General features: G+C 43.7%; 1 pseudogene; it reads left to right on the forward strand.

Annotated features, from left to right (window-relative positions):
• The first annotated feature begins 43,112 nt into the window (after positions 1 to 43,112).
• On the forward strand, positions 43,113 to 115,244 carry LOC123426766 (annotated as a pseudogene).
• Positions 115,245 to 144,179: the final 28,935 nt, after the last annotated feature.

Raw genomic sequence — 144,179 nt, forward strand, 5'->3', positions numbered from 1 at the left:
CAGAAGAGCAAGTTCGCATTATTCGTGAAAAGTTGAAAACAGCCCAGTCTCGTCAAAAGAGCCAATATGATCGTCATCATAAGGTTGTAACCTTTGAAGTTGACGAGAAGGCTTACCTTCGGGTTACACCTTTGAAGGGTACCCATAGATTCGGTATCAAGGGCAAGTTGGCTCCTCGTTACATTGGTCCCTTTCGCATTCTTGCCAAACGAGGAGAAGTTGCCTACCAGTTGGAACTTCCTCTGTATCTTTCCAAGGTTCATGATGTCTTCCACGTCTCGCAACTCAAGCGTTGCTTTTCGGATCCTATCCGTGAAGTGGACCACGAAACGCTTGATCTCCAAGACAACCTTTCATACCGAGAATACCCTATGTGTATTCTTGATCAAGCTGAGCGTACCACTCGACGTCGAAACCTCAAGTTTCTTAAAGTTCAATGGTCAAATCATTCTGAAAAGAAGGCAACATGGGAAAGAGAGGATCGTCTCCGACTTGAGTATCCCGCGTTATTCCCAACGACTTCTAAATCTCGGGATGATATTCTTTTGAGTGGGGGTGAGTTGTCACATCCCTGGAACCCTAATTAAGTATAGCATTGTGCTTATATCTTCTTTGCATTGCATCCAAGAAAATTGCAACAAGATCAAAGCAAGTGGTGAAGCAAAACTCAAAAACCCTAGCCACTTCTCAAATTCAGAGAAATTCTAAACTTGTTCAAATCAATGAACCCAAAATGGCCTCAAGAAAAGTTCAACTTTTCTGATAATTCATGGAAGCAAATAAGTAGTGAAGAAAACTATTTTCATAAAACATTTGCATTTTATTTAAACGCAAAAAGCTACTGGATTCAAGTTTAAATTTGAATTCAAAAACTTTAAGGTTTCAAAAATGTTGAAAACTTCAGGAATGGTTGGATATATTCCAACAAATATTCTGGTCTGTTCAACATAATTTTATAAACTATTTTGGAGCTGAAATAAAAAGCAAATCAAAATAGTTAGTAAATCAGTAAACAAAACAGGAAAAAAATGAGGAAAGACCTACCTGACGCTGACCTGGCCCAGGCCCAGCCCCTGGAGGTGGCCGCCGCGACACCCGGCGCCTCCACGCAGCTCCTTGCCTACCTGGCCGCCGCTTCGAGCTGGCACGCGCGGGGATAACCTCCCCGAGCACTGGCCTATCCATTCCCACGCACCATTCCCCCCTCTCCTCTGGGTTGCCCTGTTCCCCTCTGCCGCCATTGACAGGAGATCGAGCTCGAGCTGCCCGTGCCCCTTAGCACAGGATCTCCCTCCCAAGTGCTCCATTCGCTCCGCCTCGATGAGCTGGTCATCCCTACAGAAGCCGAATGTCCCACGAGCCCTGCAACGCCCACGACACCGTCGTCTTCAAGCTTCGGCTGCCGGCGAGCTTCGATCAATTCATCGCCCACCGCGCCTCCCCGAGCCGTCCAAGCCCTCCACTGCACTCCCCGTGAACCTAGCAAGCTTTCCCCAAGCTTCCCCCTTCGATCTCTTCCTCTGGGCCTAGTTCCACCAGAGCCCGACGAGGACCGCTGCTGTAGCTCGTCGCCGGTAGCTCTCCGGTGAACGGTGGGTCATTCTGAGGCCACCAGCAGCTTCAGGCCATCGCGTAGATGCTTTAGGAGCCCAGCCCTGCGCGATTTGATCCTGTTTCTGATGACCTCGACGATGGCCGAGCTTTGGTCGCTGCCGAGCTCATCGCCAGCGTCGATTCCGGCCACCCCAGCCCCTGGGGTTTGCCCCATCGTGCATGCCGTCGAGTGGACGTTCTCCCTGTGGTCTCCGTCGTGCGTTTGGTCATCGGAGACGAGTTTCCGATGCCTTCCACCATCTCTGGTGTCGCCGGAGGCTCACCGCCGGTGAGGACGACCTCGCCGCCGGTGGATCTCTGCTGGCCTGAGCCCCTGACGCGTGGGGCCAGCCTCTAGATGATTTTGGTTAACAAAAATAAATTTAATTAAACTAATAAGTCACTGACATGTGGGTCCAGTGCTGTTAATTAGCTAATTAAGTTTAAAACTAATCTAAAACTGACCAGAGTCACTGACCAGTGGGTCCCACTGGTCAGGTTTGACTTTCAACGGCCCGTTGGACCTGTTGATGTCATGCTGATGCAGTAAAGATTTTCTCGTTTAAAAGAATTTCAGAAAATGCTCAAAACTTCTAAAAATCATAGAAATTAATCTGTAACTCCAATGAAAATAATTTATATATGAAAAAGTATCAGAAAAATCCAAGGAATCTGAATATGTCATTTTCAAACATGTTGGAAATTTCTACTGGACCAAACATGTAGAATAATGAATAGGTTAAATTTAATAAATGCTTTGGAGATGGAATTTGAAAATCATTTGAATTCCACTTCAAATGCTATGATCAAACATTGTTCAATCACAACCAACAACTTAACATACCATTCCCATGCATGTTAAAAACAAGTTGATCTGAGCATCAGGTCGAATCAATTAAAATGGTATTCGAGAATACCTCGTTTGAAGTGATAATCGAATCATTTTGTTGCATATGATTGTTATTGATTGCTGTCATTTCTTTCAGTAAGCTTCGCTCCTCCGGATTCCATGGAATATCCAACTGACGGATATTGTCCCTCCTCTGAACAACAAGGCAAGCAACCATTTTGATCATCCCGATAAATCCCATGTTTCCGCTCCTGCACTTACTTATTGCATTAGGATCAAATGCTTCAAATGCTTTTTCCACGTTAGTTGCACCCACTTCCTTTGCATGATCTGTCTTTGTCACAATAAATAGCTGAACCTTGCAAACTAGCATACCTGGTAGATGCTTGAGACATGATGTGCCTTATCCTGCTATGCATGCTATGCTTAGAGTTGTGTATGGTCTGTCATCTGGGAGATGAACAAAATTGTGAGAATGTGTTCAGTAAGTAAAGGTTGTGTGTTGAACCTGATTTGGTAAAGGTACCGGTGAAAGGCTATGTAGGAGTACATGGCGGGTTGTTTCATTGGAACCGTCCTTAGGAACTGAGTTCCGTGTATGTAATCCAAGACGAGATACTTCCACATGCTGGGCCCTGAAATATGACCCTGCTCGACTTATTAATCGCCTAGTACTCGGTCCAGGAGTTGCAAGTAGTTTCTGGTGTTTATAGTCATGCTGGAGGCCGTGCATAGCGCTGACCTGAGAGGTGGGTTGTGATGCGGTAGGCAGTGGCACGGTGTACCAAGTGGCACCCGGATGGTGGGCTTGGTAACCCTGCGCACATCATTTGGGGCCGTGGCGGAAACCTCGGCCGGACATCCATGCGGGTTACCCTCAGATAGGTGATAGACCTGGACTAAGTATTAGCGTCAGCGGATATGGACTACTTGGAGACATATGTTGTTCATAGATAAATTTAATGGCTACTCATAAAATTGTCAAGATAAGCGTGAGTGTCATGGATGGCATTTTCGTATGGAGACGGAATGATTCCATGGAGTATTGTTGTGGTGTTAGTGGACTCATGTGCGAGAAATCAAGTTGTCAAAATTATTTAAAAATGCAAGTTGTCTAGCCACGAGTCAAATGTTGGCTTCCCGCATGAAACCCCACAATTCCTTTTGATACATTGCATGAGTAGATAGTTATCCTAAAGTCTTGTTGAGTACTCTTGTACTCATGTTTGCTTAATAATTTTTTCCAGAGGTTGTTAATGACCCTAACGGAGGGTTCTTCCTAGACATCGACGATGACGAGTAGCTGGTATCCCAGCTACGATCTGGCCCTAGGGTGGGTCTGTAGTATAGTCAGGTCATGTTCCTTCTAGTTTCATCTGTCTGTACTCACACAATTTATCTACTTCCGCTGGCTTGTAACTTGAATGACTGTTATGATGGGTCGTGAGACCCCTACTGTGTAATATTATGTGTGAGGCTCTTCCGAGCCTTTCAGATAAAGCTTGTATGTTTATGGTTATGTTGTGATGCCATCGATGTATCTATACATATCGGCATGCCATGCGTATGTTTGTCGTACTTGGTATGTATGGGGTTTGATTACCTAGCCGTAGGCTTTAGTAGCATTCCTTACAGGGAAATGCCCCTTTGTGATCCAATGAGCCATGGTAGTTCGCTACTGCTCCGGACACATTGGTTGACCGCCATGTGTCCTTCTTAGCTGTTGTGTTTGTCCCCGTTGGGGAAATGTCACGCGATGTAATGGAGTCCTTGTAGCTTGCTACGACTCGTCTACATTCGCTGGTGACCGACACCTGCTTTGCTGGGTCATGTATGCATGTCCCTGTGTGGAACTGCCACTTTGGTTTATGACTAGACATGTCGATCCGGGTTCTTTGTCATTGGATTGCTAGCGACACAATTGCATACGCGAGTCAAAAGGCACAAACGGCCCCGCCTAAGTTAAGGCTGCAGCCGTGGGGATAACCGTGCGTGAGTCCGCAAAGAGATACGATGTGTTACGGGTTGGATTCCTATGGCTTAGGATCGGGGTCCCGACACATATGTTGGGCAACGTCGCATGGGAAACAAAAAATTTCCTTCAATGACCAAAATCAATTGATGGAGAGCAACACATACAAGAGGGGAGTGCATCTACATACCCTTGTAGATCTCTAATGTGGGGACCCCGACTTACAAGCCGAGATCGCCGAATGTACGTGCTCAGTGATCCCAGAGATTAATGCTCACCGAACACGCAGATACTGAATAATTAGAGTCTTACATCCAAGTACCGAGTTATTACATCACATGACCGAACGGTCAATTTCACAAGGTTGGGCCTAAGGCCGAATCATACTCATATAACTAATAGCGGAAATCATAGGGGCTAAGCGGGTGCCCATGCCATCAAGCCTACACCGACAGACATTCTGACTCGGAAGCGTCCTAGTTCGGAGGGGCGTCTCCGAAGACGTACTCATCTTGGAACTCCGGTCCTTCCATGTATGGTGAATAATATAACCAGTGGCAAGCCAATGAGTACTTTAAATGTACTCGCAAACAGCACATGATATGAATAATGAAAGTGAAGGATAACAATAACATGCATCTTTGGTGGATATCTCTTGGTGGTAAATAAACAGGATCAACCATGCGGGGACCAACGGTGTGCCTGGAACTCATAAAAGTGGCATAGTCGCCCTACCTGGCATGACCCCATCATGACAGTGACCACACATCACTCCCGCCACTAGTAATGTGGCCCTTTGCTAGCACCGACCACAGTAATCAACACAGCCCCGTCCCATAAAGGGGTAACGTGGTCGTACATGTAAGGTTGGGACGGTCGACAAATCATAAATCTATTCCCATTTCCGAAACCATACTCAAACAAATACCCGGTGCACCACTTCACCAAAAGTGACCACCTAACTCATCATCAACCTCACGCATTAGTGGCACCCGACGGGGTTTTCATAAGTCTTTGATTTATACCAACAACATGCCCATGCTACTGTTACTCTCGCTTTACTTGTCAACATGATACAAGCATGACCCTCATAGGTGGTAGGATCAAGCTTAATGCATGTTCTCCGGAGGAGCCATCGGTAACATCACATCAATGATTTACCGGCACTAATGATCATATGCAACGGAAATACTTGCTATACTAACATGCAATATAACATATGCTCAGTCATGGTCAAAGGGCTGCTTGCTTTGGTCAGCTAGGTATCCGGGGTCTTCGAGGTCTTCCGCTGTGATTCCCTCATCAAAAGAATATATAAGAATTAGTTCACTCAAAAACAGATCACAAAGTCATTTTAAAAATGTTCTTTATTACTGATAAATCTAAGTGGTTAATTTGAAAAATATTTGCCTATGATTCCAATTTAGTCCTTTTTATTATTGTAAAACAGAATAGTTGCTGAAGAATTCATCCAATGGTCTCATTAAATACTATATATTTTTAGAAGAATATCAGTGAAAAAATTATATTTTTACACTGGTTAAATATTTTTATAAAAACCTTTGACATCAGATTATAAAAAGAAAAGAAAAATGGGCTAACTTCCTGGCCTAGCTCGGCCTGGAACTGGGCCGACCCAAGGGCAGACGATAGCCTGCACCAGGCACGCACGCCGTCAGGTTTGAACCTGATGTGCGTCAGCGGGTGCTGGCAGTGAGGGGGAAATAGCTGGGCCACCGACAGGTGGGGCACACCTGTCGGGGTCTTCTCCTACCTGTGACCAGAGAGGAGGAGGAGCACGCCAGCGAGGCTGCCGACGTTGTCAAGCCCCAACGAGGACAGAAATGGGTTCGGCTCGATGCCGCCTACCTGCTGATGGTCGGAACAATGACGGAGAGGCACAGGTTCGGCGGCGACGAGGAGGCCGCGGCGGAAGAGTTTCGGGAGGTGGTCGAGAAGGTAACTAGGGGCACGGAAATGCTTGGGAAAGTTGGGGGAAAGCTTCCTGAGGTCGAGGGGATCAGTTTGGTGGGTCGTGAGACGGAGGAGCCGTCGTGTAGCCGGAGATCGACCAGAGCTCCGAGGCAGAGGGGCCTCGGTCGATCTCGAGCACCGGGGCTCTCCTGGCTTACTGGGGTAGCTAGGGAGGTGCTAGTGGTGCTGGCGAAGCTGTCGGAGGGGTGCTGGAGCGAGGGGGAGGGCTATTTATAGGCCCGCGACGGTGAGCCGATTCGGGAGCGCCGGTGACTCACCGTGGCGCACATGGGTGTGCATAGAGGAGCTGTGGTCGAAACCATGGTCTCAGGACGTGGGTTTGGACTGCCAGAACCATCTGGAAGAGAGGGAGAGAGAGGAGACGAGCATCAGTGGCCGCGCAACCTTTGCCGGTTCTGGTGCGCGCGGGCACGCGTCGCACGAGCTCTAGCGCGGGAGAGGAGGGCCCTGATGGTCGCTCGATGCAGAGGGGTTGCCGGGGAAGAGGTTGTACACCTCGGGGGAGGCTGGAACTGGCCGAGGGCATCGCCCCCACCACGGTGGCTTCATGTAGCGCGCCCAGAGCACAGTTTTGGCATGCCATGGCATGCTGGTGCGCTCTGAGGCACTTTGGACATTTCTAGCATGTCCTGGCACTGGCTGGGAGTGAGGCTAGTCGTTGGGGTCCCGTGGGAGCTTCGGCTGGTCAAGGGAGACAAGGAATACTGGTGCTGTCAGCTTTGAACTGAAGCTTAGATTGGGGTTTTTGGCATTTCTACTTTGAACCAGAGAGGGGCCAGTTGTCTGGGGTTGGTCATTGATATTGGCCACCTAATCTGACAGTTTGGCACAAAGGGGATGGGTTTAGCTATTGGTTAAAGGGGTTTTACCCATCTGTCAGAAGGTGCTCGATAGTGGTTTGGGGTAGTTGCACCCCACCACTGGTGCTGCAACTTAACAGGTTTAGGTTTGGTGCTAAAACATGGGGTTTCACCAAATTTGAGCTCCATTGGACAAGTTTAGCTTTGTAAACTTGAAAACACCACCATTTGACCAGATGTGCCCTTCCAAAGAGAGTATGGGAGAACTAAGTCCCACAAATCCTATTTTTGCTGTGGAACCCTCATTTGAGGTATTAGACACTCCTGCAAACTTTCAGCATCATTGGACAAACTTTGCTATGTAGAGTTGCTCTAACTCCAATGTGGACAGAAGGGGGTTTAGGGTTATTTGGGGTCCTTAATCACCTTGGATCAAAGTGAAACTTTATGTGGACACCAAGTATGGCTTAGGGATACCACTAGAATTTTCTAGGATTTTATTGAGAGTATTTCCTTTGGAAATATTTCAAAAGGTCAAAACAGACATAAATGGTTTTTAGGGTTTTACTCAAATAGTTATAATATAAATATGGTTTAAAATCTTATGTATGGAAAATATATGTCCTTCTAATCATCTCCAAATTTAATCAGATTTTTCTAAGGGAAAAAAGTATTTTTCCATGTAGGAATACCAATTCTGGCCTCAGAAATGGACATGCAATTACATCAGGAAAATAATTCACAAAATAATTATTTCGTGGTTTTGGAGCACTAAAATAAAGTTAAAACCAGATCACCAACTTTGGGTAGAAACACTCCTTGCCATCAAGGGCATGTAGTGTAAATCAAAGTAGGGTTTTTCATTGATCAGAAACAAGTAAAGGTTTTTGGAAATGATTCAATATTGTGAAATGGGGTTTTTATCACAACATGATCAAACACACAAGCATACAATGCCAATCATGGCACTCACACCATTAGTTTTGAAAAACTTATAACAAGGTCAGATTTTTGCCTACACAGAAAGTGGTAGTGAAAATAGGGTGTGACAACTAAGCAAAAGCATTGAGAAACGAAGTTGATGTAGTCGAACGTCTTCATGATCCAATCACGATCCATCCCGCAATCCAATCACGAACGTCCCGATCAAGGGCTGAACGGATGGTACCTCCGCATTCAGCACACATGCAGCTTGATGACACCTTCACAACCTTGATCCAGTGAGCATGGGTGAAGTAGTAGTTGGGTTCTCCAGGAGCACAATGGCATGCTGGCGGTGGTGGTGGTGTCATCTCGATAGGCTTTGCCAAGCGTTGCCGAGATCACGACGGTGGATAAGTACTACGAGAGAGAGAGGGAGGGTTGCACCAAGCACTTGTGCAAAGGCTGCCTCCAAATCCTCTCATATATATAGGAGGAGTGTTGGAGCAGGGATGGCCTAGGATTTCCCCTAGGGTGTGGGTGGCGGCCAAGAGTTGGCTTGCCACCCAAGCTTGGGTGGCGCCACCCTATGGGCCTGCCCTCCACCAGCCCAGCCACATAGGCCTAGGTGGGGAGGGGCTCCCAGTCCACCAGGGGATGGTGCACACCCTACTCGGCCCATGTGGCCCATCCGAAGGTGGTGGGACTCTTCCGGTGGACCCCTGAACCCTTTCAGCACTCCCGGTACATTGCCGGTGATGCCCGAAACTTTTTCGGTGACCAAAATGGAACATCCTATATATCAATATTTACCTCCAAAACATTTCGAAGCTCCCATCATGTCTGGGATCTCATCTGGCACCGCGAACAACCTTCGGTTACCAAGACAATAACTCAATTGTATCTATATCATCACGAACGTTAAGTGTGGACACCCTTCGGGTTCGAGAACTATGCACACATGAACGAGATACCTCTATAGTCAATAACAAATAGCGGGACCTGGATGACCATATTGGTTCCTATATAATCTACGTAGATCAATATCAGACAAACCAACGAAGTTAAAGATTCCGCTAATCATGTATGTTGTTCCCTTTGTCCATCAGTATGTTACTTTCTCGAGATTCGACCGTTGGTATATCCATACCTATTTCAATCTCCTTACCGGCAAGTCTTTTTACTCGTTTCGTAATACAAGATCCCGTGACTAAGTCCTTAGTCACAATACTTGCAAGCATATGTGATGTTGTATTATCGAGCGGGCCCAGAGAAACCTCTCCGTCATACGGAGTGACAAATCCCAGTTTTGATCCATGCCAACTCCACAGACACTGTCAGAGATTCCTGTAGAGCATATTTATAGTCACCCAATTACGTTGCGATGTTTGATACACACAAGACATTCCTCTGTTGTAAGTGAGTTGCATGATCTCATGGTTATAGGAACAAATACATTGACATATAGAGAGTAATAGCAGTAAACTAGATACGATCAAACGTTATGCTTAAGGTTTGGGTCTTGTCCATCACATCATTATCGTAATAATGTGATCCCTTTATCAAACTTACAACTCATGTCTATGGCTAGGAAACCTGAGCCATCTTTGGTCAACGAGCTAGTCTAGTAGAGGCATACTAGGGACACTTTGTTGTCTATCTACCCACACATGTATTTGAGTTTCCAACAATACAATCATAGAATGGATAACAAAAGATTATCATGAACATAAAAATATGATAATAACTACTTTATTATTGCCTCTAGAGCATATTTCCACCAGTCTCCCATTTGCACTAAGTCAATAATCTACTAGTACATGGTAATGATCTAACACCCATATTTTGCTTGTGGAAGAGGTTTAGTCAATAGATCTGCAACTTTCAGATCCGTATGTACTTTGGAAATGTTTATGTTCTCCTCCTTGATATAATTGTGGATGGAATTGAAGAGGCGCTTTATGTGTATGGTCCTTTTGTGAAACCTTGATTCCTTGGCTAGAGCAATGGCACCAGTGTTGTCACAAAACAGGGTCATTGGATCCAGTGCACTCGGCACAACTCCAAGATCTGTCATGATCTGCTTCATCCAGACACTTTCCTTCGCTGCTTCTGAAGCAGCTATGTACTCCGCTTCACATGTAGAATTAGCTACCACAATTTTCTTGGAACTGCACCACCTTACCGCTCCACCATTTAGAATAAATATGTATTTGGTTTGAGAGTTAGCGTCATCCGGATTTGTGTCAACGCTTGCGTCAACGTAACCCTCTACGACAAGCTCATGGTCAACTCAATAAACGAGAAGCATCTCCCTACTCCTTTTCGGGTACATAAGGATATTCTTAATCGTTGTTCAGTGTTCCACTCCTGGATCACTTTGAAACCTTCTGGTCATACTTATGGCTAGGCTGACATCTCATCTTGTGCGCAACATCACATACATAAGAGAGCCTATGGCTATAGCATATGAGATGACACTCATCTTGTCTCTGTAGTCGCTGGGCATTGAGTCTTACTCAACTTCGCACCTTGTAGGAGAGGCAAGAACCCCTTCTTGGATTGATCCATTTTGCACTCCATTAAAACCTTATCAAGGTATTTTTTGTGAAAGTCAAATTAAGAGTCTCGATCCATCTCTATAGATCTTTATGCCAAATATGTAAGTAGCTTCTCTGAGGCCCTTCACGCTTTCAAAAAGTTCTATATTGTTTCCAATCAGCAATATGTCATCCACATATAATATTAGAAATGCTATATAGCTCCCACTCACTTTCTTGTAAATACAAGCTTCTCCATAAACTTGTATAAACCTGAATGCTTTGATCTCCTCATCGAAGTGAAGGTACCAACTCCGAGATGCATGCACCAGTCCATAAATGGATCATTGGACCTTGCATACTTTGTCAGCATTCTCTAGATCAACAAAACCTTTTGGATGCATCATATACAACTCTTCCATAAGGAAATCATGAAGGAACGATGTTTTGACATCCTTCTACAAGATTTCATAATAGAAAAAGGCAGCTATTGCTAACATGATTGTTATGGTTTTAAGAATCACTATGGGTGAGGAATTCTCATCATAATGAACTCCTTGAACTTGTGAAAACCCTTTTGCCACAAGTCGAGCTTTATAGGGAGTAACCTTATCGTCCATGTCCGTCTTCCTCTTAAGATCCATTTTTCTGAATATCCTTTCGACCTTCAGGTAATACTTCCAAAGTCCCCACTTTGTTTTCATATATGGATCCTATCTCGGATTTCATGGGTTCAAGCCATTTGATGGAAACTAGGCCCACCATCGCTTCTCCATAGCTCATAGGTTCATCGTTATCCAACAACATGACCTCTAAGACAGGATAACATGACCACTCAGGAGCAGTACGCGTCATTTTTTACGTACGAGGTTCGGTATAACTTAATCTGAAACTTCATGATCACCATCATTAGCTTCCTCTTCAATTGGTGTAGGCACCGTAGGAAGATCTTCCTGCACCCAGCTACTCTCTCGTTGAAGTGACAGTTCAATGACCTCATCAAGTTCCACCACCCTCCCACTAAAATCTTTTGAAGAAACTCTTTATCGACAAAAGGACCTGTTCTTAGCAACAAACACTTTGCTCTCAAATCTGAGGTAGAAGGTATACCCAACTATTTCCTTTCAGTATCCTATGAATGCACATTTATTCACTTTGGGTTCGAGCTTATCAGGCTCAAGCCTTTTGACATAAGAGTCGCAGCCCCAAGCTTTAAGAAACGATAGCTTAGGTTTCTTGCCAAACCATAATTCATACGGTGTCCTCTCAACGGATTTAGATGGTGCCCTATATAAACTGAATGCGGTTGTCTCTAATGCATAACCCCAAAATGATACTGTCAAATCAGTAAGAGACATCATAGAATGCACCATATCTAATAAGGTACGATTATGATGTTCGGACACACCATTATGCTGTGGTGTTCAAGCCAGCGTAAGGTGTGAAACAATTCCACATTGTCGTACGTGCATGCCAAAATCATAACTTAGATATTCTGGTCCTCGATTAGATCATAGGAACTTAATCTTCATGTAACAATGATTCTCGACTTCACTCTGAAATTGCTTGAAGTTTTCAAACGTTTAAGACTTGTGTTTGATCAAGTAAATATATCCATATCTACTCAAATCATCGGTGAAGGTGAGAAAATAACAATATCCACAGCACGCCTCAATACACATTGGACCGCACACAACCATATGTATGCTCTCCAACAAGTCACTTGCCCATTCCATTGTACCGAAAAACCGGGTTTTAGTCATCTTGCCCATGAGGCATGGTTTGCATGTGTCAAGAAATTCAAAATCAAGCGACTCCAAAAGTCCATCAACATGCTTCATGCGTTTTACACCAATATGACCTAAGCCGCAGTGGCACAAGAAACTGGTGCTATCATTATTAACTCTACATCTTTTGGCATCAATGTTATAAATATGTGTATCATCACTATAGGGATTTAACAAGAACAAACCATTTGCATTTAATGCATGAATATAAAAGATATTACTCATATAAATAGAACAATCATTATTCTCTTATTTAAATGAGTAACCGTCTCTCATTAAACAAGATGCAGATATAATGTTCATGCTCAACGGAGGCACCAAATATAAATTATTTAGGTTCGTAACTAATCTCAATGGTAATAGAAGAGCGAGCGTACCGACTGCGATCACATCAACCTTGGAACCATTGCCCACACGCATTGCCACTTCGTCCTTTGCAAGCCCCCGTTTATCCCGTAGTTCCTGTTTTGAGTTACAAATATGGGCAACCAAATCGATATCAAATACCTAGGTACTACTACGAGAGCTAGTAAGGTACACATTAATAACATGTATACCAAATATATCTTTGTTGATGTTGCCAGCCTTCTTATCGATTAGATACTTGGGTAAATTCCGCTTGTAGTGGCTAATACCCTCGCAATAGAAGCACTCTGTCTCAGGCTTGGGGCCAGCCTTGGATTTCTTCAGGGAGCGGCACCGGACTTGTCGTTACTTTTGAATTTTATCTTCTTCTTGCCCTTGCCCTTATTGAAACTAGTGGTTTTATTCAACATCAACACTTGATGCTCCTTTTTTATGTCTACTTCCGTGACTTCCAGCATAACAAATAGCTTGGAGAGTGACTTGTCACTAGTGCAGCGACGTGCTATACAAACGGTTTTTAACTCCTTTCTATGATGACATTTTAAACTGTCTCCTAGTGAGTGTGGGCATTAGGTGGCGGGGTCCTTCCCACATGACCCAAAAACCGTTGGGGATTTGGAGCCATGATGCATACGTGTTGCCAAATGTAATTGTATGCGATGTAGCAACACATCGCACACACCACATTTTGGCACATGTGTGGGATTGGTGATCAAACATTTATCATGACATAGTGAAACCAAATGGTGTTTCTCAGTGAACCGTTTGGGAAATATTATCTAAGGCACACTGGCTAACTTATAAACTGTGTGCGATATGTGCCCCACCACACACGAGTTTTGCAAGGAACTCCTCTGCCATGCATGACACTACCCCACACGTTTGCGGACAATCATCATGTGCAATAATGTGTCATTACAAACGGTTCAAGGGCCCCTTTGCACACATAGAATTTCTGCAAATCGTTTGTAATTTGTTGTGTATCATCGATAGTTGTGGTACGAGTGTTATGTGCTTTTCGTTTGGGATCCCACACGTTTCCCTAAATATTTATGAGTGGGATTATATTTTACATTGGGCATCGTTTACTCCGAGCTCTTGTGTGTGATAATGTGGTATCACAAATGGTTCTGGAGCCCCTACACACATGTAGTAGTGCTGCAGATTGTCTGCGATCAGCTATGTATCACCAGCGGTTCTGCGGCGCTTGACATATGCTTTCTGATGTGGATCGCACACACTCGTTCAGTTCAACTATGTGCGTAGCAATTGCCAGGTCAAAGCAAAAAATATCCCACTTGAATCGGCATGCAAAAAGCATATTCGCCACAATATGCAATTGAACAAATAATGTCCACAGGAAGAACATTCATCAGATTTTGCAACAATTGCACTTGAACAAATGGAAGCTAAATTCAAATGATTTGTTGACATATATATGAATTACATAATTAATCCTAGTGTGCGAGATATTAAGAAATCATCACACGGAAAACAATGGATCCATGTGTAATGGACTCAAAAGAGATTTTTCACAAATGTAAAATGTAGAGTGTTTTTGCTTGAAGCTTCAGAAAATAATATTCCTTTCCTTGCATCAAGGGGTTTCTCCACACAATCCTTCAGCCAAGGCTCTGTGTGGACTATACCTAAAATATACTTGGTAAAAGTGATAGTCCATGGGACAATGGATGTCTTCATGAATTATCAAAACCACCAAGGGAGCATATGTACTTTCAATCTCCCCCTTTTTGGTAATTCATGACAACATACAATCAAAGCTTCAAATAAAGATAGGCATTAGAATATGACAGCTTTGAAAGACACATGAGTAATACAAGCTCCCCCTAAATGTGTGCAATCCCTTTTTAAAGGATGGTTGCTTTGGACTGCATGGGCACACACATGGTAGAAGGAAAAGACAAGTTATATAAATCTTGGCTATATGCATCAAACATACGTGAATCAAGAACTTCCATGTTCAAGACTCACACTCGGAAAGAATATGTGCAAGAGACAAGAGAGTGTGCTGAACAAGGATATGATGCATATACTTACCTTGAGGTTCTTGAGCATCTTAGCAGTAGGAGTACACTTGGGAAAACAAATGTTAAATAACACAAGAGTACTCTATTGTAAACATGCAAAGACCTTCAAAATACAAATATGTGGAAACATACAAGAAAATATGATTTTATGATAGATATACCCCCAAGAGAATTTAGAACTTTCACCCTTAAGGATGAATATGTAAGAATTTCCTCTCCCCTTGAATCATAGGATGTAGATATTGGGATTAGGTAGGGTAAGACAAGTTCAATCCAAAGAAATCAGTAAAAAAAAATATATCTCCCCCTTAATGGTATCACTCCCTCAGAATGTGTATGGTTTGATATACCTTCTCTTATGCAGATCTTCCCTTAGGTAGACCTCCCCTTAGGAACATATATCTCCGCCTTTGACTAAAGCTTATTGAAAGCTTTGATATTTCTCCCCTTTGGCATTAATTTCCAAAAGGGTGAGAGGGTAAGGGCTCACTAGGAGAGAGGGATCCTTGATTCTTCTCTCTTTGATAAGGGTTCCTTGCATTTTAGATTTCTCACCCTTAAGAAATTGTTAAGAGTTCCTTCAACTATCGCCCCCTATGTTAGGGATCCTGGATGTTTCTCCCTATTATATTGTGGGATCACTCAGGATTTATCCCCCTAGAGAAGTTTTTTTCCTTTTGAAAATTATGGGAAACAAGATTATATACTCTTTGAAAAAAAATGGAAATGTTCAATAAGAGCTTAGGAGGTAATAAAACTTGGGATCACTGAACATTTTTCTCCCCCTAAGGCAATAGGTTAGAGATGTTTGTAAATCTTAGGTAGTGATAATGTTCGGATTCACCGAGGCATACAGGTTCAGTAGAACCGAGAATTATAGGAGTCCTCTCGGAGAAATCGGTTAGACCGAGTTTCCCAGATCGGTGATACTGAGTTGCAATGAAAATCAGCTCATTGACTCAAAATAGCGAGAAAATATGCACACAATTGGAAAAAGGTAATATCCAAATATTAAAAATAAATAAGAGGAAACATTTTTGTATTTTCTATTTTTTGAAATATATACATACATATAGATGAGAGTCGAATGGTTCCAAGAAACTATGCAATGAAAAATGTGAACCATACAAGAATCTCCATCTAGATGTGGGCGGTGACTAGGTCACCTATATTAGAGTATTTCACTTGAGGAGTCAAGCAAGAATGCTTCATTATAGCTCATACTCATCGTTTAGCGCAAAATGGGGTTATCATTTTTTGATTAAGCGTTTAATGTTTTCATACCACTTGAGTTTCTTTAACTCATGACTTGGTGCAAAGCTTTATAAAGGATATGAGTACATACCTTCGAATGATGTTGATGATGTGGCAGGTAGCTGAGATTGTCATGGATGCTCAATGTTGATGATGATCATCTTGAGTTGGGAGCTATCCGTGTCATTTTGGCTCACTTTTCACCTATATTGGTTAGTCATGCTAGGAACAACATAATATATCCAAATAACATGAGTAAATATATTCATCATATATGTATCAAGGATATGATTTTGTTTTCTTCTTCCTTCATCTCCAAAGAAGGGATTGCTGATACTTGGTCATGGCAAGATTGCTTTTGATGTGAGTTGATGACAATCTTGTGGAGTGTATTTCTTCCAATTACCTACAGAAAGGTTAGATGCAATACAATGGAGCATAGTTTTCCAAGATATAAGGTAGTATAATATCAATAGCTTCATGGAATAATCAAGTCAACTCATGGCCTTGCATGCATCCGAGTGAGTCTAGCTTAAGTTCGAAGCATCAATGATGTTCAACTCACTCCACAAATGACAAAATACTTTTTCATCAAGTGGTTTGGTAAAGATATCAGCTAATTGTTTGTCAGTACGAACATGCTTGAGATCTATATCTCCTTTACCAACATGATCATGAATGAAATGATGTCACACTTGAATATCTTTAGTTTGAGAATGTTGCACATGATTATAGGCAATTTTAATAGCACTTTGATTGTGACACAATAATGGAACATGTCTCACATGAATTCCATAATCCTTAAGAGTTTGAGTCATCCATAGTAATTGCACACAACATGATCCGGCGGCAATGTATTCTTCTTTGGCAGTAGATAAAGATACCAAGTTTTGTTTCTTGCAAGACCAAGACACAAGAGATCTCCGAACAAATTGACATGTACCCGAGGTGTATTTTCTATCAACCATGTTGAAAGGATCAATATGGTTGACTAGAGGGGATTGAATAGGCAACTACCAATTTTTAGCTTGTCTTGACAAATTAGCGTTAGCAACAAAAAGGTTCTCTATGTGAACATCTCGGTGAGAAACCTATATGATGCTAAGTACAAGAATAAGAAGTGCAAGCAAAGAATACATCACAACAAACCAAGTACAAAGTAAAGGTAAGAGATAATCGCAAGTTGAACCGATGGAGACGAGGATGTGATACCGGAGTTCCTTCCCTTTGACAGGAAGTACGTCTCCGTTGGAGTGGTGTGGATGTACAATGCTCCCCAAGAAGCCACTAGGGATACCGTATTCTCCTCATGCCCTCACACAATGCGAGATGATATGATTCCACTATTGATGCCCTTGAAGGCGGCGAGAGGACCTTTACAACCAAGGTTGGGGCTATCTCCACACAAAGCTTGGAGGCTCCCAACAAGACCATGAAGCTTCACCACAATGGAATGTGGCTCTGAGGTGACCTCAACCGTCTAGGGTGCTCAAACAACCAAGAGTAACAAGATCCACAAGGGATTAGTGGGGGAATACAATATCTCTTGGTGGAAGTGTAGATCAAGGCCTTCTCAAGCAATCCCTAGAAAATCAACAAGTTTGATTGGCTAGGGAGAGAGATCGGACAAGACTAAGCTTATGGAGCAACAATGGAGCTTAGAGAGGTAAGAAATGTGCTCCTCGAGGAAGAAGACATCTATATATAGTGGGGGGGGGTAAAATCCAACCGTTACCCACCCACCACAACAATAGCCAAGCGGTACTACCGCTGCTAGGAGCGGTACTACCGCTCTGCATCTCACCAACCACGGTAGTAATAAAATACTATCATGCCTACTACCGTGAGGGGAAAAGTATGCGAAAAATTCCGTCGGCGGTAGTAAAAAACTACTAACGCTCTGAGGGCGGTAGTACTGCTCACGGAGCGGTAGTAAAAAGTTACTACCGCTCATGGAGCCCTTTTGCATAAATATCAAAGATGGGTATGGAGCTCCATTGTAGCCAGGGAAAATGGTGGTTCACTAAATGTATACGTGATGATTCCACCAAAACCTTTCCGACGCGAACCCCCTCTTAATTGTACGACTTTCCTATGACTCAAATACACCAAAGAGGAACGTAGAAACCAACCATCTTCGAGAGATTCCGAGGGGCATCGAATTGTCTTGTGCCTAGATATGAATTATCTGAAATGCTATATGCACACGATTAGTCCGCACACGCATTGTCATCAATCACTAAAACCACTTAGAGATAAATATGCCCTAACAATCTGTTGGAAATATGCCCTAGAGGCAATAATAAAATGGTTATTATCATATTTCCTTGTTCATGATAATCCTCTATTGTTCATGCTATAATTGTGTTAACAGGAAACAATAATACATGTGTGAATAAATAGATCACAATGTGTACCTAGCAAGCCTCTAGTTGGCTAGCTCGTTAGTCAATAGATGATCATGGTTTCCTGATCATGGGCATTAGATGTCATTGATAATGGGATCACATCATTGGGAGAATGATGTGATGGACAAGACCCAATCCTAAGCATAGCACTAGATCGTATTGTTCGTATGCTAAAGCTTTTCTAATGTCAAGTATCTTTTCTTTCGACCGTGAGATTGTGCAACTCCCGGATACCGTAGGAGTGCTTTGGGTGTATCAAACGTCACAACGTAACTGGGTGACTATAAAGGTGCACTACGGGTACCTCCGAAAGTGTCTGTTGGGTTGGTACGAATCGAGATCGGGATTTGTCACTCCGTGTGACGGAGAGGTATCTCTGGGCCCACTCGGTAGAACATCATCCTGAGCTCAATGTGACTAAGGACTTAGTCACACGATGACATGCTACGGAACGAGTAAAGAGACTTACCGGTAACGAGATTGAACAAGGTATAGGTATACCAACGATCGAATATTGGGCGAGTTCTATATCGACAGACAAAGGGAATCATATACGGGATTGATTGAATCCTTGACATCGTGGTTCATCCGATGAGATCATCGTGGAGAATGTGGGAGCCACCATGGGTATCCAGACCCCGCTGATAGTTATTGGCCAGAGAGGTGTCTCGGTGATGTCTGCCTATCTCCCAAACCTGTAGGGTCTACACACTTAAGGTTCGGTGACGCTAGGGTTATATGGAATTGTTATACGAGGTTACCGAAAGTTGTTCGGAGTCCCGGATGAGATCCCGGACATCACGAGGAGCTCCGGAATGGTCCGTAGGTAAAGATTGATATATAGGACGGATGGTTTCGGACACCGGAAGTGTTTCGGGCATCACCGGTAACGTACCGGAACCACCGGGACCACCGGAGGTGGCCTCGGCGGTCCACCGAAGGGGGGCAACGACCCCGGGAGGTAAGGTGGGCCAAGTGGGGAAGGGAATCAGCCCCTAGGTGGGCTGGTGTGCCTCCCCACTCAGCCCAAAGCATAGGGGTGAGAAAAGGGGGGGGGGCAAACCCTAAGCCAGGTGGGCCTAAGGCCCACCAGGGGTGCGCCACACCCCTCCTCCCCCCTTGGCCGCCGCCCCAGCCCCCATCTAGGGCGCCCCCCCAGGAGAGGGAAACCCTCAAGGGGGCGCAGCCCCTCCCTCCCCCTATATATAGTGGGCACTTTTGGCCATTGGAGATCAGACTTCTCCCTCTCCCTCAGCGCAGCCCTGCCCTTGTTTCTCCTCCTCTCTGTCGGTGCTTGGCGAAGCCCTGCTGGGAGACTTCGTCTCTCCATCGACACCACGCCGTCGTGCTGTTGGAGTTCTTCCCCAGCTTCTCCCTCCTCCTTGCTGGATCAAGGTGCGGGAGACGTCACCGGGCTGCACGTGTGTTGAACGCGGAGATGTCGTAGTTCGGCACTAGATCGGAATCACACCGCGATCCGAATCGCTGCGAGTACGACGCCATCAACCGCGTTCTAGTAACGCTTCCGCTTAGCGATCTTGAAAGGTATGAAGATGCTCTTACCCCTCTCTTGTTGCTGGTCTCTCCATAGGAAGATCTGAATACGCGTAGGACAATTTTGAATTTATGCTACGTTACCCAACATTGGTATCAAAGCCAGGTTTTCTATGCGTAGATTCTATGCACGAGTAGAACACAAAAGTTGTGGGCGATGATTTGTCAATTTGCTTGCCGCTACTAGTCTGATTCTTTTCTAGCGGTACTGTGGGATGAAGCGGCCCGACCGACTTTACACTTACGCTTACGTGAGACTGGTTCCACCGATAGACATGCACACGTGCATAAAGGTGGCTAGCGGGTCTCTGTCTCTCCTACTCTATTCGGATTGGATTTGATGAAAAGGGTCCTTATGAAGGGTAAATAGCTTTGGCATATCATCGTTGTGGCTGTCACGTAGTTACGAAGACGTTCTTGCTAGAAACCCAAATCAGCCACGTAAAACTTGCAACAACAATTAGAGGACGTCTAACTTGTTTTTCCAGGGTTTGACATGTGATGTGATATGGCCAAAGTTGTGATGTTGCATGTATGATGTATGAGATGATCATGTTATTGTAATAGGTTTCACGACTTGCATGTCGATGAGTATGACAACCGGCAGGAGCCATAGGAGTTGTCTTAATTTATTGTATGAGATGCAACGCCATGTGCTTACTACTTTTACTTCATTGCTAACGGTTAGCTAGAGTAGTAGTGATAGTAGTAGTTGGCGTGACGACTTTACGGAGACACAATGATGGAGATCATGGTGTCACGCCGGTGACGATGATGATCATGCGATGCCTGAAGATGGAGATCGAAAGAGCAAAGATGATAATGGCCATATCATGTCACTATATGATTGCATTGTGATGTTTATCATGTTTTACATCTTATTGTTTAGAACGACGGTAGCATAATAAGATGATCCCTCTTAAAATATCGAGGACGTATTCCCCTAAGTGCGCACCATTGCGAAGGTTCGTTGTCTCGAAGCACCACGTGATGATCGGGTGTGATAGATTCTAACGTTCACATACAACGGGTGTAAGCCAGATTTACACACGCAAAACACCTAGGTTGACTCGACGAGCTTAGCATGTACAGACATGACCTCGAATACAAGTGACCGAAATGTCGAACATGAGTCGTATGGTTAAATACGATCAGCATGAAGTTGCTCACCATGGTGACTAGTCCGTCTCACGTGATGATCGGACACGGGTTAGTCAACATGGATCATGTATCACTTAGATGACTAGAGGGATGTCGATTTAAGTGGGAGTTCATACTTAATTTGATTAAATGAACTTAATTGTCATGAACTTGGTCTAAAAGTTGTCTTTATAAATATTGTAGATGGCCAACGTCAACCTCAATTTCAATGCATTCCTAGAGAAAAACAAGCTTAAAGATGATGGTAGCAACTATCCGGACTGGGTTCGCAACTTGAAGCTCATCCTTGAAGCAGCTAAAAAGGCTTATGTCCTTGATGCGCCGCTAGGTGACCCTCCCGCTCCCGCAGCAGCCCAGGACATTCTAAACGTCTAGCAAACGCGGAGTGATGACTACTCTCTAGTTAGGTGTGGAATGTTATACAGTTTAGAAACGGGGCTCCAAATGCGTTTTGAGCAACAAGGAGCATATGAGATGTTCCAGGAGCTGAAGCTAGTTTTTCAAGCTCATGCCCGTGTCGAGAGATATGAAGTCTCCGACAAGTTCTTTAGCTGTAAGATGGAGGAGAACAGTTCTGTCAGTGAGCACATACTCAAAATGTCTGGGTTACACGGTCGTCTGACTTCCCTTGGAGTCGAACTTCCGGATGATGCTATAATTGACAGAATCGTCCAGTCTCTCCCACCAAGCTACAAAGGCTTTGTGCTTAACTACAACATGCAAGGGATGGAAAAGACCATTCCCAAGTTGTACTCGATGCTCCAGTCTGCAGAAGTAGAAATCAAGAAAGAGCATCAAGAGTTGATGGTCAACAAGACCACTAGTTTCAAGAAAGGCAAGGGTAAGAAGAACTTCAAGAAAGATGGCAAAGTTGTTGCCGTGCCCAGTAAGCCAGATGCCGGGAAGAAGAAAAAGAATGGACCCAAGCCTGAGACTGAGTGCTTCTATGGCAAGGGAAAGGGTCACTCGAAGCGGAACTGCCCCAAATACTTAGCGGACAAGAAGGCCGGCAACGTTAAAGGTATATGTGATATACATGTTATTGATGTGTACCTTACCAGCGCTCGTAGTAGCTCCTGGGTATTTGATACCGGTGTTGTTGCTCACATTTGCAACTCAAAGGAGGAACTGCGGAATAAGCGGAGACTGGCCAAGGACGAGGTGACGATGCGCGTCGGGAATGGTTCAAAGGTCGATGTGATCGCCGTCGGCACGCTACCTCTACATCTACCATCGAGATTAGTCTTAAACCTTAATAATTGTTATTTAGTACCAACTTTAAGCATGAACATTGTATCAGGGTCTTGCTTAATGCGAGACGGCTACTCATTTAAGTCAGAGAATAATGGTTGTTCTATTTATATGAGTGATATGTTTTATGGTCATGCTCCGCTGGTGAATGGTTTATTTTTGATGAATCTCGATCGTGATGTTACACATATTCATAGTGTGAGTACCAAAAGATATAAAGTTGATAATGATAGTCCCACATACTCGTGGCACTGCCGCCTTGGTCATATCGGCGTTAAGCGCATGAAGAAGCTCCATACTGATAGACTATTAGAGTCTCTTGATTTTGAATTATTCGACACATGCGAACCGTGCCTCATGGGCAATATGACTAAGACTCCATTCTCAGGAATAATGGAGAGAGCAACCGACTTATTGGAAATAATACATACTGATGTGTGTGGTCCAAATAACGTTGAAGCTCGCGGTGGCTATCGTTATGTTCTCACTCTCACCGATGATTTGAGTAGGTATGGGTATATCTACTTGATGAAGCACAAATCTGAGACATTTGAAAAGCTCAAGGAATTTCAGAGTGAGGTCGAGAATCAACGTGACAGAAAAATTAAGTGTCTACGATCTGATCGTGGAGGACAATATTTGAGTCACGAGTTTGGCACACACCTAAGGAAGTGTGGAATTGTTTCACAACTGACGCCGCCTGGCACACCGCAACGCAACGGAGTGTCTGAACGTCGTAATCGCAATTTATTAGATATGGTACGATCTATGATGTCTCTTACCGACTTACCGCTATCATTTTGGGGATACGCATTAGAAACTGCAGCATTCACTTTAAATAGGGCACCGTCTAAATCCGTTGAGACGACACCGTATGAACTATGGTTTGGCAAGAAACCTAAGTTGTCATTTCTTAAAGTTTGGGGCTGCGATGCTTATGTGAAGAAACTTCAACCAGAAAAGCTCGAACCCAAAGCGGAGAAATGTGTATTCATAGGATACCCTAAGGAAACTATTGGGTATACCTTCTATCTTAGATCCGAAGGTAAGACCTTTGTTGCCAAGAATGGATCCTTTCTAGAGAAAGAGTTTCTCTCGAAAGAAGTAAGTGGGAGGAAGGTAGAACTTGATGAAGTAATTACACCCCTCTCGAACAGGATAGTAGCGCAGCGCGGGAAGTTGTTGCTGTGGCGCCTACACCAACTGAAGAGGAAGTTAATGATGATTATGATGAAGCTTCGGATCAACTTACTACTGAACCACGAAGGTCCATAAGGGCACGCTCCGCAAAAGAGTGGTACGGCAACCCTGTGATGGAAATCATGTTGTTAGACAACGGTGAACCTTCGAACTATGAAGAAGAAATGGCGGGCCCGGATTCCAACAAATGGCTTGAGGCTATGAAATCTGAGATAGGATCCATGTATGAGAACAAAGTACGGACTTTGGTGGACTTGCCCGATGACCGGCGAGCCATAGAAAATAAATGGATCTTCAAGAAGAAGACTGATGCAAACGGTAATGTAACCGTTTACAAAGCTCGACTTGTCGCAAAGGGTTTTCGACAAATTGAAGGAGTTGACTACAAAGAGACTTTCTCTCCCGTAGCGAAGCTGAAATCAGTCCGAATCATGTTAGCAATTGCCGCCTTTTATGATTATGAAATTTGGCAAATGGACGTCAAAACAGCGTTCCTTAACGGAAACCTCAAGGTAGAGTTGTATATGATGCAACCAGAAGGTTTTGTCGACCCTAAGGGTGCTAACAAAGTGTGCAAGCTCCAGCGCTCCATCTATGGGCTGGTGCAAGCATCTCGGAGTTGGAACATTCGCTTTAATGAGGTGATTAAAGCGTTTGGGTTCATAGAGGTTTACGGAGAAGCCTGTGTGTACAAGAAAGTGAGTGGGAGCTCTGTAGCTTTCCTCATACTGTATGTGGATGACATATTATTGATGGGGAATAATATAGAGATGTTGGAGAGCATAAAGGCCTATTTGAACAAAAAAAATTCAATGAAGGACCTTGGAGAAGCTGCATACATATTAGGCATCAAGATCTATAGAGATAGATCAAGACGCCTCATAGGTCTTTCGCAAAGTACATACCTTGACAAGATATTGAAGAAGTTCAATATGGAAAACTCAAAGAAAGGGTTCTTGCCAGTTTTGCAAGGTATGAGATTGAGTAAGACCCAGTCGCCGACCACGGCAGCAGATAGATAGAAGATGAGTTTTGTCCCCTACGCATCAGCCGTGGGCTCTCTAATGTATGCCATGATGTGTACCAGACCTGATATAAACCTTGCCATAAGTTTGGTAGGGAGGTACCAAAGTGATCCCGGTATGGAACACTGGACATAGGTCAAGAATATCCTTAAGTACATGAACAGGACTAAGGAAATGTTTCTCGTTTATGGAGGTGACGAAGAGCTCGTCGTAAAGGGTTACGTTGACGCTAGCTTCGACAGAGATCTAGATGACTCTAAGTCCCAGACCGGATACGTATATGTGTTGAATGGTGGGGCAGTGAGCTGGTGCAGCAGCAAGCAAGAAGTCGAGGCAGCATCTATATGTGAAGCGGAGTACATAGTTGCTTCAGAAGCAGCTCATGAAGGAATTTGGATGAAGGAGCTCATCACCGACCTTGGAGTGGTTCCAAGCGCGTCGGGTCCAATGACACTCTTCTGTGATAACACTGGGGCCATTGCCATAGCCAAGGAGCCCAGGTTTCACCGGAAGACGAAGCACATCAAACGCCGCTACAACTCCATCCAGGACCATGTCCAGAGTGGAGTGATGAATATTTGTAAAGTAAACACGGATCTGAATATTGCAGACCCGTTGACTAAACCTCTTCCACGAGCAAAACATGATCAACACCATAATGCTATGGGTGTTCTATACATCACAATGTAACTAGATTATTGACTCTAGTGCAAGTGGGAGACTGTTGGAAATATGCCCTAGAGGCAATAATAAAATGGTTATTATCATATTTCCTTGTTCATGATAATCGTCTATTGTTCATGGTATAATTGTATTAACAGGAAAGAGTAATACATGTGTGAATAAATAGATCACAATGTGTACCTAGCAAGCCTCTAGTTGGCTAGCTCGTTAGTCAATAGATGATCATGGTTTCCTGATCATGGGCATTAGATGTCATTGATAACGAGATCACATCATTGGGAGAATGATGTGATGGACAAGACCCAATCCTAAGCATAACACTAGATCGTATTGTTCGTATGCTAAAGCTTTTCTAATGTCAAGTATCTTTTCCTTTGACCATGAGATTGTGCAACTCTCGGATATCGTAGGAGTGCTTTCGGTGTATCAAACGTCACAACGTAACTGGGTGACTATAAAGGTGCACTACGGGTACCTCCGAAAGTGTCTGTTGGGTTGGTACGAATCGACATCGGGATTTGTCACTCCGTGTGACGAAGAGGTATCTATGGGCCCACTCGGTAGAACATCATCATGAACTCAATGTGACTAAGGAGTTAGTCACATGATGACGTGCTATGGAACGAGTAAAGAGACTTACCGGTAACGAGATTGAACAAGGTATAGGTATACCGACGATCGAATCTCGGGCAAGTTCTATACCGACAGACAAAGGGAATCGTATACGGGATTGATTGAATCCTTGACATCGTGGTTCATCCGATGTGATCATCGTGGAGCAAGTGGGAGCCACCATGGGTATTCAGTCCCCGCTGATGGTTATTGGCCAGAGAGGTGTCTCGGTCATATCTGCCTGTCTCCCGAACCCGTAGGGTCTACACACTTAAGGTTCGGTGACGCTAGGGTTATAGGGAATTGTTATACGAGGTTACCGAAGGTTGTTCGGAGTCCCAAATGAGATCCCGGATGTCACGAGGAGGTCTGGAATGGTCCGAAGGTAAAGATTGATATATAGGACGGATGGCTTCGGACACCGGAAGTGTTTCGGGCATCACCGGTAACGTACCGGGACCACCGGAGGTGGCCCCGCGGGTCCACCGAAGGGGGGCAACGACCCCGGGAGGTAAGGTGGGCCAAGTGGGGAAGGGAACCAGCCCCTAGGTGGGCTGGTGTGCCTCCCCACTCAGCCCAATGCGTGGGGGAGAGAAAAGGGGGGGGCAAACCCTAAGCCAGGTGGGCCTAAGGCCCACCAGGGGTGCGCCACACCCCTCCTCCCCCCTTGGCCTCCGCACCAGCCCCCATCTAGGGATGCCGCCCCCTAGGAGAGAGAAACCCTCAAGGGGGTGCGGCCCCTCCCTCCCCCTATATATAGTGGGCACTTTTGTCCATTGGAGATCAGACTTCTCCCTCTCCCTCGGTGCAGCCCTGCCCTTCTTTCTCCTCCTCTCTGTCGGTGCTTGGCGAAGCCCTGCCGGGAGACCTCGTCTCTCCATCGACACCACGCCGTCGTGCTGCTGGAGTTCTTCCCCAACCTCTCCCTCCTCCTTGCTGGATCAAGGTGCGGGAGAAGTCACCGTGCTGCACGTGTGTGGAACGCGGAGGTGCCGTAGTTCGGCACTAGATCGGAATCACACCGTGATCCGAATCGCTGCGAGTACGACTCCATCAACCGCGTTCTAGTAACGCTTCCGCTTAGCGATCTTCAAAGGTATGAAGATGCTCTTACCCCTCTCTCGTTGCTGGTCTCTCCATAGGAAGATCTGAATATGCGTAGGAAAATTTTGAATTTATGCTACGTTACCCAACACAATCTCCCCCTTTTTGGTGTATTAATGACAATACATGATTTGCACATAAAGGATATAGAGAAGTGCTACCTATTGGGCTTGCGTTGGTTTTTCCCCTTGAAGAGGAAAGCGTGATGTAGCAAAGTAGCGATAAGTATTTCCCTCAGTTTGAGAACCAACGTATCAATCTAGTAGGAGTATCAAGATGAGGCACTAATGAATCTGCGCAAAAACAAACAAACTTGCACCCAACATAAAGGGGTTGTCAATCCCTTCACGATTATTTGCAAGGTGAGATCTGAAGGTAAAAAGTGCAACAAAGTATTTTTGGTATTTTTGTAGATCTGAATATATGATGTGAAGTAGACCCGGGGGCCATAGTGTTCACTACACGCTTCTCTCATGATAGCAAGTATTACGGTGGGTGAACGAATTACTGTCGAGCAATTTATAGAATCGCGCAAAGTCATGACGATATCTAAGGCAATGATTATACATATAGGATCACATCCGAGACAAGTAGACCGATACTTTCTGCATCTACTACTATTACTCCACACATCGACCGCTATCCAGCATGCATCTAGTGTATTAAGTTCATAACAAATGGAGTAACGCCTTAAGCAAGATGACATGATGTAGAGTGATAAATTCATGCAATATGATATAAACCCCATCTTTTTACCCTTGATGGAAACAACACGATGCGTGCCTCGCTACCCTTTCTGTCACAGGGTGAGGACACCGCACGGTATGAACCCAAAACTAAGCACTTCTCCCATTGCAAGAATTATAGATCAAGTGGGCCAAACGAAACCCATAACTCGTTTAATATTCGTACAAGGATACAAAATCATGTATCCTTGTTTAATGTTTGTCGAGAATTACAAGGATACAAAATCATGTACAAAAGAGATCAGAAGAGACTCAAATAATATTCGTAGATAATCTGGTCATAAATCCACAATTCATCGGATCTCGACAAACACACCGCAAAAGAAAGTTACATCAGATAGATATCCATGAAGATCATGGAGAACTTTGTATTGAAGATCCAAGAGAGAGAAGAAGCCATCTAGATACTAGCTATGGACCCGAAGGTCTGTGGTGAACTACTCACGCATCATCGGAGAGGCAATGGTGTTGATGAACAAGACCTCCGTGTCCGAATCCCCCTCCGACACGGCACCAGAACGGTCCCCAGATGGGATCTTGCGGAGACAGAAGGTTGCGGCGGTGGAAAAGTATTTTCGAGGCTCTCTTCTTTTGTTTCGGGAATTTAGAGAATTTATAGGCGAAAGAGGTAGGGCAAAGGAGCCACGTGGGGCCCACAAGCCTGCCAGGCGCCCCCCCCTAGGGCGCGCCTATGGGGCTTGTGACCTCCCATGAGGTCTCCTGCCTTGGTTCTCAAGTCCCCTTCGTATCTTCTGTTTTGGAAAAAATCACCCCGCAGGTTTTATTCCGTTTGGACTCCGTTTAATATTCTTTTCTGAAAAAGTTCAAAAACACGGAAAAAACAGAAACTGGCATGACGCACTGAGTTAATAGGTTAGTCCCAAAAAATATATAAAATAGCATATTCATGCATATAAATATCCAAAGTTGACAAGATAATAGCATGGAACCATCAAAAATTATAGATACGTTGGAGACGTATCAAGCATCCCCAAGCTTAACTCCTGCTCGTCCTCGAGTAGGGAAGTGATAAAGACCGAATTTTTTATGTGGAATGCTACCTAACATATTTGTTCTTTGTAACTTCTTTCAAGTGGCATGAATGTTCAGATCCATTAGATTCAAAACATTAGTTTACTATTGAAATGAAAATAATAATACTTCAAGCATACTTGCAAAGTAATCATGAAATTTTTCAAATAACAAGGCCAAAGAAAGTTATCCCTACAAAATCATATAGTATGGCTATGCTCCATCATCCCCACACAACAAATTTAAATCATGCACAACCCCAGTATTGGCCAAGTAATTGTTTCCGCACTCTTACTTTCTCAAACTTTTTCAACTCTCACGCAATACTTGAGCGTGAGCCATGTATATAGCACTATAGGTGGAATAGAGTGTGGTGCAGGTTGTGAGGCAAAAAGGAGGAGATGGTCACATCGACTTGGCGTATCAATGGGCTATGGATATGCCCATAAATATATATCAATGCGAATGAGTAGGGATTGCCATGCAACGGATGCACTAGAGCTATAAGTGTATGAAAGCTCAAAAAGAAAACTAGTGGGTGTGCACCCAACTTGCTTGCTCACGAAGACCTTGGGCTATTTTTAGGAAGCCCATTATTGGAATATAAAAGCCAAGTTATATAATGAAAATTCCCACTAGTATATCGAAGTAACAAAACAAGAGACTCTCTATCATGAAGAACATGGTGCTATTTTGAAGCACAAGTGTGGGACAAGATAGTAGCATTGTCCCTTCTCTCTTTTTATCTCATATTTTTTTGTTTGGGCTCTTTGGCCTCTTTTATTTTATTTCCTCGCATGGGACAATGATCTAATAATGATGATCATCACACTTTTATTTACTTACAACTCAATACTTAGAACAATAATGACTCTATATGAAATGCCTCCGGCAGTGTACCAGGATGTGCAACGATCTAGCTTAGCGTATGACGTTGAAACATCTCGCTAGCTATCTTACGATCATGCAATGGCAATATGAAAGTGACGGCACATGTCATGAGTCAGAACGGTGGATGTTGCATGGCAATATATCTCGGAATGGCTATGAAAATGCCATAATAGGTAGGTATGGTGGTTGTTTTGAGGAAGGTATATGGTGGGTTTCTGCACCGGAGAAAGTTGCGCGGCACTAGAGAGGCTAGCAATGGTGGAAGGTGAGAGTGCATCTATACCATGGACTCACATTAGTCCTGAAGAACTCATATATTTATATGGTGGGTTTTGAGGAAGTTTTATTAGTAATTGAAACAAAGTGCTAAACGCAAACTCCTAGGGGAAGGGTTGGTAGGTGTTAACCATCGCGCGATCCCGACCGCCATACAAAGGATGACAATCAATAAATCAATTATGCTCCGACTTCCTAACATAGCGGTTCACCATACGTACATGGTACGGGAATCACTAACCTCAACACAAGTATTTGTAGATTCACAACACCCTACTAACATGATTCTAATATTACCATATCCATATCTCAAAACTAATTGTGTGGAATCAAACTTCTCTTACTAATCAATGCACTTGAATATGAAAGTTTTTATTATATCCTGTTTGGATGCCTATCATATTTAGGACTAATTTCATAGCACACGCCAATTACCAAGTTGCTTAAAGGGAGCACTCTCAAAATGATATAAGAGAAGATTGAGAGTTTTTATTTCTACAAAATATGACATTGTCGTGCTCTACAAAAAATTAAGTGAAGCACTACAGCAAAATTATCTAGCTCAAAAGATAAAAGTGAAGCACATGCGAGCTAAATTGCCTAATTCATAAGATATAAGTGAAGCTCATTGAGTATTCTAGCAAATTCACGATGAGTGCATGTCCCTCTCGAAAAGGTGTGCAGCAAGGATGATTGTGACAAAACAAAAACCAAAGACTCCTATAATACACGACGCTCCAAGCAAAACACATATCATGTGGTGAATAAACATATAGCTCCAAGTAATGTTACCGATGGATTTAAGATGAAAGAGGGGATGCCTTCCCAGGGTATCCCCAAGCTTAGGCTTTTTGGTGTCCTTTAATTTGGCTTGGGATGTCTTGGGCATCCCCAAGCTTAAGCTCTTTCCACTCTTTATTCCATTGTCCATAAGAACATCACCCAAAACTTGAAAACTTCACAACACAAAACTTGAACAGAACCTCGTGATATCATTAGCATAAGAAAACAAACTACAAACTCTTAGGTATTGTAGTAAACTTGATTTGCATTTAGATTGATGTTATATTACTGTATTCTTACTTTTCCATGGCTAGTACCCCACGATACTAGCCATAGTTTCATGAAAATAAGCAATCAACACAACCAAAACAGAATCTGTCAAAAATAGACCAATCTGTAGCAATCTGTATACTTCGTATACCTATGGTATCCCAAAAAATTCTGAAAAATTATAACAATTAGGGAAATTCGCATATCAATCAGCAGCAAAACGGATCAACTCGAAATCTCTTTCTGGGTAGGAATTAAGAATAATTTCGTGAGCACAAAGTTTCTGTCTTTTTCAGCATGATCAAACAACTATCACTAAAACTGACCATAAAGGTTCTACTTGGCACAAACACTAAAAAACATAAAAACACAATCATAAAAGAATTATGATGGTGTGGACACAACAAAACAGAAAGCAAAAAGAAAAAATAAATTTATTCATTGGGTTGCCTCCCAACAAGCGCTTTTCTTTAAAGCCTTTTAGCTAGGCATTGATAATTCAATGATGTTCACACAAAAGACAAGAATTGAAGCACAACGAGAGTATCATAAAGCATGTGAAAATCACATCTAAATCTAACATACTTCCTATGCATAGGAATTTTATAGGAAAACAAATTGTCAAGACAACCAATAGTTACCATATGCAAGGAAGAAGAAAGAGACAATAGCAATCTCAACATAACGAGAGGTGATTTAGTGATATGAAAATTTCTACAAACATATTTTCCTCTCTCATAATAATTACATGTGGGATCATATTCAAATTCAACAATATAACTATCACATAGTATATTCTTTTCATGATCCACATGCATGCAAAGTTGACGCTCTTAAAAAATAGTGGGATTATCATCAAGTAAAGTCATGACTTCTCCAAACCCACTTTCAATCTTATTGCAAACATTATTATCAATATCATATTCATCATGAGGCTTAAACAAATTTTCAAGATCGTAAGAAAAATCATCACCCCAATCATGATCATTGCAACAAGTAGTGGACATAGCAAAACTAGCATCCCCAAGCTTAGGATTTTGCATATTTTTAGCATGATTGTCATTAATAGAATTTACAGTGAAACCATTGCAATCATGCTTTTCATTCAAGGAGCCCTCGTGAATCACTTCATAAATTTCTTCATCACAATTTTCAGATTCACGCATATCAAGCAAAACTTCATAAAGATAGTCAAGTGCACTCAACTCACTAGCAAATTGTTCATCATAATTTGGTCTTTTGAAAAGATTAGTGATGTCAGCTGTGCTTCCCTGGCAATGGCCACAGGAATAGTCATGTCGATGGCACCAGGAATCCTTCTGCTACGGCTATGGAGCCTTGCGTTGGTGTTCCCTCGAAGCGGAAAGGGTGATGTAGCACAGCGGTGGTAAGTATTTCCCTCAGTTTGAGAACCAAGGTATCAATCCAGTGGAGGAGTATCACAAGATCCTGTACAGACACAAAAGCTTGCTCCCAACGCTATGAAGGGGTTGTCAATCCCTTATAGATTCTTCGCCAAGTGAGAACTGCAAGCAGCAAAGTAACAAAGCAAAGTAAAAGCGGAGGTGTAAACGATGGATGTGAATAGACCCCCGGAGTTGTAGTGTTTACTAGTGGCTTCTCTCATGAAAGCAAGTAGACGGTGGGTGAACAAATTACTGTCGAGCAATTGATAGAACCGCGCAAAGTCGTGATGATATCTATGGCAATGATTATACCTATAGGCATCACGTCCAAAACAAGTAGACCGATACTTTCTGCATCTACTACTATTACTCCACACGTCGACCGCTATCCAGCATGCATCTAGTGTATTAAGTCCAAAAGAATAGAGTAATGCCTTAAGCAAGATGACATGATGTAGATGGGCAATCTCATATCAACGGCAGAGCCCATCTTTTTACCCTTGATGACAACTACTTAAATTGTGCCTTGCTGCCCAAACTGTTACTGGGAAAGGTCACCACATGGTAGAACCCAAAACCAAGCACTTCTCCCATTGCAAGAATCATAGATCTAGTTGATCAAACAAAACACAATACTCAGAGAGACTTACAAGGATATCAAATCATGCATATAAGAAATCAGCAAAGACTCAAACATATATCATGGATAATCTGATCACAAATCCACAATTCATCGGATCTCGACAAACACACCGCCAAAGAAGATTACATCGGATAGATCTCCATGAAGATCATGGAGAACTTTGTATTGACGATCTAAGAGAGAGAAAAAGCCATCTAGCTACTAACTACGGACCCGTAGGTCTGAAGTGAACTACTCATGAGTCATTGGAGGGGTGATGATGATGATGAAGAAGCCCTCCAACTCCAAAGTCCCCTCCGGCAGGGCGACGGGAAGGGTCTCCAGATGAGATCTCACGGAAATGGAAGCTTGCGGCAACAGAAAAGTATTTTCGAGGCTCCCCTGATTTTTTCCTGTATTTTAGTGAAAATATAGGCCAAAGATCTAGGTGAGGGGGCGGCCAGGGAGGCTACAAGCCCTGCCACCGCCGCCTCCCCTGGTGGCGGAGTGGGGGCTTGTGGGCTCCCAGGAGCCCTCCTGGCTTGGCCTACAGCCCCCCTGATCTACTTCCGTTCGGGGAAAAATCATTTCAGGGATTTTATTCCGTTTGGACTCTGTTCCAAAATCAGATCTGAAAAGAGCCAAAAACACAGAAAAAACAGGAACTGGCACTTGGCACTGAATTAATAAGTTAGTCCCAAAAAAAGATATAAAAGGTACATAAAACATCCAGAGATGACAAGATAACAGCGTGAAACCATCAAAAATTATAGATACGTTTAAGACGTATCAAGCATCCCCAAGCTTAACTCCTGCTCGTCCTCGAGTAGGGAAGTGATAAATAATGATTTTTTGATGCTTTCATGCTATCTAGATTAGATGTCCTTTGTAACTCCTCTTATGTGACGTGAATGTTCAGATCCATTAGATTTAAAACAATAGTTTGCTATTGACGTGGAAACAATAATAATTCAAGCAAACTAGCAAGGTAATCATGAACTTTCAAAATAACAAGGCCAAAAGAAAGTTATCCCTACAAAAGCATATAGTGTGGCTATGCTCTATCATCTTTGCACGACGAATTTAAATCATGCACAACCCCGGTATTGGCCAAGTAATTTTTTCACACCTTTACTTTCTCAAACCTTTTCAACTCTCACGCAATACATGAGCGTGAGTCATGGTTATAACACTGTAGATGGTGTGGAATGTGGTGGAGGTTGCAAGACAAAAAAGGAGAAGATAGTCACATTAACTAGGCATATCAATGAACTGTGGAGATGCTCATCAATAAATATCAACGTGAATGAGTAGGGATTGCCATACAAATGATGCACTAGAGCTACGAGTATGTGAAAGCTCTTAAAGAAAACTAGTGGGTGTGCATCCAACTTGCTTGCTCACGAAGACCTAAGGCAATTTTGAGGAAGCCTATCATTGGAATATACAAGCCAAGTTATATAATGAAAATTTCCCACTAGCTATATGGTGGTGACAAAATCAGAGACTCTCAATCATGAATATCATGGTGCTTAATATGCACAAGTGTGGAAAAACTGGTAGCATTGTCCCTTCTCTCTTTTTCTCTCATTTGTTTTTTGGTGGGCTCTTTGGCCTTTTTTATTTTATTTTTTTATTTTGGTGGGCATCTTGGGCCTCTTTTATTTCCTCACATGGGACAATTCTCCATCAATGATGATCATCACACTTTCAATTCAAAACTTAGAGCAACTATGACTCTATATGGAATGCCTTGGGTAGTGTACCGTGGCAATGATCTAGCATGGCATAGACATCAATGGAAACATCATGCTAGCTATCTTACGATCATGCAATGGCAATGTAGACGTGGTGGCACATGTCATGGTGGTAGTTGCATGGCAATATATCTCAGAATGACTTTGAAAAAGCCATAGTAGGTAGGTATGGTGGCTGTTTTGAGGGAGGCTAATGGTGGGTTTTGTGCATCGGCGAAAGTTGCATGGCACTAAGAACATAGTGATGGTGGAAGGTGAAAGTGCATCTAAACCATGGACTCAACATTAGTCATGAAGAACTCATATACTTGTTGTAAAAGTTTTATTAGTAATCGAAACAAAGCATTCAACGCATACTCCTAGGGGAAGGGTTGGTAGGTATAAACCATCGCGCGATCCCGACCGCCACGCAAAGGATGACAATCAATAGGCTAATCATGCTCAGATTTCATCACATAGCGGTTCACCATACGTGCATGCTACGGGAATTACTAACTTCAACACAAGTATTTCTAGATCCACAACACCTTACTAGCATGAATTCAATATTACCAAAACCACAACTCAAAACTAATTGAGAAGAATCAAACTTCTCTAACTATTCAATGCACATGAAGGTGGAAGTTTTCGTATCCCTTTGGATAACTACCCCTTTTGAGACTACTTTCAAAGCATAGAGCAACTACCAAGACACGCACCACTGTGCTCTAAAATATATAAGTGAAGCACATAGAGCAAAAGTATCTAGCTCAGAAGATATAAGTGAAGCACATGTGAGCTGAATTGTCTACCAAAAGATATAAGTGAAGCTCGACAAAATCATGGTGAGTGCATGTCTCTCTGTCTAGGTATGCAGCAAGGATGATTGTGACACAACAAAAATAAAAGACTCCTATGATACAAGACGCTCCAAGCAAAAACACATAATATGTTGTGAATAAAAATATAGCCCCAAGTAACGTTACTGATGGAGTGAAGACGAGAGAGGGGATGCTTCCCAGGGCATCCCCAAGCTTAGGCTTTTACGACATCCTTGAATCTCTTGGGGTGCCTTGGGCATCCCCAAGCTTGAGCTCTTGCCACTCTTTCTCCCTTTGTCCTTAAGAACTTCACCCAAAACTTGAAAACTTCACAACACGAAACTTAAACAGAAACTCGTGATAACATTAGTATGAGAAAGCAAACCACCACTTCCTTAGGTACTGTAGCAAACTTAAATTCTACTTATGCTGATGTTGGGTTACTGTATTTTCAATCTTCCATGGCTAATACCCCCCGATACTATCCATAATTTCATCAAAATAAGCAACCAACACAACAAAAATAGAATCTGTTAACAGCAGAACAGTCGGTAGCAATCTGTATATTTCGTATACTTCTGGTACCTCAAAAATTCTGAAAACTTACGGAAGTCTGAATAATTTGCGTAGAAATCAGCAGAAGAAACAATCAACTCGAAATCTCTTACAGAAAATAAATGAAAATTCTTTTCGTGAGCACAAAGTTTCTGTCTTTTCCAGCATGAGCAAACGATCATCCCCAAGACTAATCATAACGGTTTTGCTTGGCACAAACGCAAAAAGAAACACAAAAAACACAATCATAACCGAATTATGAAAGTGTGGAAAACACAAAACATAAATAAAAAGGATAGATTCATTGGGTTGCCTCCCAACAAGCGCTATTGTTTATCGCCCTTAGCTAGGCATTCAATGATGCTCTCACAAAAGACAAGAATTGAAGCACAACGAGAGCATCCTAAAGCATGTGAAAATCACATCTAAGTCTAACATAGTTCCTATGCATAGGCATTTTATAGGAAAACAAATTGTCAAGACAACCAATAGCTGCCATATGCAAGGAAGAAGAAAAAGACAAGAGCAAGCTCAACATCATGAGAGGTGATTTGGTAACATGAAGGTTTCTACACAATATTTTCCTCTCTCATAGCAATTACATGTGGGATCATATTCAAATTCAACAATATAGCTATCCCATAGGATATTATTTTCATGATCCACATGCATGCAAAGTTGACGCTCTTCAAAAATAGTGGGATTATCATCAACTAAAGTCATGACTTCACCAAACCCACTTTCAATGTTATCACAAATATCATAATCATCATGAGGTTTGAACAAATTTTGAAGATCATAAGAAAGATCATCACCCCAATCATGATTATTGCAACAAGTAGTGGACAAAGAAAAACTAGCATCCCCAAGCTTAGGGTTTTGCATATTTTTAGCATGATTGTCACTAATAGAATTTATAGTGAAACCATTGCAATCATTCTTTTCATCCAAGGAGCCCTCGTGAATCACTTCATAAATTTCTTCCTCGCAATTTTCAGATTCACGCATCTCAAGCAAAACTCCATAAAGATAGTCAAGTGCACTCAACTCACTTGCAATTCATTACACATAAGTGGGTCTCTTAAAGAGATTAGCTAGTGGATGAGGATCCATATCAATAGATTTTCAGCAAGCGAACATGCAAGCATAATGAAGGCACATAGCACACAAGCGAACAGAAAACAAGCGAGAGAAAAGGGCGAACGAAAAAGGCAAAGGAGAAAGGAAAATAAAAATGGCAAATGTGAAGTGGGGGAGAGGAAAACGAGAGGCAACTGGCACCAAAAGTAAATGCAAGAGATGAGTTTGTGAGACCTACTTGGATAGATCTTTCCTTCCCCGGGAACGGCGCCAGAAATACCTCTGATGTCAGCTGTGCTTCCCTCGCAACGGCAACAGGAATAGTCGTGTCGACGGCACCAGGAATCCTTCTACTACGGCTATTGAGCCTTGTGTTGGTGTTCCCTCGAAGCGGAAAGGGTGATGAAGCACAACGGTGGTAAGTATTTCCCTCAGTTTGAGAACCAAGGTATCAATCCAGCGGAGGAGTATCACAAGATCCTGCACAAACACGAAAGCTTGCTCCCAACGCTATGAAGGGGTTGTCAATCCCTTATAGATTGTTCGCCAAGTGAGAACTGAAAGCAACAAAGTAACAAAGCAAAGTAAAAGCGGAGGTGTAAACGATGGATGTGAATAGACCCGGGGGCCATAGTGTTTACTAGTGGCTTCTCTCATGAAAGCAAGTAGACGGCGGGTGAACAAATTACTGTCGAGCAATTGGTAGAACCACGCAAAGTCGTGACGATATCTATGGCAATGATTATATCTATAGGCATCACGTCCAAAACAAGTAGACCGATACTTTCTGCATCTACCACTATTACTCCACACGTCGACCGCTATCCAGCATGCATCTAGTGTATTAAGTCCAAAAGAACAGAGTAACGCCTTAAGCAAGATGACATGATGTAGATGGACAATCTCATATCAACGCCAGAGCCCATCTTTTTACCCTTGATGGCAACTACTTAATGTGTGCCTTGCTGTCCCTACTGTCACTAGGAAAGGTCACTACATGGTAGAACCCAAAACCAGGCACTTCTCCCATCGCAAGAATCATAAATCATAGATCTAGTTGGCCAAACAAAACCCAAGACTCGGAGAGACTTACAAGGATATCAAATCATGCATATAAGAAATCAGCAAAGACTCAAATATATATCATAGATAATCTGATCACAAATCCACAATTCATAGGATCTCGACAAACACACCGCCAAAGAAGATTACATCGGATAGATCTCCATGAAGATCATGGAGAACTTTGTATTGAAGATCCAAGAGAGAGAAGAAGCCATCTAGCTACTAACTATAGACCCGTAGGTCTGAAGTGAACTACTCATGAGTCATTGGAGGGGCGATGATGATGATGAAGAAGCCCTCCAACTCCAAAGTCCCCTCCGGCAGGGCGGCGGGAAGGGTCTCCAGATGAGATCTCGCGGAAACGGAAGCTTGCAACGGCGGAAAAGTATTTTCGAGGCTCCCCTGATTTTTGCTGTATTTTATGGAATATATAGGACAAAGATCTAGGTCAGGGGGCGGCCAGGGAGGCCACAAGCCCTGCCACCGCCGCCTCCCCCTGGTGGCGGAGTGGGGGCTTGTGGGCTCCCAGGAGGCCTCCTGGCTTGGCCCACAGGCCCCCTGATCTTCTTCCGTTCAGGAAAAAATCATTTCGGGGATTTTATTTCGTTTGGACTCCGTTCCAAAATCAGATCTGAAAAGAGCCACAAACACAGAAAAAAAGGAGCTGGCACTTGGCACTGAATTAATAAGTTAGTCCCAAAAAAAGATATAAAAGGTACATAAAACATCCATAGATGACAAGATAACAGTGTGAAACCATCAAAAATTATAGATACGTTTGAGACGTATCAATGAGCAAGTGCATGAGGATCCATATCAATAGATTTTTAGCAAGCGAAGATGCAAGCAAATAGAAGGCACATGGAAAAAAAAGCAAACATAGCAACAAAAAGGCGAACAGAAGAAGAGAGAATAAAAAGGAAAATCTTGTTGGTATTTTCAGAAAATCGATTTAGAAGTGGGGGAGAGGAAAACGAGAGGCAAAAGGCAAATAAAGTAAACGCAAGAGATGAGTTTGCGATAGTTACTTGGTATGCTTCACTTGAATACTCCCCGGCAACGGCGCCATAAATCCTTTTTGCTACCTCTTGATCTTGCGTTGGTTTTTCCCTTGAAGAGGAAAGGGTGATGCAGAAAAGTAGCGATAAGTATTTCCCTCAATTTGAGAACCAAGGTATCAATGCAGTAGGAGTATCAAGATGAGGCATCGATGAATCTGCGCAAAAACAAACAAACTTGCACCCAACGCGATAAAGGGGTTGTCAATCCCTTCACGATTATTTGCAAGGTGAGATCTATAGGTAAAAAGTGCAACAAATTATTTTCGGTATTTTTGTAGATCTGAATATATGATGTGAAGTAGACCCGGGGGCCATAGTGTTCACTACAGGCTTCTCTGATGATAGCAAGTATTACGGTGGGTGAACGAATTACTGTCGAGCAATTGATAGAATCGTGCAAAGTCATTACGATATATAAGGCAATGATTATACATATAGGCATCACATCCGAGACAAGTAGACCGATACTTTCTGCATCTACAACTATTACTCCACACATCGACCGCTATCCAGCATGCATCTAGTGTATTAAGTTCATAACAAACGGAGTAACACCTTAAGCAAGATGACATGATGTAGAGGGATAAATTCATGCAATATGATATAAGCCCCATCTTTTTACCCTTGATGACAACAACATGATGCGTGCCTTGCTACCCTTTCTATCACTGGGTGAGGACACCGCACGGTATGAACCCAAAACCAAGCACTTCTCCCATTGCAAGAATTATAGATCAAGTTGGCCAAACGAAACCCATAACTCGAACAGAATTACAAGGATACCAAATCATGCATAAAAGAAATCAGAAGAGACTCAAAAAATATTCATAGATAATCTGATCATAAATCCACAATTCATCGGATTTCGACAAACACACCGCAAAACAAAGTTACATCGGATAGATCTCCATGAAGATCATGGAGAACTTTGTATTGAAGATCCAAGAGAGAGAAGAAGCTATGGACCCGAAGGTCTGTGGTGAACTACTCACGCATCATCGGAGAGGCAATGGTGTTGATGAAGAAGCCCTCCGTGTCTGAATCCCCCTCCGACAGGGCACCAGAATGGTCCCCAGATGGGATCTTTCGGAGACAGAAGCTGGCGGCGGCGGAAAAGTATTTTCGTAGCTCTCTTCTTTGGTTTCAGGAATTTAGAGAATTTATAGGCGAAAGAGGTAGGGCAAAGGAGCCACGTGGGGCCCACAAGCCTGCCAGGCGTGGCCCCCCCTAGGGCGCGCCTAGGGGGCTTGTGACCTCCCATGAGGTCTCCTGCCTTGGTTCTGAACTCCCCTGCGTATCTTGTGTTATGGAAAAAATCATCCCGCAGGTTTTATTCCGTTTGGACTCCGTTTAATATTCTTTTCTGAAAAAGGTCAAAATCACCGAAAAACAGAAACTGGCACGAGGCACTGAGTTAAGAGGTTAGTCCCAAAAAAGATATAAAATAGCATATTCATGCATATAAAACATCCAAAGTTGACAAGATAATAGCATGGAACCATCAAAAATTATAGATATGTTGGAGACGTATCAAGAAGGCATATGCAAAACCCAAAATCTACAAACTAGAGACAAGCTCCCCCTGGATGTGTGCATACCAACACACAACCAAGGAAAAAAGCACTCCCCCAAGATTTTATAGACTAAGCAATCCTTGCAACAAAAAGAATAGATGTTTACATATGGAAGCAAGGCATAGCATGTGAGCATGAAGATAAAGGCAAAAGATAATTAGACTCACAAGCTACTAATAAAATAGATAATAATGAGATAAAGGATAGGGAAGATAAAGCACATGTCTCACACCATATGATAAAGTTTGGCGTCTCATAGTTTCACCCATAAAGCAAAGACAACTAGAGAAGCAACTAATGTTCAACAAATAAAACAACCACGAGAACGAGAAAATCCTACACTCTCTCCCCCTTTGACATCGGGACACCAAAAAGGCAGAGGGAACACCTACGACACAGGTGGTAGCTCGAACTGGAGAGAATATAGCCATCAGTCTTCGGACTCCTCCTCAACATTCTCCTCATCTGACTCGTCTTCGGTCTCCTCCTCAGAGTCCTTGTTCGATGCAGCCCAGTTCATATTGTTCTTCTGCATCCACTCAGCATCTGGGGTGATCTCTCGCTCAGACCCATTAGAGATGTGCACGTCAAGCTTCCTCATGATCAGCTTGTCACGCTGACGGCTCTCCTTTTGAGCGACATGGGTCCTGTACTGTCCCTTGGCCTGCATGTAGAACAAGGTCTTCATCCTGACGGTGAGATTTTTGGCCCATGACGGCTCGGCAGAAGAAGGCATACGTGGCTCTGGTACAGCATCATCCTCAGCAGCAGCTACATCCTCATCAGAATCCCTAGGGGTAGCAGGTATAGTTGTGGTGTTTGCCCATTTGTCCTTCTGGCGTAGTTTGATGGGCTCATGTTGAATCCAATTAGGAGCAAGAAACTCAACAGCTCGAAATGCCTTGGCCCACCTCATCTTGATTAGGTAGAACAGCTAAGGACCATAGATTGGGACCTTATGGTTGAAGACCGCGAAGTACAGCTCGCTCCACATAACATGAGAGACATCCAATGGTCCATAGGGGCGAGTCCGCTCCTTCTGACACATGATAAGAATATCTACCAGGTATGAGCGGACCTGGTCCTTGTTGCCAACTCGAGGAAACAGTGTGTTGTGAAAACTGCAGTGCATGACATCTAGAAAAGGGTTCATAACATAGGAGACCTCACCAGATGGGGTTTCCTTCACAATATAGAATGGAAACAATTTCTCCTTGGCTAGCGCAGTAGGGTTAGCATGTGGGCGCAAGCTTACTGGGTGGTGAAGCCCCTCATCCTGGACATTCAGAAGGTTCATCAAGTCCTTCCACTTAGCAGACAGTAATTCCCCATTTGTCAGCCAGGTCATGGTGTCGTCGTCATCAGTGTGAAAGTGAACACTAGTGAAGAAGTGGGCCACTACCTCATAAGTAAAATATTGCTGAAGAGCGATGAGCTCCTCAATCTGAATTTGTTCCACTATGGACAGAGCATCACCAAAGTATGTAGAGTCTTACTTCAGATGGTTGATATCAATCCAGTGCACAGGAACATACATATTCTTCTTCGTCTTGATGACATCTTCCAAAATAAGAAACTGGTCTTTATTCCATAACATGTCACCTCCAGGGAACTAAACTCTATCGCTGTTGTAGGAGTTGACCTTTCGACGCAACTAAAACTTAGCAAGTGGCATTGACGGGGATACTACCCAGGGGTATACCAAAGGCGGAGATTACCCTTATCCAAGAAGATTAGGGGACGCCTGGTCCCCCAGTCAGGCTGGCGATATCCGGACCTCCTAGTACGGCCGGCTTGGCGATAGCCGGCCCCATCGAGTCAAATGCACGGTTGGCTGGCGGTAGCCGGCCCCTTCCACCAGCGCCTCTCCAATGGTCGGGCGCGGTACGGCCAGCCGGGTAGCCGGTCGCCAGCCGGACGGTCTGCCCCTTCCCATTAGGTTGTACAGTAGTACTCCGACAAGACAACTCCCGATCCCCGACGTGGCAACAGTGCTCCCTGATGCGAGCTAGGGCCGTAGCGGGATGATGGCACCGTCAGCATGGCTACAGGGGGCCTAGACGACACTGATGCCGACTAGACGGTGCGGCCCTGTAGCCATCATCACCCCGTGCACGTGCCCTAACAACCCGGCGTATCGGCCGCTAGTTGCACGGGTCGGCGGGCTCCACGACAAGACTCGGCACCCGGTGGGCGCCCCGGCTGGCCTGAGGCTGGTAGCCGGGTCCCACCGGCAATCTTATCCTCAATACTGTACTAGCTGGGGCTGCACTATAAAGCCCCCTCCAGCCCACAAGAGAGGGGCTGGCTCTCTTTGCATTAGCACACACACACACACCATTCCCATCCATGTAGCACACAAGAGAGGTACCGAGATAGCGGGCCAGAGCCTATATCCTCCCTCAGATATAGCTCTAGGAGCTCCATTGTATTGTGATCTCATATAGTCACACAGGCAGGACTAGGGGTATTACCTCACCGGAGGGCCCCAAACCTGGGTACACCGGCATCATGTGTCTTTCGCCTAAACCCGTTCCCCAACGTTATCGGCGCCCATCGACCGCAATTCATGAGTTAAGCCACCCTATGGCATGTGTCCCAGAAATACCACGACAGGCATGGTATTCCATTCAAAAGTGTTCCAGGGCTTCTGAGCAGTCTTCTTGAAATTGCGCTTGGGAGATTAAGAACCCTCGGGGACATTTGATGAGCGAGGACGCTTGGAGTTAGCATCCCAAGGTGGGTTAGAGCGCCTCGAGCCACCACCTATGACATGCAAAAAGTAAACACAACACAAAGAAAACAAGAAGTCAAGGCAACGATCAAGGAGCAACAGAAAATCCCACAAAAAAAGAGTACAATGTGTGTGCTTAAGGAGGGGCGGTAGTACCACCGCTGGAGCAGTAGTAAAATTTTACTACCGCTTCGTCAGCGGTAGTACCGCTCTAAGAGCGGTAGTACCGCTGCTCGAGCGGTAGTAAAACTTTACTACCGCTCTAACAACGATAGTACAGCTCCACAACGGTAGTGCTACTCTAGGAGGAGCGGTAGTATCGCATGGGACGCAGAGTGCCAGATCTGATAGTTCCATGAAACAAAAACTCCACAATCCTTCTAACAAAAACTCAGATTTGGTACTACTAGGGACCCCAACACACAAGGCACCCTATTACATGAAAAACTTACCACCCAAGAGCTCCCCAATCCTTCTAGGAAGATGATATGGTGCCATGAAGGAAAGAACACATACTTGCCCCTAACACTAAATGCAACGAAAACTAAGCAAAAACGGAAGGAACGAGGGGCAGTAACGAGGTACATGGCACGAGGGAGATGATCCCACAAAACGGAATCGAAGACGGGTGGCTGGAGTTGGAGATACGGCGAGTCCCTTGGGCAGCAACTTGACATAGGAGAGAGAACAAAAGAGGAAGGGCACGAGATGAATGGGTAAGGGGGAAAAGAACTGCCCCTGGCCCTAAAATAACCTCTAAGGTCGTGGCGGCGCGGTAGTACCACTTGGCCAGCGGTAGTACCGCTCGCCCACCGGTTGTAAAAATTTACTACCGTGCTGGGGTCGGTAGTACCGCTCGCCCAGCGGTAGTAAAATTTTACTACCGTGTTGTGGGCGGTAGTACAGTGCCCCTGTTGTCAAAACAACTTGAAAAACATACTCTACCCTCCTCGATAATGAAATGGACTTTAAGTATGCCACTGATCAAGGAAAACCATAGAAAAACCGAAACAAGTTTAAAAAGAGACACATACACACTTGGAACACAGAACCGAAACTTTTGATGAAGAGAGGGCGGTGGCCGAAGCCACGAACATTTGAGAGAAATGGTATGACACCACGAAGAATTATCCTTGGGTTCATGACCACATCTCGTCTTTGAAGCACAAGTGCCATCAACAATGGCTAATGTGAAATACTTGATCATTTTATGTATAATAGGGGGAGGAGAAGTTCATTGAGAGAACAACACTCCCCCTATATGCATGCCTACACCTAGACACAAATATAATGATGAGTGAGGTGTGGTGTGCCTGGTTTCAATCTACATTACTTGAATCAATGATATTTAGCTCATGCCTTAACTCACGAAACCTTGCTTCATCTAGAGGTTTGGTGAAAATAGCTGCAAGTTTCTCTTCAGTGTTTATGAAGAGGACCTCAATATCTCCTTTCTTGATATGATCTTGAATGAAATGATGACGTATATCAATATGCTTGGTCTTGCTATGTTGCACCAGATTAAGAGATATCTTGATGGCACTCTCATTGTCACACAGAAGAGGCACTTTGTCACAAGTGATACTGTAATCCTTTAAAATTTGCCTCATCCATAATAATTGAGCACAACAACTTGCGGCAGCTACGTACTCAGCCTCGGTGGAAGAAAGTGACACACAATTTTGTTTCTTTGAAGAACAACTTACCAAACAGCGACCAAAGAATTGGCATCCTCCAGAGGTTGACTTCCTTCCAACACAGTCGCCAGCCCAATCTGAGTCAGAGTAACCTAGTAAAATAAAGCTTGCTCATTTGGGGTACCATAAGCCAAAGTTTGGGGTATGAGCCAAATATTGAAAGATTCGTTTGACTGGCGCATAGTGGCTTTCCTTTGGTGCAGATTGAAACCGTGCACAGATTCCCACACTCAGCATGATATCGGGTCTAGATGCACGAAGAGAAAGCAAGGATCCAATCATGGAGCGATATACCTTTTGATCCACGGCTTTACCATTGAGATCACTGTCAAGCTTGCATTTGGTCGCCATGGGAAATTTCACTAGCTTCACGTCCTCGAGCTCGAACCTCTTGAGCATGTCTTGAGTGTACTTGGCTTGTTTGATGAAGGTTCCTTATCTTCCTTGTTTGATTTCAAACCCAAGAAAGAACTTCAACTCTCCCATCATCGACATCTCAAACTTCTTGGTCATTAGTGCAGCAAACTATTCATTGAAAGATTTGTTAGGAGAACCAAATATAATATCATCAACATATAGTTGGCATAAGAACAAATCCCCTTTGACCTTCTTGGTAAAAAGAGTGGGATCAATTTTCCCAATCTCGAACCCACGATGTTGCAACAACTCAATAAGGTACTCGTACCACACACGTGGGGCTTGTTTAAGACTGTAGAGTGCCTACCTTAGTTTGTATACATGAGTGGGGAACTTGGGATCCTCGAATCCCGGGGGTTGTTTAACATATAGAAACTCATTTAATGGACCATTAAGAAAAACACTCTTCACATCCATTTGCTGCAATTTAAAGTCATGATGATAAGCAAAAGCAAGTAACATGCGAATAGATTCAAGACGAGTGAAAGGAGCAAAGGTTTCACCGTAGTCGATACCCTCGACTTGGGAGTAGACTTGCGCCACCAGTCTTGCCTTGTTTCGAATGAGAACACCATTACCATCTTGCTTGTTCTTGAAGATCCATTTGGTTCCAATGACATTATGTTCCTCTGTTGGCCTTGGCACTAATTCCTAAACTTGATTGCGCTCAAAGTTGTTAAGTCCATCTTGCATAGCTTCGAGCCAATCCTCATCATCGAGTGCATCATGTACCTTTTGGGGTTCAACACACAAAATAAACGCGTGATGCATACAAAAGTTTGATAATTGTTGACGAGTGGTTACCCATCTATTGAAGTTGCCAAGCATATTCTTGAAGATATGTTGTTGAACTCGGAGCCTGTTGGCTATCCTGGCAGCACGACGCTTCATGAATTCCCTACTTGATAATTTAGGGGTTTCTGCTTGACCACTTTGGGCACCGTCTTGAGCTTTCTCACTAGATTTCCCTTGATCTTGTGGTTGGACTTGATCTTGGGATTCCACTTGATCTTGAGCAGGATCGGAATCTGGAGCATGATTGTCAGGACCCCGATCCTAAGCCATAGGAATCCAGCCTGTAACACATCGCATCTATTTGCGGTCTCAGGCACGGTTAACCCCACGGCTGCCACCTTACCTTAGCGGGGACCGTTTGTGCCTTTTGTCTCACATATGCAATTGTGTCGCTAGCATTCCAATGTCAAAGAACCCGGGTCGACATAACTAGTCCTAAACTCAAGTGGCTCAGCAGTACAGAGACAGACATACATAACCCAGCAAAGCAGGTGTCGGTCATCAGCGAGTGTAGACGAGTCGTAGCAAGCTACAAGGACTCCATTACACCGTGTGACATTTCCTCATAGGGACAAACACATCAACTAAGAAGGATACATGCTGGTCAACCAATGTGTCCGGAGTAGTAGCGAATTACCAAGGCTCGGTGGAAGCACAAAGGGGCATTTCTCTATATAGAGAGCTACTAAGGGCATACGACTAGGTGTCAAACCCCATACATATCACAACACATCACACGTACACATGATATACTCGATATGCATAGATACAACAATGGCATCACAACATAACCATACAACATCATAACATTTATTTAGAAGACTTGGAAGAGCCTTGCATAATAAGTTCATACAGGTAGGGGTCACATGACCCGACACTCAAGTCATACAAACAAAGTCATACAAGCCATGCGGAAGCATTAAAGCTGTCTAAGTACAAACAGATGAAAGGAAAATGCATATAGCCTGACTATCTACAGATCCCTTCTGAAAGGGCCAGGTCGTAGCTGGGACAACAACTTCTCGGCATCATCGGCGTCTAGGTAGAACCCACCTGATGGCTCGTGGGTGTCTTCTGCAACATTAATTAAGAAAAAATGAGTACAAAGGTACTCAGCAAGACTTTAGAACAGATCTATCTACTCATGCACATGTATCTATTAAGGGGGTTGTGGGGTTTCATTCAGCAAGCCAGCTTTGACTCTTGGCTAGCCTATACTACAACTTTAAATAATTTTAAACAACTTTGATAAGTCGTACGAGTCCACTACAACCACAACAATACACTATCATGGTGTGGGGACCCCGACTTACGAGTCGAGATCGCCGTGCTCAGTGATCCCGGAGATCAATGCTCATCGAACACAGATACCGAATAAAAGAGTCTTACATCCATACATACCGTTTGATACAGTAAATGACCTCCTCGGTCTAGTCTTACATACATAGGGCCTTAAAGGCCAACACTCCAAACTGGACCAATAGCGGAATTATTGGTTTAAAGCGTGAACCCATGCCATCAGCCTTAACCTACAGGCATTCTGATTGGGAAGCGTCCTAGCTCGCAAGAACGTCACTGAGCTAATCTTCTCCCTATCCTATTCTTTCTTACCTGGTCAATGAAATAACCAGTGGCAAGCCAATGAGTACTTTGAATGTACTCGCAAACAGCCCATGATATAAGCAACGAAAGTGAAGGATAACAATATCATGCATCTTTAGTGTAACTCATCTTGGTGGAATGATCATGATTATGCATCAAGTCAAAGAATTACTTTTGAAGAACAGGTTACAGATATCAATATATCTGTCGAGGGCTGAATCATCTGGGTTCACCCTATATGCCAAGTCACCGAACTTGCTCATATCATTACTGTCATAACAAAACCTTTTCCAACACCACACACACTCACACTTGGCTTATGCGGAAATAACTGGACGTAGTTTAAGCAGGATAACCCAACTATCCTTGACCGTCGACATGGCTATTCGAATAGATTACACTCTGCAGAGGTAGTACGCTGGACCCACGAGATCCAGGAAACTTCCGTGTCATCCACGACTCGTGGTATATAACATACCCAAGGTAAGTACCCGATCAATGCCTTTCCCCTGACGATACTAGACAAAGAGGTCCACTCGATTGGTACCCAGCCCACATGTTGTACGTCTTACGAGCACCAACTCTGGACAGTACCAACCATGCGGGGACCAACGGTGTGACTCGAACTCATAAAAATGGCATAGTCGTCCTACCTGGCACGACCCCATCACGAGAGTGACCACACATCACTCCCGCCACTAGTAATGTGGCTCTTTGCTAGCACCGACCAGAGTAATTAACATAGCCCCGTCCCACAAGGGGTAACGTGGTCGTATTGGTAAGGTTGGGACGGTTGACACATCATAAATCTAATCCCATTTACGAAACCATACTCACACAAATAGGGGGTGCATCACTTCACCGAAAGTGACAACCTAACTCATCGTCACCCTCGGGCATTAGTGGCACCCGACGAGGTTTTAGTAAACTCTTTCTTTATGTCAACAACATGCTCATGATAATACTACCTCCATCTTTACTTGTCAACATGATATTAGCAGGACCCTCCAGGGGTAGGGTCAAGCTCAATGCATGTGCTCTGGGGAGCCTTCCGTAAAATCATATCAAATGATTACCGGCACTCATGATCATATGCAACGGGAATACTTGCTATTTTAACATGCAAAGTAACATATGCTCAGTCATGGTCAAAGGCATGCTTGCCTTACTCACGTAAGTCCTTGGGGTCTTCGAGGTCTTGTGCTCCAACTCCGAATACTCCGTCTACCCGTCAACTGAAGCTTTCCATAGGAGATTTGAATCATCAAGGATTTTCAAATGGATGGAAAGAGGAATAGGTGATTATTGAAGAAGCCTACAAAAATCATTCTCTTAAAAATAAGTGGAGGGACTCAATAAACAGAGCATGATTTTAGAAGTATTTTGGAAGTTGATTTACTAGATTTGGAGTTTATATGAATATTCTAGGATTTTCTAATGTGGAATAAATAGCAATAGGAAGCTATTTATTTTATACAACAGAACAAAGCCTGAATAAAATATTGACCAAGGTTCTAAAAATAGGGAATGATTTTAGAAGGCCCTAGGAATTGGAATCACTCCATTTGGAGTTGATTTGGAACCTATAGGAATTTTGAAAGGTGGGACATTTATATCCAGATTTGGATTTTGAGTAATAGAACTACAGAAAATCTTCTTGGTAAAATGTACAAAGCACATATGTGGATAGCGCTTGAATTTAGGAACCTGTAGAAATTTGAATCAAGCAATTTGGAGTTAGTATGATTTTTCTAAGTATTTTTGAATATCCTCCTAAAAGAATAATCTAAAAAGGGAATCCCTACCAGAGGTTAACCTGCGCCTAGAGTGGCAGATTGGCAGATGGGCCGGCCCAATGGCTCCAGCCGCGAGCAACCGGCCACGTTGGACGCGTACTTCTGGGAATGCGCCACCGCACGAGGGAAACGCCCACCAGACGGGGCACGACCACTTATTCCAGCTGGGCTGGCTGGAGTGGCTGATCAGGGGGCCTCGCCTACAGGGTCGTCCCCTTCCTCTCGCCGGCAGGGGGGAGTAGCGGGGATGGAGGTTGCCGCGCGGGCGCCGTGTCTCGGGCCACCCTCTGCCTAGGTGAGAGCGCCGGCGGGTTCAGGAGGCCGCGCGACCCCCATTCCCATACATCGCGCCCGCGAAGGGGCTGCAAAGGGGAGCCAGCGGCGCATCCGCGGGAGGCGACGACCTCTCCAGTTTCGGCACCAGCAGCGAAGGGAGGGAACGGGAGGTGCTCGGGAGGAGCAGAGCCAGCTAGGAGGAGCCCAGGGGAAGCTAGAGGCGATGGGAAACCCTCCTGGTTGGCCTGGCTCGAGTGAAGGCCTCCGGTGACCTTCGGTCATGGCTTGGAAGAAGAGGAGGAGGGCTTGGCGAGTGCCGAGGCTCGAATACGGAGCCTGGGATGATCTCCAGTAAGAGGGGGCAAGAGAGACTTGGGAAGAGGGAGATAAGAGAGGAGGAGGAGGGAGGAGAGCTTGGAAGCTCTCGGGTGCACCCGTGGGCATGGGTGCCACACATCCCAGAGGGACCTTGGAAGCTAGCTAGTGGATGGAGATGCTTTGAATGGTCAAAGGAAGACTCCAAGACACACTAGGGCATCTTGGTTCAGCAAGAGATGCAACAAAGTGCAGAGCACCCATATTGCAGTACAGGGTGGCGGTCACCACGGTCACCTGTGCCTACAGGGTCCAAATGACCATTCAAACATGTCTGGGAGGTGGGGCATGCTACCTGGAAGGTGAGTGAGGAATTTGGCTTCAAGTGGAGTTAATTTGAATGGCTGTTGACGGAGGCAAACATTTCAGCAGGAAACTAGAGGTTGATACAAGTGATTTTTACACGCAGACATGGGAGGTGAAACCATGTCCTGGAGCATGTGGTATGGAAGGACTACACATCTGCAAAATTTCATCTCAAGCAAAGAAGTGTAGCTAGCACTAGCTGTACAAAGTTACCTTTCAGCCATAAAATAACTTGAGGATGTGCTGTCCATTTTCTCCACATGATCATGCCATCTCTTGGTTTTAAATGAAGCATTAGCATACTAGAGATGCTCTGGAAAGAATTTGGGGCCTTGGGTTAAGTAGAAATATGGGAAGAGAGGTAAAACAGTGCTGCCAAGGGTGAAAAAGAGAAGTAGTTACAAAGGGTCTCTCTCCAATAATTGACCAGTGGCCATGGGGATGTTACTGGAGGAAACATGTAACTAGATATAGTTGTGCTAGAAAGTTGAGCTCAAGGGTAAAAGTGGAAGGGGAAAAGAAGCCAATTTAGTTAGTGCACACAAGGTGTTTGATCTATGGTTGGTCTACCAGATGGATTCCAATGGCTATGAAACTTAACAGCATCAAATAATAGATGAAAATAAGCTTGCACACCAAATTCGGGATTTGTTGGAGAAGTTTTCCAATGTAGACTTGGAAAACCCTTGAAGTGGGCAGAAATGGCTTTCTCCTTACAATCCTATTCAAATAAATTCCCACAAATCCAATATTTGGTTTAGGGGCATTATTTGAGCATGAAGACATGCACAAAAACTTTGAGGTCAATTGGAGAAACTTTATAATGTAAAGTTTACCAAAGTCAGAAATCAACAGAGAGGGTTTTGAGGGTCTTAGGACACGTTCTTCTATTCTCCTCGATGTACCAATTGGTGTGGATGCCTTATTGGATTATTAGAACATGTGCACCAAATTTGAGCACAATTGGAGACACTTCACAATGTAGAGTTGCTCAAATTTGAATCTGGACAGATAGGGTTTTAGAATAATTAGGGGAGTCAAATCAACTTGGATTGAGTTGAAACTTGGCAAGATAACCAATCTATTCATAGGTGACATGCTGGAATTTTATTGGAATTTATTGAGAATATTTCTTATAGAAATATTTCAAAAGCTTGAAATAGGCAGGAATGGTTTTGGAGGGATTTGACCAATATTTTGAATACGACCATGTGTTGAAACTCATATATATGGAATAAATATATCCACTGAGTTTCCCTAAATTTTCTTAAATATTTTGAAAGCAATAAAAATAACTTCCCTTCATAAGAGACCATTTCTGGCCTCACAGAAAGGCATATAAATAAAATAATAAAATAACTTTTCAAATAATAATATTGTGGTTTTTGGAAGACATTTTGTTAATAGGTTTTCAATAAAATAATTGGTGCAAAAATAAGTTCCCCAATTGAGGACTTGTAGTACAAACTTCACCTAAGGGGTCACAGAGTTCAATTCAAGGAAATTCCTTGTGGTGAAAATAATATTTGGTAAAAATAGATATTGGTCCTAAACACATGGCATGATCATTAGGCAGGGGAACATGGGATGAGGAGGTGAGTTGGAGGATGGCAAGAATTATTGGGGGAGCAATCACATGCATTCAAGCAAGCAGGAAAACAATAGTCAGTTCAAGCATTCACAAAAATGTTAATTGGTCCTAATTTTTTGAAATAAGTTAATTAGTCAGGAGAGCTAAACACAGGGTGTTACACATGGATTCCTTCCCGTCTCCCTACGGGAATGCCATACATGATACTCACACTTATTTTGATACTTTTATGAGTAGCCATTAAAGTTATCTATGAACAACACATGTCTCCAAGAAGTCCATATCCACGGACGCGGCTATTCGAATAGATCATAACCCTGTAGGGGTTTACTTCTTCACACACGCTATCTCCACTAATCGCCATGTGCACTTTACGCACCTTGGCAACCTTCAAGCGGAATCCTAGCGAGGGAGTCGACCACGATCATTAACCACACTAGTACCTAGTCTAGGTTTATCGCCTATTTGAGAGTGCACCCGCACGGAAGTCCGACCGAAGTTTTCGCTACGACCCCAAACGATGTGTGTAGGGTTCCCAAGCCCACCATCCGGGTGCCAATTGGTACACCGTGCCACTACCTACCGCGTCACAACCCACCTCTAAGGTCAGCACTATGCACGGCCTCCAACATGACTACAAACACCAGAAACTACTTGCAACCCGTGGACCGAGTACTAGGCGATTAATAAGCCGAGAGGGGTCGAGTTACTGAAACCCAATGTGTGGTAGTATCTAGTCTTGTATTTCATACACAGAACTCATTTCCTAAGGATGGTTCCAATGAAACAACCCGCCATGTACTCCTACATAGCCTTTCATCGGTACCTTTACCAAATCAGGTTCTACAATTATTATTTTGTCACTAGAACACATTCTTCAATTCCTGTTCATCACCCAGCTGAAACAGTCCTGACAAAACTCTAGGCATAGCAAGCATAGCAGGATAAGGCACATCACGGCTCAAGCAACTACCAGGTATGCTAGGTTGCAAGGTTTAGCTATTTACTGTGACAATGATAGTTCATGCAAAGGAATGGGTTCAGCTACCGAAGTAAAGCATTTGAAATATTTTGTCCTAATTTAACAAGTGAGAGCAGGAGCAAGATCATGTGATTTATCGGGATGATCAAAAATGGTGCTTGCCTTGTAGATTGGCAGAAGGATACACTCCTTCAGACGGGTACTCCTTGGTATCCTGTGGAGCGGAGCCTACCGTAACAAACAGTAAAAATCAATACACATCAAATGCGGCAATATGATGCATGATCATGGTATGACAAGAGTAAGATGGATGAGCTAATGCATCTGCAAATGATTTAGTTTGAAGCTGGTTTGAAACATGGTTCCAAATGTCACTTCAAATAATCATTTCCATAAACTTCTTTTCAATGATTTGACCTGATGCTTAGTATAACATGTTCTATCATGCACGAGAATAGCACCATTGGGTTCTTTGGATTTTGGTGATCATTTTTCATATATAAATTATTTTAATCTGAGTTACAAATTATTTTCTATGAACTTTTGAAGTTTTAAACTTATTTTGGAATTATTTTAAAAAACAAAAATACATTATTGCGCCATGATGACATCATCAAGTCAAAAGTGCGTGGGTCCGGTCGAACTGACCAGTGGGGACCACTGGTCAGTGACCCACGAGGTAATCCCGCGCTGACCAGCCCCTAAGTGGGTTTGACCTGCCTTTAGGGCCCACTGTCAGCGTGTGTCAGGGGCTGGTTAGTGATTAAGTAGTGCGCCACATCATCGCTTGGCGGAACCTCGCCGGAGGCGACCAAACTCACGGTGGTTCATCGCCGGAGTTGCTCTAAAACACGCTACAGAGCTCGGTTGGATGCGCTGGAGACACTCGGACGAGGCCCAGGCTCGACCGCGTAGCACTTGGGGTTCGAGGGGCGTTGGGTCGCCGAAGAAGCACCGGCGACGAGCCATGGCGGCTGCCGGAGCTCGGCCACGGCGGGTGATGGCTGTAGGGCACAAGAAGATAAGGGGAGCGAGGGAAAAGTATGAGGCGCTCACGGTGCTTCTTATGGAGTCGATGGCGAGCTCGGGGAGGCATTGTGATGGCCGGAGTCGCGGGCAACGGCGGCGGTGGTTCTGAAATCCGAGATGGAGAACGAGCTTGAGGACGGGTGAGAGAGGCTAGAGAGGAAGGGAATGGAAGGAGAAATCTTCGGGGCACTTCGTCGCGAAGAGATGGGCTCGGGGACGGCAAGCAGGAGGTGGCCACGCCTCGTGTGCGTGCGCCACGCCCTCGTGCCTACTTGCACGAGATTGAAGAAGGCGGCAAGGCCAGGTGGGCTGGGCCACGTGAGCATCTGGTGGGTGTTTCCCTTTATTTCTTTATTTCTTTTCTGTTTTACAATTCTACCATTTGTTTTATTTATTTTTGGCTCCAAACTATTCAATAAAAATAGTGAATATATTTGTGGGGCCTATTTGGATTATTTACAAGCTCCACAAAATATTTCAACTTTTTATAAGATCCCGCAATACTTATAGCTAATTGTTTGGGTATTATCAGTGGCTTTTGTGGATTATTTAAAATTCCAAAGATGTTTTTAAAATAATATCCACCCCTGTAATATTGTTTCCAATATTTAACAGAAAAAGATGAACATTTTAAGGCCATTTTGGGTTCATTGAATTTTCACATTATTTGAATTGGGGTGAGATGCTAGGGTTTCTTCAATGCCCATTTCAATTTTAACACAAAGATAAAACATGAGGGACAAACTTGCTAAGCAACAAAGAATTATAGGGATGTGACAATGATCTTGGACATCATTTGGTGCGACACCATCTTCATGAGGTTGATCTTGTCATTGATCAGGTTCGACGGGTTGAGGGCCTTCACTTTGTTCTTCGGAAACGTGTGGGTCAAGTGAGGGTGATGGCTCCACTTGATTAGAGCATTGTCCTTCTCCTTCGGTCACAATGGGTTCCTCAATGGGGAGTATTTGACCAATCCCCATTCTTCTTATGGCTTGAGGTAGAATTTCATCACCTATATCACAAAGACCACTTTGCTCCACTTGGGAGCCATTATTTTCATCAAACTCCACGTTACAAGACTCCTCAATGAGTCCGGTGGACATGTTGAGAAGACGGTAAGCATGAGATTTTTTAGCCTCACCAACAAATATGCCCTCTTAAGCTGTAGCTTCAAATTTAGACAAACAAACACTTTTCTTGAGTATGAAACACTTACAACAGAACACCCGGAAGTACTTGAGGTTGGGCTTGTTTGCGGTAAGAATCTCATACGGAGTCCCGTTCAATCATTTGTGGAGGCGATTGGATGCATGACACGAGGTGCTAATGGCTTCAGCCCAAAAGTTGTACGGAGATTTGAATTCCGCCATCATGGTTTTCGCAGCGTCCATCAAGGTCCGGTTCTTCCTTTCCTGCTGAATATTGATGGTTAATCCCCTCATCACTAAGGAACTCATTTCAGGTGTAGGTATTGAACTCAGTGTCGTTGTCAATTCTAATCATCAATATCTTTGCTTCATGTTGACGTTGAGATTCATTAGCAAAGTCGATGACAGTTTGTTGAGTCTCACTCTTCCTCTTGAAGAAATATACCCAAGTGTATCTTGAGTAGTCATCCACAATCACCAAGCAATACTTTCTTGCCCCAAGACTATCAAAAGAGGGAGGTCCAAAGAGATCCATGTGAAGGAGCTCCAAAGGCCTTTTAGAGTAGATGACAGTTGTGGGGCGGTGAGCTATTTCATGAAGCTTTCCTTCAATACAAGCACTGCAAGCATGGTATCTGGCAAAACTCGCATTTGTTAGTCCGCGAACATGGTCCCCTTTGAGGAGACTTTGCACAGATCTCATATTGGCATGGGCTAGTCGGCGATGCCATAGCCAACCCACATCAACCTTAGCCATTAGACAAGTCGCGATCTTAGTATGTCGCTCCGAAAAGTTCACTACATAGAGACCATTCTCGACATGTCCAACAAAGGCTACTTTAAGAGTGTTGCTCCACAAAAGTGCAACGGTATCAAGATTAAAGAATGTGGCAAAGCCCATAGTTGCCAGCTGACGAACGGAAAGCAAAATTGTATGCAAGGGACTCAACAAGCATGACCTTCTCTATATATAAATCTTGAGAGATGACCACCTTACCAAATCCCATTACCTTAGATGTTGAAGCATTAGAAAATTGGACATTGGTGGGCATAGATGGTATTAGATGCACATCCACCACTAAGTCCTTGTTCCCGGTCATATGATTTGTTGCTCCACTAACGAGCAACCATGATACTCCACCAGAAGCAAACTCCTACAAGAGATCAATGCTTGGTTTTAGGTACCCATTTTTGAATGGGTCCTTTGATGTTAGAAACAAGGGTCTTAGGAACCCAAATAGCCCACTCAATGTACTCATAAAAAGAACCAACAAATTTTTCATAAACATGCCATCACTAGCACGGCATAAAATATAAGAGGGGTTAAAATCGCCAGCAGTGTCAGTGGGAGTGGTTTTTCCCTTCTTGACATTGTCACCCCCTTCCTAGTTCTTCATCTTCTTATGAGTACTATTACCCTCTTTGACAAAGATGTCCTGGAGAGAGGAAGGTGGCTTGGTCTTGTTTTTCTTTTTCTTCTTAGACTTGGTTGCAAACCCAAGTCCTTTCTTTCCTGCAACTTCCTTTTGATTACTCAAAAGATCATTTAGATTTTTCTCGCCTTGGATGCACATAACAAGGCCCTTTTCAAACTGTTCTTTCAACTTGGCATTCTCCTCCACAAGATGCACATGCTGACAACAAGGGTTAGTAGCACAAGCATTATCAATTAAAACAAAAGGAGGACAAGTAGAAATCTCCTTGGTTAGTTTTACTTGGATTTCATCATGAGACTCCTTAAGGGAGGAATGAGCACTTTTTCAAGACCTTGTGGGACTTGTCAAGTATTTCAAATTCTTCCTTGAGTCTATCATGGCCAACTCTAAGTGCAACTTTATCGGATTTAAGAACATGAGTAAGAACACTAGCATGATCAAGATCCTTTTGTAATTTAGCATGATCAATGTTGTGTGACTCATCAAGAGTCAAATGAAGACCACGCTCTTCTTCTAGAGCAATGGATAGTTTTGGTATCTCATCAGCGTAATCACGACTATTTTCTTGCATCTTGGAGATAGTATCCTCATGAGTCTCAATGAGATCATTGGCATCTCCAAGTTGTTCCAAAAGAGCAAGAAAGTGACTTTTTGTTTCACCTTTGATCTTACACAAGAATTTATCAAATTCATTTTCATCAAGTTCCACTACCTCACTATTATCAACACAGTCTAACAAAGAAGGAGAGGTAGTGAGAGTGGTCTTTATGCTAGGGGTTTCCCTATTGATGCCTTTGGCCATGAGGCACTTGGCGATACTGTTCTCATTGGTGTCGTCGAAAAGAGATACCTTGGGGGAGGAAGTGGCAATGGTGATGGTGGCCGATGCCATCCCCTCACGGCCTATATCATCTTCGTCATGATCGCATGTGTACTCTTCATGGGCCACTAAGCACCTTGGATGAGCCTTCTTGATGAAGGTGTTCTTGCTAGGGAAGGACTTGGGCCTATCCTTGCGAATGAGCTTGCCCCCGTTGTCTTCCCTCTTCTCATAAGGACAATGTACAACAAAGTGACTCACATTGCCGCACTTGTAGCATGTACGTACTCGTTGTTTGTTCTTGGACCCACTTGAGTTGTCCTTGGAGAAGTTGGGTCTTGAGTTTCTTTTGTTTCCCCAAAACTGCCTTGAAGCAAGAGCCATGTGCTCATGATAAGCGTATTTTGTGTATTCGGGGAAGCCATCTTCTTCCTCTTCTTCTTCATCAACAATGGCCTTGGTCTATAAGACAAGGTTGGGAGATGCTATTTTTGACCGAACACGAGCAAGTGCATTGTCGGCGGTCTTGTTCATAATATCCATAGCAATGAACTCATCCAACACTTCGCCTGAGATCAAGGAGTGAAAATTTGTTCTTTGTCGAATGACTGAAGACATGGCTTTGTTAAAAGGCATGATGGCCTTTAGGAACTTGCGGTTGATCCACGTGTCATCCGTATCTTTGCTCCCATGGTCTTGGAGAGCAACAGTGAGGGCAGTCACCCTTCGATAGAGATCACTGGTATCTCATCTTCTAGCATCACAAACTCATCGGCCATTGCACGAGTGCTCCCCTTGAGCTCCCCTTGTACAACACCATGATGTGCTCCCCTTGTACAACACCATGTACAACACTTGGTGTGGGAGATCTTCTGGTGGAGTTGCGGATTGAAGGATGAAGAATGCAGAATGATTGTTTTGGTTGTCCGCCTCTTCTCTTGGAGTAAAGTTCCTTGGATTATGAGGGTAATAGCCTTGCTCGATGGTTCTACAAAGATTTGTTGAGCTCTAATTCAAATGAGACTTGATCGAAAAAAACCCAATTAGCGAAATCACCTTTAACAAGTTTTGGAGGAGGTCCTAGGTTATTAATATGTGGGGTAGGAACCGGTCCTCCATAGACCAGGGGACGTGGAACCGACGCAAATGTCCTTGTCCCATTTTTCTCATGAGGGGAGGAAGTTTGAGTACCTTTAACCGCTACCTTGTCGAATTGGCCTCCGACACCGATGAGGTGGGTTTAACCACAAGCAACGGGTCGGGAGAATTCCTCATCCCCTCAAGTAATTCTTTAAGCATGGATTTAACTTCGGTCGTCATGGACATCTTGAGTGAAGCCATGGACTCATTCAAATCGTCCCGTGTTACCAAAACCACCTCCACGGCCTCGGACCTTTCGGGCCGAACCTCACCATCATCAACCATACTCTTCGGGTGGTGATAATAAAGAGACGTAGCTCTGATACCAATTGAAAAGCTAGATATGGTTGACTAGAGGGGGGGGGTGAATAGACAACCACCAATTTTTAGCTTGTCTTAACAAATTAGCGTTAGAAACAAAAAGGTTCTCTATGTGAACAACTAGATGCTAACTACAAGGATAACAAGTGCAAGCAAAGAATACATCACAACAATAACAAGTACAAAGTAAAGGTAAGAGAAAACCGCAAGTGGAACCGATGGAGACAAGGATGTGTTACCTAAGTTGTGGGGACCCCGACTTACGAGTCGAGATAGCCGAATGAACATGCTGAGTGATCCCAGAGATCAATGCTCACCAAGCACACATATATTGAATATTAAGATTCTTACATCCAACATACTGAAATAATACATCAAATGACCATCAAGGTCAAGTTCACAAAGATAGGGCCTATAAGGCCAAATCACACCGACACATCTACTAGCAGAAATCTTGGGGCTAAGCGGGTGACCATGCCATCATCCTACACCAACAGGCATTCTGACTGGGAAGCGTCCGAGTTCTCAAGTCCGTCTTCGATGACGAATTCTTCTCCAAACTCCGGTACTTCCATGTCTGGTCAATAACATAACTAGTGGCAAGCTAGTGAGTAATTTGAATGTACTCGCAAACAGCCCATGATATGGATAATGCAGTATGTATGATAACATGTAATATGGAGTATTGGTGGATAACAACTTGTTGTAACTAAACATGATCATGGATGGATGTGCAACATAAGCTAGATGGCATTTAGAAGTATAGGTTACAGATATTAACATATCTATTGGGGTTGAACACTTCGGGTTCACCCGACATGCCAAGTCACCAAAGTTTGTCATATCAACTCTTTCACATAACTCCTTAAACACACACACACACACTTGGTTTATGCAGAAATGACTGGACGTAGTTTAAGCAGGATTACCCAACTGTCCTTGACCGTGGACAATGCTATTCGAATAGTTTTACACCCTGTAGAGGTTGTACGCTGTACCCATGAGATCCAGGAATCTTCCATGTCATCCACGACTGGAAGTATATAACATACCCGAGGTAAGTACCCGGTCAGTGAATTTCTCCTCACGACACGAGACAAAGAGTTCCACTCGATTGGTACCCAGCACACATGTTGTACATCTTACGAGCACCAACTGTGGATAGTATCATCCATCTCATCATCACCCTCGGGCATTAGTGGCACCCGACAGGATTTTCATAAACCTTTGATATTTACCATCATCATGCTTATGCTTCTATTGTGCTTAGCTCTACTTGTCAACATGATAATAGCGTGACCCTTATAGGTGGTAGGATCATGCTCAAATGCAAGTGCTCCGGAGGAGCACTCGGAAACATCGTATCGATGATTTACCGAATACTCATGATCATATGCAACGGGAATAATTGCTCTACTTAGCATGCAAATAATATTTTTTTCAAACATGGTCAAAGGGCTGCTTGCCTTGATCAGCTAAGTATCCGGGTTCTTCGGGGTCTTTGAGTCCAACTCCTTCGTTAAACATGGAATCTATCGTCGTAGTAGATAATAAAATAATAAGTAGCCCACTCAAAAATAGAGCACAAACTCACTTTAAAAAATTTACCCTATTCTGATAAATCTATATTATAATTTTGAAAATATTTGTCTCTGTTTTTGGGTTAAAGATTATTTTCAAAAATCAATTTAACAGAAGCTAAAGTATTCAAAATAAGCCTTTTAATTATCTCTATACATAAAAGTTGTCATAAAAATTTGCCTAACATCTCTATTAAATTCTCCTCATTTTTAGAAGAATGTGGTAGAAAAATAATTAAATAATATTGGATAACAAATTCTATAAAATCTTTTAAAATAGGATTAAAACAGAAAAAGAAAAATGGCTCAGCCCTGGCCTGGCTCGGCCTGTGGCTAGGCCGGCCTAGCTGGCCAACCAGCAAGCCAGCCAAGGCGCACGCGCCGTCAGGTTCAACCCGACGCGCGGGCCCGTGCGGTTAGTGGCTGAGAGGATAGATAGGAAGAGAGATGAGCCACTGACAGGTGGGGCACACCTGTAGGGGTCAGCTTCCACCTCCCGACAAAGGGAGGGGAGGCACAACGGTGACGACACTGACGCCCTCGAGCCCCAATGATGGCAGGAATGGAACTAGCACATCATCGCCTACCTGCTGGTGGTCGAAGGGACGATGGGGAGGCCCTGGTTCACAAGCGACGAGGTGGCCGGGGCGGAACCGATTCGGGAGGTGAATGAAGTGGGTGCTACGGGCAGGGATTAGCTCGGGGAAGTGGTGGGAAACTTCCTGAGCTCACTACGGTCACAGAGGAGGAGAAAGATGTGGGGACCCAGACTTACAAGTCGAGATCGCTGAATGTACATGCTCAGTGGACACGACTATTCGAATAGTTTTACACTCTACAGAGGTAGTACGTTGGACCCACGATATCCGGGAAACTTCCGTGTCATCTACGACTCGCGTTATATAACATACCCGAGGTAAGTACCTGATCAATTCCTTTCCCCTGACGATACTAAACAAAGTGGTCCACTCGATTGGTACCCAACCCACATGTTGTACATCTTACGAGCACCGAGTATGGACAGTATGAACCATGCGGGGACCAACGTTGTGCCTGGAACTCATAAAAATGGCATAGTCGCCCTACCTGGCATGACCCATCACGAGAGTGACCACACATCACTCCCGCCACTAGTAATGTGGCTCTTTGCTAGCACCGACCAGAGTAATCAACACAGCCCCGTCCCATAAAGGGGTAACGTGGTCGTACATGTAAGGTTGGGACGGTTGACACATCATAAATCTATTCCCATTTTTGAAACCATACTCACACAAATACCCGGTGCACCACTTCTTCAAAAGTGTTCACCTAACTCATCATAACCCTCGGGCATTAGTGGCACCCGACGGGGTTTTCATAAGTCTTTGATTCATACCAACAACATGTTCATGCTACTGTTACTCTAGCTTTACTTGTCAACATGATACAAGCATGACCCTTATAGGTGGTAGGATCAAGCTTAATGCATGTGCTACGGAGGAGCCATCGGTAACATCACATCAATAATTTACCGGCACTATGATCATATGCAATGGAAATACTTGCTATACTAACATGCAATATAACATATGCTCAGCCATGGTCAAAGGGTTGCTTGCCTTGGTCAGCTAGGTGTCCGTGGTCTTTGAGATCTTCCGCTCTAATTCCCTTGTCACACGGATTTTCAATCGTCGTCAAAAGAACAAATAAGAAATAGCTCACTCAAAAATAGATCACAAAGTCATTTTAAAAATGTTATTTATTACTAGTAAATCTGAGTGGTTATTTTGAAAAATATTTGCCTCTGATTCCAGTGAAGGAACATTTTTAAAATCAACCAAACAGAGGCCAAACTATTCCAATTTAGTCCTTTTTATTATTGTAAAACAGAATAGTTGCTGAAGAATTCATCCAATGGTCTCATTAAATACTACATATTATTAGAAGAATATCAGTGAAAAATTATATTTTACATTGGTTATATATTTTTATAAAAATCATTGAAATCAGATTTTAAAAACAAAGGCCAGCCGGCAGCCTGCCTAGGCGCGCGCGCCGTCAGGTTTGATCCTGATGTGCGTGGCCCTGCGGTCAGCGGCAGCGGTCAGCGAGGGGGAGAGAGCTGGGCCACTGACAGGTGGGACACACCTGTCGGGGTCGTCTCCTACCTCTAGCCAGAGAGGAGGAGGAGCACGCCGGCGAGGTTGCTGACGTTCTCAAGCCCCAACGAGGACATAAATGGGTTCGGCACGACGACGCCTACCTGCTAATGGTCGGAACAACGACGGAGAGCCACGGGTTCGCCGGCGACGAGGAGGCCGCGGCGGAGGAGTTTCGGGAGCTGGTCGAGAGGGTAGCTAGGGGCATGGAAATGCTTGGAAAAGTTGGGGGAAAGCTTCCTGGGGTCGAGGGGATCAGTTTGGTGGCTCGAGGGACGCAGGAGCCGTCGTGTAGCCGGAGATCGACCGGTGCTCCGAGGCGGTGGGGCCTTGGTCGATCTCGAGCACCGGGGCTCTCCTGGCTTACTTGGGTAGCTAGGGAGGTGCCAGTGGTGGTGGCGAAGCTGTCGGAGGGGTGCTGGAGCAAAGGGGAGGGATACTTATAGGCCCGCGACGGTGAGCTGATTCGGGAGCGCTGGTGACTCACCGTGGCGCGCATGGGGGTGCAGAGAGGAGCTGGGGTCGAAACCACGGTCTTAGGACGTGGTTTTGGACTGCCAGAACCATTTGCAAGAGGGGCAGAGAGAGAGGAGTCGAGCATCAGTGGTCGCGCAACCTTGGCCGGTTCTGCTGCGCACGGGCACGCGTCGCTCGAGCTCCAGCGCGGGAGAGGAGAGGCCCTGATGGTCGCTCGATGCACAGGGGTTGCCGCGGAAGAGGTTGGACACCTTGGGGGAGGCTGGAACTGGCCGAGGGCGTCGCCCCCACCTCGGTGGCTTCCTGTAGCACGCCCAGAGCGCAGTTTTGGCATGCCACGGCATGCAGGTGCAATCTGAGGCACTTTGGACGTGTCTAGCATGTCCTAGCACTGGCTGGGAGTGAGGCTAGCCATTGGGGTCCCGTGGGAGCTTCGGCTGGTCAAGGGAGACAAGGAATACTTGTGCTGTCAGTTTTGAACTGAAGCTTATATTGGGGTTTTTGGCATTTCTACTTTGAACCAGAGAGGGGCCAGTTGACTGGGGTTGGGCATTGATACTGACCACCTAATCAGAGAGTTTGGAGCAAATGGGTTGGGTTTAGCTATGGGTTAAAGGGGCTTTTACCCATCTGTGAAAAGGTGCTCGAAAGTGGTTTGGGGTAGTTGCACCCCACCACTGGTGCTGCAACTTAACAGGTTTGGGTTTGGTGCTAAAACATGGGGTTTCACCAAATTTGAGCTACATTGGACATGTTTAGCTTTGTAAACTTGAAAACAACACCATTTGACCAGATCTGTCCCTTCCAAAGAGACTGTCGGCAAACTAAGTCCCACAAATCCTATTTTTGGTGTGGAACCCACATTTGTGGTATTAGATACTCCTACAAAGTTTCAGCATCATTGGACAAACTTTGCTATCTAGAGTTGCTCTAACTCCAATCTGGACAGAAGGAATTTTAGGGTTATTTAGGGTCCTTAACCACCTTGGATCAAAGTGAAACTTTATTTGGACACCAAGTATGGCTTAGGGATACCATTGGAATTTTCTAGGATTTTATTGAGAATATTTCCTTTGGAAATATTTCAAAAGGTCAAAACAGACATAAATGGTTTTCAGGGTTTTACTCAAATAATTATAATATAAATAGGGTTTAAAATCTTATGTATGGAAACTACATTTCCTTCTGATCATCTCCAAATTTAATCAGATTTTTCTAAGGCAGAAAAGTATTTTTCCATGTAGGAATACCAATTCTGGCCTCAGAAATGGACATGCAATTAAATTAGAAAAATAATTCAAAAAATAATTATTTTGTGGTTTTGGAGCACTAAAATAAAGTTTAAAACAAATCACCAACTTTGGGTAGAAACACTCCTTGCTATCAAGGGCATGTAGTGCAACTCAAAGTATGGTTTTTCATTGATCAGAAACAAGTAAAGGTTTTGGAAATGATTCAATATTGTGAAATGGGGATTTTATCACCACATGATCAAACACACAAGCATGCAATGACAATCATGGCACTCACACCATTAGTTTTGAAAAAGTTTTAACAAGCTCATATTTTTGCATACAGAGAAAGTGGTAGTGAAAACAGGGTGTGACAAGAGGAGCGCTGGAGCGGGCCTGTAGCCCGATATCGACGGAGCTCCGAAGCGGCGGGGCCTTGGTCGATCTCGAGCACCGGAGCTCGCTGTGCTCAAATGGAGTGGTCAGGGGTTCGATCTAGGCTCTGGAGGAGTGGGGTGAGGGTGCTGGATCGTGGGGAAAGCCTATTTGTAAGCCCTCGACAGTGCACCTAGCGGGAAGCGCCGACAGTTTCACCGGGGCTTGCAGGAGGGGCAGAGAAAGCTCGGGGTCGAAACCACAATACTGCGGACGTGGTTTAGGACCCCTGTGACTCTGTGAGAGGGAGAGGAAGCGAGGAGGAGCGTGCATGCGTGACCGCGTTCTTCTGGCCGAATCTGGTGCGCGCGGGCACGCGTCGCTCTGGTTAACAGAGCGAGGGGGGAGGGGCCCTAAGGCTGCCCTACTGCAAGAGGGTTATCGAGGACGTGGAGAGGCATCGAGGGGAGGCTCAAACCGGCCGGTGCTGGCCACCTTTGCCGCATGTGTGCCCTATAGCGTACCCAGAGTGCAGTTTTGGTATGCCAAGGCATGCTGGCGTGCTCTGGGGTACCCTAGCCTTGTCTGGCGTGTCGTGGGGCTGAGCTGGAAGATCCTCAGCTGTTTGAGAGACGAGAGACTCCCTACTGGTCAAGGGAAGTGATTAAAGAGATGATGCGAGACTTGACACACAAACTAGAATGGGGATTTTGGCTCTTCTACTTGGAATCAAGGAGGGGCCACTCATCTGCAGTTGGGGAGTGGTGCTGGCTATTTGGTCTATGAGTTTGGAGGAAAGTGTATGCGTGTGGAGTGAGATAATAGCTATTTTACTAAGCTAGCACAAGGTGTTCGACACATGTTTTGGGTAGCTACACATCACCACTATTGATGAAAGTTAAGAGGATTAAGTTGGATGCAAAAATAGGATGCTCCACCAAATTTGAGCTTCATTGGACAAGTTTCGCAATGCAAACTTGAAATCACCCCCAAAATGGCAGATATGTCCCTTCCAAAGAGAATGTGGGTAGATTACTCCGTGCAAATCCCATTTTTGGCATTTGGACAAACTTTGCTATGTAGAGTTGCTTCAACTTGATTGTGGACAGAGAGGGTTTTAGGATTATTTGGTGAACCAAACCACCTTGAAATGAGGTGAAACTTGGCATTGCCATCAGATATAGCTTGGGAAGATTGCTGGAATTTTCTAGGAATTTATTGGAAATAATTCCTTTGGAAATATTTCAAAAGGTTAAAATAGACATAATAGGATTTCTAGGGTTTGCTCAAATATTCTGAACATAAATAAGGGTTGAAAATCTTATGTATGGAAAATATATGTCCTTTGAGTATCTCCAAATTTTCTCAGAAAAGTAATTTTTCATATAGAAATACCATTTCTGGCCTGAGAAATGGACATGCAAATAAAATAGGAAAATATTTTGAAAAATAATTATTTTATGATTTTGGAGTGTTAAAATAGTTCTAAAACCAAATTTCCATCTTTGGGTAAAGGCACTCCCTTGACATCAGGGACTTGTAGTACAAACCCAAAGCAAGGTTTTGAAATAGTGAAAAATAAGAAAAAGAACCTTTTGAAAATAACATGCTACAAAAATATGGTTTTTGGATCCACTCATTCAAGCATACATAAAAACAATGACAATCATGGCACCCACATCATTTGTTTTTTTTAAAGAAAAAAATTAATAAGTTCAGATTTTGAAACTACATTTGAAGTGAAGTAAAAACAAGGTGTGACAGAAGTTCCTTCCCTTTGAGAGGAAGTACGTCTCCGTTGGAGCGGTGTGGAGGCACAATGCTCCCCAAGAAGCCACTAGGGCCACCGTATTCTCCTCACGCCCTCACACAATGCAAGATGTTGTGATTCCACTATTGATGCCCTTGAAGGCGGCGACCAGACCTTTACAAACATGGTTGGGGCTGTCTCCACACAAAGCTTGGAGGCTTCCAACAAGACCACGAAGCTTCACCACAATGGAATGTGCCTCCAAGGTGACATCAACTATCTAGGGTGCTCAAAAACCCAAGAGTAACAAGATATGCAAGGGATTAGTGGGGGGAATCAAATATCTCTTGGTGGAAGTGTAGATCAAGGCCTTCTCAAATAATCCCTAGAAAATCAACAAGTTCGATTTGCTAGGTAGAGAGATCGGCAAGAATAAGCTTATGGAGCAACAATGGATCTTAGAGAGGTAAGATATTTGCTCCTCGACGAAGAAGACACCAATATATAGTGGGGGTAAAATCCAACCGTTACCCGCCCACCACAGCAATAGCCAAGCGCTACTACTGCTCTCGGAGCGGTACTACCGCTGCAAGGAGCGCTACTACCACTGCAACTACCGCTCTGCATCTCACCAACCACGATAGTAATAAAATAATACCGTGCCTACTACTGTGGGGGGGGGGGCTAAGTATGCGAAAAAGTCCGTCGAAGCGGTAGTAAAAAACTACTACCGCTCTGAGGTCGGTAGTACCGCTCATGGAGTGGTAGTAAAAAATTACTACTGCTCTTAGAGCGGTACTACCGGTGTGCTAGTGGTACTACCGCTGGCCCTTTTGCATAAACATCTAAGATGGGTATGGAGCTCCATTGTAGCTAGGGAAAGGTTGGTGCACTAAATGTGTACGTGATGAGTCCACCCAAACCTATCTGACGATGACCCCCTCTTAATAGTACGACTTTCCTATGACTCAAATCCACCAAAGAGAAACGTGGAAAGCAACCGTCTTCGAGAGATTCCAAGGAGCATCGAATCGTCTTGTTTCTATATATGAATTATCTGAAATGCTTAATGCACATGATTAGTTCGCACATGCATTGTCATAAATCACTAACACCACTTAGACAGAAATATGCCCTAACACCTATCTCCGACATAGTTCGAGCCGGAATAGCTAGCAAGATTAAAACAAGATCCCTTGGGATACCATATGCCAAAGTTTGGTGTATGTCTCAAGTATATCACGATTTTTTTCACAACCAATAGATGACACTCTTTAGGTGCAGCTTGATATCGGGCACATATGCAAATACTCAACATGATATTGGTATGGGAGGCACACGGATATAGAAATGAACCAATCCTTGATTGATAAACCTTTTCATCAACCGGTTTGCCCTCCTTACTGAGGTCAGCATGTCCACTAGTAGGCATGGGGGTTATCATACCTTTGCACTCTTGCATGTTGAACTTCTTGATTAAGTCCTTAGTGTTGGTTTGAGAGATAAAGGTACGTTCTCTCGGTTGTTTGATTTTCAAACTAAGGAAGAATTTCAGCTCACATATCATAGACATCTCATACTTCTCTAACATCAACCTTCCAAATTTCTCACTAAAATATGGGATAGTAGAACCAAACATAATATCATACACATATATTTGGCACACAAATAGTTCTACATTAACTCTTTTAGTGAAGAAGGTTGCATCAATTTTATCAATCTCAAATCCCTTTTCAATGTGAAACTTCGTTAGGCATTTGTACCAAGCTCTAGGGGCATAATAAAGACCATATAAAGCTTTACGAAGTTTGTAAACATGATTATGTTTCTTAGGTTTCACAACGTAGGGAGGTTGTTTGACATAAAACTCCTCCTCAATTTCACTATTTAAAAAAACACTTTTGATATCCATTTGGTAAAGAGTAATATCATGGTGATTGGCACAAGTGAGAAGAATGTGAATTGATTCAAGTCTAGCAACGGGGGCATAGGACTCACCGTAGTCCATACCTTCGACTTGTGTGTATCCTTGGGCTACGAGATGCGCCTTGTTGTATACAACTTGACCATCTTAATCTTGCTTGTTGCAAAACACCCATTTTGTACCGATCATGTTGTGCTCGTCCTTCGGATTTTTCACAAGTGTCCACACTTGATTCTGCTCGAAGTTGTAGCTCTTCGTGCATGCCATTCACCCAATCTGGGTCTTGAAGGGCTTCTTCTACCTTCATAGGCTCAATGCTAGAGAAAACTGAATAATGCTCCCAAAAGTTAGCTAGGCGAGATTTAGATCGTGTGATTCTCCCAGTATGTATGTTACCAAAGATTTGATTCTGCGGATGATCCATGTCCACTCTTGCTCGAACTCATGACAGCTTCCTCTTGTTGGATGGTGGAGCTTGTTCATCATCATCATTATATTGCTTGTTGTCATTGATAGTATCATCTCCTTGAGGTTGTCGAGAGGAAGGTTGAGGTGGGTCATCACGATGTACTTCTTCCTCTTCTTTATCATGTCGTGTACCGCTTGTGGATGCCTCTATGTCTTTTTGTGGTTCGCCTTGACGCAAAGTAGGAGCTTCCACTTGAGTTGATGAAGTACTTTCCTTCACCTACATGGGACGAATCTTGCGGATAGGTAGATCTTGGATGGCTTACGAATGTTCCTTATGTCCTACATCATTTGGCAATTTTTCTACTTGCGAACCATTTGATTCATCAAACTTCACATCTACCGTCTTTTCAACTTTTCGAGTGAAGCTATTGTAGACAGGGTAAGTGAGAGATTTTGATCCGTAACCAAGTAGGAAACCTTCATGAGAATTAGGAGCAAATTTAGAGCGACGATGCTTATCAAGAATGTAGCACTTAGAGTCGAATACTCGAATATATCCAACTTGGGGTTTGTTACCGGTGAGTAGCTAGTATGTTGTACCGAGAAGCTTGTGTAAGTAGAGTCAGTATATGGCATGACAAGCCATTTCCACGGCTTCTGCCCAGAAGTGTCTTGGCGTCTTGTATTCGTCAAGCATCGTTCTGGCCATCTATAAGAGAGTTCGGTTCTTCCTCTGAACAACTAAATTTTGTTGAGGTGTGTACATCACCGAGAACTCATGTGAGATACCTACTTCATCAAGAAAAGTATCCACATTTGTGTTCTTGAACTTTGTTCTGTTGTCGCTCTGAACTTTCTTGTTCTTCACTTCAAATTGCTTTTGACCTTTCCGAGTGAAGTTCTTGAAGATCTTTTGTACCTTTGAATTATCATCAAGAAAGGATACCAACGTAAATCTGGAAAAATCATCAACAAAGATTAAACCCAAAGAATTTCCATCGAGGCTCTTGTAAGCATTGGGACCAAAGACATGTGAAGCAGCTCGAGTGGCCTTCTTGTATTCATGATGTTCTTCACAAGGTGACTTCCACCGACTTGCTTTCCTACTTGACAAGCATTACAAAGTCTATCTTTGTCAAAGATAACATCTTTAACACCAAGAATATGATCACCTTTGATAAGCTTGTCAAGGTTACGCCTTCTATGACATAACCAACCTTTATAAGATTAAGCAATAAGACATGTACGGGGTTTGTATTTTTTAGTGAGATCGACAATGTATAGATCACCTTTGCGAAAACATGTAATGACCATGTTATGATTGTCGCTACAAAACACTTGGCAGTCAGCTTTCCTAAATAGCATGACATTTTGAATGGAGCTATCATGAGATATGCCCACCTTACAAAGACCAAGTACCTTACCCTTGGAGTTATCTCCAAAAGTCACATGCCTTCGAGGTCCACAGTTTGGTGTGATCTCATGGAACATATCTTTATCTCGGGTCAAGTGATCGGTGCATCCACCATCAAGTATCCACTCTTTTACTCCGGCCATGTAGTCTATAAGGTTCCTCATCGTCTTCTCATACTCGATCTCAAACTCCTCATCTTCATCATAGTAGCCATCCTCCACATCGTCATCGTCATACGGGATGTCCTCATCATAAGAATCAAGAATGTCATCAGAATTTCGACTATGACAATGTTCATGTTTATTCATGCGAATGGATTCAACAATGACATTGTTAATGGTAATGACATATCCTTTAGCACGCATGAGGTCATGAAGCTCAAATAGACATTTATCAGAATTATGATCAGTTGGCTTCATTTTGTGCAAGGCAATGCATTTGTGGAAAATGATATCAAGATTTTCCAGGGAATAGTCGGGATATCTTTTCTCCAACTATTTCCACAAAGTATGAGCACACTCAAAATTCTGCATTTGATTAAGCACAGTTCTTGGCAGTCCTCTAATGATTAGATTTACAGTTTTAAGATTACCAAGCATATGAAGTACTTCATCATGAGAAGGATGTAAGGGATCAATGGGAGGCGCATAGGGATATTCAACATACTTGCGCAAATGAAATTCATCAAATATATCAAGCATGTCATCTTTCCATTGTCTATGATATTCCCGATCATGAATAAACACCTTACAACTAATATTCCCCAAACTAGGCACATCCATCTTCCTCCAATGGTGATTAAACTAAGGTTATGGAGACCTTGCTCTGATACCAATAGTTGATCGATAGAAAGGGTATCAAGAGGGGGTGAATATACTACTTGCATAAATTAAAATCCTAGCCTTTTCCCAATTTTAATGGTTGGCAGATTTTAGCAATTCTAACAAGCCTAGTGCACTCTACACATGCTAGTCAACAAATATGGCAACAGAAAATAAAGACTTTGCACATGTAAGTAAGGATTCGAGTTTAGAAAGATCAAACACAAAGATTGACACGGTAATTTTTGGCATGGTTCTGATAGGTGGTGCTATCGTACGTCCACATTGGTGGAGACTTCAACCCACGGAGTGTAACGGTTGGGAGAGTCCAGGAGGGCTCTACCCACAAGGGGTCAATGAATAAGCGGCCTTACCTATTCCACCATGGCTTACAACCACATAGGACTAGCCTCACTCACAAAAGATCTTCATGAAGTAGACGATCTCCTTGCCCGTACAAGCTTCTTGGTTCAACTCCACAACACAAAGTAGGAGGCTCCCAACCGACACCTAACCAATATAGAAGTCACCACCCACCAAAAGGTAATATATGTGGTAGAACGATGAACTCCTTGCTCTTGTGCTTCAAAAGATAGTCTCCACAAGACTTAATCACACTCTCATATATTTGCAATGGGTAGGAGAGATTGATTTTGTGGAAAGCAACTTGGGGAGGCTAGAGATCAAGTTTCATATGGTTGGATTGGAATATCTTGATCTCAACACATGAGTAGGTGGCTCTCTCTCTCTCATAAATATGGATCTGGCAAGTGTAAGTGTGATCTGAGTGCTTCCTGTGCGAATCAGAGGAAGAGGAGCGATATATATAGGCATCCCCCAAAATCCAACCATTACAACATTATTGCCCAACTCGGTGACACCAAAATGAACCTCGGTGGTACAAAGTTGCACTAAATGTGACAACTTTTGAATTCTCGATGAGACCGACATATGAATCTTGGTGGTACCAACACATGACCTAGAGCAGTTTCCAAATCTTGGTGAGACCGATTCCAATCTCGAAAAATCCGATTCTTGGAATTTGCTCAGCAAAAAGTTGGTCACTAATCTCGGTGGCACCGATATGGAACGTTAGTGGTACCGAGATGGTAGGGTTTCGCAAAGGATCTGTCTGGTGGAAAATCAGTAGGGCCGAGTGAAAAAAGTTGGTGGCGCCGATTTTGCTGGTTTGGCTTTGGACAAAGATATTTTGTGGGAGAATGAGCGAATATTTTTGGTGGCTATCTCTAAGCACTTGAGCAACCAATTCATGATAATACCTCACACCCTTTTAATAGTATTAGCATTCCAATGGACTCAAAAGTGACTTCTCACAAATTTAAAATGTAGAGTCTTCTTGCTTGAAGCTTGAGCCAATCCTATTCATTTCCTTGCATCAATGGGTTTCTCTTCACTATCCTTTAGCCAAGGGTCTCTGTGGACTATACCTACAATATACTAGGTAAAAGTGTTAATCCAAGAGACAATGTATGTTGTCATGATTTATCAAAACCACCAAGGTAGCATATGTTCTTTCAAAGTTGATTGTTGTGCTTTGTCATGCCTTGCATAATTAAAACGGACATGCATCATTTGTGCTTGTGCATTATGTCTTGCATATGTTGTGGTGTTATTGTGTGTTGATTGTTTGTTTCTCGGTTGTTTCTTCTTGATGTCTACTACACAACTTTATTCTTGTAGACTCGTGTTCGGCCTCCAAGCGCAAAGTTTTGTAGGACAATAGAAATTTTTCCTAAAGTGGATGACCTAAGGTTTGTTAAGCAACCCTGCAATCAAATACAAGAAATCTCTTGTGTCCCCAACACACCCAATACAATGGTAAATTGTATAGATGCACTAGTTCGGCAAAGAGATGGTGATACAAGTGCAATATGGATGGTAAATATAGGTTTTTGTAATCTAAAAATATAAAAGCAACAAGGTAATAAGTGGAAAACAGCGAGCAAAACTTTGTATTAATGATTGGAAATATGGCCTAGGGTACATACTTTCACTAGTGCAATCTCTCAACAATGCTACCACAGTTGGATCCCTCAACATGTAACAAAGAATCCCTCCAAAGTTCCTATCTAGTGGAGAACAATAAGATGAAATTGGTGTAGGTAGTAGAACCACCTCAAAGTTATTCATTCCGATCAATCTATTCAAGGGTTCGTACTAAGATAACATCAAGCTATCCTTTATGTTCAATCTATTCAAGAGTTCGTACTAAGATGACATCAAGCTATTCTTTTTGTTCGATCTATCTAAGAGTTCGTACAAGAATAACACCAATGAAATATATCAATCGACTCTAATGTCACCTGGATACTCCAGTGTCACCTCAAGTATCCGTGGGTAAATTATGTGACATGCATCAAAAAATTTCAGAGCTATCATATTCAATCCAACACAAAGAACGTGCAAGGTGCACCCCAAGATTTCTATCGGAGAACATGGTATGAAAACGTGCAATCAACCCCTCTGCATAGATCCCCACGGTCACCAGAACCCGCAAGTTGATGCCTCAACATATATCAAGTGAATCAATAGAATACCCCAATGTCACTACGGGTATCCCACGCAAGACTTACATGAAGTGTTGTCATACCAATATGCTCAATCCAACTTAACGAGATCTTAAAGGAAAAGACTCAATTCATCACAACTAGATGGTAAGGAAAATACATCATATGGTCCAACTATATTAACAAACTTGTGTTCTTGAGACCGTGCCATCTCAAGAACAAGAGAGAGAGAGAGAGAGAGACTAAACACATAGCTACTGGTATATACCCTTAGACTCGAGGTTGAACTACTCCCTCCTCGTCATGGCCTCCGCCGGGATGATGAAGATGGCCACCGGTGATGGTTTTCCCTCTCCTGCAAGGTACTGGAATTGCTCCAGATTGGTTTTTTGGCAATAGAGAGAGTTTCGGCGGGAGGGCAGAAGTTCTCTCTTTATTTCTGGGGTTTCTCGGATTTATGGGATCTTCACTGTTGGAATCACGCGCAACGGAGCCACGTGGGCCCCACAAGCCATTAGGGCGCGACCAAGGACCAGGCCGCGCCCTGTTGTCTTGTGCCTCCGTGGCAGCCCTCCTCTGGTGGTTCTTCGCTCCAACTTTGCTCATATGTTCAAGAAAAAATCATAAAAACGTTTCGGGCGATTCCGACAACTTTCATTTTCTGCACAAAAACAACACCACGATAATTCTGCTGAAAACAGCGTCAGTCCGGGTTAGTTCTAAATAAATCATATAAAGTGTGTCAATACCATATAAGTTATTATAAACATAGGCAAATATGGCATGAATACTTCACGAATGATCGATACGTTGGAGACGTATCACTTCTCGATAGAGTTCCAAAACCACTTCTCAGTGTGAGGATTCGTTTGACTACGTTGGCTCGTCTACTTCACGGATTTGTTCTTCTTCCAAGCGGGATCTCAGGGAAGATTATAATTTCCCTAGGTACACTACTATGATTTCTATGCTAGTTGTCTCTTTTCTGTTGTTATGTCTCGCTGCCTACCACTTGTTATGCCAAGCCTCCCAACATTGCCATGAAAAGCCTCTAACACCTTACACAACCGAGCAAACCTTTGTTTGTCTATGTTACAGCTTGCTCAGGACTTCTTATAGCATTGCTAGTTTCACGTGCAAGTTGCTTCCCATGTGACACCATGGGTTCCTTGATATATCACCATATTATTGCTATTTAATTTAATGCACCTATATACTTGGTAAGAGGTGGAAGGATTGGCCATCTAGTTTGGTGTTGTGTTCCACCTTTGCCGCCCTAGTTACATGTGTACTGGTGTTATGTTCCATATAGCGCTCCTAACATGCTTGGGGTTGTTATGGGGACCCCCTTGATTTTCATTTTGGGATAAAACTCTTCTAGCAAGGCCCAATATTGGTACTACATTTGCCTAATAACTAATAAATTTGCATAGGGACTTTCCGGAAACCGCGGATAATTATTAACCCCCCCCCCCCCCCCGGGGGGGGGGGAGGGGGGCAGTGCTCCTCGTGAGGGTTGGTCCAAATCGGGCGATGTCCGATGCCCCTGGTCACCCAGGGTTTCAGCCAACCTGACGGCTTGCCCATCTGGTAGTGCCCTGAGAAAGAGATAAGTGCGGCTCCTATTGGGATCTGGCTTGTCGGACGGCCTTGCTAGATATGTTTTACCTTACTCGAATGTCTTGTGTGCTTGGATATCGAGGATACCTCGGGCTACCTCGAGGTTGTGGTTTTCCCTCCGTAGAGCTTGTGGTAGTCTGTGATGGACTAGTTGGAGCACCCATGCATGGTTAAACCTTTCTCAAAGCCATGCCCATGGTCATAGCACACTAGAAGTAAAATCAATTAAAATATGACAACTGTGCGCGTAACGGTGACTATCTGTGCTCGTGAGTTTCTAATACGAGAGAAGACATGATGGGGTTATGTTTGACTCATAAGTAGGGGTTCGGGATCATTTATTGATCATTATTAGTTCACGTCCATTTATACGTAGATCACCCCCCCTCTTATTCTTGTACTCGTAAATTAGCCACTCAAATAAATGATTAGTTCTTGCTACACCTTCACTACTTACCTATACCTCACCCATTGAGCTTTGCTAGTCTTGACGCCTTTGGAATTGAGATTTTTTAGTCCCTGTGGCTCACAGATTATTACAACAATAGTTGGAGGCATAGGTAAAGCGATACTTTGATGTGAGCGTGATGATTGTTCTATTTGTAGTTTCTTCTTCTTGTTCTTCTTCGATCATAGGATGGGTTCTAAGACAACATCCTGGGATAGCAAGAATGGACGTCGTTTTATCGTTTGGTTTCGCCCATAGTCAGACCATGCTCTTCTAGATGGCGACTCAATGTATTGTGATGTTCATAACTAGCTTGGGGCTAGTGTAAGCCAATTCCATATACTCATGTATTCTGTACATGTACTTGTAATGATATCCATTCTTGGAAATTGATGAGATGCCCTTCTATCCTTGTCGAGGCCTTCATGCCAAAATAAGGATAGGATCGCATCTTGGGCGTTACAGGTAGGTAGGTAGGTAGATAGATAGACACACAGATAACACAACATGCAAAACTATTTAATTTTATAGTAAGAAAAGCTCAAAAGATCAAATTGATTTCAATGAACAACGTGATCATAATGTGACTAGTCATGATGTCCCAACATACACACCAGATATCACATCAAAATGATCTCGATCATGTGGGAAGGCCCACAGGAACATGGTATTGAACATATAAAAAGAAATAGAATCATCTAGCTAATACTATGGGCCCTAAGGTTCTAATGAAACTACTCACACAACATCATGGTGGCAACAATATTCTTGAACAAGGCTCTGAAAATGGACTCCCCCTCCGACAGAGCTCCGGAACAGGCCTCCAAATTAGATCTTCGTGAAATAAAAAGTTGTGATGGCGAGATAATTCTTTTGAAAATACGGCGGACGGTTTCGGTACTTATAGAGATTTATGGCGGTTGAATCAACGTATGATGATGCATGTGGGCCCCACACAACCTACCCCCATGTGCACCATGTAGTTGTCTTGCACCCGTGCAGCTCCCCTCGATCTCCCCCGAAATTTTTAGGTCCTTCAGTGCGGGGAAAATAATCATATTAAATGGTCAAGTGATTTTAACCTCCGTAGATATTGATTTCCTGCGAAACCAAAAACAAGGAAAAAATAGGAATTGTCACTTGGCACTAAACTAATAGTTTAGTCCATAAAAATAATATAAAAATTACTATAAAAGTATATAGAATTGATAATATAATAGAATGAAATAATACATAATTATAGATACGTTTGAGACGTACCAGAAAGCCCCTCACATCCCCAACCCACCAATGCAAGAGAATGATACATGCGGTTTGAGGACAATGTTGTGCAACCTGACCGCATCGAACAACCATGTAGTCATACAGAATGTCGGCCAAGGTGACCCAATATGACACCCCGGTAATTAAGCTAGAGTAATCTCACACTAATGGTGCTATGTCATAAAGTTTAACTAAGCCAAATTGCTACTTAATAAAATCAAAGCCAAATTTCAGATTTAAATTAAAGTCAAATTATTATTTCTTCGAACATAAAAAAACAAAAATGTTCCTAATCTTGCAACCAACATTTCATAAAATTTATAACTGCACAAAATAATTAAACATGGGCCAAAATATTATTTTAAGATGCCCTTTCCTATATGAAAAAAATTCAAACTTATTACAATGGCGCCAAACTTTTAGTGGCACTCTCCAATATTATAACTTTAATATTTGGCCACTTGGCATATTTTTAGAAAAGTGCTTTCTCATTAAAATAAATAAAAATGGAAAAGGTAAATGAAAAGTATAACGAAACAGAAAAAGGAAACGCCCCCCCCTCCCCCGGGACTCGGCCGAGCTAGCCGGCCATGCCGGCCCATCGAGCCCCCCCCCCCCCACGAGGCCGGCCCACCTATCCCCCAACCCGGTGGACCACCATGCCCCCTCCTCCCCTCTCGCCTATAAAAGGCCCCACCCCTCCTAACCCTATTTTCCCTCCCCCCTCCCATTTTCTCCCTAGACTAGTGGTGCCCTCTGTCTCCCCCGTCGCGCCATCCTCGGTCGGCCGACGACCCATGCCGCTCCGACGCACGTCGGCACCGGCCATAGCCGGTCGTCATCGCCGACCTCCAAAACTCTTGCCCTCCAGGCTCCTCGAGCCACGCCGCCACCCTTCTCGCCAACGACTATGAGGTAACCCCCCCCCCCCAACCTCCTTTTCCCCATCCGGCAAACTCCCACCACCTGTTGCGCTTCCGGCCACGTCGCGCCTCCTATGATCGCCGCATCGCACATGCCACCCCCACCGCACCGCTCGCGCCCCCTCCCGCATCACCGTATGCTACCCGCGTGCCCGCCGCACCCACTGGACACCAGGCCATTGGTCCCGCCACCGCATCTTCCCACTCGCCACGGCCACTCGCTGCCCGCCGCTCCCGTGTACGCTCACTGTCGCACCTCATCGCTGCTGGCTGCACCCGTCGCGACCACTCGCTGCACCCCGCCGCTTCCACTCCGGCCGCTGCGTGCCCACACCAAGGTGCTACCGTTGTCGCGCCACTGGCCACGGGTCTAGCCCTGGCCCCCTTCCTATAAACGGTGGGAGTAACTCCCCCCACGGAGCTAATTCCCCTTGCCCCCACCCCCCACCCCCTCTGAAAATGACATGTCGGGCCACCCCATGAAAACGTTTAAAAATATATAAAATAAAATATATAAATAATAATGTTATATAAATAATTAATTAATTAGTAAGTAATTTGGGTAATTAGTTAGGTTAATTAAACCTAATTTTTTAAATTAATTATGTTAAATAATAAGCAGTAAATGACATGTAGGACCCACTCGTGAGTTTGAGCATTCAAATAAGACTATTGATCGATGATGTCACCATGATGTCATGTTGATGTCATAATTGCATTTCTCAATTAAAATAAATCTATTCAATTTCAGAATAATTATAAAACTTTAAAATTATTATAAAATAAGTCGTAACTTGGATTAAAATAATTTGTACATGAAAGTTGATCACAAAAACGAGATGAACCCACATATGTTGTCTGTTCTTGTGTCACGTGCCCCTAGCATAGCGAACATGGAACTTTTCCATTCTTTTCATCTCTCCGGTAGTAGCGGGAGACCCGAGAAATATTGTCAGATATTTTCCCGAACCGTCCATGACGTGTAGTAGTGTGTTAGCTCATGCCTAACGCTGCATATTTCCATGACATGCATCGTAATGCACCTGTTTGTTATTATTTATTGTTTCTTCCCCCTCTTCTCTCCCATAGACGCTGACGCTCACGCTGCTGCCCGGAACGGCTACCCTTGTGACGACCAGCCTTTTGCAGCACAGAAACAAAGAAAGCAACCCCCTCCCCTTGATCATTCATATATCGCACTTTCGTTCTCCCTCATGCTTACATTAGATTTCTCTACTGTTGTAGATAGCTCCTATTCTGATGCATAGTCCGCTTTTGTTAAACTGCTGTTGTACTCTACTGCATATGAAATGCTTAGTATAGGTGGCTCGGTGATCACCATTGACCCCCTTAGTCCTAGTTGCACCCGCTTTATCATTGAAGTCTTGATCTACTGGTCGACAAGCCAAGACCCATCACATCACTCACACGCCCCTTGTTGTACGACGTTGTAGAGCTACTATCGAGTACCGAAGGTGACACCTCATTACGTACACCTGATATTAGATCTATAGTGTAGTTAACTGGCGGTGGTTCAGGGACGGTGATTCCTCACTATGTGCAAAACCGAACCGAAAACCAAAAACCGAACCAAAAAAACAAAACCGTACCATAATTTCGATTTTTTCAGGTTCTGGTAATGGTTTCAGTTCCATATTCAATTCGGTTATTTTGGTTTAAAACCAAAAAAATTGGTTAAACCAAACAAAGCCGAAAGCCCAACATAAAATATCATAGGCACACACGTCGAGCCCATCGCACGCACGGTCCTCCCCATTATTCCCCAGCGGCCCAACTTGTGAGCCCTAGTCACCCAGCCATGAAGCCACCCACCCTCATTCACGCATGCACACACACAGGCAAAGAGAGGCAAAGAGCCGGGCACGATAGCGGCTGAAAGCACAATTGCTCCCTAGGGTGGTTTTGCTAATTGATCACAACATATGCATCATTGGACTAATATGCTTATCCAAGTATATTTCAGTGAAGTTCAAAATATGCATTGGCTAAAAGCTTATGTGGAGCTTCCCCTTGATGCAAAAAAGGATAATGTTTTCCCAAGCTTGAGGCTAGAAGACTCTTCATTTTATATTTGTGATAAATCACTTTTGAGTCCATATGAAAGCCAATACTACTAAAAGGGGTGAGGTATTAAAATGAACTGGTTGCTCAAGTGCTCAGAGATAGCCACCAAAAGAACTCAGTCATTTTCCCACATAACCATTATGTCCAAAGCCACATACACAAAATCGGTGCCACCAAGTTTCTCAATTCATCCCTACGGATAGAAAATTGGTGGCACCAAATTTCATGGTGGAATAGAAAAGTCGCTTCTTCATGGGAGCCTTGTGGGTCGAGCCCTCCGTGGACTGACACGGCCATTACCCTTTGTGGGTTGAAGTCTCCACTAACATGGATGTATGATAGCACCACCTATCGGAACCATGTCAAAAATCGTCCTGTCAACCTCATGTGTTTCATCTCCCTACCTTACTCCTTTACTTTACACTAGCATGTTTTACATTCCGCTACTATACTCTTAGAAATTCATGTGTAGGGTGTACTTGACTTTCCATAATTGCTAAAACTGGCCCACGACTAAAATTGGGAAACGGCTAAGTTTTTATCTTGTCAAGTAGTCCAATCACCCCCCTCTAGACATACTTTTGATCCTACAACGGCGCCCTAGGTCAGACCGGACGCATCCATCCGCTCCGGACTCCGGTGCTCCCCCTCTAGCCCTCCCGTCTCCAACACTGACCTCCGCCCTGGGCCCTCCATCGCTGACATTCACCCTGAGTCGTGAATCCCTCGTATCGTCGACCTGCAAGGCTACGCCCTCCCTCACATCGTCTACTTGTGCGGCTGCGCCCTCCCTCACATCATCGAATCCACCATCCCTCGTGTCATCAACCGTCGCGTGCACCGGCGCACACCTCCGCGGAGCAAGGCACAAGACGCTGCCGACGAACAATAGTAAGACTGCCACTTCCACTTCCTACTTCAACTTTGGTTCGATCTAGAGAAAACAAGTAGCAAAAGAATCAATTTGATTTGATCTGGAGCAAACAATGTTCCATTCTGATGTGGAGCAAACAATGTTTCCTGTTTTGGTTTTCAATAATTTGCACTGTTGGTTCTCCTGCTCACGTGTAGTTCACTGATCTGATTGGAAATTACCGGGCTTAATTTTTTAGGTGTTCGAAAGTTTCAACCTTGGTGCTGGTTATGTTATTGGTCAAGCTTATTTACATGTAATAAATCTTGATGGTACCCTTGACAATGTAAGCAAGAAAATGAAGAAAAGGCCAAAGGCATGGGCACACTTTACAATTCAGAATGCTGATCCGAATCATGCTAACTGCAATTATTGTAATGTTGTACTGGGTTGCAAATCTGCATCGGAATGTACTTCTTCTTCAGTCAACCATTTGAAGATTTGCAAGAAGAATCCTGCCCACATAGGTAGCAATCAGACCGAACTTACCTACCAAGCTTGTGATGATGGTAATTTGGTGATCCCTTGGCAATACATTGATAAAGAAGTCAGAAAAGCATTTGCCCACATGACAGTAGTAGATGAGTTTCCATTCATATTCGCAGAGAAAGAAGGTTTTAGGTTCTTCGTGTGTAAAGCTTCCCATAGGTTCAATGTGCCATCCAAGACAAGTATGTATAGAGATATCATTGCACTTTATGAATCTGAGAAAGCTATGCTTAGAAAATATTTCATTGATTCAAGCCAAACTATTTTCCTCACCATTGATACATAGACATAAAAAAGATAACAAATGTACATGGTTCTGACTGCACATTGCATCGATTCTGGGTGGAAGCTTAGAAAAAACTTATTAGCTTTGTCTTGGTAGATGAACACAAAGGGCACGACATTGGGAAATCATTAAAAACTTACTGCTTGAGTGGGGCATTGAGCGAGTGTGCACTATTACTGTGGATAATGCAAGTTCTAATGACACTTGCTTAGCCTACATGAAGAGATCTTTGACTAATAGAGGTTCTACACATGCAATTAGTCGATATCTTCACATGAGGAGTGTGGCTCACATTGTTAATATTGTGGTCCAAGATGGGCTACAAATAATGTGCCATCTAGTAAACAGAATTTGAAATGGTATCAAGTTTATTGGAGCCTCCCCAACTAGACTGGATGTATTTAAAAAGTGTGTGCAACTCAGCAAAGTAGCGAGTAAAGGTTTGATTAATATTGATGTGTCTACTAGATGGAACTTTACCTTTGTAATGCTAAACGCTAGAGAAATTTGAGAGGGCATTTGAGTAATATGCACTTCATGATCCCAACTACAAGACTGAGTTGGAAAAAACTACTCGCGACCTAAGCTTGATACTGTTGACAAGCAGGGTCCTCCAACCCCAAGTGATTGGGTATATGTTCGTGAGTTCAAGTAATTCCTCCAACACTTCTATGACCTCACTAATAATGTTTCTGGCACCAAGTACATAACAGCCAACACCTTCTTGGAAGAGATTATTCATGTCTATTTTATGCTGGGTGAATGGAGTGATCATGTGATTTGTAGTGATGATGAAATATTTAAATGCATGGATACCAAGATGAAAGCGAAGTATGAGACGTATTGGGGTGATCCTAAAAAAATGAACACGTATATATTAATTACTGCCATCCTTGATCCTAGGTATATGCTTGATTGGTTGTTCTTCCCTTGTCAAATATATGGCAATTCTTAATGCCCTTCTAAATTGTCTTCTCTTGTCTTAATTCTTCAAGGACCAAGGAACCACATTTCTTCAAGGACATGATTGAGGACACCTATGGCAGTATAATAGGTAATAGAATTTTGAGTTCTTCACACAATGATTTTGCCTCTCTTTTTGGAGAATACAAAGAATTGTATGGAACGAGTACTAGTAGCGCTATACCATCGCAAGCTCGTGCTAGTGAAAATTCTTCTGAAAATCCTCTTATGAGGTCACGCTACAACAAGAATAGAATGAGAGTTTGTGGATAGGGTAGCAGTAGCACATATACTAGAACGAAATTAGACAAGTGCCTAGGTGAGGATACCGAAGAATTGACTGTTGAATTTGACCTTCTTAAGTGGTGGAAGTGCAACGCTGCTTGATTTCCTGTCCTTTCAAAAATGGCCCATGATATACTAGCGATCCCCATCTCAACGGTTTCTTCTAAATCAGCTTTTAGCACTAGTGGTCGTATGCTCGATGACTTCAGAAGCTCTTTGACACAAGCAACACTCCATGCGTTGATATGCACACAAGACTGGTTGCGTAGTAAGCCTATCAATGTTGAAGCTGATCTTGCTGAGTTGACAAAAGTGGAGGAAGGTATTTAAATGGGAGCCCTTTAATTATTTCAATGATCATGCTACATTTATGTTATTTACTTGATCATGCATTATTTCTATTATTTTTCTACATGTGGGAGATCTTCACTTGGATGATAATGACGTAATATCGATTGATTGATCTTCATGCATGGACCTTCATTGGGAAGTAGTTGTATAAAGTGATGAAGTCAATGCCCCACTATCAGCCTTTATCTATATTTCCGCATTTTGTTTGTGTGCCATACTATCATGTGTTGAACACATTCTTGCTATGTTAACTAATGTTCGAGAATTTGTTCATGTGGTTGTACTACTATGTTAAGTTGTTAGCTTATTTTCCAGAATTTATTCATATGAATGTACTGTTATGTTAACTTATGCTCCAGAATTTATTTTTGTGGTTGTATCAATTTTTTGTTGAGCAGTTCTGCTTGTGCTTGTACTGGACAAGCTTTTGTTCTAGAATTTATTCATGTGGTTGGCTGTATGGCGTACTAGACATTTACTAAATTAGTGCTTGTGGTTGACTTTAATGGACATGCACCTGAAATTTTTTCAAATATGTAACGAGGTTATAGTTCAAATTCGCTTTAACTTTGGTTTATTTGGTTATTGCTGAAACCAAACCGAAAAATGGTTATTACCAAAACTGAACCGTATCTATGTATAAACTGTATAAGCCAAAGTATAAAAATAGTATCAACCAAACCAATCAAATCCAAAAACTTGAATGCACACACTAACTAATTCCTCCTTAACCACTTCCGGTAACGACTCTGCCATACAACCCCTCTAGTGTGGACCATCAAGGGTGATTCCTCCCTGGTCACCTTGGCGGCTACATGGTTTGGAATCCATCGAAGGTGATACTTCGGATCCCTCTAATGTGACATCCACACTATTACTTGACTATTACTAGGAACCTGAGGAGGTGTGTTGCGAGTGGATTCCCGCATGGATGTGACGAGGCGTGGTCGGGCATTCTTGGCCCTTGCCACACATCCTCGACATGGGGTGATGAGACCACATATGGTGGATTGTCGATCGCAGCCACCGTTAATTAAAATCCAAATGGGATTTGGTTATTTCATCTGAGTTAGTCGATAACCTCTTTCACGCTAACCTTCATGTGGGAGAAGTTATGGGTACTCAGCGTTGTAGTATGAGCCGAAGCTCTTCAGACGCCAGCAATGGAGCGTCGCGCGCCCGAGTGGTTCATGTAAGCATTGATCTTGTATTATAGGTGCAAGGACTGACCTCGGCCTCCCACGCATCGTGTAGGAGTGCAAAGGGTGATGGGCACATGACCCCTGCGTGCTTAGGATTTAGACCGGTGGGCTCGCCTATCTGTTGAGCCTAGGTAGGGCTACAACATGTCGATATTTCGAGGTCGGGCATGACCCAGGAAAGTGTGTCCGGCCAGAATTTATCGAGCGTGTTGGGTACTGTGGTGCACCCCTGCACGGATGAAATTTATCTATTCGAGCAGCCGTGTCCACGGGAACATGACAACTTGTAGTTGTATCCCAATCTAATACAACTAGAACTGTTACTTAACTGGAATGTTTAGCTCCAAGATTGCTTTCTTGTAGGGAGTCGAGGAAGAATCTCTCGACATGACTTAATTAATTTGCGGCAACAATATGACTATATATGTGTTATTGTTCTACTCTCTTCTAATGTTGCAAGACACTGAAGATGCTTTCCTTAGATAGGACTAGTTCCTTCTCCCTATTCTTGCAATGACGCAATCAGTCCAGATATAACCCTATTCCTTTGATACTAGTGCATACTTAGGATAGTTCTGATGTCAGTCTTGCGAGTACTTTGGATGAGTACTCACCGTTGCTGTCCTCCCCCTTTTCCTCTTGATACGATTGTCGCAACCACATGATGAAGCCGAGGAGATGGTGTATCCCGCTGCCGACGACTACTACCCCGACTGTGACTATGAAAGAACAAATGCTCCCTTGGTGGTTTTAATAATTCATGACAACTGACATTTTCTCTTGGACTAAAACTTTTACCTAGTATATTTCATGTTTACTCCATAGAAAGCATTGGCGAAAGGTTTATGTGGAGAAGCCCATTGATGAAGGAAAAGGAATAAGATTGGCTCAAGCTTCAAGCAAGAAGACTCTTCATTTTATATTTGTGAGGAATCACTTTTGAGTCCATAGGAAAGTCAATACTATTAAAAGGGTGAGGTATTAAAATGAAGTGGTTGCTCAAGTGCTCAGAGATAGCCACCAAAAATACTCAGCCATTTTCCCACATAACCCTTTTGTCCAAAGCCAAATATCCAAAATCGTTGCCACCAAGTTTTCAGATTCGGCCCTACCGATTTTCAACAAAGATAGAACCCTAGCCAAACCTACCATTTCGGTACAACCGATTCTGCGTCGGTGCTACCGATTTTAGATGAACAACCTTCTATTGCGTGGGTACACAAATTGGAATTTCCGAGTTTGGGTATCGGTGTCACCGAGTTGGGTCATCTGACCGTTAGCCACCTTTTCGGTTATACCATGTTGTGTATATCGGTCTCACCGAGATTCAGAAGTTGATGCCTTTTGTGCAAGTCGGTACCACCGAGTTTATGACTTCGGTGTCACCGAGTTGGTCACTTTAGGTATAACTGTTTGATTATGGGTGTTGTCTATATATACCCCTCCACCTGTGTAACATCGTGAGACCGACGCTCTAGAAGATTCCCCTCTTATTTCGTTGCCGCCCTATGATTATCTGTTTGTTGCATCATCCGCATTGCATCGGCACACCGTTGCCGACTGTTTTCAAAACTTGCATTCATCGTTAGTTGTCGGTTCTCTCTCGTTTTGTCGTTGACCGTTTCGAGACCAACCACACGCGCACGCGTCCGTGACATCGACAATATTTTGTGTCTAAAGGTGTCCGAAAATATTCTCGGATTGGGTTGAAACTTGGCGTGCGGTCTTGTTTTAGTATAGAGAGCCTCCTAGCCATTTTTGTCGCAATCGGAGCTCGTTTGATACCCATACCGTGAATTATATAGCGTCACTATAATCGGTTTATTCTTCCGATGTTCTTCGGTTTGAAAAACACTGTCACGGGCTTCCATCTTCCATCTCATCTCAGCCCAAGCCCCCTGCACAGATCAACGAAGCCCAAAAACCTCCCCTCGCGATCGGAGTCGTCCGATTGCGATCGGAGGATCTGAAAACGGGCTAAATCTCCCCCTAAACCTAACCCTGCCTATGTATAGACAGTCTAGCCCTCCATATCTGGAAAACCTAGACATTTTCCTCGTTTTTCAAGCCCCGCCAACCTTCAGCCGCCGCCAGCCTCCTCCCACCCCGTGAGCAGACCCGCCAGGCCCAGAGCAGGCCCGCCCGGGGTAGATATAGTCACCGCCTGCAGCTCCCTCCGCGATCCCGATCTAGATCGTGAGGAGCTCGGGCTCTTCCTTGTGCGTCGTGGCCTTGCCGCGTTGCCTCCTCGGGCCGGCAGCCACCGGAGCGTCAGCTGATGTCGACCAGGACCAAGTCGCTAGCCCGTGTCCTCGAGCTCGCCAGATACGTCGGCCAAAGCGCCACACGCGACCCATCCAGAGAGTGTCCCCGTAGCCTGCCACCGTGCCGGGACTCAGGAGAGCTCCTCCACATCACCATGCCTCGCCCTCGCATTCCCCTCTCCTGATCTAGCTGGCCCTGCCGCCAGCAGCCAGCATCATCACGCCGCTACTGTCCTACAGTGCCGCTGCGCATGTCCCCTTCGTGGTCGAGCATGACGCTCCAACCGCCTCGAGCAAGCTCGCATGGGCTGCCACAACGACTGGCCCAGTCACCCTGGTCCAGCACCCCGACCACTTTTGCCTCCAACCCAGGTCCGCAAGGCCCAATTGACGTGGTTCCCCCGAGGCCCAGCCCAAGGTAAGCTGACCCAATGCCCTATCCCATGCCCACGGGCGTGAGTTGGCTATATTGCGCCCATCTGATGTCGGGCCAGATCCCGAATTCGGCCCGATGCCTTTTTTCTGTCCAACGAATTAGTTTTTCGAAAAACTTTTTGATTTTAAAGCCCGCGTAGTTTTCAAACCGCGTGTCGGATCGGAATAGTTTATATATGTACAACGTGTATAATTTCACGTAGAATAATATTTTCTAGCTCTCATGCATATATAAAAATGTTGGCCGTGCTGTTTGCGTTGCGTGACAACGTGATAGAAATCGTTTAATTCGTAGCTAGTGAATCGTAGCTTCTTTGGAGATGAGCCACATATGTAAATGGACTAGAACGACGAGTAGAATCACGTAAACCACTTCATTTTGTCGTTTAACAAATATTAAATGTGGTTAGGACACATCTAGACAGATTTCAAAGTTAACACATGGGGTTAGTTCGGAGATGTTGTATGTCGTTTCTGGCCTCATTGAAAATGCCTAGATAGGTAGATTATTTGTTCTTCATCCCTTGCCATGTTTAGCGACATTTAATATTGACGTGTACCTAAGCGAGAGTGAACTAAATATATGAATGTGGAGTCTCATCAATATGCAACTCGTTGCATGTTGATCTTCACTTAATGTGTATTGTTTGATTGTTGTGATTGCCATGCCATGCCGTGCATATTTAAACCGGTGATGCATCATATGTGTTGTGCATCATGTCGTGCATCTGTCGTGGTGAATATCGTGTGTTGATTCTTTTTTTCCAGATTGCTTCGTTTTGATAGAGATCCGAACCGCTTCGGAGTGTGAGGATCCGTTCGACTACGTCGGTTCGTCTGCTTTACAAAGTCGCTCTTCTTCCAAGCGGGATCACAGGCAAGATGATCATTTCCCTACATACCATTACTATCAGTGCCATGCTAGTTATATCGTTTCTACCGCTATGTCTCGCTGCCTACCACCTGTTAAATATCAGCCTCCCAACATTGCCATTAAGTCCTTCAACCTTTCCACAACCTAGCAAACCACTGATTGGCTATGTTACCGCTTGCTTAACCATTGGATAGCGTTGCTAGTTGCAGGTGCAATTTCTTCCATGTGATAACATGGGTTCCTTCTTATATCACCATATTAATGCTATTTAATTTAATGTGCCTATATACTTGGTAAAAGGTGGAAGGATTGGCCATTCTAGTCTGGTGTTTTGTTCCACCTTTTCCGCCTTAGTTTCGGCTACTGGTGTTATGTTCCATAAATGAGCACTCCTAACATGCTTGGGGTTGTTATGGGGATCCCCTAGATTTTTGTTTTCGGATAAAACTCGTCTGGCAAGGCCCAATTTTGGTACTATATTTGCCTAATAACTAATGAACCACATAGGGAGTAATTAACCTGAGGAAATTTAATCAAACCCAGGTCAGTGCTCCTCATAAATGTTGGTCCACCCACCTAGGAGTCGATGTTGCCACCTTGGGGCAACTCGAGGCGTCTATCTATCGTCCACTTTGCATATACGGTTGATGCCCGTAGATAGAGAGCGCGCGGCTCTAGATGCGGATCTGGCTCACCGGGTCGCCTTGATGGACTTGTTTTACTCTTCTTGAACGTCTTGTGCGAGGGATACCGAGTATACTTTTGTCTATCTCGAGGTTCAGTTTTTCCAATAGGAACCCGAGGAGATCACAGGTTTTCCCTGATCGAGGCCATTCCATCGCAGCGTGTGGTAATTTGCGATGGACTAGTTGGAGCACCCCTGCAGGGTTAAATCTTTTGGAAAGTCGTGCCTGCGGTTATGTGGCAACGTGGAAACTTTGTTTAACATCCGGTTCTAGAAAACATGAAGTAAACTTAACTAAAACTTGCCAACTCAGTGCATAACCGTGACTGTCTCTTTTGTGAGCTCCTTCTCCGATCGAGGACAGAGTAGAGTTATGTCTGACGTAAGTAGGTGTTCAAGATCATTCATTTGATCATTAGTAGTTCACGTCCACTATGTGTAGATCTTGCCCCTCTTTTATTCTTGTACTCGTAAGTTAGACACCTGAATAAATGCTTAGTCGCTTGCTGCGGCCTCACCACTTAACCATACCTGACCAATTAAGCTTTGCTAGTCTTGATACCTTTGGAAATGAGACTGCTGAGTCCCTATGGCTCACAGATTACTACCACACCAATTGCAGCTACAGGTAAACTGATACTAAGACGTGATCGCGATGATTGTTCATTTGGAGTTTCTTCTTATTCTTCTTCGTCGATCTAGGACGGGTTCTAGGACGGCAGCCTAGGATAGCAAGGATGGATGTTGTTCTTTTATCGTTTGTTTTTGTCCGTAGACACACCCTGCTCTTTTTTTATGATGATTGTATGTATTGTACGTATGTGACTCTGATGTAGCTTGTGGCGAGTGTAAGCCAATTCCATATACTCATCTATTATGTACATGTACTTGTAACGATATCCATTCTTGCGAAACGATAAGATGAGCTTCTATCCCTGACGAGGCCCTCGTGCCAAAATAAGGATAGGATCGCATCTTGGGCGTTACAACCTACCTCTCATTCATAGAGGAAGCACTCAAAACAGACACTTCATTGCCAGAACCATTTTTCTGAGGGAGAGAGCCACATACTCATGTATTGAGATCGAGATATTCCAATCCATCCATTTGAAACTTGATCTTTAGCCTCCCCAAGTTGCTTTCCACCAAATCAATCTCTCCTACCCATGCCTATTCTGTGAGAGAGTGATTGAGTGTTTAGGAGACTATCTTTAAAAGCACAAGAGCAAGGAGTTCATCGTTCTACAACATCTATTACCTTTTGGAGGGTGGTGCTTCCTAGATTGCTTAGGTTTCGCTTGGAACCTCCTACTTCGTGTTGTGGAGTTGAACCAAGATGTTTGTAAGGGCAAGGAGATCGCCTACTTCATGAAGATCTACCGTGAGTGAGGCTAGTCCTTCATGGACGGAAGCAGTGGTCGAATCGACAAGGCCGCTTTTAAGTGGACCCCTTGTGGGTTGAGCCCTCCGTGGACTCTCGCAGTCGTTACCCTCCGTGGGTTGAACTCTCCACTAACATGGGCGTACGACAGCGCCACCTATCAGAACCATGCCAAAAATCGCCATGTCAACTTCTTCGTGTTTGATCTTCCTAAACTATACTCCTTCCTATGTGTGCAAAGTATTTTACTTTCCACTGCCATATATGTTGACTAGCATGTGTAGGGTGACTAGACATGTTAGAATTGCTAAAGTCTGCCAACCATTAATTTGGGAAAAGGCTCGGATTTTCATCTTGTCAAGTAGTCTATCCACGCCCCCCCCCCCCCCTGTAGACACACCTTCTATCGATCCCTCAATTAGTACCAGAGCAAGGTCTCCAAAAACTTGGTTTAATCACCATTGCAGGAAGATGAATGTGATTAATTCCGGGATTTTTAGTTGCAGAGTGCCCATCGTCAATGGTGGGTATTATAGATAATGGAAAGATGAAATGCTTGATATATTTGAGGACTTCCATTTGCCCAAGAATGTTGAATGACCCTATGCGCCTCTCATTGATCCCGTACATCCTTCTCATGATGATGAAATTGATATGCTTGGTAATCTTAACACTGTAAATCTAATCATTATAGGACTACCAAGAAATGTGCTTAATCAAATGCAAAACTTTGAGTGTGCTCATACTTTGTGGAAAGACTTAGAGGAAAGATATCCAAATTATTCCTTGAAAAATGTTGATATCATTATCCACAAATGCATTGCCTTTCACAAAATGAAGCCAAATGACCCTAATTTTGATCAATGTCTATTTGAGCTTCGTGACCTCATGCATGCTAAAGGAGATGTCAGTACTATTAACAATATCATTGTTGAAGCCATTCGTATGCATAAATATGAACATTGTCATAGTCAAATTTCTGATGAAATTCTTGTTACATATGATGAGTGAATTTCGTCCGATGATGATTATGTGGAACATGACTACTACGATGAAGATGAGGGGTTTGACCTCGAGTATGAGAACACCATGAGGAACCTTAGTATTATGGCGAACCTTAAAGACTAAATGCCCAGAGGAAAGGAGTGGATACTCGACAGTGGATTCACCGATCACATGACTGGAGATAAAGACATGTTCCATGAGCTCACACCAAACCGTGGACCTTGACGGCATATAAACCTTTCGCGATAACTTCAAGGGTAAGGTAATTCTTACAAGATCCTCGGTGGAAATTCTTATGGTTTAGTCATTGTTGATGATTTTTTCATATTTACGTGGGTATTGTTTCTTCATGATAAGTCGCAGGTACAAATGATCTTCAAGAACTTCGCTCAGAAAGCTCAAAATCAGTTTGAAGTGAAGATCAAAAGGGTTCAGAGCGACAACGGAACGGATTTCAAGAACACTAATATGGATACTTTTCTTGACGAAGAAGGTATCTCACATGAGTTAACGGCGACGTACACACCTCAACAAAATGGAGTTGTTGAGAGGAAGAATCAGACACTCATAGAGATGGCCAGAATGATGCTTGACGAATATAAGACTCCAAGATACTTTTGGGCAGAAGCCGTGGAAACAGCTTGCCATGCCATAAACAGACTTTACCTACACAAGCTCCTTGGTAAAACGGCATATGAGCTACTCACCGGTAACAAACCTCAAGTTGGATAGTTTCGAGTATTCGGCTCTAAGTGCTAGATTCTTGATAAGCATTGTCGCTATAAATTCGCTCCTAAATCTTATGAAGGTTTCCTACTTGGTTATGGATCGAACTCTCACACTTACGTGTCTACTACAACTTCACTCGAAAAGTTGAAGAAACGATAGGTGTGAAGTTTGATTAGACAAATGGTTCGCAAGACGAACAATGCCAAATGATGTAGGAGATAAGGAACGTTCAGAAGCCATCCAAGATCTATCTATCGGCAAGATTCGTCCCATGGAGGTGAAGGAAAGTACTTCATCAATTTAAGTGGAATCTCCTACTTCGCGTCAAGGAGAACCATAAAACCACATGGAGGCATCCACAAGCGGTACATGACATGATGAAAAAGAGGAAGAAGTACATCGTGATGATCCACCTCAACCTTCCTCTCCACCACCTAAAGGAGATGACACCATCAACAACAACAAGCAAGAAGGTGATTATGAAGAAGCTCCACCATCCAACAAGAAGAAGCTACCAAGAGTAAGAGCAAGAGTAGACAAAGATCATCTGCTGAATCAAATGTACGATGACATAAAAACCAGGAGAATCACCCACTCTAAATCTCGTTTAGCTAAATTTTTTGAAAATTATTCTTTAATCTCTAGCATTAAGCCTCTGAAGGTTGAAGAAGCCCTTCAAGATTCGGATTGGGTGAATTCCATGCACGAAGAGCAACACAATATCGAGAGGAATCAAGTGTGGACACCTGTAAAAATCCCGAAGGCGAGCAAACCATGATCGATACAAGATGGGTGTTTCGGAACAAGCAAGATGAAGATGGATAAGTTCTACACAACAAGGCACGTCTCATAGCCCAAGGATACACACAAGTCGAGGAAGGGTCTACGGTGAGACTTATGCCCCCGTTGCTAGACTTGAAGCCATTTGCATTATTCTATCTTATTCCAATCACCAAGATATTACTCTTTACCAAATGGATATCAAAAGTGCTTTTCTAAATGGTGAAATTGAGGAGGAAGTTTATGTTAAACAACCTCATGGATTTGTGAACCCCAAGAAACCTAATCATGTTTACAAACTTTTTAAAGATTTATATGGTCTTAAACAAGACCATATAGCTTGGTACAAATGTCTAACGAAGTTTCTCATTGAAAATGGTTTTGAAATTGGTAAAATTGATGCTACCTTATTCACTAAAAGAATTAATGGTGAACTATTTATGTGCCAATTATATGTGGATGATATTATCTTTGGTTCTACTAACCCACATTTTACTCAGAAGTTTGGGAAGTTGATGTCAGAGAAGTATGAGATGTCTATGATGTGTGATCTGAAATTCTTCCTTGGATTGCAAATCAAACAATCTAGAGAGGGTAGGTTTATCTATCAAACCAAGTACACCAAGGACTTGATCAAGAAGTTCAACATGCAAGAGTGCAAAGGTATGAGAACCCCCATGCCTACTAGTGGACATATTGACCTCACTAATGAGGACAAACCAGTTGATCACAAGTTTTATCGATCAATGATTGGTTCATTGCTACATCTATGTGCCTCCCGTCCTGACATCATGTTGAGTGTTTGCATGTGTGCCCGATACCAAGCGGCACCTAAAGAATGTCATCTACTCGCTGTTAAAAGAATAGTGAGATACCTGATACATACACCAAACTTTGGCATATAGTATCCCAATGGGTCATATTTTAATCATGTTGGCTATTCCGACTCGGACTATGCCGGAGACAAGGTCGATAGAAAATTCCACCTCAGGTACATGTCAAATTCTTGGGAGATCTCTTGCGTCTTGGTCATCCAAGAAACAAAACTCGGTATCTTTATCTAGTGCCGAAGCGGAATACATTGTCGCTGGATCATGTTTTGGGCAATTAGTATAGATGACTCAAACTCTTAAGGATTATGGCATTCATGTTAGAAAACTTCAATTATTATGTGACAATGAAAGTGCTATTAAAATTGCCTATAATCATGTGCAACATTCTCAAACAAAACATACTCAAGTGCGACATCATTTCATTAGTGATCATGTTGGTACAGGAGATATAGGTCTCATGGATATTCGTATCGACAAAAAATTAGCTGATATCTTAACCAAACCACTTGATGAGAAAGTGTTTTGTCATTTGAGGAGTGAGTTGAAAATAATTGATGCTTCAAACTTGAGGTAGACTCACTCGTATGCATGCAAGGGCATGAGCTTGATTGCCTATTCCATGATGCTATTTATTTTTCACTATCTTATATCTTGGAAACTATGCTCCCTTGTATGGCATCTAATATTTTGTAGGTACTTGGAAGAACTACACTCCACAAGATTGCAAACAACTCTCATCAAAAGCAATCTTCACATGGCCAAGTATCAACAACCCCTTCTTCAGAAATGAAGGAAGAAAACAACAAAATCATATCCTTGAGAACCATATGTTGAATCCATTCACTCTTTTCATTAGGATATATTATGTGCTTCCTTGCATGACTAACATGTGTAGGTTAAAAGTGAGGCAAAACGACAAGGATAACTCCAAATTCAAGATGAACTTCATCAACATTGAGCATCCACAACAAGTTCATCTACATATCACGCCATCAACATCATTCGAAGGTATGTACTCTTATTTTTGATAAATATTTACACCAATTCATGAGGTAAAGCAACTCAAGTGATATGAATACATTAAAATGCTTAATCGAAAAATGGTAACCCCATTTTGTGCTTAACGATGACTATGACCTATGATCAAGCATTCTTGCTTGACTCATCAAGTCAAATACTCTAATATAGGTGACCTAGTCACCGCCCTACATCTAGATGGAGTTTCTCGTATGGTTCACATATTTCATTACATACCTCCTTGGAACCATTCAACTCTCATCTATATGTATGTATATTTCAAAAAAACATATCATTTGGAGCAGTTTTATGTTTCCTTTCTCAATTGGTATCTTTTACTGTTTTGTCTCAATTGGAATTTCTCAATTGGTATCTATTACAATTGGTAACCCTTCAATTGTTACATTACATTTGGTATCTATTTAAGGAGTTGATCATCAATTCAAATCGGTTTCACCAGATTGGAAAAATTGGTCCAACCGATTTCTTCCACACGACTATTTCGCATACTCGGTTCTGCCGAATCACAATGCCTCGGTGACTCTAAAAATTATCTTTGCATATCATTCTTCTAGAAATTTTCTGAATATTTTCCAAAGGGAGACAAAAGATTTTGTGATCCCAAGTTTATAACCTCCAGAATTTTATTGAACCTATCACATTTTCAAAGGAGGATATAATATTTTTCCTATACTTCTCAAAGGAGGACAAATCTTCAAAAAGAGAGAGAAGTCTGAGTAATCCCACAATGTAAGAGGAGAAACATCTAGGATCCCTAACAAACAGGGGGAGCTCTTTCTAGGAACTCTTATCGATATTAAAGGGGAATAACATTCAATGAAATCTTTCCTACACCTAAGGGGGAGATGGATCAATGAAATCATACCCATATCTAAGGGAGATAAATATTTCAAAGCTTACACAAATGCTCCCAATGAACCTTTTTGGCAATTAATGCCAGAGGGGGAGAAATATTAAAGCTTCAAATGAACCTATATAGAGGGGAGAAATATCACCAATAAGCTTACACAAAAAGAGGGAGAAATATCAAAAGGGGGAGATTTATGTTCCTAAGGGAAGTTGTATATGTTCCTAAGGGAAGATGTATCAAACTTTACAAATTAAGGGGGAGAGAGATAAAATTGTTTCAAGATATCACTATTCTATCACTATATTTTTATTGAACTTCTCTTGCCCTACCCACTCCAATACCTACATGCTATCATTGAGGGGGAGAGGTAACCTTACTTATTCATCCTTTGGGGAGAAAGTTCTTAGTTCTTTTGGAGATATATCTATCATCAAATCAGATTTCTCATATGCTCTCCATATCTTGGTGTTGTTGAAGCTCTTTGCATCTTTACAATAGTAAACTCTTGTGTTATCTAACAATTGTTTTCTCAAGTGTACTCCTACTTCTAAGATGCGCAAGATCCTCAAGGAAAGTATATGCATCACATCCTTGTTCATGATGATCTTTTGTCTCTTGCACATATTGTTTGCAAGAGTGAGTCATGAACATGGAAGTCTTCATTCATATATGTTTGATGCATATAGCCAAGATCTATATGAGTGGTCTTGTCCTTCAACCTTGTGCGTGCCCTTACAGTCCAAAGCAACTATCCTTTAAAAACGGATTGCACATATCTTGGGGGAGCTTGTAATAGTCATATATATTTCTAAGCTTTCATATTATAATGGTTATTTTTATTTGAATTTTTAATTGTATGTTGTCATAAATTACCAAAAAGGGGGAGATTGAAAGCACAAATGCTCTCTTGGTGGTTTTGATAATTCATGATAACATACATTGTCTCTTGGACTAACACTTTTAGCTAGTATATTTCAGGTTTAGTCCATAAAGGGCATTGGCTAAAGGTTTATGTGGATAAGCCCCTTGATGAAGGAAAAGGAATAAGATTGGCTCAAGATTCAAGCAATAAGACTCTTCATTTTATATTTGTGAGAAATCACTTTTGAGTCGATAACAAAGTCAATACTATTAAAACGGGGTGAGGTATTAAAATGAAATGGTTGCTCAAGTGCTCAGAGATAGCCACCAAAAATACTCAGTCATTTTCCCACATAACACCTCTGTCCAAAGCCAACTATCCAAAATCGGTGCCATCAAGTTTTCAGATTCGGCCCTACCGATTTTCATCCCAAACAAGACCCTAGCCAAACCTACCATTTTGATACAACTGATTTGGCATCGGTGCTACCGAGTTCAGGTGACCAACCTTCTGTTGCCTCGGTACACAAAATCGGAATATCTGAGTTTTGGTATCCCTATCACCGAGTTGGGTCATCTCACTGCTAGCCACCTTTTTGGTTCTACCGAGTTGTGTATATCAGTCTCACCGAGATTCAAAAGTTGTTGCCTTTTGCGCAAGACGGTACCACCGAGTTTATGACTTCGGTGTCACCGAGTTGGTCACTTTAGGTGTAACGGTTGGATTTTGGGTGCTACCTATATATATTTATCTTTTGTGCTAGCCATCTCTAAAGCAAAAAACTTGTTTCTATGTATTTACTCAAATATTTTTTTCTCCCGCTGACTCGTGTGTTTCCCGAGCTTTTGTATTTGATCCCTCGAGGCCCGTGGCTTGTAATATAAAGCTTGTATGACTTTTATTTGTGTCCAAAGTTGTGTTTTGATATATTCATGTGATTCCCTAATCTTATACATACACATTGCGTGTACGATTAGAGTATGATCAAAATAGCGAGCATCACAAGTTGGTATCAGAGCCTACTACGTGTAGGTTGCCCCCTTTCCAACTCCTTGGTCGAAGTTGAGTCTAGTCTTTGAAAAACTTACACTAACATTGTTATGTGGCTTACGGGCCCACATCTCAATCGGGTGGTATTAGGATATTTTATTCCTCTTCTATACTCTAGGTTCTAATCTCTCTTCTCTTCTAGTTAAATATTTTACTAACTCTAACTCTTGTTTCTTGTAACTACTTGCTTCCAGAGAGCCCTCATCCGAGATGATGACTTGATTAATCAGAAGACTCCGAAGAAACTGTGTGATGTTCTCTCGAGAACTTGTGTTCATCGCTTATTGTGATTCTCTTCCACCGTCAACCCCTATGGACAAGTACATACAATTGTTGCTCATACTTTATTTTTCGAGTTGCTCTTGTTATTACAAGGTACATTAAATTATCTTATCAGGGATTTGTTCATCCTCAGTTGTCATGGGTGTCGGATTTCGGGCTCCACAAAACCCTAAGGATTCGAACACTGGGGCGTGTACGAAGGTCTCTCCCTGCTTTGCCTCGCCTAGCCCACTACTCGATGAAAACGACGAAGGACTCGCTTGATGGCGAGGGGAACATAGAACGCTACAGTTTACCCAGGTTCGGGCCGCTGCGAAGCGTAAAACCCTACTCTTGCTTTTGGTGGATTGCCTCTCGCGGAGGTCGTGGATGAATTAGTAGAGTGCTCTCGAGCCTCCGTAGGCAAGTGGCTAGGTGTATTGTTCTACCGTTCGAATGAACTCCCCTTCTCAAGTATTCTACCCTCTCTATTTATAGCGGAGGCCTGGGTCCTCTTCCCTCATGGCTTCGGCGGGAAGGGATCCCAGAGCGGCCAATTTTGAAGGGGAACAGGGGAACATGCTCCCCTCCCCAAAGGTGGTCTTTGCGTACAAAGTAATTGTTCGTGCTGCAGAGACAGGCCCGTGGGTGACGTTTTCCCTACTGGTGGGCGGCTGCGGCTTTGTTGCACCAGAAAGGAAACCTTTGGAAGATGCCTTTGGAATAGTTGTACGCTCTCGCCTCCTTTGCACCAAAGGGGAAACCGTCCCATCCTGCGATTTGCTCCTCGCATGTCCTTTCCTGGCGTCACCCTTGACTCTTGAGGCCCATCCTTGCCTCGGAATATCCGTACCTCCGAAGGGGTCCTAAGGAGGCCCCATGCGGGTCTTGACGCTGCTCCTCCTCGTGAGGCTTGGCCCCTCACGACGGCCTTACCTTGAACGGTGCCAGGCCCGTTGGTTTGCTCTCGTGAGGTGGGCCTGCCCTAGGCCACACGCAGGCGGGTATGGGTACCCCCAATCCCAAAACACCAACAATGGGTTTCTCAAAATCCTTCAAACTGCTATTCGATCTTCCAAAATCCTGAGTAGCCTATTGCTCTTGACCTTTCTCACCTGCTTGCATTATGGTTAATTTCATATAGCTAGGAACATTCATTATATCATTTGCGATTTCCCTTTTATCTTATTGATTCAACCTTTGTGTGATCATCAATTGATCCCCATTTATTTATCCGCCCGGCTCAGACATCTTTCCAAACAAGAGCTAGTTCTCGGTAAATCAAGCTTGATTGACTGTCCATCTAATTCTAATTAGCTTATTCATCCCTGATCAGAGCATCTCATTCTGATACACCACCGTGGAAATCTTAATTCCTTTGGTATTTAAGTATTGATATTTTTCAGGTGTTCTATAATCCGATGCGTTGCATTCTATCTTCCTTTGATTGAGTATAATTACTCACATCGGGTCCTTTGTGGACCGCCAGACCCATTGTTGCGCTATTATCCGATAGCATCCTTCACATTCAAAATTCTTTTGATATTCTTCCCCTGTTACATGATGCCATTGGTAAATTGTGTCTTCTCCCTCTAATAAGTTGTATCCTATGCTTTTGCCAAGCATGCCCTTCAAGCATGTGTTAATTACTCTTGAAGTTTGTGGTTTATGTTCATAAGATGCCCCCACGGGTTAAACCTATGCCTTCCCTAATCCGTGTGAACCCGGGAGTTTTCACGAGTCTTACTCTTAGGGTGTTTTGCCAGATAATCTTCCCAAGCTCCAATTTCATCAAAGGCGAGGAATAAATGGCAGATGATGCATTGGTGAAGTGGGAGTCGGCCTTGAAATTGGTGTTCATGCCCATGAAAACGACATTGATCCTATCATAGAAGCTTCTCATGTCAATAATCATTCGTTGTATGATTTGATCTTGTATTTGTGATTGGGTACTTTGCAACCGTGGTGCCGACCATGAATGTTCTTCTTTGATCCCATTTTTAGGCAAGTTAAAGCACTTGTCTTCTGCACATCAATACATCTGTCGAAGATTTAATGTTGATCTACCTTCGAGTATTATCCCTGGTATCTCGAGAATATCACGGAGCTATATAACTTCTTATGAGATCCTCAGCAACTATGATATTTCAATGATTCCGGTTACCTCGTGTTCTGAGTTGTTGTACACTCATGAACACCGATAACTGAATCAAGTACGCATTGCGACTCAACAACTCTTAGTAATCTCCTTTGCTTATGAGTTTGTACTTGATCATATCATTCCAAGATGTTAGGCTACATCATCATTTTCATGCTAGGGCTTCACCATGTTATTTATGTCCTTCATCCCCGGAACACAATCCCAAAAGTGCACTAAGCTTACATCAAGCTATCAACGTCATGATTGGTTGTCTTGAAAGGCAATTTCAATTCTAAGCTAGCACTCTAATTCGTGGTTCCGACGACCTTTCGCTTCACCATTACATTGCTTGATGTCGTCGCCTGAATGATTACATCTTCATGAAACTTCTCGACAAATGTCTCGTGATCACCATCACCATTCTGAGTTCTTCGAGGGTATGAATTGAGTGCATAATGAGAAATACCATCCTCGCCCCTCGATGATTTGTGATTATCATCGACAACCTAATTGCCTTCTGTCCAACACAAACTTGTTCATGTTTTGTGTTGTCCCTTGAGTTCCTTGCTAGTGAGCTTATGTTATCTTCTACCTTGGAGTATTACCATCTTTTATGTCAAGAATGTTGTGAGAATTGAGGCACCTCTTAAGAATGCTTGATATAGTGATACTTCTCGCCATCACCATTTATTTCTTGGTCCCTGTGTTGTTTCTGACCGGAATATCGACAAGTGAACTCTGATGTGTGATTCGGATAACCCACAAGTATAGGGGATCAATTGTAGCCTTTATCGATAAGTAAGAGTGTTGAACCCAACGAGGAGCTAAATGTAGGACAAATATTCCCTCAAGTTCTATCGACTGCCGATACAACTCTGCGCACACTTTACGTTCGCTTTACCTAGAAAAAGTATGAAACTAGAAGTACTTTGTAGGAGTGATAGGATAGGTTTGCAAGAAAAGAAAGAACACATAAATAAAAACTAGGGGCTGGTTAGATAAAGAAACAATTATGTTAGTTTAACGAGTGTGGAAAAGTGGTGGTACGAGTTGCGGAATTGTCCCTAAGCAATTGACTACGTTACTAGACCGATATCAAGTTTTATGTGGGAGAGGCCACTGCTAGCATGTCATCCCTTACTTGGAATTCTATGCACTTATGATTGGAACTATTAGCAAGCATCTGCAACTACTAACGTTCATGAAGGTAAAACCCAACCATAGCAATAAGATATATTGGTCCCCCTTCAATCCCATATGCATCAATTTCTATGCTAGGCTGAAGCTTCTGTCACCCTTGCCCTCCAATACATAGTCCTATAAACATACTACTAACCCTATGGTGTGATCGACGCGCGCGCTCATAGATGGGCACCAAAGGACAACAACATAACCACAAGAAAATAAAATTAATCATATCAATTCATCAATCACCGATAGGACAAGGAAAATCTACTCACACATCATAGGATGGCAACACATCATTGGATAATAATATGAAGCATAAAGCACCATGTTCAAGTAGAGGGTACAGAGTGTTGCGGGAGAGTGGTCTGCTGAATATAGATGGGGGAAGGTGATGGAGGTGTTGGTGAAGATGACGGAGGTGTTGGTGTAGATCGCCATCACACGATGATGTCCTGGGCGGCATTCCGGCACCGCCGGGTGAGAGGGGGAGAGAGCTCCCCTTCTTCTTCTTCTACCTTGACCTCCTCCCTAGATGGGAGAAGGGTTTCCCCTCTGGTCCATGGTCTCCCATGGCGGCGGAGGGGCGTGAGCCCCTCCGAGATTGGATGTCTCTCTGTGTGTCCTTCTGTTTCTGCGCTCCCAGATTCTGGGTTTCACCGTTTCTTAAATTCCCAGAAATCCGTAACTCCGATTGGGCTGAAATTTTAACACGATAATCTTCCTGATATTATCTTTCCTGTAGCAAAAGAAGGGCCCCAACCGCCATAGGGATTGGTCACAAGCCTGCCTGCCGCGCCCTAGGGGGCGCGCCTCCTGGGCTTGTGACCTCCTCGGGCATCGTTCTGCGTAGATTCTTCTTCCCAAAAATCACAAATATTCCAAAAAAATCCCCGTAGTTTTTTATTGTGTTTGAACTTCGTTTGGTATGGATAATCTGCGAAACAAAAAACATGCAACAAACAGGAACTAGCACTTGGCACTAGATCAATATGTTAGTCCCAAAAATAGTATAAAAAGTTGCCAAAAGTATATGAAAGTTGTAGAATATTGGCATGAAACAATCAAAAATTATAGATACGACGGAGACGTATCACCATCCCCAAGCTTAATGCTTGCTCGTCCTCGAGTAGGTAAATGATAAAAAACATAATTTTTGATGTGGAATGCTACCTAGCATAATCTTGATCATATAATCTAATCATGGCATGAATACTAAAACACGAGTGATTGGAAGCAATAGTCTATCATTTGACATAAAGGCAATAATATTTCAAGCATACTAACAAAGCAATCATGCCCATCCATAGATATCAATGTGAGTGAGTAGGGATTGCCATGCAACAGATGCACAAGAGCTATAAGTGTATAAAAGCTCAAAAAGAAACTAGTGGGTGTGCATCCAACTCGCTTGCTCACGAAGACCGAGGGCAATTTGAGGAAGCCCATCATTGGAATATACAAGCCAAGTTCTATAATGAAAATTTCCCACTAGTATGTGAAAGTGACAACATAGGAGACTCTCTATCATGAAGATCATGGTGCTACTTTGAAGCACAAGTGTGGTAAAGCATAGTAGCATTGTCCCTTCTCTCTTTTCTCTCATTTTTTTGGTGGGCTTCTTTGGCCTCTTTTTTTATTTGGGCTTCATTGGCCTCTTTTATTACTTCCTCACATGGGACAATGATCTAATAATGATGATCATCACACTTTTATTTACTTACAACTCGATATTTAGAACACAATATGACTCTATATGAATGCCTCCGGCAGTGTTCCAGGATGTGCAATGATCTAGCATAGCAATGACATCAAAAAATGGACAAGCCATGAAAACATCATGCTAGCTATCTTACGATCATGCAAAGCAATATGAAAATGATGGTGCATGTCATAATAAACGGAACGATGGAAGTTCCATGGCAATATATCTCGGAATGCCTATAGAAATGCCATAATAGGTAGGTATGGTGGTTGTTTTGAGGAAGGGTATATGGTGGGTGTAATGCACCGGCGAAAGTTGCGCGGTACTAGAGAGGCTAGCAGTGCTGGAAGGGTGAGAGTGCGTATAATCCATGGACTCAACATTAGTCATAAAGAACTCACATACTTATTGCAAAAGTCTATTAGTCATCGAAACAAGGTACTACACGCATGCTCCTAGGGGAAGGGTTGGTAGGAGTTAACCATCGCGTGATCCCGACTTCCACACAAAGGATGACAATCAATAAATAAATCATGCTCCGACTTCGTCACATAACAGTTCACCATACGTGCATGCTACGGGAATCACAAACCTTAACACAAGTATTTCTACGAATACACAACTACTTACTAGCATGACTCTAATATCACATCTTCATGTCGCAAAACTATTGCAAGGAATCAAACATATCATATTCAGTGATCTACAAGTTTTAGGTAGGATTTTATGACTAACCATGTGAATGACCAACTCCTGTTAACTCTCTAAATAGGTATAAGTGAAGCATGAGAGTTTAATTCTTTCTACAAAATATATGCCCCTCTCTAAAAAATATAAGTGAAGCAAAAGAGCATTCTACAAATGGTGGTTTTCAATGTGTAGGGAAACAGGCAATCCAAACTTCAAATGATATAAGTGAAGCACATGAAGCATTCTATAAAGCCATACTCAAAAGATATAAGTGAAGTGCAAAGAGCATTCTATAAATCAACCAAGGACTATCTCATACCAGCATGGTGCATAAAATAAAAAGGAAAAATAAACACAAAATACGCTCCAAGCATTTGCACATATCATTTGACGAATAAAAATATAGCTTCGAGTAAAATTACCGATAGATTGTAGACGAAAGAGGGGATGCCTTCCGGGGCATCCTCAAGCTTAGACGCTTGAGTCTTCCTTGAATATTACCTTGGGGTGCCTCAGGCATCCCCAAGCTTAGTCTCTTGCCTCTCCTTATTCCTTCATCCATCGTGGCCTCACCCAAAACTTGAAAACTTCAATCAGACAAAACTCAACAAAACCTTCGTGAGATCCGTTAGTATAATAAAGTAAATCACCACTTTAAGTACTGTTGTGAACTCATTCCAAATTCATATTAGCGTTATATCTACTGTAGTCAAACTTCACCATGGTTCATACCCCCCGATACTACCCATAGATTCATCAAAATAAGAGAACAATGCATAGAAAACAGAATGTGTCAAAAAACAGAACAGTCTGTAGTAATTTGAAAATTTACCATACTTATGGTACTCCAAAAATTCTGAACAATTATGAAAATTAGGGAAATTTTCATATCAATCAGTGGAAAAAAGAATCAACTCAAAAGCTCTTTCCGGATAGGAATTAAAAATACTTTCGTGAGCACAAAGTTTCTGTCTTTTTCAGCATGATCAAACAACTATCACCCAAACTAATCATAAAGGCTTTACTTGGCACATTATTTTTATTATACAATGGAATTGTACAAGGGTATAATTATTATTGCGAGAAACTTACATGAAAAATTATATATTGTTTCCATGAGCATGAACACAAGTTTTCAAGGTCGACCCTTACTTCCGGAATGCATCACCTTTCAATCGCTTCTCTTTTTGAAAAACAATTTAAGTTCCCCTCTATATTTTTTTTACTAAATAAAAGCACTCAACAGAAATAAATGATTCTCTAGAACTTCCGGGTTGTCTCCCAGGCAGCGCTTTCTTTAAAGCCATTAAGCTAGGCATAAAGTGCTCAAGTAATGGATCCACCCGGATCCCAAGGTATATCAAAGCCAATTTTAATTAACAATCATTTGTAATTTAGTAGTGAGCACAAGGTAACATATATCATGCAATGACGAAGTCTAACTCTCTTCCTATGCATTGGCATGTCATAAAAGAACAATTCATGCACATCAAGTAAAGGCCAATACATAGCATAAGCAGTTTCTTGCAATTTTATCGTATTGGAAACATAGAGAGGTGGAGATGTAGTTCCTCTCTCATAATAATTGCAAGTAGGAGCAGAAATCACATGCATATTTTATTCATCAAAATCATCATGTCTAATAGTAGAAGGCAACCCATCTATGTAATCCCTAATAAGAGCAAACTTCTCCGATATAGTGTAGTTGGGAGAGTTCAAAAAGATAATAGGACTATCATAAGTGGGTGCGATAGCAACAATTTCATGTTTAACATAAGGAACTATAGAAATTTCATCTTCATAAGCATCATTCATATTGGCATCATGGCCACAAGCATAACAAGCATCAAGTTCATCAAAAAGGGATATTTCAAACGAATCCAAGGGATCATAGCAATCAACATAGCATTCATCCTTCGAAGGGAAATTAAACAATGTATGAGTTGAAGAGTTACTCTCATTAGAAGGTGGGCACGGGTAGCTAGTCCGCTCTTCCTCCTTTGTTCTTCGCTCTCCTCGTCATCTTTTTCATCTAATGAGCTCACAGTTTCAACATTTTCTTCTTCCATAGTTTCCTACAAAATATTATTCTCTTCTTGGGCAGCGTAGAATTTCTCCATAAATCGAGAAATATGGGCATTATATTCATAATTATTATAACAATAATGAAGCATAACCAAATTTTCAGATCGGTAAGCAGCATCATCATTATCATCACACCTTTTAAACAGAGCTTCAATTTCATAAGCACCCATAAAAGCAACAAACTCTTCTATTTGTTCCACATCATAGTAATCATATATACCATTAGCATAACAAGCCAAAGTTTCATTAGCATTAAATTTACAACAAAAGTGAAGGTGTTGAGCCTTCATCCTAGAGCAACAAGTAACATCATATCTCAAGCATAGATCCCAAGCATACCACTTCAACATATGAATTTGATCCCAAAATAGTTTCCCTTTTTGAGTCAAGCGATAATCTCTAAAGTATTCACGTTGATCCAACGTGTATCCCATTATATAATTTAATGGGGTTTTCTCAAGGATTATTAAAGAAATGCATAATATTTTCCACATAACGAGCATCGAGGGTTTTAGGAGGTTCCCCATCTCCATGAGTACCAAGTACACCTAATTTTTTTGGTATTTCGTGTTCCATATCCATAACTAAAGATAGAGAACAACTTAGAACAGAAAATAAATCTACTTAGTGATAAAGCAAACAAGCACACACGAGAATATTCACCCCAAGCTATCTCTCCCCGGCAACGGCGCCAGAAAAAGGTCTTGATAACCCACAAGTATAGGGGATCAATTGTAGCCTTTCTCGATAAGTAAGAGTGTCGAACCCAACGATGAGCTAAAGGTACGACAAATATTCCCTCAAGTTCTATCAACCGCCGATACAACTCTACGCAGACTTTACGTTCGCCTTACCTAGAACAAGTATGAAACTAGAAGTACTTTGTAGGAGTGATAGGATAGGTTTGCAAGAAAACAAAGAACACGTAAATAAAAACTAGGGACTGGTTAGATAAAGAAACAATTACGTTAGTTTAACGAGTGTCGAAAATGGTGGTAGGAGTTGCGGAATTGTCCCTAAGCAATTGACTACGTTACTAGACCTATATCAAGTTTTATGTGGGAGAGGCCACTGCTAGCATGTCATCTCTTACTTGGAATTCTATGCGCTTATGATTGGAACTATTAGCAAGCATCCGCAACTACTAACGTTCATTAAGGTAAAACCCAACCATAGCAATAAGATATATTGGTCCCCCTTCAATCCCATATGCATCAATTTCTATGCTAGGCTAAAGCTTCTGTCACCCTTGCCCTCCAATACATAGTCCTATCAACATACTACTAAGCCTATGGTGTGATCGATGCGCGCGCTCATATGATGGGCACCAAAGGACAACAACATAACCACCAAAAAATTAAACCAATCATAGCAATTCATCAATTACCGATAGGACAACGAAAATCTACTCAGACATCATAGGATGAAAACACATCATTGGATAATAATATGAAGCATAAAGCACCATGTTCAAGTAGAGGGTACAGCGGGTTGCAGGAGAGTGGAACATTGAATATAGACTGGGGAAGGTGATGGAGGTGTTGGTGAAGATGACGGAGGTGGTTGTGTAGATCACCGTCACACGATGATGTCCCAGGCGGCGTTCTGGCGCCGCTGGGTGAGAGGGGGAGAGAGCTCCCCTTCTTCTTATTCTTCCTTGACCTCCTCCCTAGATGGGAGAAGGGTTTCCCCTCTGGTCCATGGTCTCCATGGCGGCAGAGGGGCGGGATCCCCTCCGAGATTGGATCTCTCTCTCTTTGTGTGTCCTTCTGTTTCTGCGCTCCCAGATTCTGGCTTTCACCGTTTATTAAATTCCCGGAGATACGTAACTCCGATTTGGCTGAAATTTTAACATGATTTTCTTCTGGATATTATCTTTCCCGTGGAGAAAGAAGGGCTCCAACCGCCTTAGGGATTGGTCACAAGCCTTCCAGCCGCGCCCTAGGGGGGCGCGCCTCCTGGGCTTGTGACCTCCTCGGGCATCGTTTCCCAAAAATCATAAATATTCCACACAAAAATCCCTGTAGGTTTTTTATTGCGTTTGGACTTCGTTTGGTATGGATAATCTGCGAAACAAAAAACATGCAACAAACAGGAACTGGCACTGGGCACTGGATCAATATGTTAGTCCCAAAGATAGTATAAAAAGTTGCCAATAGTATATGAAAGTTGTAGAATATTGGCATGAAACAATCAAAAATTATAGATACGACGGAGACGTATCATATTTCAATACTTCTGGCAACCCTATTGTCTTGGAGTTGATGGATGTATGTTTAATTCTTAGCATATTGGTTGTTGACTCAGCCTTTTAGCATTGGTCGTGCTACTAGGTCCGTATTTCCAAGTGTACCCTTCGATCAATGTTTAGTTGTCGACGTTTCCTCGAGCATACGTCATTCTATCATTTGATCTGGCAAATGCTATCTCCTTGTTCTTTAATTTTGGAAATTCATACCTACCAAAATATTGAGGGATTGTTGTTGAGCCCATCGGCCACACCCTCAACTTCTCCATGTTTCATGATGAAGCTTTTGAAAGCATTATATTTGTGCCTAGGTCATGAAGAATATGTTTAATAGAATAGGTGTTTTCCCAAATTTCACATGCATTATTACCTTTGTGAATATGAGAAAGTTTTGTTCTCTTCCTCTAGGATCATCCCAAATCATTCACGCATGTGTGAGGTGTTATATGTTTTGAAGATTTGCTATCTTCACTTCATATAAGTTCTCTTAGAACCCCAAGCCACTAATTGATTTGATCAAGGAAAGGAAGTTCCTTCATAAGAGCTAATCCAAACTTATGCAAGGACCTTGATATCCTTGATGATGGTTCCCAAATCAGAACTCGGTTGCATTTCATTGTAAGAATTCCTTGTGGGAACGATTGCATTGTCATTGTGTTCATCTGTCTTACAATCTAACTAACGATTCAAGGCTTACTTCCGTAGTTCATATCTCAAGGATCTTGCATCATCATCTCATCGTTCTGTTGACCCCTTTTCTTCTCTGGCATCCTGAGTCTGAGGTATCCTCACACCAATCAGAGCTGAATCTCGGGCACATATGATGGTTGGAACATTTTCCAATAATTATAACTTTGGTATTTATGTAACCTCGTATGGTGATGTCTTGTCTAGCACACATGTCCCGAGGACCTATTGTTATAGTATCTTGTTCAGCAAGATTCGCCATTCTTCCATCAGGAAATTGTATGAATTATTCTATAAGTTGTTCCTAATGGATCCTTTGTGTACCCAAATTCCGATCGTTACCTGATGACCATGTTGATGCTACCCCGAAGCACGAATGTGGCACTTCAAATGTCTACAAGGACATTGGAAGCGCAATGCAAAATTGTTCTTAATCAATTATACAAACAGGGTTGTATGGGTAAACATCATGATTCTCCTTGCCCTTTTACCTAAATGATTATCTACTTGCTATCCTTTCATGGTCATCATGCCCTACTTGTCCTTGGGAAGGTTATACTCCTGATAATTGTGTTTGAACACAATTGCCCTTCCATCATTCTATTTAACCTTTCTTGAAATCTAAACTTATTTGAGCAGTGGTAATTCCGTGCTTTGGTAAAAACCAGGGTGTACAACTCTTTCAGTAAGACCATGTTACTATTGTGGAAAATATTCTGGTAACCGCCGGTGGACGAGAACTTTGCCTAATGGTCCACCTCATCTCAACGAGTAGGAATATTGTTCTATTCGTCCCCCGCCCTTGGTACCGAAGGTGTTGCCAACATAACTGATAGGCCATCCTGTGACATGTCTTGCTACAAAGACCATACAAGATGTCACCGTTCTGACTACTCTTGGCCGCATGGTGGGCCCATAACCCACAATTCCACACTCTCGAAACATGACTCTCCTCTAAATCTTTGACTTCAAAGTATCCTTTGCACTTGGCTTCGTGTGAAATTTCCGAGGCACCATCCAATGGGACGATCTATTCTTGTATCACACACAATATTTATTTTCGTTGCTCTAAACCCCCCCCCCCATTTCATCTCTATTTTGGCATCAAACGATTGCCTAACCGTTTGAAATCTTGGTACCATCGCATGTTACTCTCAATGAGTTCTACGAGTTACAACTTGAGGCATAATTCATGTCCTCTTCCGTGAGTTCGCCGTGAGATCCCAAGTTTGTGTAGCTACGTTCTTCCAAAGTTTTCCCTATTATCGCATTTGTAGGACGATGAAGATCCCGAAGGAAGGATGACGACTCCATCAGGTTGACCTTAATCACAGTAATGAATACATCAACAAGAAGGACCAACACCATCGATGAGCGCAACAAAGACAAGAAGACTTGTTAGAATTTCGTAACCAGACGTTCCCCTTACCTCTACCTCTTAATTCTCGGGACGAGAATTTCTTTTAGTGGTGGAGAGTTATGACACCCCGGTAGTTAAGCTACAGTAATCTCGCGCTAATGGTGTCATGTCATCAAGTTTAACAAGCCAAATTGCTACTTAATAAAATCAAAGCCATATTTCATATTTAAATTAAAGTCAAAATATTATTTCTTCAAACATAAAAACAAAAATGTTCCTAATGTTGCAAATAATCCGTAGTTAATTATGGTGGAGTAACCAACATTTCATAATGTGTATAACTGCACAAAATAATTAAAAGAGAGGCCAAAACATTATTTTAAAATGCCCTTTGCTATATGAAAATTTTGAACTTATTTCAATGGACCCAAACTTTTTGTGTTACTGTCTAATATTATAACTTTAATATTTGGGGAGGCGGCATATTTTTAGAAAAGTGTTTTCTCATTAAAATACATAAAAATGGAAAAGATAAATGAAAAGTATAAAGAAAAAGAAAAAGGAAATGCCACCCTCCTCTCCCGCAAGACTCGGCCCAGCTAGCCCGGTGGCCGAGTCAACCCCCCACAAGGCCGGCCTAGCCCCCCCCCCCACCCGGCGGCCCACCTCGCCCCCTCTTCCCCTCTAACCTATAAAAGGCCCCCACCCCTCTTAACCTTGTTTTCCCTCCCCCTCCCACATTCTCCCCCAGACTAGCGGCGCCCTCTCTGTCCCCTAGTGCGCCCTCCTCGGTTGGCTGACGCCCCATGCCGCTCCGGCGCTCGCCGGCACCGGCCGTCGTTGCCAGCCTCCCTAACTCTCCCCCACCAGCCTCCTCGAGCCACATTGCCCCCTTCTTGCCAACGACTATGAGGTCACCCCCCTCACCTCCTTTCCCCCCTCTGGCAGACTCCAGCCGCCTGTTGTGCTTCTCGACATGCCGCTCCCCCAATGGTTGTCGCAATGTGCATGCCGCCCCCCACTGCGCCGCCGCACGCCCCCTCCCACAACCCCGCATGCTACCCCGTGCGCTGGTCGTACCTGTTGGCCACTGGGGCGTTGGTCCCGCTGCCGCACCACCCCGCCCGTCGCAGCCAGTCACTGCCCCCCCTCCCCCACTCATGTGCCTGCTCGTCATCGCGCCTCATCACCGCTAGCACCTAGCTGCACCCCGCTGCTACCACTCCGGCCGTTGCGAGCACACCACGTAGCTGTCGTCGAAGCGCCTCCGCTCGACTTGCTGCCGGCACCACGTCGCTGGCCATGGCAAGTGTGGCCACCAGTCTCGCCCCGGCCCCCTTCGTGTAACCGGTGGGAATTACTGCCCCACGAGGCTAATCCCCCTTGCCCCCTGCTAAAAATGACACATGGGGCCACCCCCTGAAAACTTTTAAAAATGTATAAAATAAAAATATATAAATAATAATATAATTAACTAAATTAATTAATTAATTAGTAAGTAAGTAATTAGTCAACCTAACTAAACTTCTGATTAACCTGCTTAATTAATTATAATAATTAATTGGAGTAATTAATTAGGATAATTAAACCTCATTTGTTTAATTAACTAGGAGTAAATGACATGTAGGACCCGCTTGTTAGTGTGACTAGTCAACTAAGAGTCTTAAGTAATGATGTCATAATTGCATTTCTTAATCAAAATAAATCTATTTAATTTTAGAATAGTCATAAAACTTTAAAAATTAATATAAAATAGTATGTAACTCGGATTAAAATAATATGTCGTACAACCCCGCAAGAATAGACCATCGAGGGTGATTCCTGCCTCGTCACCATCGTTCCATCTGATGTTACAGCCACACTGTTACTTGACTTATTACTGGGAACATGATGAGGTGTGTTGCGGGTGGATTCCCGCATGGATATGACGAGGCATGGCCCCGCATTCTTGGCCCTTGCCACGCATCCTCAAGACGGGGCGACGGGACCACACATCATGGATTGCTGATCGTCCCCACAGTGTTAATTAAAATGCAAATGTGATTTGGGTATTTGGTTTGAGTTGGTCGATGGCCTCTTTCGCACTAACCATCACGTGAGAGAAGTTGTGGGTACTCGAGCCGCAGTATCAGCCAAAGCTCTTTAGATGTTAGCAATGGAGCGGTGCTCGCCCGAGTGGTCCGCATAAGCATTGATCTTGTATTAGAGGTGCCAGGACTGACCTCGGTCGCCCATGCATCGTGTAGGAGTGCAAAGGGCGATGGTCCCACGACCTCTGCGTGCTAAGGATTTAGACCGACGGGCTGGCCTCTCCATTGAGCCTAGGTAGGGTTGCGACGTGTCGATCTTTCGAAGTCGGGCATGACCCAGGAAAGTGTGTTCGGCCACAGTTTATCGAGCATGTTGGGTATTGTGGTACACCGCTACAGGGAAGAAATTTATCTATTCGATTAGCCGTGTCCACGGTAACAGGGCGACTTGGAGTTGTATCCCGATCTAATACATCCAGAACTGTTACTTAATTGGAATGTTTGGCTTCAAGATTGCTTTCTCACACAGAGTTGAGCAAGAATCTCTGGGCGTGACTTAATTAATTTGCTGCAACAATATGACAATATATGTGTTATTGTACTACTCTCTTCTAATGCTGCAAGACATTGAAGATGCTAGTCTTTGATAGGACTAGTTCCTTCTCTCTATTCTTGCAATGCTCTAGTTAGTCCAGATATAACCCCATTCCTTTGATACGGGTGCATATTTAGCATAGTTTTGATGTCAGTCTTGCCAGTACTTTGGACGAGTACTCACCGTTGCTTTGCTCCCCTTTTCCTCTTGATATGATTTGCACGACCAGATAATGGAGCCTAGGAGATGGCATATCCCATCTATGACGACTACTACCCTGACGGTGCCTACTACGTGGAGGCCGCTGATGACCAGGAGTAGTTCAAGAGGTTTCCAGGCAGGAGGCCTCGCCTCGTTCGATCTATGTATCCTTTGTGCTAGCCTTCTCTAAGGAAAAAACTTGTTTCTATGTCTGTACTTAAATATTTTTGCTTCCGCTAACTCATGTGTTTCCCGAGCTTTTGTATTCGAACCCTCGAGGCCTCTGGCTTGTAATATTAAGCTTGTATGACTTTTATTTGTGTCTAGAGTTGTGTTGTGATATCTTTCCGTAAGTCCCTAATCTTGGTCGTACACATTGTGTGTATGATTAGCATGGCTGCAACGAGAAGATGGTGGATGTCGGGCTAGAGTGGCCACTGGCGGGGAGTGTGGCCGCCGGGGCCGAAGTGGCGAACGGCGGGCTCACGCGTGGAGAGCGCTGGAACACGATATTCACTCGTTGGCTTATGCTCGATGCTTCACAACAGAAGAAATAGTTGACTTTATCTACAGACTACGGTGATAGAACTTGTCTATACAATCGCTTTAATAACTAAACATGTTCAACCCTACACCACTATACGGATTGACATACTTTTCTGCTAGGTTGTCTCAGGCCATCTTCCTAATATATATATATATATATATATATATATATATATATATATATATATATATATAACTACGTGTAGTGGGAGTAATTCAACAGTAATATAGGATCCAAGTCAACAAATTTGCTTATACGGCAACGTTTTAATGAGGAGAAAGTTTAATTGAGTAAAATAGCTAGCTACTCACATTATGAGACTATCCACGATGAAAATAACTTCTGCAGTAACATAGGACTACTCATAGTGGGGACTAACTTTGACACATGCCGATGTTACCATCTTCATAGTGGGAAGTAAATGAGAAGTTAGTACGTCGTTCGTTCGCCATCGATCGAAGCCCGTGGTTTTATTTAACATAGCCCCACCTCCCGTGTATGCCATTTGTTTGTTTTAATCCAAACTAAGAGGAAAAACCTAGAGAAATTTGATTATCTGCCACTTTTGATATGGGGTTTCGTAGAAATTCCACTCTCAAGATTGACTTCGTAAAAATGCCATCCTACCCGTCTGCACTTTGATTAACAACCATTTTCCTTTTTTCCATTATTTTCCTTTTTACTTTCCATTTTTTGGTACTCAAAGGACCAAAATGCCCTTGGATATTTCAATCTTATTTGATACGATTTGCGGGCTGGTTGGATGGGGATTGCATGGAGATAATTGCACGGCACTACCACACATGGGCACGTTGTAACGGATAGGTACCAATAGTCAAAAAATTTGCACGTCAGTACCATTTCAGAGACTAATTGTTGCAATACGGGCTGACAGGCGTATAAACATGTATTGACCACATATCTGACAGACTTGGCCCGCATATCAGGTGGCATGTGTCATATGTTTTTGTAGAAACACCCCTGCCAACTACTCCGTACCATCTTTCACAACGACAGCCAGTGGTGTTTCTGCAAAAAAACACCACCTCTGGAATCTGGAACTGTTCTCTCCTCCCCACGACATGGCTAGGAACCCCAGCCGGACCCCACCACCCCGACGAACAGCATCGTCACCGCCATCAGTGTCGTGTCGGGGAGCCACACCTCGAGGGTCATCGCCTCCGTCGCGGCTCCGACGGCCACCATCTGCACCGTGCTCAGCAGTAACATCCACGCCGTGCTCGAGTACACAGCGGGGTACTCGGTCCCGATCCTAGGGAACGGCCACCTCCCCACCACCGCCTCCACCGGCCTGCCGGACAACTCCTTCGCGTCCGCCTCAGACTCCGAGGCAGAGGGAGACGCCGCCAACTACCTCCCCATATCCGGCACAGCCTCGGACCCTGAAACCGACAGCGACGGCGACGCCGACCCCGACTCGGATCTCGCATCTTGCCACTGCCTCGACGCGATCGACAACGGCGTCTCCGAGCTGGATCTCGCCTCCGACGACGAAGAAGAATAAGAAAGTGGCGAGGAGGCCACGGTCGCGGCCTCCTTGGATGACGAGCGCCGGCGGCGCGCCCAATTCTCCCTTCCCGCGGGCGTCGCAGCCCGGATCATGGACGCGATGCGCGACGTGGCGTTCCCCGGCGCGCCACCGCCGTGGGTCGGCAGCGTCCCCGATGAGCAGTGGGCTTAGCGCCTCCGCTCCCTCCGCGCCGGCCGCGACTAGGCAGAGCAGATGATCTCTCGACCCGTAGATCTGTCGTGAGCTTAACATTATTAGTTGGCAGGGGTGTTTCTGCAAAAACATATGACACATGCCACCTGACATGTGGGTCAGGTCTATCAGATACGTGGTCAATACGCGTTTATACGCCTGTCAACCCGTATTGGAACAATTAGTCCCTGAAATGGTACTAACATGCAAAAAATTTGACTATTGGTACCTATCTGTTACTACGTGCCCAAGTGTGGTAGTGCCCTGCAATTATCTCGATTGCTTGAGGCTAGCTCGTCACTTATGCTCATTCGAGCCACTGTAGCTCGCGGCCTTAGCTTGAGTGCATCTTTGTGACAAACCGTAGGTCATCACCACCACTGTACTCGTGCACGTCTGCTCGCGTCGACGCAATTCACCCTCGCCTTCCGTATGCCTACGCGGCAGGGCAAGCAACTGCAACTCACCGCCGGTGCTCGTGCACGTCTACACGAGCAGGCGCAGCCTCGTGGATGCCTACCCTGATCCGCCGCCACAACTCACCGCCGATGCTCGTTCACGTCTACACGAGGAGGTGCAGCCTCGCGGATGCCTACGCCTAGTCGCCGTCGTAGCTCATCGTCGGTGCTCGTGCACATGTGTACGAGCAGGCGCAGCCTCGCAGATGCCTACGCCTAGCCGCCGTCGCAGCTCATCATCGGTATTGTCGGTGCTCATGCACGTCTACAAGAGCATGCACGGTCTCGTTGAAGCCTACGTTGAGCCGCCGCCGCATGTCGCCGGTGCTCGCCCTCCCTTCCACACGTTGGTGCAACTCACCATACCTGTGAAGTGTCAGGACCCCTCCCCTGTTCTTGCGTGCCGGTTCTATTAGGAGAGGTAGATCTATCAAGGTACGGCTGAGATGAGACAATAACGGTTCGGTGAGTGAAGCTGGCGCGAGTGCTCATCAAGCATCCAACAGCTCGGAGCTACTCCTGCGTCGTTGTTCAAGTTCAGACAAGCGCACTAGCTTCTTCCTTTCTTTTTCTCTGCTTTTTGAGTGAGTTGGCTATATAATGCCGCTCACACCAGCCCGTAGAGGCATGTAAAGATTTTGTGGGTACAAACCCTAGCCGCCGGTGGAGTACTTTATCCATTTTCCCCAAGATCCAAGCAATAGAAACCCTATTCTACATATTTTCCTCCTCTGAAGTTGGTTGTTAGAGCATTTCTAGCTCAAGCCCGCAGCTTGATCCTGACAATTGGTATTTAGAGCCACTCGATCTTTCGGCCGAAGGGGCAGCAAAGGAGTAAAGCTGCAAGCAGGATGCAGATCTAGATCCAGCATAAGGTAAGCTTCTCAAATCTCACCACCCATCCTGTTGTGAGAGAGGTGCCATGACGTGCCAAGGAGAGTCGATGGTTACGACAGATTTACAGTTGGCATCGTTGGAATTAGACATTAAGACCGTGCAGAATAGTAGAGAAGAGGATAGAAGAGAGTTTCAAGAGTTTAGAACGATGGTTAACAAGAACTTTGTTACCATGCAAGGAAATTTTGATAAGATCCAGGAAAATTTTAGAAAGTTGTTGATGGATCAGGGGGCTGAAGAGGAACAGCATGAGCGTTCTGAGCAGGGTAGTGCACAGAAAAGAGTTGAGGAGGCACATTCACCTGTAATTCCTGCAGGCAGACCCAAACAACTGGTTAATTGTACTCCACCTTCAGTTTAAGGCCATGAGAAAGAGGTTCCAGTGATAGTAGGGGGCACTGCTGTGTTAGGAGATCATACTGGGAAGGAACTTAATTAGATGGTTCTACAAAAGCACCATATAGACATCCTAATTTTACCAGCAACAAAAATGAGGGACAACAAGTAGTTGGGCATCAACAAAACTTCCTGTTGCAACAAGTAGAGACATGGGTGATGGAAGAATGGCCTGATGGACAGAGGCAGAGGCAATATTCACCACCTGATGGTAGAAGCCAGGTGTTAACAATAAAACCTGCAAAATTGAACATTTATGAATTTGAGGGAGTGAACCCTGAAGCTTGGATTCAGAATCTGGACCAGTACTTTGCTGCTGCTAGGACTCCCATTGAGCATAGGACACAGTTCGCAGTTTCTTATTTAAAAGGGCCAGCTATGCAGTGGCGGAGAGGAACAGGGTATTCTCCAAACAATGTACCCTGGCATAAGTTCTGTTCTTACTTGTCAGACAGATTTGCTGTGGAGTCTTCTTGTGATATTGTTAGCTCATTTCATGCAATACATCAAACTTCCACCTTGTCAGCTTATATTGAGCAGTTTGAACATCTGATGAGTGTGATGAGAAGAGAAAACCCTGGGATACCAGATAGTTACTATGTAACTAGTTTTGTAGCTGGCCTGAACAATTACACAAAGAGTCATGTTGAATGTTTTAAACCTAAGGACGTGCAGACTGCCATGTGGTATGCTAGAAGAATGGAGAAGGCCCAGCCACCAGTACAAGTGTTACCAGTAAGCACTATGTGCCACAGCCTAGGAGACAGGTCACTTTTGAGCAACCCAAGATTGAGAGCAATCCTGCAACACAAAACAGAAATGCAATAATCCAACAGGCCAAGCAGAAGCAAGTGTGCTACAAGTGTAGGGAACCTTGGGTTCCAGGGCACACGCAGGTGTGCAAAATGAGTCTGAAATCTCAGATTCAAGTACTGCAAGAGGAGGAAGTGCCTGAGACCATATTTGTCACTGATTTTGCTGATCCAGAGCTGGATAACATGGAACAGTGCTAAGTTGAGACTGTTTTGCAATTATCTATGTATGCAACTATGGGAATTGGAGCTATTAGAAACACCTTTGTGCTCACCATCAAGGTGGGGAATACTGTTGCAGTTGCTCTGGTAGACAGTGGCAGCACTTCTACATTTGTATCTCCAGAGATGGCAGCTAAATTGTAGGTGAAGGCCAAACGTACCCAGAAAGTGAAAGTGGTTGTTGCTAGTGGTGAAGTATTATGGAGTGAGTTCATGGTGCAGGATTGTAAGTATGAGATCCAAGGTAAACAATTTACTGATTGTTTTAGAGTGCTCCAGTTGAAAGGCTATGATATTATTCTTGGAGTGGATTGGTTGAAAAAGTATGGTCCAGTGCACATGGATTTCATCAAAATGGAAACGAGGGTGTCCGGTGTTGATGGCCAGATCATTACTTTTGCTGATGAGACAGTGCCTAAGATACAGCCTGATGAAACTAGAGATTGCACTGATAAGTTAATGCAGCAAGCAGTATGTCGGTTTGTATTGTTTACTGTATGTGCGGTGGAAGTGGTAGACACTGCTAATGTTTGCCTGATGAGCTACAGAGCCTATTGCAGGATTATGAGCAGTTATTCTAGGAACCTACAGAATTGCCTCCTAGCAGACCTTGTGAGCACAGAATTCCTTTGATGGAAGGGGCCAAAGTGGTAAACCAAAGACCTTATAGAATGCCACATCATCAAAAGGAAATACAGGAAAAGATCATCAAGGAACTATTGAAATCTGGAGTGATCATACCAAGCACTAGTCCATTTTTTTTTCTCCTGTGCTGTTGGTGAAAAAGAAAAATGGGTCCTGGAGGTTGTGCACTGACTACAGAAAATTGAATGCTATCACAATAAAAAACAAATACCCTATTCCTATCATTGAGGATTTCTTGGACCAGTTGAAAGGGGCTAAATATTTTTCCAAAATTGATCTCAAGAATGGATATCACCAGATGAGGATGGCAGAGGAAGACATACATAAAACAGCTTTTGTCATTCATATGGGTTTATTTGAATACTTAGTTATGTCCTTTGGGCTAACTAATGGGCCTCCAAGTTTCCAAGCCCTAATGAACCTATTATTTGGTATGCTCAAGTTTGTGGTGACCTTCTTTGATGACATTCTGGTTTTCAGCACCTCTTTGGCTGAGCATGAGAGTCATCTTACTCAGGTGTTTGATAGATTGCAAAAGAATAAATTATATGCAAGGTTGGAGAAATGCTATTTTGGTCAGACTCAGGTGGACTACTTGGGCCACATAATTAATCACGAGGGAGTGGCTACTGATCCTTCTAAAATTAAAGCAATTAAAGAATGGCCTGCTCCTACCAATGTTACTGAATTATGGAGTTTTCCGGGATTGAGTGGATACTACAGAAGATTCATTCAGGGTTATGGAATCACATGTAGGCCACTGTTTGATTGCCTGAAGAAGGATGCCTTCCAATGGGGGGCTGATCTAGATAGGGTATTTGCTGCAATTAAAGAGAAACTCACTCATTCTCCAGTATTAATCCTACCTGACTTTTCCAAGCCTTTAGTTCTAGAAGCAGATGCTTGTGGTTATGGTCTAGGAGTTGTCTTAATGCAGGAGGGCAAGCCCATTTCTTTCCTCAGCAAAACTATAGGACCTAGAGATGCTGCTATGTCCACATATGAAAAGGAAGCTATGGCAATTATTGAAGCTGTCAAGAAGTGGAAGCACTATTTCCTGGCCACTGCACTGATCATCAGAACAGACCAGGAGAGCCTCAAATACATTCAGGAGCAGAAACTTACTGAAGGGGTTCAACATAAGCTCTTGCTCAAGTTACTGGGATACAACTTCACCATTGAAATAAGAAGGGCAAGGAGAACAAGGCAGCTGATGCCTTATCCAGAGTGAAACACTTAGCTTCCATGTTGGTTGCTAGTAGCACTACTCCTACCTGGATACTGGAAGTGGCTAAAAGCTATAGTCAAGATGAGAAGGTGAAGGAGTGGATTACTCAGAGTTCTGTGGATAAGAGCCCAGCTAGTGCATAATCTTACAAAAAATGGTATCCTCAGGTTCAAAAATAAAGTAGTTGTGGGGAGTACAACTACTTTAAGGAAAGAACTCTTGAAAACATTCCACGGCTCAGAATTGGGTAGTCACTCAAGAGAAAGAGCTACATATCAGAGAGTAAAGCTGGTGTTCTACTGGCCAAGGTTGAAGCAAGATGTTACTGCATTTGTGAAAGCATGCCCTGTATGTCAGATTAATAAAGAAGAGCATTGCCCTTACCAAGGGTTGCTGGAGCCCCTACCTGTACCTGATTTTGCCTGGGCACATCTGAGCATGGATTTTCTGGAAGGACTACCCCTATCTGAAAACAAGGACCTCATTCTAGTTGTGGTGGACAGGTTTACAAAGTATGCCCATTTCATAGCAATGAAGCACCCTATTTCAGTGGAATCTGTGGCTAGAGATTTTTCTGAAACAGTGTTTAAACTACATGGCATGCCAGTGGCGATTGTTACTAATAGGGACAGGATATTCACTAGCAACTTATGGCGGCAACTGTTCAAGTCTTTGAAAATCAAACTGCACATGAGCACCAGCTATCACCCACAGTCTGATGGGCAGACTGAAAGAGTTAATCAGTGTGTGGAAAACTATTTAAGGTGCATGTGTTTTCAACAGCCTAAGTGGCATGGCTGGCTGGCACTAGCTGAGTGGTGGTATATAACAAGTTTCCACACTTCACTGCAAATGACACCATTCCAGGCCTTGTATGGGTTTCCTCCTCCTATGGTAGCTCATACGTCTCAAACGTATCTATAATTTTTGATGGTTTCATGATGTCATCTTGTCTTCTTTGGATGTCTTATGTACCTTTTATATCTTTTTTTGGGACTAACTTATTACTTCAGTGCCAAGTGTCAGTTCCTGTTTTCTGTGTTTTTGACTCTTTTCAGATCTGATTTTGGAACGGAGTCCAAACGGAATAAAAACCCCGAAATGATTTTTCCCCGAACGGAAGAAGATCAGGGGGCCTCTGGGCCAAGCCAGGTGGGCTCCAGGGAGCCCACAAGCTCCCACTCCGCCACCAGGGAGAAGGAGGCGGTGTCAGGGCATGTGGCCTCCCTGGCCGCCCCCTGACCTAGATCCTTGGCCTATAAATTCCCAAATATTCAGCAAAAAAACAGAGGAGCCTCAAAAATACTTTTCCGCCACCGCAAGCTTCCGTTTCCGCGAGATCTCATCTGGAGACCCTTCCCGGCGCCCTGCCGGAGGGGACTTTGGAGTTGGAGGGCTTCTTCATCAGCATCATCGCCCCTCCAATGACTCGTGAGTAGTTCACTTCAGACCTACGGGTCCATAGTTAGTAGCTAGATGGCTTCTTCTCTCTCTTGGATCTTCAATACAAAGTTCTCCATGATCTTCATGGAGATCTATCCGATGTAATCTTCTTTGGCGGTGTGTTTGTCGAGATCCGATGAATTGTGGATTTCTGATCAGATTATCTATGATATATATTTGAGTCTTTGCTGATTTCTTATATGCATGATTTGATATCCTTGTAAGTCTCTCTGAGTCTTGGGTTTTGTTTGGCCAACTAGATCTATGATTCTTGCAATGGGAGAAGTGCTTGGTTTTGGGTTCTACCATGTGGTGACCTTTCACAGTGACAGTAGGGGCAGCAAGGCACACATCAAGTAGTTGCCATCAAGGGTAAAAAGATGGGGTTTTTATCATTGGTTTGAGATTATCCCTCTACATCATGTCATCTTGCTTAAGGCGTTACTCTGTTCTTATGGACTTAATACACTAGATGCATGGTGGATAGCGGTCGACGTGTGGAGTAATAGTAGTAGATGCAGAAAGTATCGGTCTACTTGTTTTGGACGTGATGCCTATAAATATAATCATTGCATAGATATCGTCACGACTTTGCGCGGTTCTATCAATTTCTGAACAGTAATTTGTTCACCCACCATCTACTTGCTTTCATGAGAGAAGCCACTAGTAAACACTACGGCCCCCGGGTCTATTCACATCCATCGTTTACACCTCCGCTTTTACTTTGATTTGTTACTTTGTTGCTTTCAGTTCTCACTTGGCAAACAATCTATAAGGGATTGACAACCCCTTCATAGCGTTGGGAGCTAGCTTTTGTGTTTGTGCAGGATCTTGAGATACTCCTCCACTGTATTGATACCTTGGTTCTCAAACTGAGGGAAATACTTACCACCGCTATGCTACATCACCCTTTCCGCTTCGAGGGAACACCTACGCAAGGCTCCAAGGCCACGGGGGGAATCCTTTGCATACTTGCCTAGGAAATCCCTTAAGGCGTAGCCGCAGCAGAAGGATCAAGCCAGTATTCTCCCGTCGACGTGCCTATTGCTGGCGCCATTGGAAGGTCTTTTGATGCAGTAGCAGAAGTATTTCTGGCGCCGTTGCCGGGGAGGAGAAATCAAGATCTATCCAAGTAGGTCTCACAAAGTCTTCTCTTGCATTTACTTTTGTTGCCAGTTGCCTCTCGTTTTCCTCTCCCCCACTTCACATTTGCCATTTTTATTTGCCTTTCTCCTTTGCCGTTTTGTTTTGCCTTTTTCTTTCGCCCTTTTTCTCTCGCTTGCTTTCTGTTCGCTTGTGTGCCATGTGCCTTCAATATGCTTGCATCTTCATTTGTTAATCTCTTTAAGAGACCCACTCATGTGGAACGAATTGCTAGTGAGTTGAGGGCACTTGACTATCTTTATGGAGTTTTGCATGAGATGCGTGAATCTGAAAATTGTGAGGAAGAAATTTATGAAGTGATTCACGAGGTCTCCTTGGATGAAAAGCATGATTGCAATGGTTTCACTATAAATTCTATTAGTGAAAATCATGCTAAAATTATTCAAAACCCTAAGCTTGGGGATGCTAGTTTTGCTATGTCCCCTAGTTGTTGCAATAATCATAATTGAGGTGATGATCTTTCTTATGATCTTGAGAATTTGTTCAAACCTCATGATAAATATGATATTTGCAACAATACTGAAAGTGGGATTGGAGAAGTCATTACTTTATTTGATGATAATCCCACTATTTTTGAAGAGAGTCAACTTTGCATGCATGTGGGTCATGAAAAGAATATCCTATGGGATAACTATATTGTTGAATTTGAATATGATCCCACATGTAATTGCTATGAGAGAGGAAAATATTTTGGTAGAAACTTTCATGTTACCAAATCACCTCTCTTGAGATTGCTCTTGTCTCTTTCTTCTTCCTTGCAGATGGCAACTATTGGTTGTCTTGACAATCCGTTTTCCTATAAAATGCCAATGCATAGGAAGTATGTTAGACTTAGATGTTGTTTTCACATGCTTTAGGATGCTCTCGTTGTGCTTCAATTTTTGTCTTTTGTGAGAGCATCATTGAATGCCTAGCTAAGGGCGTTAAACAAAAGCACTTGTTGGGAGGCAACCCAACGAATCTATCCTTTTTCTTTCTGTTTTGTGTTTTCCACACTTTCATAATTCTGTTATGATTGTGTTTTTTGTGTTTCTTTTTGCGTTTGTGCCAAGCAAAACCGTTATGATTAGTCTTGGGGATGATCATTTGGTCATGCTGGAAAAGACAGAAACTTTCTGCTCACGAGACGAATTTTCATTTTTGTTCTGTAGGAGATATTGAGTTGATTCTTTTTTTTGCTGATTGCTACGCTAATTATTCAGACTGTCGTAATTTTTCGGAATTTTTGAAGTACCATAGGTATACGAAATATACAGATTGCTACAGACTAGTCTGCTGTTAACAGATTCTGTTTTTGTTGTGTTGGTTGCTTATTTTGATGAAACTATGGATAGTATCGAGGCGTATTAGCCATGGAAGATTGAAAATACAGTAACCCAACATCAGCACAAGTATAATTTAAGTTTGCTACAGTACCTAAGGAAGTGGTGGTTTGCTTTCTCATACTAATGTTATCACGAGTTTCTATTTAAGTTTCGTGTTGTGAAGTTTTCAAGATTTGGGTGAAGTTCTTATGCACAAAAAGATAAAGAGTGGCAAGAGCTCAAGCTTGGGGATGCCCAAGGCACCCCAAGAGATTCAAGGATGCCGTAAAAGCCTAAGCTTCGGGATGCCCGGGAAGGCATCCCCTCTTTCGTCTTCAATCCTTCGGTAACGTTACTTGGGGCTATATTTTTATTCACCACATGTTATGTGTTTTTGCTTGGAGCGTCTTGTATCGTAGGAGTCTTTTACTTTTTGTTGTGTCACAGTCATCCTTGCTGCACACCTAGAGAGAGATACATGCACACACCGTGATTTTGTCGAGCTTCACTTATATCTTTTGGTAGACAATTCAGCTCACATGTGCTTCACTTATATCTTTTGAGCTAGATACTTTTGCTCTGTGTGCTTCACTTATATATTTTAGAGCACAACGGTGCGTGGCTTGGTAGTTGATCTATGCTTTGAAAGTAGTTTCAAAAGGGGTAGTTATCCAAAGGGATGCGAAAACTTCCACATTCATGTGCATTGAATAGTTAGAGAAGTTTGATTCATCTCAATTAGTTTTGAGTTGTGGTTATGGTAATATTGAAGTCATGCTAGTAAGGTGTTGTGGATCTAGAAATACTTGTGTTGAAGTTAGTGATTCCCGTAGCATGCACGTATGGTGAACCACTATGTGATGAAATCTGAGCATGATTAGTATATTGATTGTCATCCTTTGCGTGGCGGTCAGGATCGCGCGATGGTTTATACCTACCAACCCTTCCCCTAGGAGTATGCGTTCAATGCTTTGTTTTGATTACTAATAAAACTTTTGCAACAAGTATATGAGTTCTTCATTACTAATGTTGAGTCCATGGTTTAGATGCACTTTCATCTTCAACCATCACTATCTTCTTAGTGCCGTGCAACTTTCGCCGGTGCACAAAACCAACCATTAGCCTCCCTCAAAACAGCCACCATACCTACCTACTATGGCTTTTTCAAAAGTCATTCCGAGATATATTGCCATGCTACTACAACCATGACATGTGCCAACATGTCTACATTGTCATTGCATGATCGTAAGATAGCTAGCATGATGTTTCCATTGATGTCTATGCCATGCTAGATCATTGCCACGGTACACTACCGAAGGCATTCCATATAGAGTCATAGTTGCTCTAAGTTTTGAGTTGAAAGTGTGATAATCATCATTAATGGAGCATTGTCCCATGTGAGGAAATAAAAGAGGCCAAAGAAGCCCACCAAAATAAAAAAATAAAAAAGAGGCCAAAGAGCCCACCAAAAAAATGAGAGAAAAAGAGAGAAGGGACAATGCTACCACTTTTTCCACACTTGTGCATATTAAGCACCATGATCTTCATGATTGAGAGTTTCTCGTTTTGTCACCACCATATAGCTAGTGGGAAATTTTCATTATATAACTTGGCTTGTATATTCCAATGATAGGCTTCCTCAAAATTGCCTTAGGTCTTCGTGAGCAAGCAAGTTGGATGCACACCTACTAGTTTTCTTTAAGAGCTTTCACATACTCGTAGCTCTAATGCATCATTTGTATGGCAAGCCCTACTCATTCACATTGATATCTATTGATGAGCATCTCCACAGCTCATTGATATGCCAAGTTAATGTGACTATCTTCTCCTTTTTTTGTCTTGCAACCTCCACCACATTTCACACCATCTATAGTGCTATAACCATGGCTCACGCTCATGTATTGCGTGAGAGTTGAAAAGGTTTGAGAAAGTAAAGGTGTGAAACAATTACTTGGCCAATACGGGGGTTGTGCATGATTTTAATTCGTAGTGCAATGATGATAGAGCATAGCCAGACTATATGCTTTTGTAGGGATAACTTTATTTTGGCCTTGTTATTTTGAAAGTTCATGATTACCTTGCTAGTTTGCTTGAATTATTACTGTTTCCACGTCAATAGTAAACTATTGTTTTGAATCTAATGGATCTGAACATTCACGTCACATAAGAAGAATTACAAAGGACATCTATGCTAGGTAGCATGAAAGCATCAAAAATTCATTCTTTATCACTTCCTTACTCGAGGACGAGCAGAAGTTAAGCTTGGGGATGCTTGATACGTCTCAAACGTATCTATAATTTTTGATGGTTTCATGTTGTTATCTTGTCTTCTTTGGATGTTTTATGTACCTTTTATATCTTTTTTTGGGACTAACTTATTAATTCAGTGCCAAGTGCCAGTTCCTGTTTTTTCTGTGTTTTTGACTCTTTTCAGATCTGATTTTGGAACGGAGTCCAAATGGAATAAAAACCCCGAAATAATTTTTTCCCGAACGAAAAAAGATCAGGGGGCCTCTGGGCCAAGCCAGGTGGGCTCCAGGGAGCCCACAAGCTCCCACTCCGCCACCAGGGAGGAGGAGGCGGTGTCAGGGCTTGTGGCCTCCCTGGCCGCCCCCTGACCTAGATCCTTGGCCTATATATTCCCAAATATTCAGCAAAAAATCAGGGGAGCCCCGAAAATACTTTTCCGCCGCTGCAAGCTTCCGTGTCCGCGAGATCTCATCTAGAGACCCTTCCCGGCGCCCTGCCGGAGGGGACTTTGGAGTTGGAGGGCTTCTTCATCATCATCATCGCCCCTCCAATGACTCGTGAGTAGTTCACTTCAGACCTACGGGTCTGTAGTTAGTAGCTAGATGGCTTCTTCTCTCTCTCTTGGATCTTCAATACAATGTTCTCCATGATCTTTATGGAGATCTATCTGATGTAATCTTCTTTGGCGGTGTGTTTGTCGAGATCCGATGAATTGTGGATTTGTGATCAGATTATCTATGATATATATTTGAGTCGTTGCTGATTTCTTATATGCATGATTTGATACTCTTGTAAGTCTCTCCGAGTCTTGGGTTTTGTTTGGCCAACTAGATCTATGATTCTTGCAATGGGAGAAGTGCTTGGTTTTGGGTTCTACCATGTGGTGACCTTTCCCAGTGACAGTAGGGGCAGCAAGGCACACATCAAGTAGTTTCCATCATGGGTAAAACGATGGGGTTTTTATCATTCGTTTGAGATTATCCCTCTACATCATGTCATCTTGCTTAAGGTGTTACTCTATTCTTATGGACATAATACACTAGATGCATGCTGGATAGCGATCGACGTGTGGAGTAATAGTAGTAGATGCAGAAAGTATCGGTCTTCTTGTTTTGGACGTGATGCCTATAGATATAATCATCGCATAGATATCATCACGACTTTGCGCGGTTCTATCAATTGCTCGACAGTAATTTGTTCACCCACCGTGTACTTGCTTTCAAGAGAGAAGCCACTAGTAAACACTACGGCCCCAGGGTCTATTCACATCCATCGTTTACACCTCCGCTTTTACTTTGCTTTGTTACTTTGTTGCTTTCAGTTCTCACTTGGCAAACAATCTATAAGGGGTTGACAACCCCTTCATAGCGTTGGGAGCAAGCTTTTGTGTTTGTGCAGGATCTTGAGATACTCCTCCACTGGATTGATACCTTGGTTCTCAAACTGAGGGAAATACTTACCACCTCTATGCTACATCACCCTTTCCACTTCGAGGGAACACCAACGCAAGGCTCCAAGGCCACGGGGGAAATCCTTTGCATACTTGCCTAGGAAGTCTCTTAAGGCGTAGCCGCAGTAGAAGGATCAAGCCAAGTATTCTCCCGTCGACGTGCCTATTGCTGGCGCCATTGGAAGGTCTTTTGTTGCAGTAGCAGTAGCTGAGTCTTCCTTACCTGGCACTATCTCTGTGGATTCAAAGAATTTGCTGCAGAACAGAGAACTAGCATTGGAAGTCATCAAAGAAAACTTGATCAAGGCCCAAGCAAGAATGAAATGGTTTGCTGACAAGAAGAGGAAAGAAAGAGAATTTGAGGTTGGTGATATGGCTTACTTGAAGTTATAGCCTTATAGGCACACATCCTTGAGCATCCATAGGAATTTAAAGCTTCATTCTAAATTCTATGGGCCCTTCAGAATTTTGCAAAAAGTGGGATTCCATGCTTACAAGTTGTTGTTGCCTAAGAGGTGTAAACTACATCCCACTTTTCATGTGAGCGAGTTAAAGAAACATGTGGGACCAGATGTGGTGCCTTCAAAGGATTTGCCGCTAGTGGGTCCTGATGGTTTGATCAAGATAGAGACTGAACTGTTGTTGGTGAGGAACTTGGTTCCAAGGGTCCAAGGTGAAATTAGTGTTCCTGTTGTGAGATGGTTGATCAAATGGGTCAACATGCGAGTGGAGGAAGCCACTTGGGAGATTCATCGTTTATCCAGAAAGTTTTCCCTGCTTTTGCAGCTCGAGGTCAAGCTGCAGCTTAACAGGGGGGAATTGTCAGGACCCCTCCCGTGTTCTATCAGGAGAGGTAGATCTATCAAGGGACGGCTGAGATGAGACGATAACGGTTTGGTGAGTGAAGCTGGCGCGGCCGCTGATCAAGCATCCAACGGCTCGGAGCTACTCACGCGTCGTTGTTCAAGTTCAGACAAGCGCACTAGCTTCTTCCTTTCTTTTTCTCTGCTTTTCGAGTGAGCTGGCTATATAATGCCCCTCACACCAGCCCGTAGAGGTATGTAAAGATTTTCTGGGTACAAACCCTAGCCGTGGGTGGCGTGCTTTATCCATTTTCCCCAAGATCCAAGCAATAGAAACCCTATTCTCCATATTTTCCTCCTCTGAAGTTGGTTGTTAGAGCGTTTCTAGCTCAAGCCTGCAGCTTGATCCTGACATGAAGCATCAAGAAGATCTATGTCACATGGGGTCTAGGAGATGGGAACAACGTCCAGAGATTGAGGCAAGTCGTGCAGAAGATAGAGGATGCGGCTAGCACGGTATCTCGGCGAGCTGCACCCTCTCGTATGTTTCAAGTGTTGATGAGATGGCAATTACGTGTAGATAACATCAGGAGCAGTTTAGTCTTTCCAGTGCCTATAAATAGTAAAATAAAATGAAAAAACTATAAAATGAGCAGAATGTCATGTTAATCAAAGTGAAGATGGGCTAGATGACATTTTTACGAAGTCAATCTTGACACTGGCATTTTTAGGAAGCCTCATATTAAAAGTGACAAATAGCCAATTTTGTCTTGCCTAAAAAAAGCCAATTTTGTCGAAAAACCCAGCTCCGTTTCCTATCTCTGCATGACTCATTCTTTATCGTTATCTCTTGGCACACACCTCCCAACCATGATCCATCGATGCAGTAGGGTTAGCGTTCTCCATCCCGCGACCAGCCGCAACGCCGCTGCCAGCTGCCACGGCGACATCATCTTCGGCCAAGACCGACGAGTATTGAGCATGATCATTACGTATATTAGGCATCTAGGATTATGCTTGTTATGTCCTAGTTTATCTCTCGATCATTTCCTCGTATAGCGGATACGGTTGAGATATTTCTGCCAATGTACTCTATATATGCTAAGGCATACGATCAATGCAAATATTGTCAAACCACATGGTATCAGATACCGCATAGATCCTAACCTAATCGCTTCTGCCCCGCCGCCGTGCCTATGCCTCCGGCATCTCCCCTAGCCGCCGCCGCACAGTAGTCACCGCTTCCCACCCGACCGCTGCAGCCCTCCTGCCGCTGTCGTCCCTACCCGACCGCCGCAGCCCTTCTGTCACTGTCCTCCTCACCCGACTGTCGTTGCCCTCCTGCCGCCTTCTACTTCACCCAACCGTTGCAGCTCCATTGCCAGCGTCGTCCACTTTCCCCACGCGCTCCTAGCATGTCTACCATCCCTGGCTCCAACCCCTTTGTCGTTCCCGATCCCGTCGCCGCCGAGGACGTCCTCAACATCAACATACACGAGCGCATCCCCATCCGTCTCTCCCAGCAAGATTCCTCCAACTACACATGGAAGACCTACTTAAACCTAGTCTTCCGTGAGTATCACCTTAAGGAGCACATCGACGGCTCCGTCGATGCCGAGGCCATGAAACACGACACCGAGTGGTCGACTATCGAGGCTACTCTCATCCGCTAGTTATTCTAGACCATCTCGAATGACCTCTTCTACACGGTTGTTCATGATGATGATTATGCTTACTCCATCTGGACGAAGCTCAACGAGCTCTTCATCGACAACCGCCTCCAGCATCTCGTCTTTCTCCAACGGGGATTTTTTGGTTGCCACCGAAATAACTCCTCCGTGGAGTACTTCTGCAAGCGCCTCAACCGCATTTGTGATGAACTCCAAGACATCGGCGAGAAAGTCTCCTCCAATCTCCTCCTCGGCACCCTTGTCAACGGCCTCAACGAGGAATTCTCCAACGTCGCCGCCAACCTCACGCTCATCCCCGAACCAACCTTTCCCAAGGTTGTTGCCTATCTCAAGCTGGAAGAGCGTCGGATGAAGCATCTGAAGCTCCGGGCTATCCATACGGCCCTCACTGTTGGCACCTCGCGCGTTGTTGCTCCTTCGCCGCCACCTCCACAGCAGGAGGCATCGCCTGCACCCTCGATGTCATTTCCATTCCCACAACAGGGCGCACCAACACCACCTCCCCCTGTCAACTGCGGTAGCCGCCCTTGCAAGGGCAACGACCAGCAGCAGCCACCTATCCCGGGCGGTCCGCCTAGGGCCAACCAGCAGCAGCAGCCCACGCTGCCATGGTCCTACGGGCACAACCCATGGACCGGCGTCGTCCATGCCTACTCCATGCCGGTGCCTCGCGGGATCACCCCTAGCATCCTCGGTCCTCATCCCGCTCAACACGAGGCCTATCTCGTGGCGCCCCGACAGTTCGCATCGCCACCACCGGCTGCGCCGCCACAAAAGTAAGGGGCATACCCGGCTCTGTCGGCTCCGCCTCTGCAACCGACTCGCGGATCCTATCTCCACCTGGCCCCTCAGCAGCTACCTCTTGCGCCCTGGGACCCGGCCCTGCTGGGTGCCTTTCACTCCGCCCCCACTCCCAACATCTACTCCGGCGGCGGAGACTGGTATATGGACACCGGAGCTACCGCCCACATGACTTCTTCGGCTGGTAACATCGACACTTCTTTTCATGTCGATACCTCTACCCGCATCACCGTTGGTGATGGCTCTTCTCTTACCATTACACATATTGGTCATACATCTTTTCCTTCGAACTCTACCCCCATCAATATGTCTAATGTTCTTGTCTCTCAAGAACTTGTTAAAAACCTTGTTTGTGTTCGCTGCCTTGCTCGTGAAAATCCTCTCATTGTTGAATTTGATGAATGTGGTTTCTCTGTGAAGGACGCCCGTACCCGGATGGTTCTACACCGATGTGACCCTCCCGATGATCTCTACACAGTCGGCTCTTCCGCCTCCAACTCTGTCGGACCAGTCGTTCTCTCTGTCGGTGCGGATCTTTGGCACGCTCGTTTGGGACATCCCAACCCCACTACACTTCATCATATTCTTTGGAGTTTCTTTCACTTGTAATGAAGTAGCCCACCAGACTTGTCATGCTTCCCATCTCGGGAAACACGTGCGTCTACCATTTAGTGACTCTACCACAATTGCATCTTATTCACTTCAGTTTATTCATAGTGATGTCTGGACCTTGTCTATCGCAAGTAACTCTGGCTATCTTTATTATCTGGTCAATTAGATGATTACTCTCACTATGTGTGGACTTTTCCCTTACGGGAGAAATCTGACGCGCTCTCTACACTTACATCCTTTTTCTCACATGTCGCCATGCAGTTTGGTCGCCCCATCCTCGCACTTCAAACCGACAATGATAAAGAGTTCGACAATCTGGTCGTTCGGAATTTTCTCGCCACTCATGGTTCTCTATTTCGTCTAACTTGTCCTTACGCTCTGCAGCAAAACGGGCAGGTTGAACGCATAATTCGCATGCTAAATGATTGTGTTCGTACTCTCTTGTTCCATGCCAACATTCCACCTCGTTTCTGGCCAGATGCTCTTGCCACGGCGTCTCTCTTGATCAACATCCGGTCCTGCTGTGCTCGCTGGAACTATGCGCAACATCATCTTGTCTACGGCACTCCCCCATCTTATGATGGTCTTCGCATCTTCGGATGCCTTTTCTATCCTAGCATCGCTTCCACATCACCACATAAGGTTGCTCCGCGATCCCTCGCATGCAACTTTCTTGGTTATCCTTCCAACACCAAGGGCTATCGATGCCATGATCCCATCTCTCATCAGGTGATCACTTCACGGCATGTATACTTTGACGAAAAATTGTTTCCTTTTCAGCACGTTCCTCTAGATGATGCACCGACTACGTCATTGTCATCGTTCCCTCGCGACTCTGCAGCCATTCCGCCTGCTGCAGCAGGCCCGCCTGACGTAGCCGACTCTGTCTCTTGTGCGACCTGGCAGGTACTACACCCGGCTCGTCTACTATAGTCGGTTCGCCTGCTGCCGATGGTTCTCCTGCTGCAGCCGGCTTTGTCTCTCACATGTCCTTGCCGGCTACTGCAGCTGGCTCGTCTGCTCAGCCGGCCCGTCTGTGGTAGCTGGCTCGCCTACTGCTACCGTCTCCGACGCCGGCTCGACCGACTCGACCCCAGGGGCTGTATAACGACTAAGATGCGACACTTTCCTTATTTGGGGGTGAGGCCTCAAAAGGGGAAAGAGGCGCATCTGAGCGTTTCGCCAGCAGGATAACATCGCAATACATAAAAGATGGAAGAGTAATAAGATTTCCCTTACACTAGCCACAAGCTAGATTACAGAGTCACACAGTCATACATTACTCAAATGGGAAAAATAAGGTCCAGCTATGGACAAGATAAACGACAAAATCGAATTATATCCTGCCTTGTTAGGCCCACGATCACGACCAAGTGCCTCTAATCATTGGGATACGTCACTTACATCCGGCCACTATCCTCGTCACATTCCCAATTGAGCTCTTTAGCATCGAATGAACCTGCCTCTGCTTCACCTATACCTATGGGTGGTTGTAGTCTACTGTGAGCCACAAGGACTCAGCAATCTCATGACCTTGGTATCGAGTCTAACTAAGTTAATAGGTGAGGTTGGGGTATGTGTTTGAGTTTGCAGCAATCTAAGCATATACAGTGGCTAACTTACGAAGAACAGAAATAAATTATGGTGGTCTATGTAAGGCGGTCGAGATCTAAGTATGACCACTAAGTGATCCTGAACACCTACTTACGTAATTGATAACCCCACCGTGTTCTCGATCAAAGAATGAGCTGTGGAAGAATCAGTCGTGGTTACGCACAAAGTTGGCAGGTTTCAATTAAGTTACTTTAAGTTGTCTAGAACCGAATGTTAACAAAATATCCATGCTTGCCTCATAACTGTGGGCACGGCTTTCCGAAAGATTTAACCTTGCAGGGGTGCTTCAACTAATCCATCACAAATTACCTGAGGCCGCATAGTAATCCTCGACCACGAAACTCAGGATCCCGTCAGATTTCTTAGAGGAAAACCTCAACTCTCAAAAGACCCATAGTCTCACCGGAATCCCAATGTGCAAGATATATCGTTAAGGTAAGACAAGTCCAGCACGACCACCCGGTGTGTCGACGAACCCGATAGGAGATGCGTATCTCGTTCTTAGGACACAATCGTCTATGCATAATGAATGATAGCCAAACGACTCGAGTTGCCCCAAGGTGGCACCGCCGACTTTTGGGTCGCTGGACCAACACTGATGAGGAGCACTGGCCTAGGGGTTGATTAGCTTCTTTGGGGTAACTATTACCTATGCTTTTTATTGAGTTATTAGCAAATTTAAAACCAAATTGGGTCTTGCCAGACACACCTTAGACTAAATGATTTATCAAGGGGGTCCCTATAACAATCCCGAACGTGTTACGAGTGCTCAGTTATGGAATAAAACACCGATAGCCGAAACTAAGGCGGCAACAGCGGAACAAATCACGCGGCAATATGTTAGGCATTCCGCTATTTACCAAGTATATAGGTGCATTAATTAAATTACATTTAAATAAGATGGTATCAAATTGCCCATGTTATCACATGGACCAGCTTGCACCTGCAACTAGCAACGCTAATATTAATTGTTGAGCAAGCCTAACTAAGCCAAACAATATTTGCTAGGAGGGGAGGTGTTTGAGGTTTCATGGCAATGTTTGATGGCCTATATATCATGTGGTAGGCGGCAGAGATATAATGATGGAAATGAATCAACTAAGCATAACAAACCTAGAAACAGTGTCAAGGTCACGATCATCTTGCCTGTGATTTCTTTAGAGTGGAACTGTTCCTGATCTTCCTGCACGAACTCACCAGACTCCTCAAACTCGTTTCTGGACCCAATAGCTACCCAAAAGAAACAATCATCCAATAAACACAAGCAAGAGATTATGAAACAATCAATATGATGCATGCATGCACAAATTCTAAATATGTACACAAACAATCCTGCTCACATAACCAAGTGCCACCTCATCACAAAATGAAACTTTTGCAGAACTGCTCAAAGCTGGAATCCAGTGCCACCATTGGATTCCTGAGGTTTTTCTACCCAAAAACCATATATCATACTGCTATATATGCATGCAGAAAAACATCACAAAATAGAAAAGAAATTTCACACTAGATCAAAACTACCTAGAGCATGGGGCCCACTGGTCATATGCACCAGGGCCCCTAGAGCATGCCAAGTGGACCGTGGGCCCACATATCACACACACCATGCACACACAGCTAAAGTGGAAAAGGGGAAAATGGGGCTTGGTGGGGGTCGAACCCACCACCTAACCAACACACACACAACACCCTGCCACTGGGCTAAGCCAGTGTAGCTGCCCTATCAGGGGTACCACACCACCTATACGAGCTACACCTCCAAGCGCAACAGAGGAAACCCAGGAAAAATAAAAGGGGAGCAGTCACGGCTCAAACCCTGAAACTGCTGCACTCCCTGTGGCTTTGTTTCCACTGCACTACTGTGGTCCATCTGCTAGTTCAGAGGCATCAAACAAGATAAAACGCTCCTCCACTAGCATCACAGACGAAGAAAAACTCAGAATAAAAAGGTGGGGCGCTGGGGATCGAACCCACGATCTCGTGGCCACTGCGCAAGGTTCGAACCAGTCGAGCTACAGAGGGGGATCTGCTCTGAGAGGGGATCCACCCTAGCTAACATCAAACAAGGCGACACCTTCCTCCTCAATAGCGAGGCGACAGCGGTGACTCTGCTCACCGGAGCAACCGCACGTTCACGCACGTACTCTACGCGGGGGCTACGCGCCAAACTACTCTACGAATCACAGGGGGGTACGCTACGCGATCAGAGGGGATCCACGAGGCCATGCATGCATGCGTGCGCAAGAGCTATAGTTGATGCGGCTACGCACGCCGGTGCATGTCCGGCGACGCGTCGGACTAGCGCGATGACAGCTACGAACAGAGAGGGGAAGCAGAGAGGTGAAGCTCACCGAGGGTTCAAATGAGAAAGGGTCTCGCGATGGAGAGGACGGCGAGTCGATCTGCTGTAGGAAGAGCTCGCCGGAGGTGAAGAAGCCCCAATCGTCGTGGACATCGAGATGGTCGACCTTGGTGTACTCTCTTCGTGAAAATGGGTCATCCTTGGCGTCCCCGTCCTCCGGGTACGACTAGGGAAGAAGAGGAGCGATGATCAGCGACGGCGTTGAGCTCGCATCGGGCCAATCATGGCGACGGCGGCTCTGGAGCCCTTCCAACAACGCGAGGAGAAGAGGAGGAGGAGATTTGGTGAGGGTAGGGCTAGGAGAGGGGAGCCGGGGATTTATGGCCCGCACCCCGAGGCTTCGGACCGTCTATCGAAGGAGAAAAGGAGATCCGTGGATGTCCCTGGTTCGTACGAAGGTGACGCATGTGAGGAAGAAGAGGGACACAGCTGTGGGCTGGCTGGGCCAAAACCATTACACGTGGGCCATCTCTCTCTCACTCTGGCTTTGCAAAAAAAATAGTTGTTGTTTCAAAAATAAGCCAGAGGAAAAAGGAAAGGAATTAAACAAAAATAAAAATACTTTGGGCTCCTGAGACTTTGACGATCAGATAGGCTCGTGTACTTGTTTGTCAAAGTCTTCAATTCAGCCTGGGTTGAAACAAGAGCTTCAGGCGTCAGATTGAGGAGATTCTGCTTGAGGAATTTCTCCTTCTTCAGTTTTGCAGCCTTTGCTTGCTTGGCTTGCTGTTCTTTCCATTTTGCCTCATTGATGAATGTGGCAACCATGTGGCTGAGACCAGGGGAAGCTTCAAATCATCAATGGGGGTGTTTGGATTTTCACACCAGACATTGATGAAGTCCAGCAGAACCTTGGGGTCCATGGCAAGAGGAATAGAGCTGCCTGAGGCTTGTGGAACTCGTTCCTGCTTGTTTCTGATGATTGCTTGAAGAATTTCATAACCGAATTCCTCACTTCCTTCTGTTGCAGAAGGGATGTTGATGACTTTGCTTGGACTGGGTCTAATGCCTCTTCCAGCAGTCATTTTAGTCTTCAAAAGAGTTGGTGAAGACTTTGTCGCAGAGCTCGTGGCAGATGGCACAGAGGAGGTGGAATGAGCAGTCTCATGCTTTACTATCTGACTTTGTTCTGGCTTTGAGGACTGTGGTGCTATTGAAGGTTTTGGCACTGGTGCAACCTTCTGAGGAAATAGCTCTTTAGGCACTGAGGCCTTTGGTTTCTTTGGCACAGTCTTCATTTGAGGAATATCTGTACCAAAAGCTTCAACAGTAGAGGAGGTGGCTGCAGTGGCGGTAGCAGATTCCTCATAGAATTTCTTCACTGCAGCTTATCCTTTCCTCTGTAGCTTAGACAAGTGTTTGTCTTTCTCCTCAGAGTAATCCTCAATTGTTTCAATGCTTGAGGGATGTGCAACCTCTTGATAACCAAGAGGAGGCCTCTTGCAAGGTGGCTTGAGGGCAAATTTCTTCGCATACTTTGGAGTTACATAGCGATATTCCTTCCACTCCTTAGTCCATCTGCGTTCTTTTTTCTGAAGCCTTATCTTCCGCTTCGGCATGGTTTGTTTGCCATATATTTCCTCATCTAGTGTGCAGTAGTCAGCGTATATTTCTTCGGGAATATCAACAGCAGTGTTCTGTTCAAGTTACTTTCGTCCCTTTTGCTTTCTGTCATCTTCCATTTTCTTCAACTGATGCCTTTGCTGAGGAATTTGCACTCTTGAATATTTTGATGACACTGGTAAAGTTTATTCAAGGAACGCTGCAAATGAGTTAAGTTGATGAGAACCTAGTGATTCATCAGCTGACATTTTGTACCTATGAACAGAGTATGGGTGCGAGGAATTTGGAGAGGTCATATGCGTTCTCTGATTTGAAGAAATTGAAAAATTTATAAGTTGAGGAATTTGATCAGTGTGTTGAGGAATTTGACTAAGCATTCTGATCTTGGGTTCCAGAGTTGCGCAGATTCGAGAATTTACACAATTGAGGAATCTCATGAAGAATTTTAGTGGCTTGGTGAAATTCATCAAGTGTTTGAGGAATTGAGTGTGCGAGGCTGACAGACACTAAGCAAAAACAGATTTCACGAATCTAAAGTGAAATAGTAGATCAACACGGGCTGTAAAATAAGATTTTAATTACCCTGAGCGACGAACACGAAGACCAGGGGCACTAAAAGTGAGACGCTTTTCAGTTCAGGTCTGTTGCGCCCTAACTTGGCGGAGGAAGATATTTCGCTTCCGGTGTGAGTTCGGCGACAGCGAGGGGTTGTTCCTCACCGGCGATGAGATTGCTAGCGGTGGCGCTAGGTTTGAGCTTGAGCAGAGAGATGAAGAGAGGACGAAGGGATTTAACTGAGGGGGTAAGGACCTATTTATAGCTCAGGTGAAAAACAGTTCGAGCGAATCTTTCGGACCAAACTGCCCTTGCCTATTCATCTCCGCATGACACGTGGAGCCCACGATTGAAGTGGTGGATATCGTGCTTATCCGAGTGTGGGGAGTGGGTTCATTTGCTGTGTAACGACATAAAATTCATTTCTGAAGATTTGAGGATTTCGTTGAAAAATCCTAAGCTGACAAGGACACAGTGAGGATTCTGAACAAGTTTCAAGTAGAACGCACATGAGGAATTGAATAGACTGGGTTGAGTATAGCATAGAGGGGAGTACGGTCCGATCACATTCACTTAGATGAAATATCAAATTGAAGACAGAGCTATAAGTGAATGATGTATATATATATATAGGCAAGTGAAAATCATCAAGTGTTTTGAAGATTTTGGAAATCTTGAGGATTTTGTGACAAAGCGTCGGGTTGATGAATTTCAACTTTGAAGAAAAACAGCTTGAAGAATTTCAAACTTGGGTGGTAGCGTGACCCACTGTATAGGAATGATGATTTCAGGCGCCGCGTACAATTGTCGTAGGGCCGTGAGAACCAAATTCTTCCTTAATTTCCTCACACTAAGAGTGATATTCTTCATTGATTGAAGAAAATCGATTCTTCATGTGTTGTACATCTAAGTCATCAATTTTGCGTAAGTGTTAGGATGTGTGCATGTTTTCACAGAACATTTGAAGATTCTAAGAAATTTAGCTCACACCTCAACGTGCAAAACCTTTTCTCATCCAAGGGCTTAGTGAAAATATCTCCTAGTTGATCGTTAGTCTTCACATGGTCGATGATGATATTGCCCTTGAGGACATGGTCCCGAAGAAAATGATGACAAATCTGGATGTGCTTAGTCTTCGAGTGTTGTACTGGGTTGTATGCGATCTTGATTGCACTCTCATTGTTGCAGTAGAGAGGCACATTCTTCATGTTGATGTCGTAGTCCTTGAGGGTTCACTTCATCCATAGCAATTGAGCATAGCAGGATCGAGCAGCAATGTATTCAGCGTCGGAAGTGGAGAGAGAAACACAGTTCTGCTTCTTTGACGACCAGCAGACTAATGATCTTCCGAGCAAATGACAAATGCCGGAAGTTGACTTACCATCCACACGGTCACCAGCATAGTCAGAATCAGAATATCCCACACTGCTGAAATTCAGAAATTTACCGTCTGCCATGGCGGATGACAAAGGGGGGAACCATTGACGGCAAAGGCTTTGCCTTCGGTCAGCAGACGGCAAAGTAGACGGCAAAAAAAAATCCGGTGAAGAGGTTCTTTGCCGTCTGCTTTTTTAAAGCGGACGGAAAAGAATCTTTGCCATGAGGGGGCAGACGGCAAATAAAATGGGACGGCACATACTCCAATGGCCCCGTTAAGTGTTAACGGCAGGCCTCCTCTCTTTGCCGTCTGCCATCCCCCCTTTGCCACGTGGGGGCAGACGGCAAAGGGGGGAACCAGCCCCCTCTCTCTCCCCTCTTTGCCATGCGGGGGCAGACGGCAAAGAGGGGAGAGAGAGGGGGCTGGTTCCCCCCCTTTGCCATCCGGGGAAGACGGCAAAGAGGGAAACCAGCCCCTCTCTCTCCCCTCTTTGACGTCTGCCATCCCCCCTTTGCCATGTGGGGGCAGACAGGGGGGAGGGGAGGCGGCCGGCGGGTGGGGAGGAGGGGTGTGGGGAGGAGGGCGCGTGGAGGAGGGCGTGGGGAGGAGGGGCGGGAGGGGAGGCGGCCGATGGGCGGGGAGGAGGGGTGCCGCGGGAGGGGAAGAGGGGCGGGGGAGGAGGCGGCTGGCGGGAGGGGAGGAGGGGGCGGGAGGGGAGGCGACCGGCGGGTGGGGGACGAGCGGGTGAGAGAAACAGTGAGTACTGTCGGATTGGAGGAGACTAGGGTGAGGAGACGGCCGTTAGGGGGGGCTCTCTTTGTCGTGTGCCCCCCGACGGCAAATACCAGGAGATAGGGGGGACAGGGTGGGGAGACGGCCGTTAGGGGGGGCTTGCTTTGTCGTCCGCCCCCTGACGGCAAAGAGAAGGAGGGCAGACGGCAAAGGGAGCGCCCGTTATGGGGTGGGAGGGGGTGTGCGGTGGGCTCTTTGCCATCTGTCCTCCTGCTCTTTCCCGTCTGCCAGCAGACGGCAAAGAGAAGACTTATCGCAAAGAGTATCTTTGCCATCCGTCTGCTCTTTGCCGTCAGTTTTCTGGTGACTGACGGCAAATAGGATCTTTGCCATCAGCCAGCGGACGGCAAAGAAGGTGCTGGCGGCAAATAAGTGAATTCCAGTAGTGCCACGAGATGAAGATTTGCGCCCTTGGGGTACCATAATCCTAGTGTTCGTATGTGAGCTAAGTATCGAAGAATATGCTTCACAACCTTATGGTGTGATTCCTTGGGTTTTGCTTGAAAACGAGCACACATGCAAACACTAAGCATTATATCTGGCCTAGATGTACATCGATACAATAAAGAGCCAATCATCGAGCGATATACCTGCTGATCAAAATCTTTACCATTCTTGTCAGTGCAGAGATGGTCGTTGGTAGGCATGGGAGTCTTGGCGCCTTTGCATTCATGCATGTCGAATTTCCTCAGAACATCCTTGAGGTATTTCTCATGTGATATGAAGATGCCATTGTATTATTGACGAATTTGAAGACCTAAGAAGAATTTCAGCTCCCCCGTCATAGACATCCGATATTCTTCACTCATCATGTAAGGAAATTCATCACTGTAGCATTTGTTAGTACAACCAAATATAATGTCATCGACATATATTTGGCACACAAATAGTTCATTGTCATAGGATTTTGTGAAAAGAGTTGGATTGAGTGAGCCAGGTTTGAAGCCCTTCTTCATGAGGAATTCCTTCAATGTATCATACCACGCCCGAGGGGCTTGCTTGAGGCCATAGAGTGCCTTTTTGAGTCTGGAGACTTCTTCCTCAAGCTTACCATTGAGGAATGCACTTTTCACATCCATTTCATATAAAGTAATGTTATGATGATTAGCACAAGCAAGTAGAATTCGAATAGCTTCAAGTCTAGCAATAGGTGCAAAAGTTTCATCGAAATCAATTCCTTCAACTTGTGTGTAGCCTTGGGCTACAAGTCGTGCCTTATTCCTCACCACTTGACCATCCTCATCTTGCTTATTTCGAAAAATCCACTTGGTGTCGATGATATTGTGCTTGCGAGGATCTGGTCATTTGACGAGCTCCCACACGTCATTTAGCTTGAATTGAAGAAGTTCATCTTGCATGGCTTGAATCCACTCAGGTTCCATGAAAGCCTCAACACCTTTTGAGGGTTCTGTGATAGACACAAAAGAGGAATTCCCACAAAAGTTAACTAAGTGTGAAGCTTTTGAGCGAGTGAGAGGACCTGGCGCGTTGATGTCATCGAGGATTTTGTCAAGTTCTACTTCATTTGCAATCCTTGGATGAGCTGGTTGAGGATTTCGTTTGGGCTGAGGAATTTGCTCTGGGGCAATTTCCTCAGGAGCATCTTCTTGGATTTCATCAGTGCTAGGCATGATTTATTCAGCAATTTTCTCAGTAGGAACAATGTCTTCAGTAGCTTTGAACTCGATTGCTTCCTCGGGAGATAATTTATCTGAATCAGGAGGCAATTGCTCTCTTTGCGAGCCATTAGTTTCATCGAACCGCACATCTACAGTTTCAACAACCTTGTTGTGATAGGTGTTGAAGATTGTGTAGGTGTGCGAGTCCTTTCCGTAACCAAGCAAAAAACCTTCATGTCTTTTTGGTGCAAATTTTGAGCTATGGTGAGGATCTCTAATCCAGCATCTTGCACCAAAGACTTTGAAATAACTTACATTGGGTTTCTTGTCAGTGAGGAGTTCATATGAGGTTTTCTTGAGGAATTTGTGAAGATATACCATGTTGATGATGTGGCAGGCATTGTTGATTGCTTCAGGCTAGAAACGACGAGGAGTCTGATATTCTTCAAGCATAGTCTACGCCATTTCAACCAGAGTCACGTTCTTTCTTTCCACGACGGCATTCTGTTGAGGACTATAAGGAGCAGATAATTCGTGAGTAATGCCAAGTTCATCAAGATAATCATCAAGACCAGTATTTCTGAATTATGTCCCATTATCACTCCTGATGTGTTTGATCTTGACGTCAAAGTTCGTCGAGGCCCTTGAGGAAAATCGTTTGAAGACTTCCTGCACTTCAGTTTTATACAGAATGATATGCACCCAAGTATATATAGAATAATCATCAACTATGACAAAGCCATATAATGATGATGCATTGGTTAGAGTAGCATAATGAGTAGGTCCAAATAGATCCATGTGAAGCAATTCAAATGGACGAGTAGTAGTCATGATAGTCTTCGAGGGGTGTTTGGATCTGGTCGTTTTTCCAGACTCACAAGCACCACAGAGGTGGTCCTCGAGGAATTTGACTGATTCGATGCCAATGACATGCTTCTTCTTTGCCAGCGTGTGCAAATTCCTGATGCCCGCATGACCAAGTCTTCAATGCCATAGCCAGCCTTCTAAGGTTTTTGCTAGTAAGCATGTGGGTGGTTGAGGGCCAGTGGAAAAATCAACAATGTACATATCTCCTCTCCTAACACCTTCGAAGACTTTGGATCTATCAGATTCCATGATGACTACACATCTATATTTTCCAAAGATACCAACCATATCAAGATCACAAAGCATTGAGACTGACATGATGTTAAACTCAAGGGATTCAACAAGCATCACTTTGTCTATGTCGTTGTCCTTGGAAATAGCCACTTTGCCAAGTTCGAATACCTTGCTTTTACCTTTGTCAGCATAAGTGATTTGCTTCAACGGTGATGGAGTCAGTGGCATATTCATCAGCAAGATTTTGTCACCAGTCATGTGGTGTGTGTATCCACTATCAAGAACCCACTCAATACTCTTGGGTTTTTCATCCTGCAAATGAATTAGTACAGCTTACCATCTCATATGCTTCAGACTTGAAGAATATGGTATCAATTTCATCAAATAGGAATTTTATCATAATCAGTAAATTTTAGGACGTGTGAAATGTTGTCATTTCATCAATTTTAGCTTGCGTCCAATCAACTAATTTCCTCAGGTCTCCAGCAAGTTCTTCATATGATGATTTTTATCTAGAGACCTGACCTGCAGAAGTGATTAGTTCAATTTCTTCACCACCCACATCTGAAGGGGTGGCAAAGAGTTGATCATCCTACGAGCACCATATGAGAAAGGGGGCATTGAAGCTAATGCACTTCTCTTCACAGTAAGGGGGTTAGAGTACTCAAATGAATATGCAGAGAAATTCTTTGAGGATTTATGAACATAATGATTTGAGATATAATACTCATATTCATATCCCTTGTAATTTCCCTGCATATCAGAAGCATTAGCACGAGTACGAGCATAGTTTTGACCAGTTGAGGATTTTGATCCTCTTGAAGACTTTGGTCCTCCTAAGGAATTTGATCTGGGTTCAGTTTCTTCACGGGTGGTGTCATGAGGACATTCACTTGAAGATTTTCCAAGCAACTTCTGGAAACCCAGATTTTCCTCAGGGGTGGTCCATTCCTGCAGTTAGTTCCAACATATCGAGCAAATACTTCACCAAATTGATTTTTGAACAGTTTATAGTTGGAGTCAAATTACTCATCTGAGGAATAGGATAGTTCACATGCAAAGCATGTTAGATTGGATGGATCAACAGGAGGTCCTTTAGCAACAACCCATGAGGTTTTGGGATACTGCTCAGGTTTCCAGTATGATATATCAGCATTCAGTTTCCTTTCAAAGGGAATTCCTTCTTTTCTTGGGTTCCTGTTCAATATCTGTTTTTTGAGCACATCGCAAAGGGTTTGATGCCCTTTGAGACTTTTGTACATTCCTGTCACATACAATTCCTTCAGCCCTGCATTTTCGTCAGTGACATTTGTGGTTTCCTCAAGTGAGGAATCTGATACCACATGAGCAGTTGAAGAATTTGTAGCAATAGAAGCATTTGATGATTCTGGTGAGGAATCTGCGGTTTCACGTTCGATGCATTTGAGACATGGTGGAGTGAATTCAACCTGAGCGCCACTCATCTATTGAGCAAGTAATGAATTGTTTTCCATTCGAAGGTCATCATGAGACATCTTCAACTTCTCAAGATCAAGTTTCCTTTGAAGAAATTCATAGGAAAGTTTCTCATGATCAGCCAAGAGTGTGCCATGATGATCTTGAAGACTATCAAATCTGGACTGAAGAATTTTCATATCTTCATTGAGGATTTGGATATGATTCATTTCATCATTCAATAGGTCATCGCTTCTGTCTAGCAGTTTTTTAAACTTTGCAAGCGCAGTTTGTTGTTTAGTTGCAATGTTGGCAAGTTTACTGTAACTGGGTTTTTTATAATCATCAGGTTC

The sequence above is a fragment of the Hordeum vulgare genome, chromosome 2H (genome assembly GCF_904849725.1).
Source record: "Hordeum vulgare subsp. vulgare chromosome 2H, MorexV3_pseudomolecules_assembly, whole genome shotgun sequence".
NCBI classification, from domain to species: Eukaryota; Viridiplantae; Streptophyta; class Magnoliopsida; order Poales; family Poaceae; genus Hordeum; species Hordeum vulgare.